Source organism: Anoplopoma fimbria, chromosome 5 (assembly GCF_027596085.1).
Source record: "Anoplopoma fimbria isolate UVic2021 breed Golden Eagle Sablefish chromosome 5, Afim_UVic_2022, whole genome shotgun sequence".
NCBI lineage: Eukaryota > Metazoa > Chordata > Actinopteri > Perciformes > Anoplopomatidae > Anoplopoma > Anoplopoma fimbria.
In genome coordinates this window covers 15,753,167-15,897,345 of record NC_072453.1, presented here as the reverse complement: position 1 = coordinate 15,897,345, position 144,179 = coordinate 15,753,167, and the positions used below count along the sequence as shown (strand labels likewise).

The 144,179-nt window shown below is 39.1% G+C and overlaps 7 protein-coding genes across 8 annotated transcripts in view; 3 read left to right on the top strand and 4 right to left on the bottom strand.

Annotated features, from left to right (window-relative positions):
- The window catches only part of smarcd2 (SWI/SNF related, matrix associated, actin dependent regulator of chromatin, subfamily d, member 2), a 9,454-nt gene extending 5,090 nt beyond the window's left edge, over positions 1 to 4,364 (top strand). The window contains exons 6-13 of the mRNA XM_054598561.1: positions 287 to 382; positions 856 to 957; positions 1,064 to 1,225; positions 1,630 to 1,727; positions 2,018 to 2,153; positions 2,237 to 2,359; positions 2,841 to 2,942; positions 3,065 to 4,364. Coding sequence (XP_054454536.1) covers positions 287 to 382; positions 856 to 957; positions 1,064 to 1,225; positions 1,630 to 1,727; positions 2,018 to 2,153; positions 2,237 to 2,359; positions 2,841 to 2,942; positions 3,065 to 3,118 — 873 coding nt within the window. The 3' untranslated portion in view covers positions 3,119 to 4,364. The remainder of the gene's footprint in view (positions 1 to 286; positions 383 to 855; positions 958 to 1,063; positions 1,226 to 1,629; positions 1,728 to 2,017; positions 2,154 to 2,236; positions 2,360 to 2,840; positions 2,943 to 3,064) is intronic.
- A 721-nt stretch (positions 4,365 to 5,085) lies between these two features.
- Positions 5,086 to 9,962, top strand: psmc5 (proteasome 26S subunit, ATPase 5). Its single transcript, XM_054598301.1, has 12 exons — positions 5,086 to 5,164; positions 6,433 to 6,504; positions 6,602 to 6,671; positions 6,797 to 6,894; positions 6,986 to 7,042; positions 7,325 to 7,555; positions 8,127 to 8,253; positions 8,346 to 8,536; positions 9,098 to 9,196; positions 9,278 to 9,388; positions 9,472 to 9,558; positions 9,798 to 9,962. The coding sequence occupies exons 1-12, from the start codon at positions 5,141 to 5,143 to the stop codon at positions 9,849 to 9,851; spliced, it is 1,221 nt and encodes a 406-aa protein (XP_054454276.1). The 5' UTR covers positions 5,086 to 5,140; the 3' UTR covers positions 9,852 to 9,962.
- Positions 9,963 to 10,036: 74 nt separating this feature from the next.
- On the bottom strand, positions 10,037 to 21,244 carry LOC129090915 (MAGUK p55 subfamily member 3-like). Its single transcript, XM_054598302.1, has 18 exons — positions 21,197 to 21,244; positions 19,587 to 19,705; positions 19,209 to 19,286; positions 18,968 to 19,048; positions 18,392 to 18,529; positions 17,614 to 17,695; positions 17,156 to 17,241; positions 16,966 to 17,040; positions 16,408 to 16,604; positions 16,205 to 16,269; positions 15,908 to 15,925; positions 15,569 to 15,610; positions 12,499 to 12,651; positions 12,333 to 12,413; positions 11,822 to 11,915; positions 11,618 to 11,726; positions 10,837 to 10,956; positions 10,037 to 10,631 (listed from the first exon to the last, which is right to left on the bottom strand). The coding sequence occupies exons 1-18, from the start codon at positions 21,231 to 21,233 to the stop codon at positions 10,452 to 10,454; spliced, it is 1,755 nt and encodes a 584-aa protein (XP_054454277.1). The 5' UTR covers positions 21,234 to 21,244; the 3' UTR covers positions 10,037 to 10,451.
- A 9,975-nt stretch (positions 21,245 to 31,219) lies between these two features.
- Positions 31,220 to 72,650, bottom strand: lrp2b (low density lipoprotein receptor-related protein 2b). The gene is given in 79 exon segments (XM_054599517.1): positions 31,220 to 31,342; positions 31,462 to 31,551; positions 31,954 to 32,093; positions 32,629 to 32,693; positions 32,884 to 33,037; positions 33,933 to 34,052; positions 34,547 to 34,729; positions 34,955 to 35,175; positions 35,515 to 35,643; positions 35,870 to 36,035; positions 36,146 to 36,289; positions 36,452 to 36,577; positions 36,868 to 36,999; positions 37,944 to 38,072; positions 39,243 to 39,365; positions 39,603 to 39,740; positions 40,098 to 40,214; positions 40,299 to 40,415; positions 40,609 to 40,728; positions 41,333 to 41,461; positions 42,482 to 42,727; positions 42,866 to 43,062; positions 43,705 to 43,882; positions 43,965 to 44,188; positions 44,304 to 44,474; positions 44,878 to 45,033; positions 45,159 to 45,675; positions 46,288 to 46,583; positions 46,693 to 46,894; positions 47,184 to 47,315; positions 47,805 to 47,924; positions 48,088 to 48,213; positions 48,593 to 48,835; positions 49,130 to 49,333; positions 49,597 to 49,886; positions 49,981 to 50,139; positions 50,255 to 50,420; positions 50,585 to 51,032; positions 51,622 to 52,094; positions 52,334 to 52,525; positions 52,626 to 52,862; positions 53,787 to 53,916; positions 53,959 to 54,031; positions 54,081 to 54,112; positions 54,152 to 54,329; positions 54,918 to 55,027; positions 55,383 to 55,526; positions 55,808 to 55,974; positions 56,101 to 56,229; positions 56,706 to 56,883; positions 57,361 to 57,589; positions 57,764 to 57,948; positions 58,117 to 58,325; positions 58,641 to 58,889; positions 59,246 to 59,623; positions 59,850 to 59,966; positions 60,154 to 60,276; positions 60,418 to 60,657; positions 60,760 to 61,038; positions 61,362 to 61,499; positions 62,050 to 62,180; positions 62,285 to 62,410; positions 63,527 to 63,719; positions 63,931 to 64,140; positions 64,481 to 64,621; positions 64,923 to 65,125; positions 65,263 to 65,469; positions 65,754 to 65,977; positions 66,232 to 66,401; positions 66,726 to 66,854; positions 67,348 to 67,464; positions 68,221 to 68,364; positions 68,704 to 68,820; positions 69,252 to 69,368; positions 70,142 to 70,252; positions 70,469 to 70,585; positions 71,180 to 71,302; positions 71,563 to 71,673; positions 72,584 to 72,650. Coding segments are annotated over 79 exon segments (13,689 nt in total).
- A 1,742-nt stretch (positions 72,651 to 74,392) lies between these two features.
- Positions 74,393 to 79,665, bottom strand: muc13b (mucin 13b, cell surface associated). Its single transcript, XM_054599516.1, has 11 exons — positions 79,661 to 79,665; positions 79,452 to 79,540; positions 78,842 to 78,951; positions 78,385 to 78,449; positions 78,093 to 78,262; positions 77,215 to 77,343; positions 77,071 to 77,116; positions 76,833 to 76,870; positions 76,169 to 76,256; positions 75,624 to 75,900; positions 74,393 to 75,427 (listed from the first exon to the last, which is right to left on the bottom strand). The coding sequence occupies exons 1-11, from the start codon at positions 79,663 to 79,665 to the stop codon at positions 75,209 to 75,211; spliced, it is 1,236 nt and encodes a 411-aa protein (XP_054455491.1). The 3' UTR covers positions 74,393 to 75,208.
- A 10,665-nt stretch (positions 79,666 to 90,330) lies between these two features.
- On the bottom strand, positions 90,331 to 99,226 carry znf281b (zinc finger protein 281b). 2 transcript variants are annotated; one of them, XM_054599349.1, is made up of 7 exons: positions 99,067 to 99,226; positions 96,192 to 96,731; positions 95,936 to 96,049; positions 95,604 to 95,727; positions 94,539 to 94,622; positions 94,311 to 94,429; positions 90,331 to 93,919 (listed from the first exon to the last, which is right to left on the bottom strand). In XM_054599349.1, the coding sequence occupies exons 2-7, from the start codon at positions 96,657 to 96,659 to the stop codon at positions 92,309 to 92,311; spliced, it is 2,520 nt and encodes an 839-aa protein (XP_054455324.1). In that variant the 5' UTR covers positions 96,660 to 96,731; positions 99,067 to 99,226; the 3' UTR covers positions 90,331 to 92,308. The 2 variants fall into 2 exon arrangements, with proteins under 2 accessions (XP_054455324.1, XP_054455323.1); XM_054599348.1 differs by having other exon boundaries at positions 94,539 to 94,632; positions 95,605 to 95,727.
- Positions 99,227 to 104,260: 5,034 nt separating this feature from the next.
- On the top strand, positions 104,261 to 115,220 carry LOC129091210 (G protein-activated inward rectifier potassium channel 1-like). Its single transcript, XM_054598737.1, has 3 exons — positions 104,261 to 104,929; positions 113,966 to 114,182; positions 114,541 to 115,220. Exons 1-3 carry the CDS (start codon positions 104,261 to 104,263, stop codon positions 115,218 to 115,220), a joined length of 1,566 nt encoding a protein of 521 aa, XP_054454712.1.
- Positions 115,221 to 144,179: the final 28,959 nt, after the last annotated feature.

Below are 144,179 nucleotides of genomic sequence, written 5' to 3'. Positions count from 1 at the left end.
CTGGCTCATTTGGTTTAGGATTGCGTAGGAGTTTTGCATGCAGTTACAGAAAAAGAAAAGAGATGTGACGGATGGAATGAAAGGGGTCATGTTGTGCAAGCAGACTTTAACAGGGCTTTGGAGAAGGCGGGGGTGGCGCACCAGCTTTTTCTAGTTGTCTACAGTTTTCTGCTTCACCACCCGCAATGTGGTCAGAGCCAAACAATGTGCCTGAACTGACTGACACTGCACAATAAGAAGACAAAGAAAGATAACAAGCTCTTTCTTTTGCACTTTTTGTTCCTAGCCTGGCAAGCAGAAGAGGAAGTTCTCATCTTTCTTCAAAAGCCTGGTGATTGAGCTTGATAAGGAGCTCTATGGACCTGACAACCACTTAGTAGAGGTATGACATCATTTTAAAGGCATGTGATGCATCCACCCCAGGACATCTTAGGCACACGGACACCAAAATGTTCCGAGACTGCAATGATCAAAAAGGGGGGGTTCAGCTGGAATCATTAAAACTTTTGGAGTCAATCCTTTCTTCTTTTAAGACTTCTTGAATCTTGAAGATATATCCCAACATGTTATATAAATAAATAAGATCAGAATCGTAATCAGTTTGATCTTTCACATGTTTTATTGACATAAAAAACATGTTATGGCACGAACAGCAGTGGAGCAAGTTGTGAAAGTATCTAAGATAATAGATACCCAGCGATTGCACAATATAATAATACTGGCACCGTGCTACTATCGTATCATAGCCTTTGCATGTATGGGTCCCACTTTTTGTATTTATTTCAGCTTAGATTTTGTTTAAACTCTCATTGGATTTAATAAAAAATAATCTGATCTTTTGACTTTATCTTTCAGTGGCACAGAATGCCCACTACTCAGGAGACAGACGGTTTCCAAGTCAAAAGGCCCGGCGACGTGAACGTTAAATGCACCCTCCTGCTCATGCTCGACCACCAGGTGCATTTGCTCGGTTACCTTCTCGCTTATAGTCCTATGCCTTGACGGGATGACTTACGTACCTTTTTTAACCACCCCTTTCTTTGCTCCGTGGCCTTTTTTTCAGCCCCCTCAGTACAAACTGGACCCACGGCTGGCTCGTCTGCTGGGTGTGCACACACAGACGAGAGCCAGCATCATGCAAGCCCTTTGGCTCTACATCAAGAACAACAAGCTGCAGGACTGTCATGAGAAGGAGTACATCAACTGCAACCGCTATTTCAGACAGGTAATGGAGTGGCTTTAAGGCTACACAGGGCAGCAAGACGCCAGCTCACCACTTAGGCATTTATCAGTGACAATAGCTTTAAAAATCATTTGTTGATGTATTATATCAAATGTGCAGAGCCTCGTTAATGTTGAGGTTTTTTTTTAACCCTTCAAACTAATTATTCATACACCTAATAATTTGTACCATTTGTAGGATTTGTACCATGATTTAACTGTTAATTGTTCATTTCAAGAATAGATGTATTCATACAATCACCTAAATGGTTGTATAGGACTTAAAATGTTCAGCATGTATTCTATTGTATTTTTATGTTTTGATGCTTGTGGAGGGACTCAATTAAAAAAACCAAACTTTACCTTCATCATGTCAAAATTGCTCAGTTTTAAACCATATCTGTTCAGATCTTCGGCTGTCCTCGCATGAGGTTCTCTGAGATTCCCATGAAGCTGGCCGGCCTGCTGCAGCACCCTGACCCCATCATTATCAATCACATGATTAGGTAGGGGAATGTGGATCATTATCCCCCTTTCTGTGTTTGTGCACGTGTTATGCGTTGACATGCCAGTATCGTCAGGATCTCGTTTTTTTTCTAGGTTTTTCTTCAAAAGACTTTAGTTTTTACTTATAAGCTCTAATTTTCAACTTAATGCATTTATATGAACTATTGTTCTTTTTTTTTTTTAGCTTCATAATTTGGACCATCAATACTGATTCCTGGTCTGCTCTTTTTTTGCATCAACAGTATTCTTGACTTGAATTCGTTTTTTCTGTCCATGCGTCTCTGAGCAGTGTGGACCCCACAGATCAGAAGAAGACAGCGTGCTATGACATCGATGTGGAGGTGGATGACCCGCTGAAGGGCCAAATGAACAGCTTCCTGTCCTCTACAACCAACCAACAGGAAATTGCTGCGCTGGAGATGAAGGTAAGGCAAATAGGAAAACATGTGTTTCTATTTTGTTTGTCTTTAAATGATATTAATTATTGCACTGGTTGTGTTCGTTGTAGATTCACGAGACAATTGAGTACATCAACCAGCTGAAGACCGAGAGAGACTTCATGCTGAGCTTCAGCAATAAACCACAGGACTTCATCCAGGACTGGCTCAAGTCTCAGTGCAGAGATCTGAAGGTAAACATTTGCTCCCATCGCTCATGTACTGCACGTTTTTCTCCCCAGGAGTCTCTACCAGATGTCTGACACTATACTGTTTCTTTTACACAAAGTACTGCATAATGTTTTCAAGTCTACTAACAACATCTTTAGTTTCTTGAGTTTTTTAAGAAATACTTTTCAAAGTAGCAAGGTTGACTGTAGATATCTTGTTTTATTCTCCACTTCTTTAAGCTTATATTACTTTTTTATCATCCGTATCAGTGGTTTGCTTTAACACATTTGAAGAGTTTTATTCAAAATGCAGGGGACAAAACAGGCCTGGCATAGATTTCACAATGTTTAATAAAAACATGCTCTAAGAAATCCCATGTTTCCCTGCACCTATGACACACTTGTGATGAAACGAACTTAATGAATAAACATTAACACAGAGCTTCAATTTGTGAATGTTTGTGTTCAATGACAAATCTTTTTTTTTTTTTTTTTTTTTCGTCAGTTGATGACAGATGTGACAGGAAACCCAGAGGAGGAGAGGAAAACTGAGTTCTACCAGGCTCCCTGGGTACCAGAGGCAGTGGGGAGATACGTTTACTCCAGAGTAAGAAATAACCCAGCCTAATGCACTGCTTGATGATGTACATGTTAGATAGATGTTTTATTGAAAGGTGTAGATTGTTATTAGTTTTGATATGCACTAACACTATCCCTTTTCTGTTTTAGTTGCAGCAGAGAAGACAAGAGCTGGAGCAGGTTTTGGGTATCCGACTCACCTAAAGACATATTCCACTGCCAGCTTAAGTTGATTCATCAAATGTTAATGTCTACTCAATCAATATCGAAATGTGATGGGAAAGAAATGAGCTAATGTTGCAGCTTAAATGTTCATAAAGCCATCCTCACTGACATGGTATGATAGACTAGCGTTTAAGTGAAATACATACAAGATAATAGGTCTAATATCAACAAAGTATACAGGACCAAAATGATTAACATGTACTTAATAATGTTTGCCTTGCATTGTCTGTCACTTTTAGCCTGTTCAAATAGTCTTTGCTCTGTTTTGTAATATGTTTTGTTAATGGTACAATATGCTTAAATAGTTTTAAGTATCGGTGCTGTTTAGGTGGTTTTCACCATCACATTGTGTGCTATTTTGAAAAGGGTGTCTGTTTACCTTCACATTTAAAAGCCATAACCTTTAAAAAAGGAGCAATTGCAAAATATATCCGTGCTGAGAACATTGTACACCAGAAAAATATATATTTTAATTTCAAAAATGTATGTAGAAAAAAAAAAGAATATATATACATACTATATATAAAGTATAAATATATACTTTAAAAAACAAAAAATAGGAATTCTTAAGATGTCTCATAGCTGATAGGAATTGATAAGAAGCTTTTTATGCCAACAATAATTTTAGGTGCTGTTTTTTTTATCATGGTGGTTATATCATTTGAAATGAAACATTTCTTGATTGAGCCATTTATTTGAGTCTGCTCTGTCCAGCTGGAATTCAGCAGTCCTTTTTTGTACTTCTTGGATGTTTACATGCTGGTATGTTTGTTATTGGGGTTGGTACAGTTATTGTTATAATGGCGGGAATATGAACTGTGGGCTTTTCGGATTAAAGGGTTATTCCTGGAAGATCAATACCTCCCAAGAAGATTAACTGATATTAACAAAATAGGAATGCAGTTGTAGTGTGTCAATTTAACAATGCACCACATTGTTGTGTACAGTTTATGGTGTCATGGGTTAACTTTTCTTTGAAATGCTATTTTGTTATGATTTTGTATCAGAGGGTTTCCTAATTGTCTTTAAACATTCCCTGTTAAGAGGTATCACAGTGCCAAAATTTGTTTTGTGAAGAAGGCACTTAGAATTTGAGAAATGTTGTATACAAATATTTTTTTGTACAGCCTTTGTAAAAATGTTTGCATGTTGTGTATCAATCAAAGGCCACTTAACTTTCATACATTTTTTTTTGTATTTTTTACAATAAATATACTTGCAAATGTTTGTTATTTCATTGAATAAAACACATTACAAGGTTGCCAATGGTATTATTAATTAAAATATTGGTGTTGACCTATAACCATATCCTTCTACTGTGCAACTTCAACTGTGTGTAAAGGCTGGGCCATGGGTGTGCATGTTAGGGCAAGTCTAAGAGCTCAGGTTCCTCTGAGAGCAGCAGTTTCATGTTTTCATATTTTCAGGTAGGGCTCACCTTACCTGTTTTTAACTGCCTAGACAGGTATACAACTTCACCGCCTTCAAGCCTTTCTTATTATTATATTCCTTTATTGATCCCCATGGGGGAAATTCAAGTGTTGCAGCAGCTCAACTACACAGACACAGACAATAAATACACATACTATACAACTACACAGACACAGACAATAAATACACATACTATACAACTACACAGACAATAAATACACATACTATACAACTACACAGACAATAAATACACATACTATACAACTACACAGACAATAAATACACATACTATACAACAAAATAAAGATAGAACAGGAATAAAAATGTACAGTTTGTAAGGTGAAACATTGTAATAAGCAAAGATGTGACCAAAGGTTGCAAGAGTAAATTAAGCTTTTTGAAAATGTTATAAGGTCATGAAAACAACAACTTGAAAAAACAACTTGAAAAATAATGTGTACTTCTCTTAAAAGACCTGTAGGTGGCGATGTGCGCATAAAAAAAACAACCACCGAAGAAGAAGTCTTCCGGAAATACGTGTCTCCTCAGCCGGATGTAGAAAAATCCAAGATGGAGGTGGACGGAGCTGATCATGTAGGTGTATTTTTTCTGTCGTTTTGTTGAGTTTTATTGTTAATATATTCTCAAAGAGACGTCACTATTGTGTTATGAGTCTAATTACGATCTTAAACTGTTTAATAATAGTAGGAATGACCGCGTGACGCCGCTGTACATTATGAAAAGTGACTTAATTCATTCTAAAAAATGTGTTAGAAGTCTGTCGCTTTGCTGTCTCATTGTAGCTAACCTAGCTAGCACATGCTAACTGTCAATGGAGCTAGCTGCTAGCTTGAGCTCTCAGCATCTGTGTTCTTTATAATTCAGTTTAGAGTATAAATAGTGTTTATATACAGTTTTTGAATAATTAACGTTATTAGTTTTGGAAACATCAAGCTAGCTAGCCTGTTTCACGCCTTGTTGCTGCGGGTTAGCAGGCTAGCTAGTTAGCACTACTGTGAGCTAGCATGAAGCTAGTCAGCAGGTTTAAACTACTGAGGTGATTATGGAGGGTTATATTAACATTTACTTTTAGCCCATTTGACTCTTGTGTTGTTCAATTGAGCGTTAACTGGTTCCTCTAGTAGCTCAACACGTTAGTTTTTCTTTTTTACATCTACAGACATTTACATTACATTATATTTATTATTATATTATATTATATTATATTAGTTATTTAGCAGATGCTTTTATTCAAAGTGTCTTACAATAAGTGTATTCAACATAGGTATTCAAGAGAACTACTAGTCACCAGAAGTCATAAGTGCATCTCCTTTCTTAAACAAGCATCTTAAAAGCATAAACCAGAGCAAAAAAGTACTACAAAACAATAAGTGCAACAGACTAATACGAAAACTAATAAGTGCAACAAAAATGAAATACAATAAGTGCAACAAACTAATATGAAATACAATAAGTGCAACAAACTAATACGAATACAATAAGTGCAACAAACTAATACGAATACAATAAGTGCAACAAACTAATACGAATACAATAAGTGCAACAAACTAATACGAATACAATAAGTGCAACAAACTAAATACAATAAGTGCAACAAACTAATGCAATAAGTGCAACAAACTAATACGAGTACAATAAGTGCTATGAGGAAGGCTCAGGGTAGTACTTCTTGAAGAGGTGAGTTTTCAGCCTGCGCCGAAAGATGGGCAGCGACTCTGCTGTCCTGACGTCAGTGGGGAGTTCATTCCACCACTGAGGGGCCAGGACAGAAAAAAGCTGTGACAGACAAAACAATTCACTTAAAACAAGTTAAATAAAGTTTGATTTGTTTTCATTGACAGATGGAGATGGGGGAGAGTAAAGGTGGCTCGGGTCTCAGGCAGTACTACTTGTCTAAGATAGAAGAGTTACAGGTAAGAAATGTATCTGCAAACTTTCAGTCGTTAATGTTACTGTATTACACAATTTCTGCTTGTTTTTCAACCCTGACCCAATGTTTTTTTTCAACAGTTGACAGTTAATGACAAGAGCCAGAATCTCAGACGTCTGCAGGCGCAGAGAAATGAGCTCAATGCCAAAGGTACACTGTTTGTCATCCCTCCAACGTCCCTATTTTCCGAAATTTTATTTCATTTTGTAACTTAAAACTTTACATAATTTTTACCTATGAGTGAAAATATTGAAGTTATACTTTTTATCTCTCAGTGCGTCTCCTTCGGGAGGAGCTGCAGTTACTTCAAGAGCAGGGGTCCTATGTAGGGGAAGTGGTTAGGGTCATGGACAAAAAGAAAGTGCTGGTTAAGGTATGCTGTGTACTTGTAATATAGTGTACCACACTAAATGTTGAGTACTAGCTGGCAGTTTAAATTAACATGTCACCGTATCATTTTTCAGGTGCATCCAGAAGGAAAATTTGTCGTGGATGTGGACAAGAACATTGACATCAATGATGTTAGTATTGTAGTTGTTGTTAACCTAATTATGGTTGATATTTGGAGTCCTTGAATAGTTTCCCCACTGTTATCTTAACAATAACAAAAGAGAAAAGTTGCAAAACACATTATGCCTTTCATTTGTAACCACCAGGGCACAAGACTGAAAAGAAAATCAAGCATGCCATATTTGCCACCCTTTACATTCAGTCATTGATGATAAGAGGATTTCATGTCAGGGATCATTAAGCTAGAAGTATCCTTTCCTATTATCTCATCCCTTTTGTTATTTCTGCATCAGGTGACTCCCAATTGCCGTGTAGCTTTGCGTAACGATAGCTACACCCTTCACAAGATCCTGCCCAACAAAGTGGACCCTCTGGTATCCCTTATGATGGTGGAGAAAGTGCCAGACTCCACCTATGAAATGATTGGTGGCCTGGATAAGCAGATCAAGGAGATCAAAGAAGTGATTGAGCTGCCTGTCAAGCACCCAGAGCTGTTTGAGGCTTTAGGCATTGCACAGCCTAAGGTGAGTGATTGATGAGAGAGCTGATGGTACACAAGTGCTATACAGTTGTTTAGTTTTGTTGCACTGCTTCCTAAAGGGGACATTCCTCTTTTAGTTTCTCTGTTGTAAGAACGTACGAAAAAGAGCGCATCAGATAGGGAGACGTTAGAGCAAGGCCAATATGGTGATGTCACTCGAACACAAACCATGACCTTTCAGATAAGCAAGGCTCCACAACCACACTGTATATTGTTGCTTTGCATTAAATAGTCTGTATTAAATAGTGGTCTTTTGAATACAAAAACTGGAAAAATGCGCATCACAATTTCCCAGAGCCTGATGTGATATTTTTCAGATGTTGTTTTTTTAGTTTACAATGATATAAAAGAGGAGAAATGCAAAGAGATTTGGAAAAACTGCAACCAAAAAAGTTTTGTCATTGTTACTTAGTGACTGGAACTATTAATATATCATTAAATAGTTGCAGACTTATTTTCTGACATTCAAGTAATTGTTTCAACTCTGGTTGTGTTGTATTCATTTGTCAGTGTGCAGTTGGTTCTGATCTCTGTCTGGCTTTGATTGTGTGCAGGGCGTTCTGCTGTACGGTCCCCCAGGTACAGGGAAGACCCTGCTGGCCAGAGCTGTGGCCCACCACACCGACTGTACCTTCATCAGGGTGTCCGGCTCTGAGCTGGTCCAGAAGTTCATTGGAGAGGGTGAGACTCTTTCTCTTGTTAATACGTTTATCAAATGATTTTCCATTCATGGTTCATTTTATAACCTTGGTTCCTCCCTGTCTTTTCGGCAGGCGCCCGTATGGTGCGTGAGCTGTTCGTCATGGCCAGAGAGCATGCTCCTTCCATCATCTTCATGGATGAGATCGACTCCATCGGGTCGTCTCGTCTGGAGGGCGGCTCAGGCGGTGACAGTGAGGTTCAGAGGACAATGCTGGAGCTGCTCAATCAGCTGGATGGTTTCGAGGCCACCAAGAACATCAAGGTAGCACACAAACCTTTCATTATAGCTTCGTTATAAATGTGGTTTTATATCGTGCATAGGGCAGCCCCTCCCTCAGTTACAGTATATTTCAGTGGTAGCACTTTTTCTCAAACCCCCCGCAATCTAGTTCTCAGTGATAACACTTAAACATTTTAAAGTGTTTATCTACAGTTTTCAATATAAATTAAATTAAAATATAACTTATCCCATGAAGACACTTTTAATCAGTTCATGTTCATATACCAGCATCCAGTTATAGACATTTCACAAATGAGTTGACAAATATGTAAATGTAAATTAACCTAAAAATACCTTATCTTTAAAACTTCATAATAATAATTATTAATTGATAATTTGTGGATATTAGTTTTTTTTATAGGAACAGCTCGTTAAGGAATACTGATTTTGTTTTTTCATAAACTCTGTATATACAGGACCAAAAGATGTAATCCCATAATGGATGGGCCAAGTCTTTGACATGACAAAGAAATAAAATAAATGAATATGCATCAATTTGTTTTGTTTTTATTTTGCCTTAAATTCAAACTCTCTCTCTCTCAGGTTATTATGGCCACCAACCGTATTGACATCTTGGACTCGGCTCTGCTCAGGCCAGGCAGGATCGACAGGAAGATTGAGTTCCCTCCTCCAAATGAAGAGGTAATCACTGGCACAGCATATACACAAACTCATACATGCTGTGGGCGGTTTTGTTTACTTATCCTACTTCTGCACAATTAGGCCCGTCTGGACATCTTGAAGATCCATTCCAGGAAAATGAACCTGACACGTGGCATTAATCTGAGGAAGATTGCAGAGCTGATGCCTGGAGCCTCTGGTGCTGAGGTTAAGGTGAGAACTGGCCCACTAAATGGTAGCAGTTGGGTGTAAAATGACAGCCTTTTGTTTAATTTTCTTCTTTGTGTATTTTTTAGGGTGTTTGCACAGAGGCAGGGATGTACGCTCTGAGAGAAAGGAGAGTTCATGTCACCCAGGAGGACTTTGAGATGGCTGTGGCAAAGGTTTGTGTAACATTCTCTTGTTCAGTGTATCTTAGCTCACAAATCCTATTTTTCAAGGCCCCTTTCACACCACTGGCCTCGTCTCAAAATATTTAAACATGGAGCATTCCTTCCCTGTCTTGAGTAGAATGAAGCTTATCCCTCACCTCTTATTTTGAATGTCAAATTTAATGTGCATACTTGTATGTTGTTTCTACCCGTACCTGCCTATTAATACTGTTCCATGTTCTCTTCACCAGGTGATGCAGAAAGACAGTGAGAAGAACATGTCGATCAAGAAGCTGTGGAAGTAAAAGGCCTTGTGTAGTCTTGGGCACAATGCGAACACATGTATATTTTCTTTCTTTTGTTTATGGTTTGGTTTATTATTGTCATTCTAGAGTAAATGGTTTCCCCAAATACAGGATGGTGCATGGGTTTTATTTCACAGGGATTCATTATCTCCAAATAGCAGTGCCATGAGATAGATTCAACACATTTGTCTTTTTTAATACAGACTTTTGTCAAAGCCAAGTTAGGAAACAGTAACACAAGTACAGTCTCTGTGAGGAGATGGTCTGCATTTTTACTATTCCATTGTACAATAACCCTTTGTAAATTCTTGACATGGCACTTCACATTATAGCTGCTTTTACATAGTTGACCATACTGAGTGCAGATATTTGACTGTGGCTTACATGCCTATCAGAGCTGTTATAGTGACAAATCCAACACAGAAAGGCTTGCTTGATGTTCAGATCGATGACATTTTAGCGACAGACTTTACTCAGCCAACTGTCACAAACCTGAATGTGTGGAACGCTAAGTATGGCAGTAAACACTAGATGACTCCAACACTCGGTTTAATCTGTCCTCCACACGCTGAGGGTCCACGGATCCAACAGTTAAGAAGTCTAGCTCCTCACCCAGGACACGGGCACCCACTGACGCTCCATCTGCACCCTCTCCAGTACCACCTGGAGCTCAGCCAAGGCACTGACTGGCTCCTCCTTCACCAAGACGTAGTCCGCCCAAGAGCCGTAGCACTTGTCGATCCTCTCAGCTGACTGTTTGATATCCTGCAGGTCATCCTCCTAGTCATCACAGGGAAGGAGAACACGTGTACACATTTTAGTTTTGAGTAATTAACAGACGTTAAAATGACATTCATGCAAAGACGTGGTAAGTGTGTTCATCCCCGTCAGGAGGTAAACGGGAAAGGCTGCATTGGGACTTTTATGATTAGTTGGTCCCATTTGTCAAGTATTCAAGATTAAAGCCGTGTTTAACGTGACTCACCGTGACACCTGAGCTGAGCGAGGAAGAGGAGCCAAGCAGTTTCCTTTGACCGTCACAGATGCGAGGCCTTACAAAGATCACGTACGGTTTGAACTCGGCAGTACGTAGAGTCCTCAGTGCCTGAATGTGGGGGTATAAAACAAAGCATAGTACTTCTCAAAAGACAATGACAACACTATGCAGATGTTTAATGTTATGTCTTCCGTTTGCACTGTAAATATGAAGTCCTATTCAAAGGAAGCACGCCAGCATTTAATGTAGAACTAAGCTAACGCCTGAAATGCCTTATAAAAGCATACTCTTAAAAAACCAAACAAAAAAACCACTGAATTAGGTCATTGCATAATCATTAAATTACACTCAATATAACAGAAGTGGGGAGGACTAATCAGTGGAAATAAAAAATGTATTGCTTGAGTCTGAAAGCCCCCCTCAGTTCCCTGTGAATTCAATGTTCTGTATGCTGTTCCAATCCGGACATGGTCGTTCTTCAAGTTCGAAATAACTAATTTAACTTTCTGATTAGGGATTCTAAAACTTGGAATATACTGTCTTCTATTCTGCATGAACGCTCAAGGGATTTAATTGGAGTCATGTGGCGATAAAATGAGTTACAAATGTGTTATAATATAGTGTAGGGGCCACACTTTTAAGTCCTCGTCATCTGACTGTCTGCACAGGTCTTTGCATATGTATTATTGTGTTAAAAGTACAGGTACTTGCCAGGTGATGCAATTTTAATTTGAAATGACAGAACTTGCAGGTCTGCTTAGATACTAACCTCTGGCTGCACATCCACAAGACAGACCTTGTTTTGATCCAAAACCCTGTGAATGGAATCCAAACTGGTGCCGTACAGATTATCTTTATACTCCCCATACTCAATAAACCTGCAGAAATACAAGACCACCAGGGATGAATTGCATAAAGCATTTGTTGCAATCAATTAGTTTAGAAGAATAAGTATACAGCGCCTGGTACTCACTTGCCACTCTGTACGTCGGCATCGAAAGCTGCTTTGGTGATGAAGTGGTACTCCACTCCTTCTCTCTCATTACACTTCCTGACTCGAGTAGTGTCTTCATGTTCATGTTTAAACACAGCCAGCAGAGAGACGGGGTGTAAATAAAAGATAATATCTGAACCTTTGTATGTTTTGGGGATAGACACTTTATAATAAGGATACTAAACACACGCTAAAGTAAGGAATAAGTCATGATGCCGTCATACCGGTGCACCAATGTCTTACCAGCCAAGTGCGTTGCCACATTAATGTGTTTGTAATAGTGATTAACACAATATCCAAATGCCTCTCGCACTGTAGCTGATTTATTAAGTCTATTAAAATCCTAGATTACAGCTACTGACTGAAAAAAAACTGCTTTTTAAGCACAGACCAAGGGAAATAAAATGCTTTCCTATCACAAATGCAAACTTCATGTGAGTGAAAAGTAAAAGAAAAAGAAGGAAATATTTAAAAAGGCAAAAAGACTTACGAGGCACAGCCAAACCATAACGTCGAGGATTTTCAGCAATCACCTTCTGTTTGAGCTCAGTGATCCGAGCTCCGAGGGAACCTGAGATCCATCATAACAGAATAAATAGCTGAATAGATAGTAAGACAATATAATCGCGTGTTTTTCCACATGTGGCAGAACTTACCTAACAGTACTATAAGGCGAGGCCTTTCACCAGGACGGGGCAGATATTGTGTTACTTCTTCATAAATCAGGAACTCTGTGTGATTGGCCTCTGGAGTTTCTCCTTGTGAATTGTGCCGATCTTTCCTGAGGCGGAAACTTCTGCGCAGGCCAACTGTGGTCAAAGAAATGAAATTACAAATGTAGAATGGCCAGCGATCCATATACTAAAATCCTTTCAAAGTGTATTGCCAATCACACTCTGTGGTTTCTTAAACTAGTCATTTAAAGTTTCTCAACGTCAAAATTTAAAACTGAAAATGCCATCAATTTCAAAATCAGTATTTCTCACTCTGATTCAAATTCTAATCCTGTGCCATAAATCACACAACACAGACACCATGAGAAATCAGTAAGAGTACCTGAGTAAAAATCCCATGAGAGAGCATGGCCGCAGAAGGCAGGGGCTGCTTTACTCTTGGGAGAAACTACAGCTCATATTAGACCATTTATTCAACCAGCTTAAATCTCACCAACAAAATAGAAGCTTAGAAGCCATGCATGCTGCGTCTACCTCGTCACCAAACAAAAACAGAACACCTTTAGCATGGAGTGTGAGGAGAGGCCATTTGTGAAGCCCAGTGAGATAAACAAGCTGCCATGAGGTGCAACAAAGGCACTGTGAAGCTCTGTGGCTGAAGCGTACTGCACAAAAAGCCTGCAGGAGGAAGAAGTCCACACATAAAGTGCTGAGCTTCTCAATGGAAAGCAAGGACTAGAAGATACAAACACACTCCCACCTATCAATCCCGACATGTTGAGGAATACAGAAAAAACAGTTACTGTGAAAGCACAAGTCGAACTGTTTTTTAACTCTACAGTTTTCACATAATTGTTCATCAATATTCTATTTTTTCGAGATAATGTACTATGACTTTTGTATTAATTTGTATAAAAAGACTTGATCTTGACTTTTTTCATCAAACAATATGAAACTATGATTCTTTTTTACTTATTTCCATGTACTATACTATGACTCTTTTTTTTACTTATTTCAATGATAAAATGCTACACTATGACTTTTGTTCATGACCTATTAGGACATACTGTACTATAACTTTTTCCAACGTGCTATACTATGAATTTTGAACTCATTCTATACTATGATTTTTCAACATACTACACTATTTACACTAAGTTTTTGGAGAATACTATACTACTTTTTTACTTATTTCAATGTACGATATTATGACTTTTTTACGACTTTTTTCGACATGCTATACTATGACTATTATTTAAAAAGAATTTGCCCTACTATATTATATCATTTTTAGGACTTTTTTCAACAAACTATAAGATACTTTTTGGACATACTATAGTATGACTCTTTAAGGACTTTTTTAGACATGCTTTACTATGACTTTTTTTTTACAGCATACCATGACATTTTTAGGACTTTTTTCAACGTACTATACTATGACTTATTTATCAGTTTTAACGACATACAATACTTTGACTTTTTACCCATACTATACCTTTACTTTTTTCTGACTTTATATACTATACCTCTGACGTTTTTCGCCATACTATTGTATGACATTTTTCACACTTTTTTTTTACATACTTACTATGACTTTTTTTTTACATACCATACTATGACATTTAAATGACTGTCGTCGACATACTATACAGTGACTTTATTTTGACATACTTTACTATGAATTTGTTACATTTTTTTGCATGCTATTTTATGACTTTTTTTCAACAAACTATACTATGACTTATTCAGCACGTTTTACAACATATACTATGACTTTTTCCACATGCAACATTATAACTTTTTCATGTCTTTTCCAACATGCTGTACTATGATTTTTTTATTACTTTTTCGACATACTATACTATGACTGATTTAACAAACTTTAGGATTACTTTTTTTGATATACTATACTGTGTCTATTTTATGATTTTTTAAACCATACCATACTATGAATTTTTTCTGCGTTCTATACAATTACTTTTTTCTACATTTTATTTTGTAACTTGTTTCGACATTGTGATGTCAACAAGGGACAATGTGTTAACTTTCATCGGTTTCATGCACTTAGTTTAGGTTTCTTTTTCACATTTAAACACTTTAAAATACACACATACAAACTTATTTATCATTGGACACATCGAATTTGGGTTCATATAATAAACAGTTTTATTAGCAATTTGTGCAATTTTATTTTTTGGGATGCACACCTTTAGTTTCTTTGTCAATTTTCTTTGTCAATTTTGCTATATTCGTTTTATTAACTGATGTTATTTAATATCCATGCAGTTAATTTGTTATGATTCATGTTACCAGTTCCTGGGGGTTGCTGTTAGGAGTTCATATTGTTTTTTATTACTTTATTCTCACTTTTTTTGACATACTATACAAATACTTTTTTTGCCAAAATAGACTGACTTTTTTATACATATAAAAATACAATGACTTTTTGGACATACTATACTATGACATTTTGATGACTTTTTCAACATTATCATGACTTTACTATTACATTTTTTCGACATACTATACTATGACTTTTTTTTTTTTTTTTTTTTACATACTATACTATGACTTTTTTCATGACTTTTTTCAAAATACTATACCGTGACTTTTTCATATTTTTTTTACGACAGACAGTACTATGACTTTTTTTCACATTATATACTATGATCTTTTTCGACATACTATGGCTTTTCTTTTTCCTTTTTCAACATGCTATACTATGACTTTTTCATGACTCTTTCCACATGCATTATATTTTTATCATCTTCTGCCCATTTCAATACTTAGCTCACAATTAACATGGGTGTTGCTGAAATTACATTCTGTTGTCACTATTAGCTACAGTTTTTAGTGGACAACACTGCAGTTTAATGTGGAAGTGAGATGGAAAAGATATACAGTATACATTTATCTGTACACTTGCGGGCTCCCTGAATCATCAAAACTTTGAGAACTCCTGTTCTAAAGAGAGGGATGGATTTGCAGACAGATTGAGCACAAATGTGATGTTGCAGTAATTAATATAAACTCATTGATCGTGACTCCTCACCTGTGTCCTTTCCATTTAGAGTGCCCTCACTGTCACAGTCTTCTGCAGGGTGGCATGCAGGAACAGAAGACAGGGTAAGAGGGAGGAGAGGTTGATGTTGAAGGTACTTTAATGTCAGAACACAGCAGGTGTAAGTGCAGTAACTACATGAATTAAAGCGACTGTAAAGGTGAAAAAGGGTTAACTTGTGGAGGGAAAAGTGCAGCATAATTTGTTTTTTCCCCCCTAGTATAAAAGGTGGGGTTCAGATAGAATTTCATTTACAAATTCAGACCATAATAACATGTAGTCAATGTAGGGATTGGCGTTTTTTTCTAACATGAAGGTTTGTCCACTTACCTCTCTCAGCACGATCATCTGAGGTTAGCGATGCAAGGAATAACACAAAGCATCACTTTTCAGAGACAGCATATTACAACTGCTGTGATAATAACACAGCTCTGATCCTAGTATACACTGTATTAATAAAAGTACTTTTTCTTTGTCTCGCAAATGTCATATCTAAACAGTATCTGCACATAGAAATCCTTCACCCACTTGATTAGATTTGACCTGCAATACAAGCTGTGTCTGTAGATCTAAGCTTCTTGTACATTTATATTTACACTGAACTTTAAAAAAAAAAAAATGGCTTACACGTAGGAGCTTTGGAGGACAAAGGAGCAGGGAAAGAACCCATTTTCATCCTGTACCGCAGACGCCTGGGAAGAAAAAAATTAAAACGATAGGAGGAAAGATTTTCTTTTAATATGAAAAAAAGCAAACCTTTTTTTTTTACAAATCCAATATACAGTGGCCCTTAACAGTATTTATTTGACAGCAGAGTTGATGCTCACTACCTCTCCTGGAACTGTGTAGAGGGGATGAGGGCAGCACGCAGGTTACAGTCACCAATCCTCTTGGCCTGCCACCAGGTTGCGTCCTCCTGGCTAACAACCTGAAGTATGTCCCCCCTCTTAAAAGGAAGTCCCGCCTCTTGGCACGGCGTAGCCTTGTCCTCATAGGGCGTGTAGTCGAACAAAGCCCGAAGGTAGACCTTTTAGGAGCAGGAATATTTTATTAGATTTATTATATTATTATTTTTTGGTGAGAGACATGAGAAGATCAATATCACTATAATATCTGTTAAATATAAAGCTAGTGCCAGTAGTGTTAGTTTAGCTTAGCACAAAGATTGAAAACAGGGAAAAAAGCCTAGCTCATCAGGGGTCTTAGTTTTTTTGTTTGATTATGCTAATGTGACGATAAAATAACTTGACGGCGTCTACCTGTCTAGTTTTCATTTGGAAAATTATTAAAAACATCAAGCATCAATTAAATACAAATTTTTTACCACATTTTGGTGAAGAAGCAAATGGTTGTTGAGTCTTTCTAAAACAAACTGGTTATATATTTACCCGGCTTTCCTTCAGTTTGTCTTCTTCCACCACAGCTGGAATGATTTTCAGTGTGATGGAGCCTTGTGACTGTGACTGATCAAACACATCAGAGCAGCATCATCATGTATCCACAGTAATAGTCAGTGAATAATCATACAGTATGTGAACAAGTATGAAGGGATATGAATAAAAGCTTTTTATCCTTTACCAGAATCTGACTAATTTCATCTGGCCTTTTGTGGCTTATCAGGTTTCCATTGACCTCTCGAAGCTCATCCCCTACATGAACCAGGCCTGGAAACACAAAGTCTACTGAAAACAAGCTTACAAGAAAAACACAGAATGTGTAGTTTTTTTTACACTCTGATATGAACAAGAAACAAACAATTTTTCATTGCCATAAGGTTGAAAACATCTCCATGGCAACAGCCACAAGCAACCCTTGTTTGTAATCTCAAAATATGCAATCTTGTGGCACTAATCTCAAGGATTTGATCTCTGTCGACAGTTCATTGGGTTACACAACATAATCTCACTTCTCTGTCAGCGCATCAGTCGAGATAAGGAACCCTTGTTGGATAGGGGGTTTTGTTTGTTCAGAGAAAGTAAAAAATACAACTGACATTTGCATTGTGATGCATGTTGTGCGAACACCGTTTGTCTCACCACTGCGGTCAGCTGCCCCCCCCCTCATGATTCTGGCCACGATTACAGCCCCTGTCATCTCGTCTCTCCGGATGGTCGCTCCCTGATGGGAAACACACAATGAATCTGATTTCCAGCACAAATGTATCTCATCTGTAGTTCACTGAGGCTGATACAACCGTCTGTTAGACAGGTAACAGATACTCTTCATTTGCAGGTTGCTGGCTTTGCTGGAAAGATCAATAACCTGTTATAGTAAATGCCAAACCTATTTGAGACTAGAGATTTTTGATATCATCCAAGATCACCTCCCTACTTGTGCTTTAGCTCTGCTGGCTGCACTGGAAAAAGATGGTTCCTGTTGCATTGTGCTATTGATATGCTAGTGATCATGTGGTATCATTTCTTAACATACAGTACAACCCATTTATTTTCTATTCCTTAGAGTTTTCTTACACTGAGTTATAGCGCCATCAGTTTTCAGGTAAGTGTACTCCGAGTAGTTCATTTAAAGTTCAGTGTAATAGTACAACATTTTGATTAGATGATCGTTACTACCTTCATGTCAGTACGCTATTATAAAGCTACAGACAGGATATGGTAAACTTAGCACAAAAACTATAGAGGAGAAAACAGCTTGATGGATTTATTTTACAGCATCACACATACTCCAAAGCCTCAAAGCTGCTCCATTAAAATTAAGTTTTTAAAGCCCAACTTGATGGCGCAAGAATAACAGCTGTTGAGGGAAGGAAGAGCTCTTATTTTGACATGTCCTCAGGTGTGAGGCGGCTCTCACCAGGGGCTCTTTGTTCTTCACCAGGCGTACGATCTTGACTGACTCTTCCTCCAGGTCGTCATCCAGATCCTCCGGCAATGGCGGCAGCACCGGGTCAAAGTTCTTTTGGGCAACTGTGTCGTGGGCTGACAGCACCGCCTTTACAAAACGATACACATTCACAAAAGGCATACAAATGCACAGATGGATTTTAGGGCCTGAATGACAATATAAAGAAAGCAAGAGTCAGACAGGAAATGAACTAAGAAAAAGGAGGATAAACATCTACTTCACTAGCTTCTTTTGCAAATGTGCATTCCTTTTCCACAACCGTAATTTCTTCCCACTCTCCAGAAAGCCAATAAATTAAACATTATCCCTTGATAAAAGTAATTAGGCTTTCTTGTCTGTGTCTAGGGGTACAGAAAGCTCCGACGCTGGTGTTATGTCACAAATGATAAACGTAGAGGAAAATCAGAGCAGCTCAGGGTGAAGCACAGGAAAACAGTAGACAGTTCAGAGAAACACTGTCGGGCATTTATTAGTTAGTGTAAGTGTGAGGAAAGACACAAAACTTGTGCATGTGTGAGTGTGTACCTTGAGGTGGGGAGTGCTCAGAAGGAGAAGCAGTTCTCTCTCATCGTCCTCCAGCGGCCCGTTCTGAAGCTCTTCTGCCAGCTGACGATTTGAATCAGAAAATCACTGCTCGAAATAATAAAATCTACTCATGAATTATATTTATTTTACAATTACAATAAATGTTTAATTATAAGTTGTATTTGATTACAATATTCAGGTTCAGTTTGGTTTAGAAACATTGAGGAAATATTGCACCTACATCCTCTGCCAAACAGGTGGCGCTGTGTAGAACTGGAGTCGGGCTGTGCTTCTCATATTGCTTCAGTTTGTCATGAATCTGGGATGTGCAACACACGAATATACATACAGATATGCACAAACACACATAAAGAGTGACCTTTTAACACGACATTTGGAGGACAGTTTTCAAGAATCAGCTGATTTAAAGGAAAACAAAAATCTGAAATTTCTACCATTGTATATCTAGAGTAACATAAGTATTAGTAAGTTTCCATTTCCTTCAGAATTGTTTTTAACGTAATGAGATATCCCTAAGTCAAACATGGTTTGAACGCCACAGTCTGGCCGGAAATCAAAATATCAAGAGGTGACTTCTAATGAGAAATATCTGCTGTACCTTCATGAGGTAACCAAGGCTTTTCTCACTGAAGACATCTTTGAGGAAGACCAGGTCCTCTTTATGGTTGGCACCAGGATGGAGCTGAGAGGTGAGCAGGGCCAGGGTCTCATGCAACCCTACCAATCACAGCAAACAGGAGTTATGTTTTAATTAGGGATGCAGTTATACTGATACAATAACTGGATAGGGTATCAGTAACAATGGGGCCAATCAATTCAATCATTTATACTATATACATTATAGACCATACATTTTTTTAACAAGTTGCTAGTGCATGATTGAGTCAAAATTAAAAAAACAATTCAATACACTTATATCTTTGTTCCTTTTTATTAAGTTAGGAAAGCAATGTTTCAGTCAAGCCGTCCTTAGACATAAAAGAATGATCCCTGTTACTTCCACACGGCATACAGCTTATCAATAACACACTGGTATAAACCAAAAACACAGGTACAGGTATTGATATCAGGACTGAAAAAGTTGGATCGGTGCATAGTATTAATCACCTATTTTTCTGTCCTAAACAATATAAAAAAAGTGTTAATACCGACAATAGAAGCTTTTCTATCATTAGAAATGCATTATCATTACAGAAATAACATAAAAGCATTATGTCATACAATTTGATTTCCAATCAATTTGAACATGCATTCTCTCAAGATTGTAATGACACTAAATAATTTAATGTCAGCTTACAGTTTTGGTAGCTCCAAATGAGACTGGTGTCCCGAGCTCCATTGTGAAGTCTGAGATGATATCTTTTGCCATGAACATATGTGATAACCTCACAGAAAGGTTCTTTAAGCTTCTTGTTTCTAGCTTGTAATATATTTTCCAATAAAGGCATTCTTAAAATATTCTCCCAAAATATTCTCCCACCTGCAGTGGCCACCACGCGACCACTGCAGGTGCAGCCTGTTGAGCTCTCATTATGTTACGAGGTGGAGCTCTCAGGGTGCTTTCAAGTCAGCAGGGTGGGAACATTTGGATTAGACGGTAGATTCAATTTATTGCATTGTTAATTTATGCAGCAATCAACCTCAGTGTTCTTAAGTGTTCTTCTAGTTCAAGGATACTCAACTTGTTTTGCCCGGGGGCCACTTTTACATAATGACAGGACGACAGAGGCCAGTTAAAAAACACATAACATTCAGGTCTATGGTAAGGGGGTATATTTGCATTATGTATTTATATTTTCTATTGCCAACATTACATTTTTACATAGCTAACAGCCATATTATCCATTACAAAAAATAGGTCATACGCAAATGTTAGTTGCCAGATCTGGCGAGGGTGTGTTGCTGACACAAAGAAGGGTCTCAAACAAAGTACATTTTTCCCAGATTTGTATATTTGAAAAAATGCCATTTTAGTGTCAAATAAACTGAAGTTAGGTGGCTTGTGAAAAATGGGTCCAACATTTACATTTTAGTGATTATGGAGCAAAAGAATCGGTCATAACCTGTGCTATCGTTCACTTCTCCCATTAGAGTTCATGGACTCAGGACCTACCTCTAGTCTCCCAAAGGGGGCGGGGACCCGGCACCCTATCACAACCCCCCAACTACATTTATACACACATGGTATCAGAGAGAATGAACAAGTACCTGTGCTTGCAGACACAATGGGCATGGCTTCAATCATTCAGAGAGGCAGGAGGGTGAAGAGAGGGGGAGAACAGGAAGGGAGACAACACGAAGTTGGTGAACTCGATCCACTGGCTCCTTCTGTTCCTTGAGTAAGGCCAAGGCGGAAAAAAATCACAGAAAACTAGAAACGGGAAAAAAACAAACACAATGTGACACTTAGATCTGCAATTTTTTAAAAGGAGATTCAATTTAACATTTCTCAGAATTTAGTGTTTTCCCCAAAATTGTGATTTTATTCTGAGAACTCATTTTTTTGTTTCACAAATAATTTTAAGCTACATAGGCTTGAAAAAAAAAACAGGAGTTTAGTTCTTAAAGACACAAAGAAGATAATTTCCATGCTCTGTGTGTGATAGTTGCAATAAAAAATAAAGGGTTGGATTATAAAAGCAAAAATATGACCTCTCGTGATGCTAATGGAGAGCACAGTGAGGCTATACAAATACGTTTCAGTACCTTGGAGCTCACTGAATAAAGAGTCTATATTTCTCATTTAAAATAAATTCTGAATGTAATGACATTGACAAAAGGAAACCAGCCAGCCACGCTTCGATAGTGATGAATCCACCCATTACTGTGCCAAAATTTCAATATAATTAATACCTGCTTTCATTACTGAGCATTCATTTAATTTCAGACCGTGTGATTGTCAAACTAGAAGAAAGTGAGGTCAGATTACACTGAACACTTTTGTCCAATAGGATGCTTCACTGTGTTTGTCACCATGGCAACCATACAGTGCCGATGACTAACTTTACATTTCAATCGTCTCACAGATTAGATTAATTAAATGGGGTTGTCACATTATTCACTTCACTAGTTTGGTACTGTGAAGCCTGTAGATTCAATCTGGCAACAATATAAGATTTACATTTACATTATATATTGTTTACCGGGCAGGGTTCCCTCACCTTCTTAAACGTCATATTCAAGGACTTTTGAAGGACTTTCTAGGCCCAATTCCCTCAAATTCAGGGACCCAACAAGGCACAGTTTGAAATATGGATCGTGATTGATTATTGTAACAACACTGAGAGTTTCCATAACGATATCTAATAGGCTTTACAGAAACTCACAGACAGCAATCAAAAAGAGAGAGAAGCTTGGATATGTAAACAGCAGTGCTATCTCTAACGCAGCACAGCAAAACATTATTTTGTGTACATTGAGCGAGAGATTTCTATTCTATTCTTGACAAAATATATAAAATCAAGCACTTGATGATTCGATGATTAAATGAGTCACGTCTATTCACATCTGTTATAAGTCTACTTTCAAAGCCTTAATTTGTTTCCCTCAAATTCACAACCTCTCAGGGTTTTCAATGAGCCCCTTTTTTTTCATTAGGATCAGACAAATAATCAATTGGCAGAAAACATGGCAACAATTTTATTAATAATTAGTTTCAGTTAAGACAGGATTAAACTATTTATATCACTGGAGGGAAACGTAGGTCACTGTAACCAAATGTATTTGCAAAAACCAAGAGTGCAATTACAGTTTATCTATATAATAGATATATTTAAATAAAATCATGAACACTTTTTAGCATCACTTTACTTTAAAGCATCATTAAAGAAGAAATACTTATTCAAATGTACCAATACCAGCCAACTTTTAAAAAAGGTAAACATTAAATTTTTGCACCGTAAAGTGTATGTTTTCCACCTACAGTGGAAATAGTGATCTGCAAAGAACTAACTGAAAGCAAAAGTCTGTGTGTTTCACTCTGGAAGCCACATTTCCTTTAAGACTGAAATTACAAAACAATCCTGCAGCATTTTCTGGCTCATTGTTAATACATCAACAAACAGGCCCCTGACGTCCACAAACAAAAGCCAGACGCAGATCAGCATGTTGGCAATGTCGTATGCTGTCAAGCTCTCATCAAATATATTTACCCTTTAAGACCGATAAATGAATCAGTCATGTGAATTTTCGGTGTTGACACTGAGAGTTTGTCTTTACAACACAGGTCTTGTTTTTCTGTCACCTCCTGTCAAATATTCTGAAAATCTCGTCAAAACAGTGATTTACAATTTACAAAAAATTAATCATTTGTCATGTTCTGTCACATTTTCCCTTGGTTGGCTTGTTAAAACAACAAGAAAGAAAAACAGCTGCAAGGGACATTTGTGGTTTGGAAAAAGCACAATTGAAGTGGCAGGTTGGCATTGTGCCAAAGTGGCAATTAGAAACAAACAGCGACAGCACAAACAGACCTTCGTTAAACTACTGACAAGTGTTCATAAAGCCAATTTCGGATTAATGTTTAAAACACAATGCATTCAATTGTGCATTAGACGGATGAGTGGTGATGAAAAAAAACAAGCTTTTGAAGCTGCTCTGAAATGAGCTATTACACGTTATAATTGACTGTTGCTGTAGTCCATCAACAGCATGTGCTTACTGATGGCATCATTACAAACAAGTCAGATATGTATTACCTTTCAAACAACTTACCATGAATCATCTATTTGCATCACTTCAATACCAGATCAATACCACTGTGTCAAATATAAATCGAGTGCCATCCTAGCATATATACTGGAAATAAGGGGAAATGGCTGGCTCTGTCCAAAAGTAACAAAATCCACCTACCAGCACCTCTAAAGCTCAGCATAACACATTACATCTCAATCATTTATTCTACACCAATGCAAAAAACAAAAACACTTGTGGTTCTGTAGTTGGCTAGAAAATGTGTGGTCTCCCAGAAGTCATTGGTCAAAAAATTGTCCGTAAACATAATTTTTACTTTTCTGGTTTGTACAGATTAAGGCTACAGCACAGTCATGAGAGTGGTATAAATCTCATCCGTCAGCAAGAAAAGCAAAACGGTGTTTGAACTATTCCTTTAATGTACTGTAATTTAGTTTCCATTTACTGAACAACAGACTGGCATCACCAGTGTCTTGTAATTACATGTTGTCCATGCAGGATCACTGCCAGAGCATGACATGACCCCCGACCTCTCCCTATCAGCGAGCCTCAAGCAGGCATCAATAATAGTGTCCCGAGATTGATTTAGCCTAATGCTGCACCACCATCGGCATGTCTGTCCCTTCATTCACTCATTCTGCATTGACAAAGCAGCACTTTAAAAAAATCCATCCTGCACATTATCAGGATAGCAATGCTGACATTCTGATAGGCCTGCACAGCGTCAAAGAACTAAATATAGGTTGACAACTAAGGAATAACCAGTCTCAGAGATTGCAGCCACTAGATAAATAAAGTTAATTACATAAATCTAATGAAAAACACATAAACCAACAATTTAGAGGGACAAAAAAGTAGGCAATGGGAGCTGGCGAGACATGTCAACGGAAAGCTAGCTTGTGAGATAGATAAAGCTAAAACTACATTACTATTATTTTGGATTCTCTTTTACAGCTGTAAAAAAATATCCATTTTGATGAGCAAACACTTTGGTAATTGAGTTAGTTATTCAACATAATTAAATGATTTAGTTGTTTAGTTCAGTCATGATGAACAATAACTATAGCTAATGCTACCTAGCTTAGTAGAGTAGCAGTAACTGCCATCTAACATGGTCCTGAAATGTATGCAATTTACTAAAGTTAAGCACATTTTTCTCACATATTTAAGCATTCAATTATTAAATCGTTATATTGACATAACTATAATGACTTCAATATAAATATTAAAAGTCCAGAAAGACAAACTCCTAGCAAAACAGATATACATTTAATTTCTTCCCCCTTTTTCTCAACATCACTACATCTGTATTAACTGCTTGTAGAAGACGTTTTTTTTTATTTCCAAATTCTGAGTCAGTTATCATTTCCTTGTCTTACTATGTTGACTTTGTATTTGCGACTTGGTTCCAACAACACAGCTGAAGGTGCTCTGCTTTCATTCAGCCCTCCTCCCTTCACACTTGACCCACGGCCCTAACCTTCTTTCACTCCGTCTCTTCCTCCCTCAATCCGACTCTCTCTAATTACAAGAGGCTGAGAAGAGCTTAAGGCCGACATCTTTCTGTCGCCCCCCCCCCCCCATCTCTCTCTCTCTCTCACTCACTCACTCACACACTGAGTCTATCGTATACATACTTACCAGGTTACCACTGGCCATATGGTGGTATTAGCCAGCCTCCTTGATTTAAGATGGCAGTGCTCGCGGCTGTGTGCAGCATTGAGGATTTCAATGAATACAATGAAGCAGATTAGAAAGGACTAAGATTAGAAGAGAAACTGAAGAGCAGAAAGGATGTTGCAGAGGCTAAACTGAAAAGCATTCAGCATTCATCTTTTTCTAATATGAATCCATAAGAAATGAATGATGTACATTTGTAGTTATAGCAAGAAGAACTATACAGCAAATGAAACAATTATTAAAAAAACTGAATATTGTTGTGATTGACAGAAAATGTATCTACGCCACTTTTTATAAGGGATTCCTCGTTTTAGGTAATTTATTGAATTAAAGCGGCATGTCAACATGTTGGTTTCTGCTTTTTCAGTGTGATTTGCAGCTTTTCTTTATTTCATAACATTAAAAACTGAACCCCAATGGAGTTTTTAGCCATCTAGCAGCAGTTCAGATACACATGTTCCCCCTCAGGATAAATCATATTATTTTGGTGACCCCCTGACTCTTTGTCTTTCCTCAAGTCATTGGTTTATGACCATTACCATCAGCCATACCTTGTATGTTTTGTTAGCATGCTAACACTAAGTTAATTGTCAATGTTAATTGTCTATTACATTGGTTATTAAAAAAAAAGAATCATGTTGCATTATTTCCTTACTGTGATGCTCAATTTTGTTGTCTACAGTTATAGACAAGGAAATAAAATACTGAGAAGAATCTCCTAAGAGCTGTCACTTTTGTCCTTGCTGTAAGACATTGCTGTCGTCTTGACTTTAACTCACAATATGAGCAGGAATACAATATTAATTAATCCAGAAATAATTTATCCATTATTGTTGACTCTAATGTCCAAGTTTTTTTTAAATCTCGGGAGCATAGTTGACGCTGAGTTGACAAGGGAGACTTCAACAAGCATGGTGTCTGCTTATATTCGAATGAAAACTATTTAATATTAAACTTAAAATTGTCTTAGGTTATCTTGTTACTGCGCCTACTAAAGGCTCACTAGCATTGTGATATAGTAGAGCTGTCAGCTGAGTGTTCCTTATTGTTTTGTAATATAATTTCATGTTTCTACTTATGGATTTCCCCTGGCTGCTAGTCCTCACATCACTGCGCTTCTTCATGACAAATTTCATCCTATTTTGCACTGACAGTACGATCCTCCCTGATGGTCCCTTTGATGCTTTGACTGCTTGTCTGAGTTTCCCAGCAGTTAGCTTTGTCCCTGGTGTCTCTTTATCTCTGCCTCGTTGTCATTTATCTTCACAAAACTTTTATTAAACTGACACTGTGTTCGGAGAGCTTAACCTTATGTTACTGTGCTCTCTACTCACACACACAACACACACAAAACCAAGCAAGCATGCACGCCACCTGTCTGCCAGATTCATTTGCTGTTGGACGGGTCGAGAGGGAGACAGAGAGGGGCGAGGTCATCAACACACTGCTGATGCCATCTGCCCAACGCTCTGTGTGTGTGTGTAGTCCATCCACTACCTACAATGCCACCCACATGGCCGATCTGACATATCTGGATATGACAGATTTTAATTCCAATTTACGTTTGGTAAAAAAAGTCGCTTGCTGTAAATTTAGCTAGGATATTAAGATAATCTACAGCAGCTCCACCCAAAAAATATAGTGCGTTCCTCATTTAAAAAAAATATTATACTTTCTATTCTCTTTTACGCGGCAAAACAAAAGTAGCCTATTATAAATCTATGAAATGTCATAATATATGTTCCAGAGCCCAAGTTGTCATCTGCAAATAACTAGAAGTCCAAAGTTCAAATTTATTAAGTTTAAAATGAAATGTAACAATGAAAAGCAGGAAATCCACTCATTTGAGAAGCTTAAATCTTTGGCAATGTTTCACTGTTTTTGCTTGAAAAAAATATATAAAATAAAAAAGGCTGGGAGAAATAACAAAAATAGTAGCTTTTTTTCAGCTCACTGTTTCGGCTTAATCATAAAGTCGGTCAACAGCTGAAATAGTGTGTAGGATATAAAATGGAGAGGAGAGATTTAGTTTATATTTTAATTTTGCTAGCATAAAAATGCTTGAAATTAAATATATAGAGTGCAGAGGAGGTCAGCAGCCAGACGGCTTATAGAGGCTTATAAGAAGAACATCACTTCAGTACACCTTCAGCTCCCCCACTCTGAAACTCAGCTGGATAAAGAATCACTTCTAGAGATTGAATTTGGCTCCCTGTCTAAGGAACGGAAACCCGACTATTCTGTGTCTCATTTCAGGATTTCAACAGCCAAATGGGTTTTTAGGGACGGATGAGGCAACGGTTGACAGAGTGCCAATCTGTCTGGTGGCGAGCCAAACTTTAGAGGCTTTTTGACTGATGGCTGGTGTTAAACTCCCACTGAGCTTGTAATGATGTGTGTAAATGTGCGGAAAAACAGAGTGTAACAGGGGCCTGCAAACAAAGAACTCTTCTGAATCAATCTGATATATTTGCATTGAAAAACACCACATTTTTACCTCAAAGATGGCAAAATAATCATAAAAGGAAGATACGTTTCTAGACTTCCTCTGAACCCCTGAATGGTGCACATTTTTCCTTGAGTCTTTGTTTACAAAAACCCTGACCCTTCTTTGAATCTCTATGGCTCTCCTGCTCACCAAAGAAGCCAGAAAACATGCAATCTGTCCTGCCCTGCAGCAAACACTGACCACGTTATAAGTCAACAGACTCATTTCCCATTTAAATTCATCAGCAGGAGAATGTTTGATTTAATTAGCTTACAATCTATGAAGGTGCATGACCACATGGATTAGTATTTGCACTGCTCACAACAGCTTAATCTGATTTTTGGAGTTTGATTAATCACAGGTGATGCACACCCCTTATTAACATGCAGCACAGGCAGGCATCCACGTTTTTCACTCAGACATGTGTTTGGAAATTTAATTTATTGAAAGCCTGGAAGAAAAAAAACAAAAAAAACAGAATGCTGTTATGTATTTCTTAATCTACATTTCTGCAAACTAAGACAACCTGACAGTTTCCCAGAAGCTATTCATTTCTCTTTGTCAGACACATAAATGAACAGTGATACAGAGCTGTACAGAGTTCAGCATCCTTACCTTGTTGCCTCCGTTTTATTTCTCTGTGTATTTCTCGCCTCCAGCTGACTGGTTGTATTTCTCTGCTCCATCAGTCTTTTGCTCAATGAGCCACCCCTTCCCCCTCACTCTCTGTCTGTGCTGCCTTCAAGTGCTACTCGTAATCTCCAATGGTGCCTTTTGTGGCTGGATGAAAAGAATGAGGAAGGGAAAATGAGAATTAGGAGAAAGAAATTTACACACCACTGAAGTACAATATCAAGTAAGGCATGTTCTGAATTTTTACATAATCTTGTGGCCCTGTCCTGAGGTTGTGTGTCAAAATCTATTCTGTTGTTAGTTGACACTATTATTTTAGTTATACTTTGTTCAATTGGAGGATAGTCCAAACAAAAAGTGTTGATGATGGATGAGAAAATGGGCCCATCAGCAAAATATTTGTCCGGTGACCCCCAGTGATCCAGCCATGGCATCTGATCCTTGTTGACTGTTCGTTTGGAGTGGTTTAAAGTTGTGTAGTTCATTATTTTGCTAACTGAGAACTGAATAGAGAGTGGAAATAGGGATGTAAAATATACCATATCCAACACAAAATGCAAACACATATGAAAGCATTGGAAATGACAAATGAACTCACAATTTAGTTCTTATGAAATGCCAGAATCTTGACTTATTATGTCATAATATCACTTAGCATATCATCATTTAAAATGATTTGACTTATGAGTATTTTAAATATGCTGCTATAATTTTTCAACTGATTTTCGTTTTCCTGGCAGAAAGGGGCATACATGCAAACTATAACCTGATGTAAAACCAATCACCCTTTCACTCTTTTGGGCTGTTGACGTGGCTTTACATGTACACATATACACGTATTTGAGACATATGATTAAGAAAATGTTCTTTCTTGCTTTTATTACATATAGTGTAATGAAAATAAAACTCTATTTGCCCTAATTGTTGTATTTTCGACAATACACATAACCATACTTTACTGAAAAATGAAAAACTTCCTGACCATTCAGGAATCATGTTAATCTCATTGTTGGTTCATTCATGAGTGTCTGAACCCTTTCTGACAGCTCATGAAGGCAGCACAGTGTGCACACATGCTGCAAGCTGCTTGCCTCTTTGGTCCGCCCCTCTCAAACCCATCTATTGCTGTTCATCCCCTCCCTCCATGTTTGGCTCAGTGAGCGGTACAGTACATGTTTTGGCTGAGGGTCAGAGACTCCTTGTGAGGGACCTGCAGCATGAAACATGGACTATGAATAATCATGGACCACAACATAGAAACACACCGGTCTATATTCCTCACTATTGTGTTTGCACTTTTCTTCAGTACCTCTGATTCTTTTTTCCCCTTGTCTCTTTTGTCCCTTTGCTCATCTGGTTGGCCCAGTGGTTGCAAATTCAAAGAGAGAGACCTTGATGTGTTCAGACATTTGTGACAGTCAGAGAGGAGCAGAGTCACTGTTGCTGCCCTGTGATCCCGGTCTCAAATTGTGTCTCTCTGTGTTATTAAATGGATGATGAGAAAGCATTTCATCTTGGCTCAGTGGGTCAGATAGCTGGGGATCAGAGTCCTATCTGTGACGAGCGAGTGGATACCATCAGCCTGGTCGTAATGACAGATACTCCTGTGATATGTTCGCGCAAAGAAAAGTGCAAGAAAGGGAGAGAGAGGAATAATATCTAAGCTCCTTAGTAATATCTAAGGGGCTTAAAAAACAACACAGAGATATAAAGTGATGATAATAGCAGTTTTAATATTCAATTTCCTCGAAATCAAAGTGTAAATAAAGATATAAAACAAATTAATCATAAACAGTAATTTACAAGTTTCTATTCACTTCATTCACCTATTGAATGAGTCTTATATTAGTTGCATTATAGTAGCATGTATATCCACCCAAATGTATATTCACACAAAATATATATATTTCTTTCTTTTACACACTGTCTTGGTTGATTTCTACTTGTTCTGGTTGTGGTTATTTCAGCAAAGCTTCATCCTCCAATGAATGAGGTGTCAGCTCTGAAACATGGACCAGTCTAATCTCTGGATTTAGAGGTCACATCAAATGTCAGAATCTGGTGGGTGCTCCTGTTGGAAGATCACAATTACTAAGAATGCCAGCAATGAGATATTGTGTTTCCATTTCATGTCATAAACATACATGTCAAATACAATATTTAAACATAAAACTAAATCATCTTGTTTGTTCAACAATTATGTGAATAGGCAGGTTCAGTCTCAGACTCAATAAAATCAATCAGGACAATGCAAGCTGTGATTTGCCTTTAAGACTAACACTACAAAGTCGTCAAATTAAAGTAAAAATATATAACATGTCAAGATATCATGGCCATAAAGTACAAAACTTTAACAGCTCTACATGTAAAAAAAAAATGTACACAGTCCTATTAAATCCAGAGCAATGGATAATGTTTTGAGACAGATGCTGCCCATTTTTCCCCCTGAAACATTCAATCTGTGCTTATTGTCATTCTGAACTCACCAAGTATGTGGGGTTTTTGAAAGTCTCAAAACTGTTGTCCTGAATGGGTTCAAACTGCTGGAAAAAAGAGAAATGAAATGCTTCAATGACTAAGGATATATACAAGCACACATGTTCACAAATGTACATACAAACATTTTAACTGCCTTCGAATATTCACTTGACAATATCCATTTAGATATTATATATCAGACATTAAGCTGCTCATATTAAAACATTCAAATCATGTAATTATTTTTTTGTTTTTAGATATTAAGCAGTAAAGATTGTGTCATGCGTCACCATGTCTTCCTGTGTGCTTGAAGCTGCTTGTTGTGTAGAAGGGACGTCAACTTCCTCTATGTCCAAGCCGTATACTGGGTTATCAAAAGGCTCCTAAAATGGCCACAAGGTGGACAAAATTAAAAATAGACACACACAAATTAAAACTCTTAGGGGTTCAGTCAGTAAGAACTGAAGACCTGACATCTACTCTTGATGAATGTGAAACTGACCTTGTCGACAGTGGCGGGTTCGTCAGCACTTCTTGTGGGCTGGTCTGCAACTTTAACTTCTTCCACGTACAAAGGATTATTTATGTTCTCCTGATCAAGAAAACCCAGGGTCACAAGACCAGCAAATCAAAATATAGCAAAATCTAAAACTTTGTATTTAACACTATTAGGTGATGTGCTGCATTGGAGCACAATGTCATGTTTTTGCATAATGTTTTTAAATTACAAAACAGGAATTATAAGTACCCAACTTCATTCTGGGGAGTGATGAAACAAAATAAAAACAGCAGATACAAGAATTCCACCAAGTTTACATCAAGATAATTTGGACATTGCAGCATTGGAAAAATGTTCTTGATAATATTGCCCTTTGGCCTATAATATAATTGTTGCCATGTAGCGTTTCATATGTATATGCAGCCACCAAGCAAGACGTGGTATGAGCAGAATGCTTTTAACTCTACAGGCGAGCAGTGCTTTTTATTTATGGACCTTGTCTGATGTATCAGGAGTGGACGGGGCTGCCACCATCCTCGTGGCAGCAGGTTGTTCACCAACTTCATACGCTGGGTTCTCAAAACTCTTTCCGTCTGTTTCCTCCATGGACACAGACATACAGGGGACCTGACATCAGACGACAAGAATACAGAACAAGTTGAATACTATAATAGCTCTTTGTTTATCCGATTGGCAGCCAGTAGCCATGTTTCCATTTAATTGTCAAACTAATTTTAAGCAATCTGTTTGAAATGTCACAAACCACAGTGAATATTTAACGCAATACTTCAAAATGCTCACGAAAACATGGCTAGAGTCATGTTTGATATGAAACATTGGCTTCTGACATGAATACGGATGCCCCCCTAAACCTGGGTCTTAATTGGAACCAGTTCTATATCATTAAGAGAGATTTCTGGCTGTGATGGACGCTCCCAATCACAAACCAACGCCTCCTCCTTTTACCCACATTAGCAGTAAAAGAGAGGATGAATAATATGTTTTAGCAATACAAAAGAACCAATAAGCGTATCAATAAAGAACCAGACTAATAAGGAGTATTAACAATAGTAGTAGTTTCGATAAAATACTAATGATATCCAGTCCTTGTCATAAATGGCTGTTTTGCTTTGCTACTTACCGCTTCAAAATTCAGCCTTGTTTCATTCTCCTCTGTTGTTGTTGCATTTGGAGACGAACTATTTGTAAAAAATTAACAAATAATAATAATTCAGCTGTAACATGATGCTGTACATAGCACACTAACATACCCTCACAGTAAAATAGAAACCCTATTAAGTGAGTCTAATACTCTAGACTTCCATTTCTAGCTTGCATTAAAGTGAAACACTCTCATTTCGTTTAATTCTAGTCTTTTTTGTAGTAGAAAAAAATATTGCAGATATCAATCTGACAGAATCTCACCTGAAACTTGGGAGGTTGGGCATGGATGGCATACTGGGCATACTGGGCAAGTTGCTCCGTACTCTCTCCAGCAGGTTGGACTTCTTCCTGGCAGCGTAGACCAGAGCAACCAGCAGAGCCACAATCACTAGTGTCACCCCGATCGCTATTCCAACTGAGATGAAAGGACGGAGGAGAGGGCAAAAGGCAGCTTATTAATAATGAAATCAAGTTTAAAGTTTAAATGTTGCAATGTTATGATGGTATAAAATCAAATATACTTGAGGATGCGACCACGTCGTATATGTTATTCTGGCAGTACTCTCCAGTCCAGTCTGGAGGACATCTGTGAAACAATATACACACATTAGAGTTGTATCATTTTAGCAGTACTTGTTGACTTAGTAATTAAGCTGTTTGTGCATCAATATTTATTAGTTTGTTTTATTTTGATTATCGTGTGTATGACTGTATTTATTTCGATTTATGGTTTTAAAAACTAAAACATTTCTTACATGCAAAGAGCCTGATTGTCATCAAAGTAGCAGGTGCCTCCATTTTGACACTGACATGGTGGGGGCATGGTGGGCGGTGGATCAAACCCTGAAACAATTTATAGGAACAACAATCAATAACATTGAAAGGAAACTCTCTGCCCCATGGCAACAGAAATGATATCCTTGGGACACCAATAGGTATGTAACTGAGGATCATGTATACTACAGATTCATGACTTTATAAAAGTTCACCTTTGTCCTGTAATTAAAAGACTACCAACACCCTCCCTGCAAAGAGAAAGTAACATCCTCCCTCTCAAGCCAAACATACTGCTACTACTCCTACTTTCCTTTGTTGACTCTCTTGAATTTCTTCCCTCATTGGTTTTACTGACTTCTATAGTGTTAACTGAATTTACTGATGTGCTGCAGGTTAAGATCATGCAAAGAGAAAGGAGTAAATTATGTAATTTGTATTAATATTGCTGTGATTTGAGATTAACTGCAACTTCAATACATGATGCCCAATGTCTTGATGTCACATGCTGAGGAAAATACATGTTTTTTTCTCACCAGCATCACATTCAGTGTTGCTGCCTGGGATGAAGCTGGTGCCCTGGGGGCAGGCGCAGGTGTAGCCTTCCGGCCGGAGCAAACACAGGTGGCTGCAAGTGCCCTTACATGGATTCTTCACTGCGGAGACATTGATTATTTCATTTCAATAAGTGAAAGTGTATGAAACACATTTTTTAAAATGGTTATCCAAAAAAACTAGAGATGAGTTTTTTGGTTTGAGTATCTTTTCTGCAAATAGGACTTTGCCATCTCCTTTTTTTTTTTATAGATGTGGCCATTACTGTGCTGACTTTTTCATGTCATCATTCTCAGTTAATTCAGTTCGTAAAATGTTTCTTTCTTGCAGATTATTGCTGATAAAAAGTGCAATACTTTCTACTGTACTGTATGAAAATGGAATACTAAAGTCATAAATCAGTCAACAATAAATTACCAATAAATAAAACAATAATCTCTACGTAAAAAATATTCCACAAAAAACAGAATGCAAACATGATCCTTTTAGGGTGATATATACTATTAATAAAAAACACATGTACTCTAGACTTTATGTTTAATGCAGTACTGTATGTGTTGCTGTGTTTGAATATGTGAGGAAGTGTGCAGCTTACCAGCTATGGAGTTGTATCTCTGCTGCTGGTACACAGAGACCTGGGTCAGCCACGGTCCGGCCGTCAACAGCTTGGTCTTGCCTCCGCGGCCAAACTTGTCCTGCCGGAACACCTCGCCTTCATCCTGAGTACTCCAATAAACGTGGTCCTCGAACACACTTACACTGAAGGGGTTTCTCCCATCTAGGCAAGTTGCAATGAAATGTGAACAATTTAACAGGGCACAAATGATGAAGATGGATAATAAATGTATGGAATATGGATGTATGATGAGGGTTCTTGAGGATTACTAGGATTTCTTTAAACTCATATCACATATGTACAGATAAAATATGTACCTAATAATTTAGTCCCACATTTCATATCTCCTCTCAGGCTTATTTGATGTGTGTCCTTCCTAATCTTCACCTATGTAGATGACAGTTTTACGGCCATCTCCTGAAGGCAGAACAGACTCTATGCGGCTCTCCTTGGAGTCAGACCAGTAGATTCTGTCCTCGTTGGTAAAGTCGATTGACAGACCAGTGGGCCAACCCAGGCCATCGGCCACCAGGACTTTCCTCTCTTGACCGTCCATCCAAGAACTCTCGATCTTTGCTGCGTCACCACGGTCTGCCCAGTACAACACCCTGTAGAAACGACAGATTAGTTCTGGGCTCTGAGATCCGTTGGGTTAATGTGCCTTTCTTATAGGTTTTTCATCACAATGTGAATTTCCATAAGAGGTGAAAAATAAAAAACTCTCTGCCATTTTTTAGTTCATAAACTTTCCACAAATTTTTCAAGGGAAAGAAATGTTCTACTCGCAATTAGCTTCCACCAAATTAAACCAGGTGCAAAATGTATGAATTTGGCAACATAAAGTGACACAAAACTACATTTACTGTCTGATAATGACTAAACATATTCCTTGATTTACTGCAATCTGTATATAGTTCCTTAAGGTGTGGTAGCCCTGTCTGTGTTACCCCAGACGTGGGTTGACGGCCACGGCAGACGGGTGGCCTAGCTCAGTCTTGACTAGTTGTTTCCTGTAGCGTCCGTCCAACATGGCCACCTCTAACCTCTTTAATCTGGAGTCTGCCCAGTAAAGGTTCCTACGGGCAAAAGAATTACAAAACTAATCCCAAAATATGTTCTGTCACATCCAAAACTTTCAATCAATAAGTTATATATTTCTTTCTGAAAATAAAGAGTCTTTATCAATCAGTGCTTTACTTCAAGGAAAACACTTTTATTGATAAAGGCTCTTCATTCAAAAATTGAGTATCAAGTGATAAACTAATCATCAAGTTCAAGGCATTAGACTAAGTTCAGACGCACCTGCCGACCCAGTCCACAGCGATGCCGTCTGGTCTTGTGATGTATTTGATGCCGAGGTCAACAGCAGAAGCGATGTTGTTACTGCCATCATCCACCGAAGGTATGTATGCTCTCTTAATGGCACCTGCTACAGAGTCTTTACCGGCCACAGTGAAATACACCATACCTGATAAACACAAGGACATCACCAAATATGTTCATCACATTTAAGATGTGTTTTTAATGTATTTTGTGTCCATTCGTGTAGTATCTAGTATTAATCCGTGTGAGACCTACTGAATCCAGTGTTGTTGTGGTCCCAGTCATAGTCCAGAGCCATAATGTGCTCCTCTTCTTGTAGGAAGTCATGGTAGGTCTCCGTCTGCAAGTTGAACCTCCGGATTCGAATGTTCTCTGGTAGAAGCATCAAGGGAGGCCCTCCTGAGGGAGACAGCAACATTTACATTTAAAATATCTATTCAAAAGAGGGAGCAGATAGAACTAATTTGTGATTTACGACACTTAATTATACCTCAGTGAAGTCGTAAACCAAATGATGTTGCTTGAATTCAAACCTAAGCTCATGAAAAAGTGTGTTCTCACCCTCGGCCTCGCACATGTTGCCGTCGCCCACTTCCCGGTAGCCGTGGTCACACTGACAGTAGTAGCTGCCTTTTGTGTTTCTACAAATCTGAGGACAGATGCCGTACTCCTCACACTCATTGATGTCTGTGAAAGGAAGAAGAGGTTGTGAGAAAGAGTTCAGGTTTTCTACAGTTGCACCCGTCAGATCTTTAACTGGAATGATGATACTTTATTAATTATATTTTTTGTGTGTTTTTAGTAGAATTTAAAAAATGTGCTCATATAAAGAATACTATCAAGGGCCCACAAAGAGTGTGTGTGTGTGTGTGTGTGTGTGTGTGTGTGTGTGTGTGTGTGTGTGTGTGTGTGTGTGTGTGTGTGTGTGTGTGTGTGTGTGTGTGTGTGTGTGTGTGTGTGTGTGTGTGTTTGTGTACCCAGGCAGTTGTAGGTGTTTTCTGGGTCCACTCTGTAGCCGGGCTTGCAGGAGCAGATGAAGCCGGTGCCATTCAGGTTGGTGCACTTGTGCTGGCACAGCAACTCCTCACAGTTACGATCATGGCCAAAATCTGGAGCCAGACGACACAGAGCACATTTAGGACAAATGTAATGAATTATCTAAGAGCTGCTTATTTTTTTATGGAATGCAACCATACATTGGCAGAATAATTCAACAATTAACTATAATCCCAGTCACAATGATTCCCTGCATCTTTATGACCAAACCTTCATGTATCCATAAATAAATCAGCCAACAGAATATTTCTGTCCACCTGTGGTGTTATGGCCACAGACTGAGTCATTATTGGAGTTTGGCCTTAACTGGGATATTCTGTTCAGAATTTATGTTAAAAAGAAGCTATAGCTACCAGGTTAGGGAAAAGATTATAAAATTCATAATTATCCATCATCGTTATGGGGTTTTCTCGTAATCACAACATTTTTTACCTCATAATTACAAGATTTCTTCTCATAGTTATGAGACGTTAAGTGATAATCGGGTCGTGCACCGCCCTGGAGAAGCAGAAAATGAATTGATGGATGGATGCATAAGTCAAAATTAAACAATATGGAAGTTATAGCTATAATAATGGAGTAAAAGTGAGTAAACACCTCCATTTTCTTTTTAATTAAAGAATGCAATGTGCTTTAGTACACGACCCCATGTTCACATTATCAGAATTATGCATCATATCTGTCATAATTCTAAAATATTTTTCTTGTTGTTATACAATCCTTTTTTGTTTTTGGTGAATGGAATGCACTGCTGTCGTCTTGACGTTTGATCTGCTATTATCTGTGCTCAACACGTAGCTATGATCACGTTTTTCAATACTGAACCAAAACATCTTAAATCTCTGCTTAAAAATTCTGAAGATGCAGTTGTCTGTAACTATGAACACTCAGAGAATCACTGTAAGGTCGAACTAAATAGCAACATTTTATAACTGAATTTAGACTGACAGTAAAATAGGACATCTCCTGTAAGTGAGTGTTTTGTGGTGATACTCACTGCAGCCTAACTCATCAGTGAGGTCCCCGCAGTTGTCATTGTGGTCACATACGTATTGCAGGGCCACACAGTGTCCGTTGGTGCATTTAAACTCTTCCAGTGTGCAGGGCGGCAGAGTGGGCTCGCGGCCTGAGAGGGACACAGTTAGAATGAGTCATCAACATAAGTACGCTGTCCAGTCTAACATTGAATATAGAGCTTTTTCTACAGTGTTGTGCTTCTATTCCCAACTGGATATACATACTACTCAGAAAAACCCCGAGCATGCACATAAACAGGCACCCTCCAACACAAGCATGAACTCATACTCAAATGTAGACATGTAGCAGACATGGTAACATAATATACTACATCACTTATCCAATTCAGGGATCATCCACAGCTTCCCCGTTTGTATTTACCATCTCCTCCCCTACAACAAATGGCATTAGATGAGCTAGCCGATGTCCACCTTCTCTCTAAACCATTCTATTTAATCTCCTCTCAAAATAATTTGCTTTGATTGATTTTTAATCTGATTGTGTAACAATACCATAAAATAGACTATTTCCTTATCACTTGTATGTTTCAGGCGTTGTGTGCTGTGCAGACTCACTGATGTCATTTTGGGATTTCCCATTTCAGTGGCCTTAGAAAGGAAAGTACAGGAGGCATTAGGGATGTTCCGACTAATCCTTGGGGATCCCAGAAACTGATTAGTGGTGCATTTGCTGAACCTGAATTTATCACTAATCTGGTTATAGCTGTGTTTAAAGAAGAAAAATGCACAACATTTTTTAATATAAAGGAACAACTGTATTGAATTGTACACAAAGCCTACGTTATTGTGCACACACACAATAGCTATATTTACTTCTGCGTGTGTGCGTATTGCAGCTCTGCTGGTTTCTGTATATTAACATCTTTATGCCTCGCTAAAACTTCTCTTATTTGTGTTTTTACCTAATTTTAACTATTTTTACCAATGTCTTTTTCCTTCTTCTTTTTTTTTTTACTATTTTCTGATAATGTCATAGCAACAATCTGATGTCTATTTAGATTGTTATTCAGCTCTTGCCTGTAAATCAAAGTTACAGTACATGTTTAATTTTCCTTGGGTTAAATTGTATTATCTTTCAAGTTTGCTTCTATGTCTCAGTATCTGCATATTTGTCCGCTGCACTAGTTTATTGAGAGCTAATTAGTCACAATTATCATCCTCAACAGCGGCTGTAACTTTGAAAGCCTCAGTTGATACACTCTTGGCCCCTTTGCTTTGAAACAGTGGTTCAAAATGCGGCGCATGTGTGTAAGTCATACAGAGTTCTTCCTTTTCGTCACTGCCGTCTCCACAGTCGTCCTTCTGGTTGCACAGCAGGCCGGAGTAGATACAGTAGCCGTTTGAACAGCGGAACCTGGACGGCATCTCACAGGTGACATTCACTGGTCAAACACACACAAATCTCAGTTCAGACAACCCATTGTGAGGATATATTATTAAAAACACACCGCTACTTTGAAACATGTTAGCTTTTCAAGTTTTGAACTGTCTTCTCTCTACATCTTTGTTGACTTAATAATGAGGTAGAATTAACTGGGAAGACAGTTGCAGAGCTCCAGATTCAGACCAGATACTTTGCACAGGACTTTGTCAGATACAATACACAAAATATTTCTTACAGCATAAACTGATCTGTTCGTCAGAGCGGTCCCCACAGTCATCAACTCCGTCACACACCCAGCCCTGGCTCACACACAGATGGTTCGCACACTGGAACTGGTATAGAGGGCACCAACGGCCTCCTGGGTAACGAGTAGCTGTTGGGTTATGAAAAAATAGTTAATCAATGAAGTCCATTGTTGGTATGTTTGGATGTGAAAACAAGGGCAATGGTAGTTGTGTGAAACTGCAGTTTCACAATGTTGTTCACTGTCAGCTTCACATTTAAATAACTGTTTGGAACTGTTGCTGTGCTTCTAGTGTGCCTATTTTAACTGCTCGTTCTGGTTGTCCTACTCTAACACATTTTAGACACTTACATACTTTTTAACACTTTACACTTGAGTGATTGAAGAATAAAGATGTACAGAAAACTCTTAACACACACTCACAAACATGCTAAAATGCTGTAGGTGCCAGGTACTTAGCCATTAGTTTTCATATTGTATACTTACGACAGCTGGTCTCATCCGACAGGTCCAGACAATCAGGCCGGCCATCACACTGCAGAGCAGCAGGGATGCAGTGACCCGAGTCACACTGGAAAGAACCAGGACGACACGTCTGCAACTCTGGAAGAGAGCCAGGTGGTAACAAGTGTTGTTTATGATGGAGAATATTTCAAGGAAATTAGTTGGTGTGCACTGCCTGCTCACCACAGTCCCGCTCATCCGAGTTATCCCCGCAGTCATTGTCATGGTCACACACCCAGTTTCCAGGGATGCACTGTGCGCTGTCACATCGAAACTCACTTTCAGAGCAAGGCCTTGGCTCTATCGACCACAATCACCATGAGAAAGAGACACACATATCTTTAGTATGAACTCAGAATAAGGTCTAACTGGTCATGCGTACACTACACAGGCTCGAAATATATAAAAAAAGCAAAAAAACACAATGAACACAATACTCTTGCTGGTTTGTGATGGATTGAGCTGTAAAAAAAATATGGAGTATGACACTCACGGCAATTTCTTTCATCTGAGCTGTCACCACAGTCGTCGGTTCCATCACACTGCCAGCGGATGGGGACACAGAGGTGGTTGTCACATCGGAAATCGCCCAGAGGATCACAGGTCACCTCCTCTGTTGGAGGACAAAGTCAGGAATGGACAGATAAATAGATGATTCAAAATAAGGTCAATCATTAAAAAAATGACCCCATGTTCAAAACCCCATATATGCTCATACAACAAATAAATAAATACAACTTGCTGAGCATTGTGCAAAGTGGCATGTTTAGAATCTACATCACCTACAGTTTATGCTTGTCTCCATCATACTCATATTTCCTTTTAAACTAGATTTGGCGTGGGTCACTATTAGATATTGACAGAATGTTTTCTTGCATATTCAAAAATAATACAACAATAATACTGTGGTAATGGTATGTAACTGTGGAAAGGTCATATTTTTTTTTACAATTTTCTGTTTCCAAAAGTACAGTTTAGAGAAAATATTACATCTCTGTTTATCCTGAAGAATCTAAAAAAAAAGACAAAGTAATACACAGTATTTATTTCTAAAGTAAATTTTCCTCATCTAGTGCAGTCATTGCTACAACCCTGCCTTAACATAACATAACATAACATAAAACAGCATAGCATGACGTAGTATAGCATGACGTAGTATAGCATGACGTAGTACAGCATGACGTAGCATTGATCATCTGCTGACACAAAGTACTGACCGCAGCCCTGCTCGTCACTGTCGTCGATGCAGTCATTGGTGCCGTCACAGCGGGCCCACTGAGGAATGCAGCGGTAATTTGTCTTGCAGGAGAACTCAGTGTCCTCATCACACTTGTAGTCTGGACCCACTGGACAGAAAAAGCAAGGGAGATACGAGACATGGCAGAGAAGTGAGAATGGTGAGAATGGTGAGTGAGAGACAGCGAGACGCAGAAAATGAAAAACAAAATGAAGACAAGAAATGAGACGAAGCTAAACGTTGAGTTTGGACGATTAGAGGTGAAACATCAATAGTTTGTTCCTCTTAAATTTTGAAGAACAATACATCATTAATTCTCTTGAGACATTGATGAGTCTAGATTGATTATATACAAAACTGAAAAACATAAATCTACAGTATGCTTAAATTAACTGTCAGCTCTGTTTTGCTACAGTGCACTGCTGTCCTCAAGTACAAAAGTATAAGGAACATCAGAAGAGTCACAGGTTTAAGGTCACTTATCCTCTTAAAATTCATCTCTGTTAATCAACATAACAAATTTAGAAGTTTTTTCAATGGAAAAAAATCAGCATAGGGCTTCAATATAAGTTTTGTTGTAAAACCCCTCTATTATGGGGTTACATTTCTAAACTGTGATCTGGAAAATGGCCAACGCAATCTATAGTTTTCAAATACTTTGGTAGAACAGGAAGGAGCACCATTTCTTCCTTTTGAAAATTTGCAACCTATAACAGAACACGTCTCTGCCAACATTATGAAAATAACTCGCAAAATAGAGATACGTAGCTACACCTGGCGTCTATGCCAGCTATACCCCTTTTTTAAAACACACACACAAGTTGACGGGATTGGTTTCTTTCATATGGGATGTATGAAACCCTGGCTGTCTGACTGTTTTTCAGACTGTAATAAGAACTCTGCAGTTCCAAGGCAGACATGACTAGAAAAAAAAAATAAAAAATATGGACATGTTTACAAGGTTAAAAACTTGGTTTTCATTGGAAAGAGTCTTTAATTTCTGCCACAGCCACTGATCAAGACATTGTACCTTTCTTAGCAATGTGATTAGATCTTCGGTTAAGGTAGTCTATTGTATCATTTTATTATTTGATTCACTAAAATTGCCATTTCATAATATACCACTTACTGCAGGTTTCATACGGCTCATCAGATCCATCCCCACAGTCGTCCTGGACGTCACACACGTAGCTCGACGGCAGACAGCGTCCGTTATCACACTGGAACTGTCCCGGTTGGCACGTTCTCTGGGAACAAGTCTCTGCTTCCTCGTCGCTGCCATCAGAACAGTCATTCACTCCGTCGCAGTGCCAGGACACTGGGATGCACTTCTTGTTTTTACACTGGAACTGGTTTTCTTGGCATCGGTGGTCACCTAAGGGGAGAGACTGGAGCTTGACTCGTGTTTGAAAATATGAGGTCTTAAGTGTGAGGGCTTCTCAAGAGATAAAGGCCTGGCCGAGGCCTCTTCTACCCTGTTGCACTAAATTCCAGTAAATGTTAATTTTCATACTGCAGAGAGCTGCATCCTCATCTGAACTGTCAGGGCAGTCTGAGTGGCCGTCACAGATGAAACCAGGGTAGGTACAGTTGCCATCTTGACACTGGAACTGGCCAATGGGGCAATAACGGGGCGAGCAGGTCTGAGGTTCATCTGAGCCATCACCGCAATCTGACTGTCCATCACACTTCCACCATATAGGAACACACCTATGGACAAGTTAGGGCACAAACAGTTTATAGAAAATAAATGTAAAATTTTATTCTGCAAGATATTTTTCATAATCTGCCCTCTAGTTCGACCTTTCAGTTTTCTAGTTCCTGAGCTCTTATTTTTTAATATAACTTAGTAACAGTCATTGACTGCCTGTCTCCTTCTTCGTTGGACTGTGTAAACACCAGGGAAATTTAAGAATAAATCCAGGACTTTGTCGTTCTATCCCTGACGGACTATGACGACTTTGCTTATAAAGATCTGAAGTATTGTGTTGATTGCCATTTATTTTAATAAATAATCAAAATAAAATGATACATATAACTTATTGCAGTGAAAGTTTTTTTCCAATATTGTTCAGTCTTAATCTGTATAGCCTGCTTTTAAAATATTGGACATTTTATAACAGTATTGATTTTATATTTATAAATTAATTCATGCATGCATTATTTTTTAATAAAACGTTATTTTATGGACAATTCCCCAATATATAAAGCTCTGGAAATAATCCCATTCAATTTAATCATTTTTCAGAGACTTGGATAAAGTTTACTATGAAAGAACAGTGAGACTGGCAAGATGAATGGAGTTGTGAGGACTGTGAAATGGGAACACATGTGATTTTATATCTAACTGACTTCTCATTGTCCCCACAGCGGAACTGGGTGCTGGAGCAGTCGGCGACACACTGGATCTTGAAGCCCACAGACAGGCCGATGAAGTGATCTGGGCATTGGCAGGTAGCTTGTTGCCCACCAGGGGCAATCAAACACAAGTGACTACAGGTCAGATGATGGGAGGAGCAGGGGTTTTCACCTGGGGAAAAAAATGACATATTGGTAAATTCTGAGCTGTAGTCAATTGATTAATCAAGCTACTACATTTCAAATGTACTTACTGCGAGGCTGCCTGTAGGGGTGGTATACGCGCACGTCATATGGCCGATGGGTGTTGTTGCCCATGATTGTGCGCTGTTCGCCAGTGTACTTGTGAGCCTTCTCTACTGAGTGTGTGTTCCAGTCCGTCCAGTAAACCCAGTCCTCGAACAGGGAAACAGCAAAGACATGGGGAAGTGTACCAGCAATGGCCCGGTGTCGGTTCTGGCCGTTCATGTCTGCAAAGCTGAAGGTTGATACAGTGGAGGGTTAATAGCCGTTAAACCTTTATGCAGGAAAACCTGTTGAAGCATACTTGACGGTAACTCAAATTGGACTCATGTCTGGATATCTGAACTCACTCGAGAAAGTTGAGGTGGGAATCAGCAAAGAAGATCTTGTTGGTGGTGTAGTCTATGGTCAGAGCACTGGGCCACTCCAGCTTGGTTGTGATAATGGCACTGACATTGCTTCCGTCCATGCCAACTCGACCGATATATGCTGTGTCAGCCCAGTCAGTCCAGTAAAGCCATCTGGGAAAAAGAAGAGGAAAGACAAAAGGATTAGAATGTAAATTGGAGTTGATATTTTTGCATTTTGAAAATCTAGCAAACAGCTACAGAAGTAATAACTGATATTATATATTTCTGGAAGCATTTTATTATCTTTCTTTTCCCATATTCCACAATATTACAAAGTGTATGTCATGTAAATACCTAATATTTTGTAATTCCATTTGAGCCACAATAAACCCTGACAGGAAAACTGTTTTTGCAATACTAATCATCAACAGTAAACATCTGGTTTTGGTGTTAGCCACAGATGAAGTGCTTTGTGTGTGTGTGTGTGTGTGTGTGTGTGTGTGTGTGTGTGTGTGTGTGTGTGTGTGTGTGTGTGTGTGTGTGTGTGTGTGTGTGTGTGTGTGTGTGTCAGTACCCGTATTTAGGGTTAACCGCCACAGCACGAGGCCGGCTGATAAGATACGTGATGTTTCCATCAGTGAATTCTTCTGACAGCAGTCTCTTCTGGTAGCGTCCATCCAGCTCCATCACATGAATTGAACCGTGATAACTGTCCACCCAGTACAACTTCCTGCGGCAGACACAAAAGTTTTCACTGAAACACCTGCAGCCGTGTTTTGGTCAGCCAGACTATTGGATAATCAATATTTTATGAAAAAACAGCTTTAATAATGAAGTTCCTCTCGCTTCACACACCTGCCCACCCAGTCCAGTGCCAGGCCTTCAGCTCCTAATATATTGTCATCCGCCAGCGTCTCCCTATCACTCCCGTCAAAACGCATGCGCTCCATCTTTCCTGCCCCTGCATCCAGCCAATAAAGCCTCTTCTCATAGTCGTCAAAATCTAACGCCACCACATTGGACAGCCCCTGAAGGACTAAACTCAGATGTGACCCGTCAGTGGTCAAATTGCGGATGTAGTAGCGATTACTGTACAAAAGGTACGGGGCAATGCCACTGTTCTGACGACAGGTTCGTCCATCCGGTTCACGAATATACCCAGGGGCACATTTGCAGTGGTACGAGCCAACAGTGTTCTCGCAGATCTGGCTGCAGACTGCGGGTGTGCTGGAACACTCGTCTAGGTCCTCACAGGCTTTGCCATCCGGCATGAGTCGGTAGCCAGGGTGGCATGAACAGTAGTAACCAGTGAGGGTGTCGGTGCAGAGCTGGGCACACTTGTGGACTGATGGGTTGCGGCACTCATTGACTCCTAAACAGAACAAGACGGTGAAGTGGAGAAAAGACAGGAAAACAAAGGGATACAGACAAATTACTTTAGATCTCAATGTGAATTTAAATGAGTGAAATAGATTAGGTTGAAACGATATAAATCTTGAAACAATTAGTCAATGAACTGATTCACAGAATTGTATTATAAAAAAATGTGGAAATGTCTCTATCGTTTTAAGTTATTCATCAAACAATAATGCTAAATATTTGCTAGTTTATTGCTCTTCTCTTTTTTTTGTCAAAGTATATATTCAGTGTATTAACACTGAATATATTTGGATTTTGGACTCTTGTTCAACATAACCAAACATTTAAAGATGTTTGACATCACAATGTATACAATTTTAGCAAATACATTTATTTATTAACAATCAATAATTTAGAAAATCATAAAAAACTAATGATGGTTCACAAAATGTACCCAACTGGAAATAAATGTAAGGATAGCGAATAACCTTGGGGAGAAACCTTATTGTTTTTCAGCACTGTGATGGCTAGGTCGTGTGAGGGACATGCTGTTTCTTATCTACTGTAGACTCACATCAATTCACATCAATATTGTAACATAATGTCATATTTCTGAATCTCTCACCACAGGCTTTTTCGTCGCTGTTGTCCTGGCAGTCCTTTTGTCCGTTGCACACCTTATTGATGTCGATACACTCGCCTGACTTGCACATGTACTGCTGAGGAGCACAGGTGGGATGGGGCGTGACGCACAAGCTGTCTGCTTCATCTGAGCCATCCATACAGTCGCTCTGCCCGTCGCAGGTGAAGGAGACGGAGATGCAGGCTCCGTTACTGCAGGTGAACTGGTGGCTGCTGCATGTGTCATAGGTGCAGCCCAACTCATCACTGCCGTCCCCGCAGTCATTCACACGGTCACAGCTGGAGAGGAGGACAAATTATTTAGACTCTATTAAGTAACTAGAGGATTAGTTTCTGGACTGGCAAACCAATGTCTACTTTTGTTCACTCACACACTCTTCCTACTTACTGGAAAGGAAGGAGGATGCAAAGGCTGTTGGAACAGGCAAACTCGTTCATATGGCAGGTGCGGTTGGGGCAGTTCTGGAGCTCATCAGCCGCATTGGCGCAGTCTTTCTCTCCGTCACACACAAAGCTTAACGGAACACAGCGCGGGTAACTGGGAAACCAGCTTGGACAGGTGAACTGGTTGGAACTGCAGTTCCGTTGGCCTGAAGGAGACGGAGAGAATATGAGTAGAGTCGACTAGCGATAGATGAACTATATGGTACCATCAACAGGTGCAAAATTACACATTTAGCTGTCAAGATTTTAAGAGCTCACATGATAAAAGTGTACAAAGAGGCAAAATTCAAATGAGACATGGGATGAAGCTGAGAAAGAAGAAATTACCTCAAATATAGTTTATGTTTCTATCCTCTCACACATAACATACAATAAATAGATTACCAGTGTTAATGTCACACAGTGAAACAAATACATGTCTAAATGCTGTCTCACCACACTGTAGTTCAGGAGCCTCGTCACTGTTGTCCGAGCAGTCATTGTTACCGTCACAGACTAGTGACTGGGGGATGCAGTTTCCGTTTGTACAAGTGAACTGGCTGGGACTGCATGTTTTGATTTGATCCTCTGCACAGGAACAAAGAAACAGAATAGTTTTTACAGACGACTCAGGAGATCTACTCTTATCACGGACCACTAATCAGCAACAAAAAGCTGAACATTTTGATTTTTGATTAGCAGATTGTAATCACTGATTTACTGTAAAGATAACAGGTCATTGATAACCATCATTTGGAAAAATACAACATCTGTTCTGACAAGCTGACTGCTGGATTTAAAGTAAAATTCACAACTAAATAAAAAAACAACTGTATTTTAGTAGCATAGCTTATACCTAAGCTTAGCTTTGATTTACAGGCATACATATTAAAAACACAAATTGTGAGTTACTGTATATAAAGAGGTGTCATCCAGATGCAATGGCTTGACTCATTAAACCAACTTAAAATCATATTAGAAACACAAAAGGAATGGCATGTAGCTACAAAGGCAAAAGTCTGATTGACATTGACGAATATAACAATAGTGAATCGAATGTTAACAGGGAGAACTCACTACAGGAAAGAGGTTCATCTGTCCCATCAATGCAGTCTTGGATGAGGTCACACACCCAGCCGTTGGGGATACACTTCCCTTCATCGCAACGGAACTGATCCGGAGAACATGTACGACCCGCTGTAACACAGTAACACACAGTCTTCCATATATCCAGTCCTACTTAAGCTACTCGGCAAGTAAAACATAAACTCTGTAAGCGATACACTTCTTCCCAGCATGTCTGTCATTCTTACGTTCTCTCACATTCCACAGCTGGACAAATGCTGAGTGTTCAACTTACCGCAGAAGAGAGGATTCTCATCGCTGTTGTCTCCACAGTTGTTATAGCCATCACACAGGTTTTCAGGGTAGATGCAGATGTTGTTGCGGTCACACTTCACCTGGCCTGCAGGACACACCCTGTCAGCTGGAGAGGGGAGAGGAGTGCAAAGATCAAAACTTCAACCATAGCATCAAAAACATAGGACACATTTTATATATTGAGCAGCAAAGAATTACACCTGGAAGGTGGAGATTCCAACTGTAATTAGTTTTACTAGCTCTCTACTCAGCATGAGTAGTATTGGTGGTAAAGAAAAATGTGGTCTGGGCATCTCAAAAGGTGTTTTTGCTCCCTTTTTGCTTTTGTACTACTAGTTAGGAACTTCAACCAGTAGGAAAAAGCACTTGTGATGTTCGAAGGACAATTTTCCGTCTTGTTGTTCCAACAGGTGTATTTCATTTTCCACCATAATTATTCCATCAATTCATAAATCAATCCCTTGATTAATCGTATAAACACTCACGGCAGTTGATTTCGTCAGAGGTGGCGTTGTCTCGGCAGTCGTTGCGGCCGTCGCAGACAAAAGCTGCACTGATGCAGCGTCCGTTGGAGCAGGTGAACTCAGTAGCAGGGTTACATGTGGGGAAGGGGCAGCCCTGCTCGTCACTGTTGTCTCCACAGTCGTCTGTGTAGTCACAAGTGTACCTGAATATCACGCAGCGCCCATTGTCACAGGTAAAATCCATGGCAGAGCAGGTGTGGAAGGCTGAGAAGGAATAACAACAGTGATGTGATATTTCTGTCTTAGGTTTCTGGTTATTCTCTTTTTTTAAGAGCAAGTTATGGCTGCAACCCAAAGTTTAACAGACATAATCATTTTACCAATCTAAAAAAACTGTCAAAGCTGATAACAAAATGCGTGTTCCTTTTGTAGCACATTTGATACTACTACTAATAGGGGATTAAATTGCCAAAAATCATCAGTTTCTATATACATTATCTGCAAACAATCTGCTTGCTAACTTGGTTTGCTTCTATCAAATTAAACCCCATCTCTCACCACACACTCTTTCCAGCTCATCCGAGTTATCCTGGCAGTCGTTGTAGCCGTCACACTTCCAGTGCGCTGAGATGCAGTTACCATTGAGACAGGTGAACTGCTCTGGCTGACAGCGTTTCCCTGTGTCTTTAATACAGTCTTTGCCATTGTTGGCCAGGTACCAATTCCCCTGATGAGGACACTGGCACTCTGGGCCCAATGGACCTGCAGGAGAGATTATGGGAGGAGAGGCAATTAAAAAATTGAGAGTGAGAGCAAGAGCACTCACTTGAAATACAAAACACTTACCTGTATTATCCTTGTCAAAAGTTTGAGTGAAATGCATAACATAAATCTTGAACAGCACAATTTTCGATTTTTTGAGGAAAGATCACCTGTATAATCACTGTCGGTTGATGTGTCACTCTAATGGCGTATTAGAGGGGATCAGTGCCTTGCATAATAGCACCCAAAGGTAGTATTCTTACCGGAAACACAGACATTACTGCAGCCTCCGTTGAACTGCTGACAGGAGCTGGAGCAGCTCTCCTGCTTAGATGCGGCATAAACGTGGATGCCGTTTGGTTGGTACTGCAGGTCCTGGGCCAGCACTGAGAAACCAGAGCCATCGTCCTTCCCAGCCCTAAAGACAGCTCTCTCAGTCCAGTCAGTCCAGAAGATGTCCTGTTGGAAGACAGTCATGGCGTACGGGTACTGGACCCCCTGCAAGATCACTTGTCGGTTGGCACCAGTTAGAGTTGCCCTCTCAATCCTATCTCTGCGGGAAGCAGCAGGGGAGAAGAGGAGTTATCCAAAAATGTGAGCAATATGGGGTCTGCTGAAACACAGTATATATCAAAAACTGGACGTACAATGAGGAATCAGCCCAGTAAAGCATCCTTTCCACATAATCCAGAGACAGGCCATTGGGCATTGTCAGGCTGCTGTTGATTATTGAGACCCGGAAGTTTCCACCTAGTGTGGCCCTCTCAATCTTAGCTGGAGAGCCCCAGTCAGTCCAGTAAAGGTAACTGGGAAGAGAGAACAGAGTGAGAAGGGAGGAGAGGAGCTCCATAGTGAGTACAGAAATCATCTATGTCCAATCTGTAGACAACGTTTAGTGAAATAATGGGCTGTTGCTTTTACCCATAGCAGGGGTCAACAATGATGCCTCTGGGACGATTTGCATGGGCGACGATTGAGCGGTTCATCCCATCCACCCCCATGGACTGGACATTGCGGCTATAGTAGTCGGTAAAGTAGAGACGCTTGTTGACCCAATCATACGCCAATCCCTCTGGGTCATCTAAATCTGAACAGTGTGACAAAGACAAGAGGGTGTTGAATTAACATTGACTAAAACAATGACAACATTAAAAAATAAATTAGAAAATGAAACAGGGTAAGAGAAGAGAGTGAAAAATAAAGATGGATTCCCAACAAAGGGATCATAGCAACAATGAATGCTTAACTCACTTGTAGCTATGAAGACAGGAGGGTTAGTGATGGAGGTAGTGGTGACGTAGCCAATTCTGCTCCGACCAATTCCCATATACTGTGTGAAGAAAATTCGCTTCTCCTTGAAGTCATAATCCAAAGCCATCAAGTTGTAGCCCAAGTTTACCACTGGATAGGGAGTGCTGTGATCCAAAGGATCTAACCTCAGGCTATTCAGCGTGTAATATGAGGTGAAAATTAAAAACTCCTCTTGTCCGTAACCACATGTTACTCCGTTATTAAGGAGTGACCCATGTGCACAACCACATTTGGGTTTCTCCTGGCGTGGCATGGCAAAGCAGAGCTGCTGGCAACGTCCGTTATCTTCTTGACATGGGTTAAAGCCCACCTGGTTGGCAGATGTAGGCTGAACATGAGCGTCAAAGATAGTGACATCCATCAGCCCCTCAAGATTGTCTCGAATTACCTGGTACCATTGGGGAAAAAAAGTTTTGGTAGTTAGTGGCATAGGCATAGCACATTTACAGCGGGGTAACATCTTCCATCATTACGGTTGTTGTTGAATAATTCCTCATTCAGCTTGACCTACCGTATTCTTACATTTAATTTTTAATCAATGAAAGTTATTTTTTTCATAACAAATATTACTTTCACAATTCAAATATAATATTTAGAATATTTGTTGAAAGCCCTACCATGGACTGTAGAAAATGACAGCATATGCTTGAATCCATTAATTGAGAAAATAACCAGATTTTTTATCAGATTTAGTAATACTAAAAATAAGCATTAGTTGCAGCCCTTGTGTTGTAAATCTATGACAAATCTATGACAAACTTGTTTGCGACTAACTAAATAATGTTTACACGCATGCAGTTCTAACAGCAGGATATTTGGTACATACATTAAATGGAGTCCTTGTAATAGTTTAAACCACATATGTGTTTCCCTAACAAAGTGTGTAAATAAAACAAAGTGTTTAGTTTCTTCATTGTTAAACCACACAACAGCATCATCATGAAAGCTGTATTAAATCAAGCAGATTTAACTCTCACCTCTGGTTGGTCAGTATTGGCTGGGTCCTTACTGGCCTGAAAGAGCTTCCCAAGCTTTTTATCCACCCACAGCATGTAGTTTCCGAATATAGCCATCCCTGTTGGCGATGGATACCGGCTCCCATACCGGATAATCTGCCTCTGTGTGCCATCTGTAGCCATTCGGGAGATCATATCAAGAACATCATCTGTCCAGTAGAGGAAATCATTGGTGTAATCAATGGTAAGGCCACGAGGGGACGCTAGGCTTTCTGATGCCAACACAGTGCGGTTGGTGCCATCCAGCAGGGCCCGCTCAATTTTGGGTGTTTGGCCACCATCAGTCCAGAAAAGGTAGCGAAGCTTGGGGCTGACAGCCAGGTCACGGGGCTGGTCCTGGGAGGACTTGAGGAGAATCATTCGGTAGGTGGTGTTGATTGCAAGCACCTCCACAAAGGTCTCGCTCTCAAAGGCATTGGTGAAGTATAAGTTACCTAAGAAAGTAAATGGACAGACAAGGATAAGATAACCGCAAGCAGAGAGACTCAAAACTGGAGTGTTTGACACAGTAACATAATGTTATATTGTGCAGGCGTTAATACACATTAGTGACATATTATGTATACATTTTTTTATGCAGGTTCTAGTTAATATCTTTGCCCCTTGAGCCTGTAAATCTGCCTGTATTTGTAATGATAATGGATGAATACGAGAAGGTTGAATGGATTCATACCCGCAACCCAGTCTACAGCAAGGCCCTGGATGCCTCCTCTTCCAATACCCGAGTTGATGACAGTGCTGTAACGCCCCCCATCTGTTTTGGCCCTGAAGATTCCCTTGTATGAGGTGTAGGTGCTGTTGTCAGTCCAGTATACAAAGCCAGATTCAATATGGAGGTCCAGCTTGCTCTTAATGGAGTAGGAAGCTGCAAAAGATTAAAATGCTACATGTATCAACTGATAATTTAGTATTGATAGCCAACAATTTACAACACCATAATAGAGAACAACATTAAGCCAACATACTTCCACCGACAGGCACCATAGCCTCAGAGTGGTCAGAGCTGTTTATGTGGAAGCCACGGATGTACTTGGTAGTGGAGACAATTGCGAAAGATTCATACTGTTCACATCTGGAGCCATCTTGAGACGGGTTAAAGCCTGTGGTGCAGGCACAGGTTTTTTGATTGCCTGGTTTTGGTAGACATAGGTGGGGACAGCCCCCGTTGTTGGAGCTGCAGGCGTTGGTGATCCCTGCTGAGTCTGAGGTGGAAGAGAGAAAGATATTGGTAAAAGGGAGCATTGATGAGTCCTATGAGCCCATAGTACTGTAATGCTATTGACATTTAAATAAACATGTGAAGAAGGCAAGGAGGCCACAGTGTTTATCCTTGTGTGTAAAAAGTTTGACAGGTTTGAGCAATTTAAATGGTATATAAGAGAATTTTTTATTTTGATCAAAACAGAGCAAGATTGGATTGAGGGAGAGCAAGATGCAACAAAGACCCTGCTAAATTTAGTTGGGGCCTTAATCCCCATCATGGGCCGTCCCTTCTGAATAAAGTGAAAAATAGATCCATGTATAATTTTTAAGAGTTGTAACTGTGTTTTGGTAAAGCTATATTAAAGAAAGTGTTGTATTATTATCATTGTAATGATTATCATTATTATCATCATCATCATCAATTTCTATTATCTATCTAGCATCTGCATGTATGAAAATATATGTTGCACTTTGAATATTTAGAAAAACATGTCTGACTTGTAAATATGCACTATTGTGCACAGTTGCAATTAAAAGACCATTCAAAAAGATACCAATTCCTCTAGTTATCACTCCCTATCCAACTTGTTATTCCTTATTATTGATAAAAAATACACACATATGGGGATGTGAAAGAGAGAAAACAATCTTCTTTCACTCCTAAAAGAATTGTATATACCTCTTATTGTATACTTATTTTGAAAAAAAGAACTATGATGACTGCAATGGTTAAAAGTCTTATCAACATAAAAGTTACATTCAAAAGATAAAACACAGAAGATGCCGTCCTTGAGGAGGACACAAATACTCACTATCTCAGTGGAAGAAAAAATCTGTTGCATAATACAACAGTCCAGAAAACACCAAAAAAGCTCAAGGACAGACATCTCTGGATTAAAGTAAAAACAAACAAGTGCACATACTGTCTCTGGCGTGCACTTTGAGGGCGCGGAGGCCAGACATGCCGCTCCTCATCACCAGCATATTAGCACCGTTGTCCTTGTCGACCCTCTCAATGACCTCGTAGTCAAGGTCGGTGTAGTAGAGGTGGCTCTGGTAGACCGTCAGCCCCCATGGATGGGACAGGCCGCTCACCACCGTCACCCGGGTAACTCCGTCCATGGTGCCACACTCAATCTGGGCAAATAATTAATTCAAATAGAAATAGCTAGTGAACTCAGTTGAGGATAATTTATTCCCTTCAGGATATCGGCAACGCAGCTCACACTGAAATGTAAACTAATTTTTGCTCTTAAGTCTATATGTTGAGCATGCATAGTGTACATACCACCCCTGAGTCCGCCACACCCCAGTACAGTTTCATGGTAGCGATGTCAGCGGCGATGAATCCTATGTTTGCCAGGTTGCCTGTATAGAGGTTTGTGAGGTTTCCTCCGTCCATGCTAGCACTGCCAACCTTTGGAGGAACTCCATTGTCTGACCCCTTGTCTGTCCAAAACAATTTACTGTGAAGAGAATATGTGAATGTGAGAAACAACTAAAGAGTCAAAAAATAGTCAGTCATCATGCCATCGTATTAAAGTTTTTTGTTTTTTTAGCTATGTGTAAAATTCATTCACAATATACATAAAGTGATTATCTTTCATACTGTACAAACATTTTGAGATGCAGCCACAAATGTCTGATTGTGTTACCTATTACTGTTAATGGTTTTGAATGAGTTGTTTATATGACAAGGAACATGACTGAGATGGAGATGCTGTTGCTGGACAAATAAATCCTCTTTATTTCCAATTAAGTGATGGTCTTTCAAACAATTAGACCACTTTGTCCTTGTCAGCCTGCTATTGTCAGCTCAATTAATGCTGTAAAATTAATCAGGTCCTGGTCTATTGTCTTTTCAGTGCCAGTAAGAACAGATGTACAAATGAATAAGTATTGTTCCCGCCTTTAGAAACACAGTAATTTAAATATGTTGTGCCATTTTACCCACAGAAACTGACAATTGATGATTTGTTCTTTCTATTGTTTTCACGATGTCACTGAATTAAAGTGATTGAGCAAATGCTTCATAGATTAGAATGAGGTTTTACCCCCGAGCTGGATCCAGGGCTATTCCAAAGGGCTCTCCTGTTCCCTCCGGTTTACCAGTGGAGGTGATGAGGGTCTTCCTATAGTGCTGGTCTCCATCCACACGGATAACCTTGGTGAAGGGTAACCATTTTGTTTATTTACTTGTACAATTACTTTTCAAAAACTGAAATTAAGTGGAACACAAATTAAATAGGACCAAGAAGAACATCTGTAATGAATGTTATTGAGATTGAATGTGCTATAAGAAACAGGGAGGATTTTTTGTTTTTTAAATAGTTCAATAACACAACACTACATTAATCCTCTTTATAATTCCAATGTTGTCTACCATTTACATGTGATCTATTAATGTTGTCTATCTTCTTCATCTGAGGCTAGTTTTGGCAATGTTAGGCTCCATTTCCCATTATATTGTCAGTCATCAAAAATCAACACACACATTTTTTGTCTCAAAAAGTGCTTACCTCTATGGCTTTAACAGTAGGATTGGTGTAATACATTATTCGGCTTAACCAATCAAAAGCCAAACCAGACGGCGAGCCAATGAAAGCAGCTGGAGCAAACTCAGACCTGTTGGTGCCGCTGGTTTTCACTTGCCATATAGAGCCCTGACAAAAACAGAGACCATGCATCACAACAAGCCTTTTAGAAACTGTAGATACTCAACTTATGTGTTAAAAATAACAGTTGAAAACAACAATCAATATCAACACCATAAACTTCCGATAAATTTCCTTTAGATTGTGGAAATAATCAAACCATGCAAGGTATTCAAAACCTTCTCTTCTACAGGGATACTATTCAAGTACAACATGGGATACAATTTACACATTAAATACATTATATATCATAAAACATTTATACAAGGTTCAAGTCAACCTCCACTCACAGTGCTCTGCACCCAATAGATCAACTGCTCCTGGTCATCAAAGTCGATGTCCTGCCCCTGGCTGATGCCTGACACAGGGGTCATTGCATTGTTGGAAGGGTCAGCGGGGTCCAGAGGAATGCCAAAAATCACAGAATCTCTCACAACCATCAAGAAGGGAGTCTCATCTAGAATAAAATAGAATAATACACGTGACGGGAGGAACACAGATTTCAACATGGTTCAATTTTCTTTTTTAAAACACGGATGCAGACAGCACAGTAAAAAATAAAAGCGACTGTAAAAACACCTACCTTTGACACATGTGCGTTTGTCATCATTAAGCTTCCAGCCAGACTGACAGTGGCAGGTGTAGTACCTGGGTCTCAGGCCTGCCAGCAGGCACAGCTGAGTGCACAGGTGTTCTCTGCATGGGTTGATGGCTAAAAACAAAACCAATGTCACCTTCAGCCAGACTTAAATTCACATTTGACATACTTTTTCAACATACTATCTAAATTGTCATAGTAAAATTATAATTTGCTGCATGGAGGAGTGGTGGAGTTTTTAGATGCACTACTCTGCTAATAGTTCATTTTTCTGGCTTTTTTGTTTTGGATTTTCTGTTGATTACGTTTTATTTTAGTTTTTTAGTCATTTTAGTACCAGCGTTGTTTCTTTACAGCTAAGGCTGCAACTTCTGTTTATTCTGTCTGTGCACTTGCATTCCTTAAAAACATTCAAATGTGATTAGCATAACTTTAGGAGCTTGCTTCCAAAAATTATACAGTTTGCTGCGAACAATTCTAGAGAGCTCAATCTATACTCACTGATTACAAATTAGACAAGCTTTTAACATCCTACGCTGCATCATTTCAGTACACTTTAGAATCAGATTTTCAGTTAAACTGGAGGTTACCCATGGGCTGTTTGATGGGATGGTCCATAACGATGCCCATGGGCTGATAGACATTGTTCATCAAAGTGGTGATATTGCCCCCATGGAACTTGTTGGTCCTCATCACTTTGCTGGTGTAGCGCTCCGACCAGTAGATGTTGTCCTCAAAGATGGTCATTCCGTGTGGGTGCTGGAGAACCTGGTGTGAGGTGCACAGAGATTTAGTTTGTTATTTATTCATTTATTAAGGAATCCCTATCTTACCACGAGTCCCTGCTAAAAGATATTTTCTCCCTGATTTGTAAATGCTCCGGATACCATCTTACTTACAACCTTCAGTCAGTTTGTCTATGTCAGTGAGAAATATATTAGTGTGACATAACCAATCTTATTAAAGAAAGAAAATAATTGTCAGTTCTTAGTCTGTTACAAATTACATATAGTCCAAAACAGTAATAATAATAATCTCTGACATGAAAACTATTTCCGACAAAAGGTACATTTATTTTATTAAACAAAAACAAGCAAAAGACAGATGTTGACTTGATTTTGATTAATTGTTTTGAATTTAAGATTTAAACATCTTTTGCTGTCGTCTTTTCTGGTTTGATCAATGATTTGGTAACATGAGCGATAAAAAACAATTCTGAAAAAAACTGAATCAAACTAAACCTACCATATCACTTGCCATGACCTGATGGCGGTTATTGCCATCATAGTCACAGTAGTCAATATATTTGAGGTAGGCATCAGCAAAATAGACCCTGCGGGTGGTGTAGTCCAGGGCCAGACCGTTTGGCCAGTAGAGCTTAGTGCTGACAATGACTTGTCTCCTGGCTCCATCCATGTCTGCCCGCTCGATCCTAGGGTTCTGACCCCAGTCTGACCAGAACATCAGGTTGGTGCTGGGAGGAATGACAGTGTGATAAGTATATGTGATATGTCTTGTGATTTGCCGTTTAGGGGCACAAAGGTGAAGTATGAAGCTAAACCTTAAAATCCAAAAGACAGCGATGTAATATCAAATTAAAAACCATCTAAATGCTTATATCAGTTTCTTCCAAAGAGTCTCTACTTACTAGTTACGGGGGTCTAAAACTAGTCCGCGGGGGCTGGTGACATTCTTGGTGAGGAGGACTTTCCGAAAGCGACCGTCCAGAGTGGAGACCTCAATGTTTTCCATGACAGAGTCGGTCCAATAAAGGTTCCGACCCACCCAGTCCACCGCTATACTCTCTGGTACCATCAGACCAGTGGTGAACACCTAGAACAATGACACATTGCACTGAGAAAATTGGCCAGTTCGATGTAGTTATGTATGTCTTTGTGTTGCTGCGCAGCAGCTATGTTTGAACTCTAATATTCCGAGAAACTTTGGTACCAGTGGTTGAAATCTCTTGCCTTAGCGCATCTGTTCAATAATATGTCTTACTTCCCGTCTGTCGGTGCCGTTCTGGTAGGCACTCCATATCTTTTTCTGCGAGGCATCAGCCCAGTAGATTCTGGAAGTTACGCGATCAAAGTCCACTGTCACAATGCCAGAACCGCTGATCACTGGTCGCATCTGGGGGGGTTTCATGTTGATCACGTTGGCGATTATCTGGCTTCGCTTGGTAACCAGAAGTACAGCTGCTCGTGGGTCTATGAGCAGAAAAAAATATCTTGTTTCCTACCAGCATCTCATCTAAGGTGCATCTTCATGTATACGGTTCCATGCTCCTCATAGAGAAGAATCAATGAATAGTATTCTGCTTTGTTTGGATGGATGCAATAACATTGTAAGTTGCTTTAATTTCAACTAAATGCTGCCTTCAGTTTTTTTTCTTCATTCAAGTACTTTGACTTCATTTGTTTTGTAGCACTGAGCATTTAACAGACAGATATGTATATATTACCATAAACCCAACCCCAACAACATATAGATTTAAATTTTGTAATGTAACGTTTGTTGCTTACCTGCAGCTTTGCAGGTGCGTCCATCAGGCTCTAGGAGGTAACCATCTGAGCAGTAGCACCGGAACGTTCCTCTCTCGTTGTAGCACTGCTGGCTGCAGAAACCTGGGATCAGACACTCATCGATGTCCTCACAGGTCTTGGAGTCGTTAAGGAGCTGAAATCCTGGTGGACAGGTGCACTCAGCCCCAAATGGTCCTTGGACACAGCCGTTGCTACAGCCACCATTGTTCAGTGCACAGTCGTCTTGGTCTTCATGAAATGACATGCCAGTGAGTTAGTATTGTGTATTTATCAGGCATCATTCTGTATTTGTTGTTGCTGACTTTTGTTTTGATATCTGTTATTTCGATGGTTTTTCTTTATGTTCTTTCATTAAATTCTGTTGCATTTGTGCAAATATCCTACAGTCCTCTACTTTTAGACAGTGGTCTAAGATTATTTGATACGGTCTTGTATTACTTTTTGATTGTTCAAATCACTCTTGATTATTCACATCACTCTTACATGCTATACAACAGCACTAATCAGTTAATTCTGTTTTTGAAGGAATACTCTTTGCAGAGGCTTAATTATGGTATATAATGCATTATATTTTCAAAACTCACTGCAGATAGGTGACTCATCTGCTCCATTGGGGCAGTCCCTCTGGCCATTGCAAACCTTGTCAAGGTCAATGCACAGCTGGTCAGTGGGGCACAGCCACTGTCCGGAGGGACAACTAAATGGAGGGGTGGGGCAGTTCTGTTCATCACTCATGTCCCGGCAGTCGTTGTTGCCGTCACACAACCAGCCGGTCGGGATGCACATCTGGTTGGTACACTGGAAATAGCCGGCTCTGCAGGTGACAGGCGGGCAGGAGTTGTGTTCATCTGATCCATCCTCACAGTCTGGATGGCCGTCACACTCCCACTCATCGGGTATGCAGAAACCGTCTGCCTGGCACTGGAACTCGTTATTGTGGCAGAGGCCAGGACCACGAGTGGCTGGAGGAGCAACAAATATATAAATAAACTTTTAAAATAAAACGTATTTCTCTGAGAAATAACAGTTACTCACCAACAGAAAACTTACAGTGGTGTAATGTTAACTATTAATTTCCTACCTGAATGAATAATATCGACAATAAAGCTGAAATAATTTAAAGTGGTGCAATTGGTCATAATTAAAATCACTACTCAACAATATATTTAGTCAGGGTTGCTAGCTTACGACAGTCTCTTTCATCAGAATGGTCCCTGCAGTCAAACACTCCATCACACCGATAATACGAACTGACACACTGGTCCCCACTGGCACAGGCAAACTCATAGGAGGTACAGGCAAACTCTTTAGGTGGAACGGAGAAATGAAGAGGTAAAAGATAATTAAACTGAAATATCAAAACATACAAAAAACTTGTATTACAAACACAAAAAATGAATCTTTGTGGATCATTGAGTTGTTCTATCTTATGTAACTAATTCACATTAATAAAACAGTACAGAAGAAATATTGAAGTATTAGTGATTCCTACCGCAGTTGTTCTCATCAGAGCCATCCAGACAGTCCTGGTCTCCGTCACACACGTATGAGTTGTGGATGCAGCGGTGGTCAGGACACAGGAAGTAGGCAGGAGGGCAAGTCGTGATGGTGGAATCTGTCAAGAACAGATACAGCTCATTTATCTGAATTTTGTCACATTACATTGACAAGATATTTGTTTGCACAACTCTGAACTAAAATCACTTTATAAGTCACAAAAGTGATTTATAAATATGGACAGTCCCCACACACTTACTGCAGTTGTGTTCATCGGAGCCATCGCCACAGTCGTTGTCACCGTCACACACCCATATTTTAGAGATACACCTATTGTTATCACAGGTAAAGTAGCTGGAGGCACAGGTGGTAGGGAGACGAGTGGGACAGTTCAATTCATCAGAACCGTCGCCGCAGTCGTCCATGCCATCACAGCGCCAACTGGACATGATGCAGCGCTTGTTGTTGCAAGTGAACGCTCGTGGAGAGCAGGTCGCTCCTGGTGAATACATGAGGCAGGCAGATAGATTAATAAAAAGGGTTTGCTCAATCACTTCCTTCCACTGCTCTTCAAACACACATTTTGATATCATACATTTACCTGTATCGGTGCAGTTGGCCTCATCAGTCTTATCTATGCAATCAGCAATTCCATCACAACGGTAAGAGTTGGGTCGACAGCGTCCTTCATCACATTCAAAAGAGAAGTCGCCACAGTTGTTGTCAGGTGGGGGAACAGAATCGTCCTTGATACAGTCCCTCTGATTGGCCTGAAGTTTCATGCCGTACGGACATCCACACACTCGACTAGAGGAGGGAGTCGGGAAACAGAAGTGGCTGCAGCGCCCGTTGGCTACCATATTGCAGCGGCTGGTGAACACTGTCAGAAGGATGATGAAGAAGCAGTCAGCGTGTTTTTATGGATCCTCATATCAGGCTGACAAACAAACAACTGATGCCCTGGCTATGCAGTCGTTGGTTATTCTGCTTTGAAAATGTGTTATTGATATCATTCTCTTCTTTTCTAGCTCCATTTTTTCAATGCTCTTCTTGCCTACTGGCAGTCAACTCCTTCTTGGTCCTGTTTATATGCATAGTTAACCAAACTGTCAGAATTTGGCCTTTACTTACTACTATGCACCAGCTACTGTAGGACTGGAGTCTTATACTATCTGCAGACTCCAATGCTGTGTGTGAACTTACTGCTTTGGAGGTCAGCTGTGTAGGCCTTGACGTTCAAGATGCCGGTGATTCCTTGTCTGATCATAATGTTACCTCCTCCATCCCTCTTCCTCATCTCGAATACTGCTCTGGTCCTTGTATCAGACACATACAGGTAGTCTACAAAAAATGATGGTTTAGCATTTTAACAAAGATTAGCAAAAGTTCCAAAAACAAATCCACATTCAAAAAATATTAGGGATGTACTTAATGGCATTTATATTCAAAGCTTCTATTGAGGTTTTGAATGAAACTTTGAACTCGAACACAATTTGAACAAAGGGACAACAGCAACAAGTATGTTTTTTTTAAGAAGACTATTTACGTTAGATATATTTCCAAAATTCCTGACATGTTTTTATCTATTTATTTTAATCAATTTTGACTTTTGGTCTTTACAACGCTCTGAAGTTATTGGCAATGTTTGAACTTCAGCTGGTAACAATACTGTGCAGCAACACTGGAATCTAATTCCACAAAAAGGAATATACTATTCACTTAACGCTATGTTCACTTCACATGTCTCTCCTTTGCCCCCCCTCCCTGGGTTTAAATCTGTCAAAGCTTAAGATAAACCTGAATAATATCATGTACAATTGGAATGATAATGTGCATGTATAATATAGGTTTACTAGAATAAGTGTGAGTAATGAGAGAACAAGAGACTCACCTGAATAAATTGTTAGAGAGTAGGGTTGAGTGATCTGGCCAATATTGGTAAACGTCTGTCTGTCTTGTCCATAGATGCTAATGTGACCAATCTGGTCCAATTGGGAATCCACCCAATACAGCCTGTCCATCCTGTTGAAGACCAATCACAAGGAAACAACTAGTGAATATAAACATACGTCTTTAATTCCTTGAAAGCCTGAGAATTGTTCTTTTTAGATCATCAGTGTGCTTACACAAAGTCAACAGAAAGTCCATTAGGCCATCCCAGTGTTGTGTTGACCAGAGGAACAGCATTGCTGCCATCAGTGAAGCCTCTCATTATGACCGCTGGACGGTACCAGTCAGACCAAAACAAGAATCTGTGAATCAACGTTTATTTAGAAACACAAGAGGACAGATCTGTGTGTCAATCAAAAATACAATATAATGAAATCAGTTACCTTTGATGTCATTTAATGTATTATAACTGAACCGTGAAGCCCGAAGATTTTTTTCTGTATTCTCTTTCTGTAGTAAGTACAAGCAATCTAAATGACTTAATTACTGAACTAGAGTAATCCAGTAGATAACAATAAAGAAACATCATTTTTCAAACTGATTTGAGCTGTAGCTCCACTAATAGGAAGATCATCAGTTCGATGTCCTGCTCCTCCAGTCCACATGACAAAGACTTTGCCATCGGTGTGTGTGTGTGTGTGTGTGTGTGTGTGTGTGTGTGTGTGTGTGTGTGTGTGTGTGTGTGTGTGTGTGTGTGTGTGTGTTTGAGTAAATGTCTTGATTAAATCCTGATGAGGTGGCACCTTATATGGCAGCCTCTGATATCAGTGTATGAATGTGTGTGTGAATGGTTTAGTGTTGACATGCAAGTCCATACACCATCAAAAAAGTCAATCAATTAAAATACTGCATAGGCAAGCTATTAATGAATGGCAAAAAAATTAAGCTTAGTTTCGCTTTTGAATGCTAAAAATAAGTAATAAGACAAAATATTTTGCCAGCCAAATTAAACATCTTGCAGGATATTCAACCTTTGTTTCTTTATAATGCATGTTATACATGGCTTCTTTCTTTACAGGGTTTGTACGAAGGCATATAAGTAGTCCATGAATGTGAGATATGACTAGTGGTGTAACGGACCATTGTCGATCTGACCGTAATCTACGGATCTATAGTCTATGGGCATATCTATGGGTTACACTCGTTGTCTTTTTGATTCTTCACAGTACATTTAGTTTTTACGCCCTCTGATATTTTGTCTTATAATGCAGTGCACAACGTGTAGAGTATAAATAAACATTTCTGTTCATGATCAAAGCCAAAGTTCAGACTGTGATATTCAAGTGCAAAGGTTGTAAAAACAGTGAATGATGTTATGTGTATTGTGTTAATTCCCTTGCTGTCCCTGCAGCCTATAATGTCCTCAGAGCAAACCAGTCTCACTCCAGTACTAAGACCTTATACTTCAGAGCACTCACCCAGCACTGGGATGCACCGCAATTCCTTTTGGGTTCCTTAATCCCGTCACAATGTCTCGCCTGGACTTGTCTGCGACTCTGAAGGCCACCACCATCTTGTAGGTGTTTGTGGTCCAAAACAAGACTTTGGAGGTCCAGTCGTAAGCCATGGCGTCAATCGTTCCCACTCTGTAGCCTGTCAAAATCTGTTGGACTGAGAATGCATTTACAAGAAATCAATACAGTGATTTGTGACACACAGGATTTAAAATAGAGCCTTGAAAGACAAGATGTAATACTATGATTATTATTATTATTATTATTAATTTTGTACAACAGAAACACTATTTATTTTACCTGTGATCCCAATAAGAGCCTTGAGACTTGTAACGGTTCCTTTTAGAATAAATATAATAAAAACTCACCAGTGCCATTGAGGTTCGACTTATAGACGAGGCCTCTGGACCTGTCGTTGTAGAAAAGGGCTTCCTCATTGCCGTCAAACTCCACAGCAGAGCCTGAAAAAGACGTGCCGAGCCCGGAGAGGGGCAGGGTGATGTCCTCCTGGAGGGATAAATTCAGTGGGATTCCCCGCACCCCAAGAGTGGTGGCCAACAACAAGTAGTCCTTCACCTCTGTTCGAAGAGAGTGAAGTGGCAGTGATTACAAATCTACTGTCAAAACAATTTGTATATTGTTAATGTTAGCTGTCAGTAGTGTATGCACATTATGGCTTAAATTTGATCCAAACTACAAGTAATTTAAAAAAAAGTCTATAAATATTTATATATATAAAGAAATCATTTTGGTAATCATCTTGTACGGATAAGTTCCTTTGTAGGTCAACTTGATTAGCAAACCTCTTGATGAATCAAATCATTTGAATTTTAAAATATTTGAACAATACTATAACTTTCATTGCTAGTTTCATGATCTTGCAGCAGAACATTTTGCCCTAAGTCAAGGGAAACTCACTAAAGCAAGTCCGACGGTCAGGGTGCAGGTCGTAACCATGGCGACACTTGCAGCGGAAGCCCAGACCGTCATTGTCGGAGCGGTGACTCAAGACACAAATCTGCTGACAACCACCATTGTGTCTGCCGCAAGGGTTCATCACTGAAAGACATAAGACATGTGCTTATTTTATGACAGAACTGCTGCCTTTAATATTGGTGCATAAGCATAACGAATTATATTTGTTATGTATACGAAGGGATTAGAGCGGGTGGCACTTTCTGGCCACTATTTTTAAAAATAATTATTTACATAGCAATGACAGGAAAACTACATAGAAAACGCAAACAAAAGATAAGAAGGAATTCGATCATAACTCTTTGCTAGTAGCAGAAACACTGGAACATCTCTGACCACTGAACTCTAATCTAACTTGTTACAGGTTGGAAGTGCAACTCCTTACCAACAGGTTGCAGGGCAGAATGTGAGACTACAACATGGCCTGGTCGCTTTGTGGTACGATAGAGGAGGGCTGGATTGCTGCCGTTGAACCGGTTGGCTCTCACAACACCCATCTTGGTCCAGTCAGTGAAGAATACATGGTTTTCAAACACAGCAATACCAAAAGGATATGGAGCCTGGGTTCCACCATTAAGGACTATTTTCCTGGGAAACAAAAACACCTCAGAATGGCCATCAAGAACAGCAACACGTGAATGCGTCATTGTTGCCCTTTCTAGCTTGAAGTTATTCTCCAAGTAGGAAGACATCTTTTATGACCACATTTTCAGAGCAACATTTACCTGTCCAAACCACTGTAGGTGACAGTCTCCACCGTGTCAAAGTGGCTGTCGGACCAGTAAACCCTCTGGGTGACAATATCAAGGGTAATTCCTGTTGGAGAGCCGAGTCTGATCTTCACCAGCTCTATGCGATTACTGCCATCCATGAAGGCACGTTCGAGCTTCATCTGCTCATCAGCAATCCCCATGTCTGTGAAGAACATGTAGCTGCAAGCAAACAAAACATAAACAAGACTCAAAGAGATGCTATATAAGCTAGCAGACATAAAAAACTATTGTTATAATAGAATAGTAGAGTTCTTTAACAGGAGTAAACACATCATCTTTGGCAATTGAGTTTGGACTTGTATACAACACATTGGATCATCTAAGTTTTATTTAAAAAGAAAAGAAAATTCCAATGCTGACACTTTTTACATACTTTGTTACAGAGCATTAAATTATGAAAATCAGATGTTATTGACATCAGCATTTAAAGCATTTAAACCCACCCCACAGTAGGGTCCAGGACGAGGCCATGGGGAGTTTGTAGGTTTTCAGCCACCAGCGTGACCCGATTCTCTCCATCAAAGTCGCACATGTCGATTCGCTCCATCATGGCCTCTAAGACATAGAGTTTGAAGTTGATCCAGTCAACAGCGAGGTTCTGGACACTCTGGACTGCAGCAGTCAGAACCTCCTTAATATTACCCCCATTGTAGTTGGCAGAGTACACCTGGCAAAAGAATGAAAGGGTTTATGACGAGTGGTTTTTTTAACTAAACTACTGTCTCAGTGCCCTTGAAAACAACATATAAGATGCTCTAACACAGCTCCACAGTGTCCAACAGATTTGTTTGCTGCTGAACTGTAGTGGTACAGTTCCAATACACAAGTAGCTGGTGTTATGCAATCATAAAGAAGAAGCAACAAAAACTGTGAGGGGAAAGATTACCGTATTCACAAAAGGTCACAATGATCCTGACTGACCTTTTTGGTATATGTATCACTCCAGAAGACGGTGTCACTGTGCCAGTGATATGACACCCCTACAGCATATCCTTTGCCCTGCGATGGTACCAGAGTTCTGACAAAGCGTCCATGTATATCAGCCATCATCACATCACCCCCGTTGGTGAAAATGAGCTGTGGCATTCCAGCTGGAAAACACAAAAAAACACTACAGCAGTGAAATTATTTCAAAAAAAGCTATGGTCATCTTAGATATTTGATAAAATTATGCAAAAAAAAAATACATACTTTAGAAAACCAAGTCTACGTAAAGGAAACTATAACTTTTATAAGATATAATGTTGAGATAGAAATTATGTAAATAAATATTGGCTCTTATCTTTATTGCAACACACCAGAGATTGCATTGTCTTTTTAACTATTTCATATTGATCTTTAAAACAAACCCACAAATGATGTAGCAGCAGGTACATAACATATAAAGCTACTGTGTGATGTGTGACTCCCTGTACCTGACACATTGGCTTTGCAGACATGACCCTGCTCCAAGAAGTATCCATCAGCACAGCTACAGTGGTGTGTCCCAGGACGATCTTCACACAGCTGGTCACAAATCCCCCAGATTTGACAGTCATTATAGTCTTGGGAATAAGAAAAACATCCATTTTTATGTTATAGGCATTAGAGTAAGGATCTGTACCAATAATTTGCAACCAGAGTACAATGGAATTAAGCGAGTAATTTTAACTCTTCAAAGCTGACGAACGTTAAAACGTTAAAAGGTAAGACGAAAAGACTGAAACAATTTGAGCAATAGCTCTGTTCTCCCTTCATCAAAACAAGCTGAAATGTAGCACTAAAGCTCTGGGATACTGGGTAAGCTAAAATAAAACATTTAAAAAAATACAGAATATGGTTATCTAAGGTACCATGGAAGTAACCTGCAGTTCCTGCAACAATGTTTGGAAAGCTCTGAAATGAACCACTCCAGATCCAACTCCATCAATCATTTCATTCTTATTAAGTATTGTTTTGTTGAATAGTATCGCTTTCTCCCCTTTGCTTAAATACAGGACACATTTAAAGAATATATATTCTGTTTCCACAAAAACAAATATGACAAATGACACTCACCTACACAGGAACGACTGTCATTGGCTACAGTGAAACCATCGGGGCAGTAGCAAGCACCTCCTTCAGGAGACGGGTGGCAGAGGAACTCGCAACTCAAGGCAGAGCATTGGTCTAGGCCTATGAATGAAAATCATATAAAATCAACATCGTGATCGCATCTAGGATGCAATGCAAGTTTTTATTTGGGATTATCATCTACACAGCTTTGTGTGCCCGAACATCCTTATCAGTGTTGTGACCAGCTTTATAGCTATCATCAACTGAGTCTGGATTAGTGTGCGCCCTAAGAAAATTACCTGATAAAAGTTAATCTAAAACCAGGTGTGTGTGAAGGCAGTTATAAGGAAGGCATAAGTATCACATAGCAGTCCCAACAGCTTCCTCCAGGAAACATTTATGAGTACAATATACTTTAATGTCTAAAACCCTTGCACCTAAATTTATAGCCCTATTAAAGTGCTGTATATGTTGGATTATCTACATGTGACCAGATGTCTTTCTCCTTTAGAAAACAGTAACTCAGTGTTTATTTTCTGATCAAACTATCTTCCCCGTAGATTAGTAGACCTATAATTATAAAGCAAGGAATCTCTGTCTGCCTGTCAGTCTATCTTTCGTTGTGTCCTTCACATATCTCAAGAAATCCGAATGATTTCTCACTTGAAAGATGTACTGCTGGGGACCCCATGGAGCAATCTGTTGAATGCTAGATATACTAACGTTACACCCAAACTCTCTTTGTGGGGCGGCACGCCACAAACCAAACTGCAATAGTCAGGACAAATTTAAAAAGGTTTTTTTCTGTGGTTTAGTTTGACTTACATGTGTAGATTTCTCAAACCCATGTGAAACATTAACATCCGTGTGACTTACTGCAGGTTTGCTGTGCTGTGGAGTTGGTCTCATCTGTTCCTCCAGGACAGTCAGGTTTTTCGTCACACACTTTGCCCACTGGTATACATACTGTCGAGCCTGGGCATCCCCACTCACCAGGGTAGCAGTCTCGAGAGTTACTATCTAAAAACCACAAAAACACATGATTATAATATGATCTAGAAATATTACCACATGCTATTCTTGAAGTTATGCAAAAAGCATGTTTCTATTTTGATAGGTCAGAAGTTGAACTTATCTTGACTAGTCTTACAATTTAAAAAAAAATGTTTTTCTGCTCGAATGTTTTTCAAAATAATTTATTACATTACTTTAAGCATTTATTTGTCACTTGTTTCACCTAGTGATTTTAATATTTCTGAATGAAACTTCTCAGCTATACCAACACGACTCACTCTTGTGCCATGTTCTATAACAACTCTTTATGTTCATACTGAATTTCCAGTTAGTCCATTTTCTTACCACATCCTCTCTCGTCACTGTAGTCCCCGCAGTCATTGAACTGGTCACACACCCAGCGCTGAGGAATACAACGGCCACTGGAACATGTGAACTCACTGCCACTACAGCTCTGGTATGCTTAAAAATAAATAGATAGGACTCAGATTTGATCAGATTTTCTACCAAATTTTACATTTAAAAACTCACACTTTTTACAAAATATTTTTTTATGAGTGGGATTTAATATTTGTGAATATTATTATATAACTCTGGGGCATGACAATCAAATGGCCATGAAAAAAATCACACCTCTTAACCATAAATATATTAATGGATAAGCCTTGTTTGCTGCGCAAAAGTTGCAGTTGCAAAATTTCCAGCAGTAGAAAAGTATAAAGTTATTTTTGAATTGTTGCCTAAGAAAAACACTGAATTTGATTTAGTGAGATTGCAGTTCTACCCTTTATGTTTAAGACAAAAAGGTTAATCATTTCAGGGGAAAACACAATGAGCTCTGTTCTCTTGAAATGAGACACATCTGTTAAAATGTTAAGCCACTTCATCCTTACCACAGCCTTCCTCATCACTGTTGTCCCCACAGTCATTCCAGTGGTCACACACAAAGGAATGTGGGATACAGTAGCCATTTGTACACTGATACTGGTGGATGGGACAGTGCTGTGTCGCTGAAAATAAAAACACAGTACGAATTTAGAAGTGGTCAAAATGTTTGTGAACAACCGAACAACCTTTTCAATGCTAGTTTGCTGGCTGACCAAACGTTCAAATTAACGTTACTGCCAGGTTACGCTAGCTACTGTCAAAAGACAGCTTTAGTTTGTAAAAATGAAGCAAACAAAACAATTAAGATTACTTGACAACACTTAGGGCTACATTAAGTATAATCCCATATTCTTGCACCATTATTATATCCAGCTGGAATTCAAAATATTCACTCTGCTGCTCAATATTGAAGATTTTCTTACCCTTCCTTTAGTTGCAATTTAGCAAACTAACTTTACAAAACAAATATGGCGGCCGGAAGTGACATTCCCCCTCCAACATTGTAACAAATATTCAAACAGACTGATGAAAGAAAAATGTGAATTGCGATAGAAAATGTCATGGAAAATAATGAATGCAATATACATAATAATGAATCTTTATTATTATGTGTGAGCTAGATTAGAACAACTTAAGTCCTATATGGTCCATGTGGCTGTTTCATTTGCTGGCAGGATTTTTCATCCCAGTAAAACCATTACCTTACATCATCACAGCTCTATTCTTACCAATTCATGGCACAGAAATCCTTTTTTAAACTATATTTTAACATGATGTTTGTCTACTTTTTCCCCCAGTATTACAGAAGAGAACACATATAGGCTACTCTTAATTAGCTACAAAACCATCACTGCTATTTAAACAATGTGGCTCACTGTAGGTCTCATCTACTCACTGCAGTTGAATTCATCAGAGCCATCTCGGCAGTCCTGCAGTCCGTTGCAGTGTTGAGAGTGGTTGTAACAGGCCCCATTGGCACACGTCTTCTCAGTGCAATGTGGATAGTCTGCAAAAGAAAGTGTGTTCTATTTATTAAAAAGAACGATAAATGTCCTGCCCAATAATGCAAATGAAAACATCCATATCAAAACCACTTATTAAAGATAATAAGCATATATAAATAAAAAGGGTAAAGGAATTATCCGACATACATCGTGTTGTGAATTTTTGACTGACATCAAAGTACAGAGCCTTAGTTTCACTGTAGATGTAAAAGTCTTACTGCAGTTGTTCTCATCAGAGTTGTCCACACAGTCCTTAACATGGTCACATCTGTATTTGCCAGGGACACACTGGCCCTCCTGACAGGTGAACTGGTCCGAGCTGCAGGTCCGTCCACCTGATCCAAGAGCACGCGGTTGAGTTTTGTTTAAAAGGCATAAAAGAGAATATAGACTCGCAATTTGGAATGCAGATTATAAAATGCAAGGGCAGTTTGTTATGATGAGTCAAATTAGTTTTTCTAGAATACTTTTTTCACTCTAACATTAAGAGCAATGAACAAAAAATAATGGAACAAAGAAATCGCAATATAACCGTGCCCTACATTAATCGGTTTAATACCAAACCACTAAAAGGAAATATCACATGAAGTTTTGACATTGTTTTCCTATTAAAAGTATGGTTTTGTTCACATTAGATAAATAAAGTTTATTCACAAGCCTTACATGTTTAATTTAGATTCCATACATTTTTTTTTTCTTTTATAATTTCTATAATTTTGACTCCTATTAAAAATGTTCACATTTTATAGTGAGTTAATGTGGCCATCTAGTGGTTTTTCTCTTCATTGCTGCGCAAGAATGCAGCTTTTTGTCTTTTGTAATGTTACTTAAGCTGTTTCCATTCTCTACTTTAAGCAAATTTTCATGACTTATAAGTTTTGTCAGTGTCTCATTGTTAACAACATCTAATAAACAACCCCTTTACATACCACAGGTTCTTTTTTCATCTGAACCATCGATGCAGTCTTCCTCTCCATCACAGACAAATCCCAAAGAGATGCATTCACCACTAGTCACACACTTAAATTCCTGCGAGGTGCATGATGGAGGTGCTGCAACAAAGAACAAAACAATTGAAGTGTTATCACATAAATAATAGTGCTGTGTTGAGGCATGGCTTTCTGCTTCTGTACAACTCTTCTCTTTGTTGCCTTTTTACCTGGCAAATTGTATTTACCCGGTTAACAGATAATCACACAGTCATTCATATATGTCTGTGTAGTGAATTTATCAAATCAATAGAAACACTGGGTTTAGGGAACGGTTTTGTTTGGTGCTATCTGTGTTTCCAGGGATTTGGTGTTATACTCACGACAGCTCAGCTCATCTGAGTCATCTGTGCAGTCTTTAGTCCCATCACATCTCCAATCTATGTCGATGCATTGTCCACTAGTACACTGAAACTCGCCACTGCCACAACTTCCTGCACACACACACACACACACACACACACACACACACACACACACACACACACACACACACACACACACACACACACACACACACACACACACACACACACACACACAAATTATGGATTTAAAACTGTCATCGTTCATCATTAACCATTAACACATATAATATTTTAAGATACAATGTCAAATGTCCATGTTGCTTGGTGAAAAAGTGTTTTTACTGTTTCCTGACAAATGAGTTACCATGTTTATGACAGCTGTAGACACACTCTGTGCAAAATTTGAACCTTCAAACATGTGATTCGGCCATTAAAGTATGGTTAATTCTTTACCATGAGTGAACAGTACGTTCCTCTGACCTTGAAGTAAAAATTCAATGATTTTAAATAAATCATTGAAGTCTGAAACAGCAGAGAGATTCATCAGACTTTTCAGTATTTTATAAAATGTAATTTTGAATTAAGCACAATTCAAAATTGGTATTTGAAATTGTAAATGTATAACTACAGAAAACCTTGCAAAAGCAATAATATTTTTTTTACATACTTCAAAGCTAAAACAGCATATTATTTTCACAACATTTATATTCGTTTGATCAATTGTTTAAGTTTTTATAATTCAAAATAGCTAATAGTATCATGATTTATTCATGTAATCATTTATTGGGATGTCAACCTATTCAAGTTTCATATAAGCACAAATCTCTGAGCATTTTTGTGCAAATAAAAAATGATCCTAATTATGAAATATTAAACCCCTTAAAACTCAATATTTTGGTGAGAATAACACTCTGATGATGCAAAAATACAACACAACTGACCATTGCCAAGCATTTGTATTCTTCTCTCATTACTTGGCTTTCACATATTTGTGACTAGAAAACATATTGCTGTAAAATCAAGAGTATACACTTACCTTGAGCAAGTTGAATTCCTTGGGATAGCAGTAGAAGAGACAGAAGATGAAGACCTTTAAGGCCCATAATTTAACTTTGGTGTTAGTTTGACAAAGTGTGTACACTCATGCTAAATCTTAGTCTGTTAATGAGCCTGGGGAAGATACAGCCTTTGGGATGGAGATGTATAACCCTGGGCCACCAGCAGACAAATACTATGACATGGAGTAATACAGCTTTTTATGGCTGGCTCCTTTACATAAACTTCATCTAAGATTAACTTTTACCTGTTGGTATGTTGTCTACATCAGCAAGAAAACGTAACTACTTATTTTTGTGTAACACCACAGCAGGAAGTTAACACTGTCTGTGGCTGAAACCAGTGTTAATACACACTATATAGTTCTTGAGAACAATGATAATGAGTGCCTTCACCAGCATTTCATCAGTTCTTTATATCCTATAAAGGGCCGTTAGGGACAAAGTTTAAATGTGAATGTATTAAAGTTGAAAGCGTAGTGTACAAACAAGTTAATATATTGTAGTATATAGAGACAAAAGTGGTACGATGGGCATATGTGACACCTGTTTAAAGAATTAAACCAAATACAAAATGAATCATTCTAATGATAGAACATTTAAGGTAAGGGGTTGTTGTACAATAGCAGTGCTTCATTAATGAGTTGTAGTAACTACTTTTTTTTTTTATATAAATGGGACATAGAAACCTTTTTTTGTGCGACCACATGTTGTATCTTTCTAATTACTTCGTTTATTTTATGCACATGCATATATTCATGGTCCATATGAGATCCACCCTGTTTAAATCAATGCCACAGTATTGAGACATTTGTCAGAGCTACATTTATCAAACAAACTGAATGTTAGCAGCCTCTACTGGCTTCTTTATTGCATTTTACGATGTGTGACTTTGTCACGAGCTACAGTTAAAGATTAAAAACATTTGGACCGTCTGCTCTGGCAAGGGGTATATCAGCAATTCAACAAATCAGATGTTAACTTCCTAGAACACACATTCAGTGTAGTTCCCAGCCAATGAGGTTAAAATCAGTTGTTTCTTCTGACTGTTTATCTGTTTTTGCATGTTACTGAGAAATAATTTGTTACAATGCTTTTAAAACTGATACTCTTGATATGTTTTTAACTCAAGTGCCCTGATAACTGCAGATTAGGCTTGTTCTTGAGATAACTGTAACCCACTACATTTTACACACCAAAATAGTTTACTTAAATAGTAGACTTTGTGGACTATTCCGTGATTTAGAAAAACACACAATTTGGTCAAACAATATATATTTGGACTATCTTAAAGGGACACTCTAAATGTCTATTTCTTTAAAACATTTTCCCTTCTTTTGGACCATACGTCATTAAAAGTTAACCTGCAGATAAACAGTTTGGTCAATCTTAGGCACCTAAAGCCTTTGGAAACACAGACCATAATGCACCACACTGTGTGACGATCACTCGAACAATTACTTTTGTTGGTTAAACTCTGGCGCCTTCCAGTGGCAATATTAAAAGACAGCACTGCACACTTCAATCACTTCTACACTGATGATATAGACCAGGAGTTCTAAACCTTTTCAAATATAAGGCCCATTTTTTATTGTTAAGAAAATTCCAAGAATCGTTAAAAATAACTGGAAAAAAAGAATATCACAAAAAAGGAGAGAAAAATTTAAGTAGCGGTAAGGATAAAAAATATATATTATCAATATAATTTTATCATCTGTGGCCCACAAGATGGCGATCTGAGACCCACCCAAAAGGAAAAGAACATTTTAGACAGAATCAAAAATCAAAAGAAGTGGAAAGCCCTTTATTTTAAAATAGGTTTTAATGTACCAGTTAATACACGTTTTATTTTGAAAATCATATAGATATGTGTGACAAGGACAAACTAATACAATAGGTGGTATATATAACTATATATAACTATTACTATCTTACTTTTTTCCTCTTGAATACCAGTTTGGTATCATTTGGACATGAAAGTGGTTAAAATAAACAAAATATACTTTCAGTTGTACAAAATAGAACATCAAACAATTTTAATATAAACATTTTACATAAATTATACTAAAATACATAGAGGGATCTAACACAACCTTATTTGAAGGAATAACTAATCATAATCTGTTAAAAGAAAACTGAGTGCATCATAAACATAACACATGTTACATACAAAATGATTACCTGTAAATTCATAGAAAAGCAAGACATATTCTGGGCAAGAATGATATCAAACAACTCATCATTTCTGGGTTTCAATGCCATTTAACAATTAGACATTCTTAAGAGCATAATATTTAAATTGATCAATAATGAAAATATTTAATAGAAACCTTTGAACAAAGCTACATTGTATCTCATATCCTTAACTATAACAAAGGACAGGGATTATTTATAATTAGTAGAATAGAGTTCTCACTACAGCACATTTATTCAGCCATTGCACAAAACGATTTTGCTTCCGTTTATACATCTTGGACCATTGTAATGTATTAATGGTATTCAGTTATCTGAGCAAAAAAGATGAAAAATAAGAATTCTGAGGTGTCTCCACCAAAACTTTTGATCTGGGCAAATGTCACTGTAGGATAAACCTTTGTGCTTTCTCATTAATTGAACTGTCTTCCATTGTCCTGCGTGTAGTATGGGTTGCTGTGGCCTTGGCTCTGAGAATACGGGTTGATCTGAGGTTGATTGTTGGCATAGAGGTTGTTCTTGGGGCGAACCTGGGCATAGAGGCTGTTCTGGGGTTGAGCCTGGGCATAGAGGCTGTTCTGGGGTTGAGCCTGGGCATACTGGTTCATGTCATCATGGTTGTCGTAGAAACGCTAATGAATAGAGAGGTTCTTCATCAGAAAATTGCAACACCAAGCATGCATATCCCTAATTTTTCTCTTCTCCTACCCTGCTCATTATTTTAATTTATTTTCTGCTCAGCATTCTACTTTCTGTTCCATGAATTAAAACCGTTTTAGAAACTTGAGTTTTTAATCTCAAGAGTTGCTTCTCTTTGTACATACTCACCGAGTTCCTCCCCACAGGGACCAGGTTTTGTCGGCTGTTACTCGGAGTCATCTCCAGGTTGGTTCTGCTGTCCCAGCTGTTTGTGGTTGTGGCCCTTGGGATCCTAGGCACCCCAGCATTGGCATAGGCTGACAGCCCGTTGGCTGGCACATTAAACGAGGGAGCCTGGCTTTTAGCAAAGCTGCTGTTAACCAATGGTTGCTTGACAGGAGGGTGGCTGACGTAAGGCTTCCCCATGTCAGCATTTTTGTCCTTCTTGGAGCTCTTCTTTGAGGATCTAACACAACAGTACACATTACTCGCTACTGTTTCTGTATCTGCATTTCTACATTATAGTCTTTTTTATGACATTATTTGCAAAATGTGTGTGTGTATCTTAAAAAAAAAAGTAAGGTTTGAAACACCAGGCAACCTTGTTACAGTAAGAAAAAAGGTTCATAATTAATCTGATGAGTTACATAAAAGTTAATGTGAAGCGTGAGAAACATGACAAAGAAATGGCAGAGGCAATAATGAATGGGTGAGTGAACAGATGAGAAACTCACTTGCATGCCACTATAGGCAGAAGAATGAGTGTGATGAGCAGCAGTCCCCCAAGCACGGAGCCAACGATGACCAACCACAGCTTCCATGCTAACAAAACCCAAGGACAAGGACATCAATAACAAGGCTACGCTATTAACATCTGTCCTTTCAAACAAAATTCATAAAGTGTTTCACAATAAAGGCCAATCATCAAAGTCTGTTTACACTTTTCATGTGAAAATTACAAAGCCTTTTGTTGCTCCAGAGGGAGCGGTGTGATATCTAATAAATTGCCTCAAGGGAATTAAATTTCAGCATTTCATAATATCACAGAAGGCTTGCGCACAAATTCTTGCCTTCTGTTGGCAAGGTAATCATGTTACAGCAAAAACAATTTCCATAAAGAAAAAAATATTTGCAAAAACCACTGGACATGTTTCCCCACTACATACAGCATTGGCATCTGCCAGGAGCTCCATATGACCATGATTTAAGGAAGGAATGTTACTGTATTGGGGGAGATTTGGATTAGTTGATTGGTTATGTTACCTTCCATCCCTCATAAAGTAGCAAATCGAATCTGTTTAATGTGAATGGTCAACAACTTTGTATCCCTTTTATCAAATAATGATTTTTCTTTGTTTTTGCCTTTACTTTAAAAACCCCTTCAAACTGTATACTCACATTCCTTGCAGTTTAAACCGGAATAACCAAAGGGACAGCTGAAAGACAGGAAGAATGATTCATTTTATGATCTCATTGATAACCAGGCTCTCTATAGATACAGGTCATATTTACAGGGCCTCTCATCTTTTCCCTCCTTGCTATAAAATGCATGAAGTGTGTCAAACACAATTAGACCGATAATTAGATAGACACACATTTTTATATTTTAAGAACACGATTTGACATTTAAACTTACTCGGAACATTTTCCGGAGTCATCAGCTTGTTGACCGCTAGGACACGCTGGTAGAAAAGGTTGAGATAAATTGCTCTTTAGATAAAGTAAGGTTATTATAACACACACACTCTTTATCTCTTTCGCAATAACAAAACGCCCTTACCAATGCACATTCTGCTACTGAAATTCGTCTTAACGTAACCCTCTAGACAGGTACATTCAAAAGATCCATCTTCCGAATGGCATTTTGTAGACTCCTGATCACAGGGCTCCTTCTTACACAGGTCTGTATCTTTAGATTAAGGGGGGGGGGAAAGAGGACAGAGTCAGTACTCCTAACTCAAATAAGTACAGAGGTACAAAATAAAAAATAACCACATGATTTGAACTGATATGAATGTTAAGTATGCTGATAGCAGTTGAGAGATGGCATTATCAGTTATACAATATTGGCTGAATGATACTGAATGTACACTGCACAAAGATCACTTTATGTACAATGATAGAGGGCCTTGGAATACAGGGCTTTGCATTTCAAAATGCATAACTAACGTTTTAGAAGTATGGCCTTTGGTCATCTTAACCAAAAGACTGCAATATGTTAAATAATGATAGGCCACAAAGTCTGCTGTTAAAAATACCTATTTGATCAAAGCAACAAAACCTGTTGAAGGAAATTCAAATACACTCCACAACAACTAAACTAAACTAATGACAGATAATTTAATAATGATTATTTATAAAATGTATTGTGCTGGATGGTTGAAAATGATCCAAAGTGTGACCAAGCATGCTATTGGATTCCTTTTGAGTCGCTTGAAAGAACATTGTACAGTAAATGTCCATTATGAATCCACAGCATTAAAGCTTAAAAAATATTATATTTGACAGAATAATCAATGAATTCAATTCAGACAGTGCTGCAGATATAGTATACAGCATTTTGAACACAACACAAGCCTTGTTTGAGTATTATCTACATACAATTCATCCTTCAAATAAGATAAAGAACTGATGCATATACTTTATAGACAAACTTACCAACAAAAGTTGCACCTGCCAGGAGACAGCCATCAGTACATGTGGTGGCTTCTTTCACCATCTGTGTAAGTTGATCTGTTTTGATATCAGTATTTGGACTGAAGATCATCTCTACAATTGCACTGACCCCCTTCTTTGGTGTAGCCCAAACTTTACCGTCTTTAGAGGACCTATATAGACAAAACATCCCACTTAATCATGATAATATTCTGCATTAATTAAGTGCAATATGCTGTAAGTGTGCTGTAGGTTCTAGATTGACAGACAGATGTTAAAAAACATTGTGACTTACAGCTCACTAAGTTCCAGCACTGTAGAGTTATAGTAACCATCAGTTCCTTTGAAAACAGCATCCAACTGTGTTTTAGGGGAAAGAAACACAATTTTGTTTATGACATCATCTGATTGTGAATGCACAGCACCTTAAAATCAATTTCACTCCTGCATTTGATGGATATTGTGTATTGTGTAAATTAAATATGTGCAGATATCCTGCAGGGATGGGTCTTCATTACTGCCCGCCCCCCTATTTTTGTCCTTTTGCATAGTCGTCGTTGTTACACTGTTTTTGTCCTTTTAAAGCGCTTTATACAAATAAAATGTATTATTATTAAATATATTTATCACTTCTGGTAAAGAAGATCTGGAATATAAAAAAACATATAAGCAATGGGTGTGCATTACCTGAAAAAAACTTTATTTAAAAATAAATAAAAGCCACATAAAAAGAGGGGAGAACTTATGCTTACCTCATCAGAAATGACCCCCGAAAACTCTAGAAACTCTTTTGATGTCTTATCAGTCATTTTTTGAGTGTATTCTGAGCCAGGCAGGTTTAGTTTTCCAGGGAAAACTTTGGCTTAAAAAAGAAAATATCATCTTAGGGAAGTTTTACATACACTTTTCATTTAAAATAATATCTTAACAATTTGGAAGATTCCCTTTCTTCTGATAAATAGAGAGGAAAAACCCACTCTCATATCTGTCCAATAAATAAAGGCTACACTTAGACTTAAGACAGCTAGTATGACATCCTCTCTGCTTGCCTGGCAACTGCAAAGTAATGACGGGACTTTAAGATGAAACTGTTCCTGTCCAAGATATTGTCCCAACTGTTTTTAATGTTTTTTTTCGGATTGATTAGAGAAACTGTAACGCATTCATGAAGAGGCACTGGTAGATACACTTCAATGAATCTGAGCTAATTACAAATGATCGACTACAGTAACACTACACCTGTGTAACAAGGTGTTTCTAAATCCCACAGATACATACAGGCCTACACTTTGGTATGATAATTACTTAAATCACTTTCCCATGGAGTAACAATCTCATTGTGGTACGCAAACGAATACTCACCACTCTCACATCTTTGGCTGATATAATTATAGTTATCACCAGCCAAACACGAGCAAAAAAAGTTGTTTCCGTTACGAGGCTCACAGATGCTCCCATCTTTGCATGGGACGCCATCACAAGGCCCTTTAAAGTCAAAAGAAGGAAAAAAACAACATGCACACAACGATATAAGCGGTTACAGAATTGTGTGAGTATCTAAAAACAATGACATCATGGATACAGAGGAAATATCAGTTTTAACAGATGGAATTTGTGGTTGTAGGAACTGGGGTTGTTGTTGTAGGTGCTCCAGTTGCAGCAGTCACACCTGGTGTTGGAGGTGCTCCAGTTGCAGCAGTCCCACCTGGTGTTGGACCTGCAGTGTTGGAGGTGCTCCAGTTGCAGCAGTCCCACCTGGTGTTGGAGGTGCTCCAGTTGCAGCAGTCCCACCTGGTGTTGGAGGTGCTCCAGTTGCAGCAGTCACACCTGGTGTTGGAGGTGCTCCAGTTGCAGCAGTCACACCTGGTGTTGGAGGTGCTCCAGTTGCAGCAGTCACACCTGGTGTTGGAGGTGCTCCAGTTGCAGCAGTCACACCTGGTGTTGGAGGTGCTCCAGTTGCAGCAGTCACACCTGGTGTTGGAGGTGCTCCAGTTGCAGCAGTCCCACCTGGTGTTGGAGGTGCTCCAGTTGCAGCAGTCACACCTGGTGTTGGAGGTGCTCCAGTTGCAGCAGTCCCACCTGGTGTTGGAGGTGCTCCAGTTGCAGCAGTCACACCTGGTGTTGGAGGTGCTCCAGTTGCAGCTCCAGTTGCAGCAGTCGCACCTGGTGTTGGAGGTGCTCCAGTTGCAGCAGTCACACCTGGTGTTGGAGGTGCTCCAGTTGCAGCAGTCACAGCTCGTTCTATTTCAGTTTCAGCTGCTGTCGGACTACCTGTTGTGGTTAAAGCGTTACAAATCTAGCAGTTAGTAAATGATAACCTGCTGATTGCCAAAATGTTCACTACAGCTAACTTTGAAATGACAAACAAATTAGACGACAAAGACAATCAATACTACCAAAACAATCTATTGAACAGATTTCCCCATTTATGAGATCACATGAGTTACGGGACGAAAAAATGAAGGATTTATGAGTAGGGAGAGAGAGAGAGTGACTATCGATTTCACCCTGCTTGATAATAAAGTTGTATGCTTATCTCCATCAAATTATAAGCAACAGCTAAAGCCAGCCACCATATCGTCATGAAATGATATGCCGAGATAGAAACATACACATCTTTACGTTACAGCAGCATGAATTATGGGTCTACACAGTGCCTGAAATGGGCTGAGTACCAGCAAGTACCCTTACTTTTTATTGCCTACTGCCACCTGCTGTTGACCAAATCTTTTTTCCTAGGATGTCAAAGTTATGATCCACCCTACTCTGACTGGCTTATACCTGTTGTCTTTGTTGGTTGTGTTGGTTGGGTTCAGGCATGAGGACTGGTTACAGTTAAGGAAAGAATATCAGGGGGTACATCCCAAGTCTCTTAAATTGCCTCCTCGATTCCCTCACTTGCGTCCTTTCCTTGCGTCTTAGTCCCGCCCACCAGGGATGCATGGAGAGATGCAAGGAAACCAGGCGAGGAGAGAGGAAACGAGGAAATGTGTTTTAAGAGACATGAGACATCCTTTCCTCTTTAGCGTCACATGAAGCGACGTCTGTTTCTGATGCTGGCGGCCAGCGACTGACAGTCGCCTTTAACAGCTGGAGAGACTTTTGATTTTATGTCTGCACACATTATCACTGTACTAATATTAATAAGCGCAGGACCGATTTGTACCGGCGAAATGCGTTTGTCTTATTTATTAACTATTAACGTCTGTATGTTTTGAAATTGGGATTGTGATGTCATTATTAAATAATCCAGAATATGATTATGTTTTCTCCTAAACACTTGAATTAATTGATTAGGCTCAATGTTTATGGGTAAATTGGAATTACATAACTCATCCAACCTGACACTCAGGAATTATCAGCCTCACATGAATGAATGGAAATGAAGATAAATTATGTAAAAAGTGTTTCTACTGACAGACAGACAGATTCTCCAACTCTTTAACTCTCTCTCTCTCTCTCTCTGTATATATATTTTTTACTGTGGATCTCTACTGTTCTTACTGTTCTTACTGTTTTTACTGTTTTTATTGCTCATTTGCTTATTTATAATACTTATTTTGATCTTGTGTTTTTTATTTTATTTTTACTTACTATGTCTCTTGTTTTGCACTATCCTCTTTGCTGCTGTAATCCTGTAAATTTCCCCGCTGCGGGACTAATAAAGGATTATCTTATTTTATTTTACACTAATACACTGTGCAACACAATAGTTATAATAGTCTCTGTCTGTATATATAATATTTTAGTTACTGTGGATTCTTTACTGTTTTTTACTGCTTTTTTGTATTGCTCATTTGCTTATTTATAATACTTATTTTTGATATTGTTTTATTCTTACTATGTCTCTTGTTTTGCACTATCCTCTATGCTGCTGTAATCCTGTAAATTTCCCCGCTGCAGGACTAATAAAGGATTATCTTATCTTATCTTATCTTATCCTTCCTCGCTCCTCGCTCCTCACTTCCGGTTCAAGCGAGGATCGAGGAGCGAGGAAACGACAAATAAAAATATTGCAACCTAGTGAAATCTAGGTCCACCAAACAACTGTGCATCCGCGTCTCTGTATCCGCGTCTCTGAAGCTAAATGATGAGAAAACAGCCCTCAATGCCTTTTTTATTTTTAGCCATTGTCAATTTAAATCTGTTGAACTGGCACCTTTTTTGGTCCAGTTCAGGCACTTGGTTTACAGGCATTGCTTTTCCTTTACCTGGAGTTTAAAATGACTAATCATAGCAAAGAGAATTGCAGCTTAAAGTTCCAGCTGTTCACTATTTGAAAGGCCAAGCATTGTGGTTTCATTGTTATTAAAGTTAATATAATTGGATCATTAGGTTAGTGGCTTCAATAGTTACTGGTGTTAACAGTCCAATGTTGCATACATTGACGCTGAGTCAGTGAGTAAGTGATTATTATTATTATTATTTACATTGTGTTATAAACAGGGATTCAGAAGCAATTCAGGTTCTCAGATACAAAAGTGTCAGTTCAATGACACATTTAGAAACATTTTATTAGTGTGAGCTAACTCCAAATAACAACCAAACTAAAAGTGAATGATTTCTGAGCAGTTTGTCACATTTATATTGAGGAAGTAAGGAAATGTCTTATTGAAAACATATCAAACAACGACATGAATTGAAATGCAATACATAATGTTCCTTTTTATGTATGCCAATTTCATATAGACCAAAGCATAATAAGGTCTTTCACACTAATTAGGTCCATTCATATGAGTCCAAAAAAATAAAAATTACTGTTCCCGTTTTGGCATCATAATACTCATTAAGGTTTCAAACATATAAAGCATTAACCAGACTGGAGGGTGTAAGGGGAACAAAGAGACTTCCTTATTGAAAAAGACTCCTAAAGGATGGTAAGGTAACAACAGGGTCATAAGGTAAAGTCAGATTGTTTGTATCAACGCAATAGTTAAATATTAACAGTTGATTGTGTGAGCAAAGAACCAATCCTGAGGGAGGTAAAAACAATAAATGGTTGTTTGGCCAAGGTTGAAGCAATTATGGAAATGAGCCTTCATTTTAACTATTGATGTCTGACTAACTGGATGTCTAGATTTTAAATTTGAAACAGAACTGAGATAAAAGACATAAATTATGAAAACAACAGGCTGTTGAGAGAACGGGTACACTGATATAAGGAACAATGTTCAGCCCTCAGTCATCACTCATCATCCCTTTCCATTTTTCACTACCAAGGCTATAACTGGATTTAGATTTAATAAACCATACAATACGACAAATCTTTTTTTATTTCCACTACTATTTAATAAATGAATTTTCAAACAGATGCTGTGGGATGAAAATATCTCTGCTTTGGGTAGCAACTTATTCAAACCCCCAAAAAATGGGCTAAAAGACAGACATATTTCCCTCATTTGTGAAATGAACCTGATATTCCCCTATTCCACGTATCAGAGACTTCCGACTGACAACGTTTTTATTTATTTATGTTTAGGATTTAGAGTAAATATAAAAAAATCTGGCCACTTACCAAGATAGGCCACAACTAGCCAAAGGACAAAGAGCTGTTTAAATTCTCGAGCCATCGGAAAATATCTTGCTGACAAAACTTCCCCACAAGCAAGAAACCAAGACAGGGCTATGAGTCTACGACGCTTTAGGGCTCAGGTGTGCTCAACTGGCAGTTTTAATCATTAGCCACTCCTCCAAGGGCGGCACTGTGTGCTAAAGTACATGTCCTGCCCCGAAAAGAAGACTCTGAGGTCCTGCTTTCAAACAAGCCATTTATCTGTTCATAAAACTTCCATGACATAGATCTGTTTCTGTTTGTTTGTCTCTGTTTATGTCCAGAAATTGAGTCAGATATAGGAGCTATATAAAGAAGGGGCTATCACGAACACAACCTGCTGACGATTGTCATTGAGAGAAAATCTAAATAAGCGTTAGTCATGATGTTTGTTTGACAAATCATCTTTGGGAAGTGTAGCATTAAAGTACCTCAGAAACCACTTACTGAATTATCAGGAACCATCCTGAAAAATACACTAAAGAAAATGCTAAAATAACATCCTCATTGCTTTCGTAAAAAAACAGTTTGGGAACATTTTGGATCATTGAAAATGTAATTTTAGTTAAAGCTAGGTTTGGCAATTCTTCAAAGATTATTATTCTGCCAGTGCAATCATTGCGAATCACAGTCATAATGATCATTTTAGGGGAGTGGCTTAGGAGCGAGGCCTGAAGAGTAAGTGTTGCGACTTTCTCGCTAGATTAAGCGACTTTTGGAGCTAGTGCTGCTATCATTGGCCAACACTATGAAAACAATGTTTTCCATATGTAGTGCCACAAGAGATATTTAAATCAATAATGCTTAATAGTGCTTAAATGTAAATGATATGAAAAATAAACTAAAGCAGATGTCTTTCCTCCAACATAACCAACACTCAAAGCTTCCCATTAGGTGCAAACAGATTATTAGACACAGTACATATCTATAGTTTTTCTTGAATTGCATTTTTGCTCAAAAGCGTTTAAATACCGACAATGGCTGCTTTGCAATTCTACACCTGAGATGGACACACATCAGTTCTTTTTTCACAACAGGTCACGTATTTCACAAATGATCTGGCACTAGAAAGGTTTTTAATTGATGCTGTTTAGAGCTCTCGCTTATTCTAGGTTTCATTAATCATATTTTTGACACAATATTTCATAGACATGTATTGAACCTGTTCACATTCCTCCCACCTTGTTAACAAATTGTCACATGAACATGTTTGCTCTCAGTGTTATAACCACAAACTTCTCTCTAAGTGGTTTATTTCTGTTTCCTTACTCTTTACTCTGAGCAGCACACTGTTGTGGAGTGGTTCATGAAAGCACAGTCGGTCTAAAACCACAGTTGAGGAGAAATGCAAAAAGTAAACTTGACTTCTGCCAGTAAGAAGTCAATGATGAGAATAAATAAATAGGTAACTCGTCTTCTGCATGTGCAATGTGCCTGGATCAACCTATACAAAGAGCAAATGTCAACTCAAGTCAAGCTGACGGACTTAGAATTATCACCAGTTTTAATCAAAAATAACGTATTCCGATGTAACCCCCTACATTTTCATTAGTAACTGTTATTTATGAAATATTTTTCTCAGTAACTGTAACTGATGACAACAACATTTATTTTGTAATTCAATTTTGCAGTGTCTGAAATGTAATAATTACTGCCCATCACTGCGTACATGTTTCCTGTCTGAACTTATCTCCAGAGCTGAGAACATGTTAAATATTTGGAGAAAAAGAGCCAAAAACTAAAATACTACTTCACTGTAATTTCAACGCATGTTTACTTGCTTAAATACGAAGACAATTGTCAGCTTCTTTCTGGAGCAGATGGTACTTTTTGTAAATCTTGGCCTCTGACTTCATATGTTATTTTTAGAGGGCTAAATGAATGGGAGGGACAAAGATTACCTTCCTCGTCATTTTATGAATTTATGACAGAAAATGATTCAACCCACTTAGAGCTGTCTTATCGGAAACTAGGTGGCCAATAAAACTGGGTGGAATGAAGGAAAATGTGACCTTTGATACAGAGACGTCATATGATGTGCGACATTAAGATCTTGTTAAACTGTTTAACAGCTAAAAAATAGGGTTGACAAGACATCAAGTTGATAGTTGGAACATTTGGGAAACCAAGATGTGTTTTACAACTTCACCTTAAGATTGCAAGTCTGAAGTAATGTTTTAAAATGATTTTTTTTAAAGTTTAATGAGAACTGAGCTATCATTCCATCACCACCAGTAAAATGATATTATCTCCAAGTTGACTTTTGATCCCAAGAGCATATCTGAATTAACACAGGTTGCGCCACTTCAGCGTCATCAGGTTACGTGATAATGTCTCAGCATAAAGATAAAAACAGGTATGTTTTAAATAAAGGGGGAATAGTTCACGCACTGGTTTCCATGGGTGCTGAACCAAAACAACTAATGGGTTTATAGATAAACAAAAAAAAAAAATGTGGGGCTTCCACATGAATGTAAAATAATACTACTAATCATTTTAGAATTCTTTTGAAAAATGTCTGGATTGGAACCTCCTCTCACTCTTTGCTTAGTTAAACAACAGTTAAATCCGTAGAAATAGGTCTAAAGTTTTCAATTACAATTAACTGAGAAACACACAATACTTTTTTTTATCTGTATGTCAAACTATTGAATAACATATGTATATAAAATAAAGATATATTGTTTAAATATATAAATACATTATTTAAATCCTTAAAGCCTTTATGGAATATAAGATTCTGTCATTTAAAATGATATGCATTACTCTTCACCCAACAATTATCACATTTTCCTCACAACCTTTTATTAATTGTCAATTTATCCAGAAGTGATTTTTTTTATTGTGTAACTGGGGTTCAGCTTATTATCACATCTTTTTAAAGAGTTTGTTTCAGAGCAGATTCATGCTTTATTCCTGGATATTAAGGCATCTACGGCTACATTTTTTGTCACTGGCAGGTTTTATGAATATGTTGTCGTGAGTCAACAAAGGTGCAATTATGGCCTCTGTGTCCTCTTGCTAACTGTAAGTCCAAAGTCACTTACAGTTATGGCTGTCCTTAACCCCACCCAGCCTGCTGTTCCTGGCAATGACGGTTGTGATTAGTATTTGAACATGATGTTCATGAGGGGGAGGGAGAGAGACTCATACCAGCTTAGCAGAAAGTGGCAGTGCCAGTCTTTCACCAGAAGACCCTTTACTTTAAGCTCAGGGCTTCTTCAATAAAAGACTACACAAAGTAACTAAGGCAAAATGATGAACAACATTAAGTGCAAAGGTTGTTCTCACCTTAGTACTCAGATCTAGCGCAGATGTAAAAGCAGTAATACTCTGGTTGGGAAGTAAAAGTCATATATTCAAATTTCATACTGAAGTCAACGTACAAAAGTATTTGTACCAAAGGTCTAAATACTTGCTTTGCAAATTTGGCCCATTTCAGACTAAAGTATATTATATTATTACATTATAATTATTGATGCATTAATATTAAATCCCTTTAATGTGTGTGTGTGTGTGTGTGTGTGTGTGTTTATATATTACAGTGTGATATTACACATACATCATTTTTTTGTTTTTTTAATATTTTCTATTATTCATCATAACATGCAAAGTCATTTAAGTTATCAAATAATTGTAATGGGGTAAAAAGAATAATATTGAAATGTAGCGGAGTAGAAATATAAAGCGGCAGAACATTTCTTTACACTTTACTTACATACATAAATATGTTTTATGTTTACGTGTAAACACATACGTATTTTGTTGTTGATTGACTGAGATTGAATCCTCATGAATCATTGAAGCGATTACAAGAGCCATTGACACCAAGAAAGGCTGCCAGCGAGGTCGGCCTATAATTTAGTGCTTTGGAACCAACAATATCACCAGGCAAGAATGTCAATGTTGGGTAATTCTTCAAAAGCCCAGATTACGTTGAATTACGATGTTTTTACTTTCATTGTCAAAGTTTTTCAAAGTCTCAGTTTCTGCACATGACATATTATATTTGCACATGACAACTAGTGTGTTGTTTAGATAAGGGCAAGATCGGGGAAACTATAACACTTGGGATTGTTTCTACCTTGTCTGGAAAATAATGATTGTCTGAGCACTAGATCCCCTTCTAATCTACAGTCATTACGTTAAGAGAGAGCAAAGCTCGCTACTTCTAATTTGAGGCTTCTTAAAACATGTCAAACAGTGCAAAGGCTTGAAGCTGCTGATGGTTTCCTTACAGAAGACAAAGAGTTGATGGCCATAAGATGACTCTACTTTATATCTGGAGACCCTAAGTGTTGGAAAACAGCTCCATCCTCTGGCTGCAGGGGATCGCATTGAAAACCTTTTATCCCCCGCAAGGATCACATGACATACTGTGAACTGGATTCACTCACAGTAGGAGCGAGATGCGTTCATAAGAATACAAGTGAGTGTTACCTGGTGGCTGTAGAAACCGAAGCTTCAACTGCATAAAGAGAGTATTAAAACCCCTCATTTATGTTGCAAGATAAAAAGTAAGAAGTAAATTGCAAAAGAAAGTCTTTAAAAGTGTTCTCACAGTTGATATCTAATTGTCAATGTATAAACAACTACATTTAATCAAGTTCTGCGGCCTACTTACCTACAATGTTGGTGTAGTTGTTATTAACTTGAGACTCCAGTTTATGCTACTTCTACTACCACTACATGGAGGGAGATTTAGTTTTACCCTAGGCGGTATAGGTATATGCTAAGGGCATCACAAATATTTACAAATACAATTTTAATACTATTATTATTAATACTATTACCCCAAATAGCCATAAAGCTATATGGAGAATAACCTGGAACATCATTTTGATAATTACACATTTGTTAGTGTGCTGCATTACTGTTGTCAGTTATAAGCATGTAACCAAAAGTGAAAAAAGCAGTAAAAGTGCAAAATAATATACAGAATACACAGTAATATGTAGAATAAATAAAATGAAGAATAAACAGTACGGGGTAGCTATGAATACGCTATGATATATGCAGTATGAACAGTATTAACAGTACGAGCAGTGTGGGAGGAATACGCCATACTGAATGTATTCAAAATATGACACAGATAAGTACAAAGTTTCCTCACTACCTGCACTGTTACTTTAAGTATAATTAGCTGTTCATACTTTACACACAATGCATTTTTATTTAAGTAAAGTTTTGGGTGTAGAACGTTTATCTTTAAGTGAGTTTTTAAATTGTGGTAATTCTTCTCTTACTAGATCAGTATTACACAAACACACCTGTGGGTTTTGTAAAGGTGATGATGGGAACGAGTTACGTACGACTACGGCAACACTCACTGCATCACAGACTTCTGCCAGTCGATCTAAACGGAAGCCTTAATGCTCCGGAGCCATACTGGCAGGTTTGGTTACACTTCCATAGATGAGATTATCAACGTTCTCTCTGGAAACAGGAGAAGACACACAAGACCGCTTTGTTTGAACACATCAACTGAAAACACAAAACCTCATCTGCTGCTCAGGACCAGGACGGAATTGCCTCAAATGTTTTTTGTCATTTAAAGACTTCAGTAAATTATAAATCGAGCCTGAAAGAGCAGTAGCGCCAGAGAAAGGACGCATGAAAGTAATGAAACTGAGAAATGTGTGTTTCAATCCGTTGTGTACCAACACACAGAGATTACCAGATTACCTCGTAGACTGGCGTCTTGTCTTGATGGCACATTTTATTATGCAACATTCAAAAAATCAATACGTTAGAGAGATTCATTTTCACGATTGTAATGTACAGCGTGTTTTTAAATACATTTTTGTGATATGTATTTATTGCTTTACTTTATCAATTTAACATTTTCCTTTTTGGTTTGTTTTGTAATTCCTTATTCTCTTCTCATTCTAATCTATTTATAGACTGCTTTCTGTTTTATATGATGCCATCTTTACCAGGACAATCAAGCTCATATTTTTTCTTTTAAGTTATTATTTTTTTTAATTTCAGTTTCAGCTACTGATACTAATATATTCACAATTTTTCCATCAGTTTTTTTTTTTTCTACATTTCCAGCTGCATCTTGGGTGGTTTCTTGAGGAAACAGCGCTGTTGAGAAAAAAAAACCACAGTGTAGTTTTTTGTAACAAAAAGTTTTTATTGGCTTCTCTAATCCGTTCATCTCAATAACAGGTACAGCCTGGGAAATCATATCACAAGGGGTCTAGAACAAATAAGACAAAGGGATGGGGAGGCCTCTGCTACAAAATTTGGTATTGAGGTGACAGTCAGAAAAAAGCCATACAAAAATGTCTTTATCATGCATACTGGAGGAAAAACTCAAAGAAAACTTGAGAACACACATTTTTAGTGTTTTTGTACATTTTTGTAAACAATATCCTTCTACAGATCATATCAAAACACATTATGGCAAGTAACAAAAATAAGGGATATAACATGAGAAAAATGAATGTTCTATGAGGCATCTAGAATGCAACACTGCTTGGCGTGGATGTTTTAACAGAAAGAAAAAAAAAAAAATACATTTGCATTTTGACGAGTCATTTGCTCTATAATTGTAAACAGGCAGTGTTAAATGATTATACAATATGTCGAACCTATACTACAAATATTTCCACTACATACATGAAACTCGTGTCCCTGCTTTATTACGCTTTAGTGATATGAGGTATATTTAGGTCAATCTTATTGTCTTTTTTTTTTTTCTCCATCTCTCACCCACTTTTTCTCTCCTTTAAAAGCATAGTGTGTGTTTGGGGTGAGGTGGCTGGTCAGTCAGTCTTTGTTCCCTGTGATCTGAGCAGCTTCAAAGTCTCTTGGCTGTGGAGCTCACAGAAGTAGGAGAAGGGGGGGGGGGGGGGGGGTGTTCGGCTCACAGGAAATCAACTAAATTAAATATCAACCCTGGCTGCCGGGATAGAATGGCTTTAGCCACGGAAGACAAAGAAGGCCATTGTTTAATCTTGTGAGTGCAGGGCTGCATTTTGGGGGAGAGGGGAGGGTAGAACTTTACTTTTCTGTTTCTTAACTGTATTATTGAAGCAGTTTCTTGCAATTACTACAACAGTGAGGTTAAAGAAAATGATAAAAAAAGTCGATCGGAGAGGGTATAGGGGGTGCAGGTCCGGTGATTACTTGCCAAAAATATCTGCTACCGAGTTCTGTTGTGGCTAGTGGAGAATAAATAAAAAGGGTTTGGGTGTGCATCCAACATACCCACGGGTTCAAAGATACGAGGGTTCCAGCATGTCAGCCCGTCTCTCAAAACACTTAAATACAAAGAGGTACTCTCAAAATGTTGTATAACAAAATTATGGCAAATCATCTTTTTACAAAATCACCCGACAAACCGTAAGAAAAACAACCCCCCCCCCCCTCTTCTGCCCTTGAGAAAAAGCAACAAAATACATTGAGATGCCCATGGTCATGCCTAGTCAACCCCTATCAAACCCCATTAAACAATCCAGCCCCCCCACCCACAATCCCTCCCTCCCAACCCCAGTTCACAGTTTTCTCCTCTTAAAATAATAATAAGCATTAGCATAATAATCACGTATCACAAATGCAAATTGAATGAGTTGTTGTTGCTTCCAATGACGATTTGTTTTGTTTTTTTAAAAGTGCTTGTTTGATTCCATTGACACAAATAGGAACGGGAAGGAGTGGAGTAGAAAAGTGGAGAAAAGAAAGAAAAGAAAAAAAATCACACAACAGCATGACTTAAATATCAGTGATGGATGTTCAGCCGCAACAGCAGCGGGTTGAATATTGTGTAAGCTGTGTCGTTTCTACTGGCCACTTACGGGAGGAGTGCATGGTTAGACGGGCTTCATCAACCGCCGCTTAATGCAGACGGGACAGTCTGTTATGCTCCAACATCCTCTTCACTTCAGAGCATGCTGTGTGCTGAACTCCACTTCCATCTACACTACCATGTGTACATGTGGCTCTCAGAGGAAATGTGGATGTCTTCACATTGACACAACAGTACCATAATCTCAACAAAGCTACACGCAGCAGAAACCAAACATGATATCACGTATTGTAAATTTGTTGTTCTGACGAGTTTTGAAAAACAAAAAACAAACACAAAAACAAAAATCAAAGCTTTGTAGTCTCAAAGTACACCTGTAAAAACTGTGCTAATTGCATCTCATAATACAAAGTCTTATTACACAATTTTTTGCCTATTTTTCCTGAGTTAATGTTTCTTGTAACAGACAATATATACTTTTTTGCAATTTGAATTCTGGGCCTTTCCCTGCCACAAATGTTATTATTGAAATTATCAACATTATTCATTATTACCTTACAATGGTTTGATGATTGATAAAACACAAGGGTTCAGAAAAAAAAAATCCCAAAAAATAAAAAAATCAAGCAAGTTCATAGCTACCCTCTAAATGTTTTAAATTACATTTAAATCTACGGTACGTTCATATCAAAATCACTACTCTTAAACAAAAATTAGGCGACTAAATACATAATAAAAATGAGAATATTTAAAAAAATTGCATTTGAGGCCATGAAAGACCCTCCCTGGTCATTTTGTATTAACATTTAATGGCAGTGTTTAAAAAACAAACTTTGCTACAAGAACAAAATTAGGATGGGACTGTGTGGACAGTAACAGAACAGCCCCGACTGGATTCACCTCGTTTGACCCTTATCTGAAACTTTGGCTTGTCTGGGTTTTTGATCCTGTACTCACTGGCTCACTCACGTCAGCTAACAAACTGGTATACCCTGAGAATTCTGACACCGGAGTCCGTATTCGGTGGTCGACCTCTGCCCCAGGATCACTGCCATAGCTCAGAGGGGTCACCCGCCCAGACTTGAACTGGGAGCCAAAGGCCTGGGCGAAGTTCTCTATCTGGTATGTGGTTTCTTTAGGGGGGTTCAGTGGGGACAGGTCTGGGTAACTGGAACCGTTGGTTGGTGCAGCACTTCCTCCAGCCTTGGGCTGCTGCCCCTTGGAGCCCTCTGTCGAGGCAGTCAAGTCCTGGGGAGGTAGGTTGAAGGTGCCGGGGGAGTGCTGCTTCTCCAACTGCTCCGTCAGCTCCTGAGATGGAGTCAGCTGCTGGTGGCTAGTGGGTTCCAAGCTGAGGTGGTAGCCCGCCTGGGAGGGGGAGCTGACGAGCATGCCATAGTGGGACTTGGAGGAGGATGAGGAGGAGTTTGATGAAGGGGCGGCGATGGGCAGCGGGGAGGAGACTGAAGGTGGGTAGCCGCAATCCAGTGGGGAAGTGTTGTACACGTGTTTGTCTGAGAACAGGGGCCCCGTGGGACTGGAGCTGCTGGACATGAGTGGGAAAGGCCCTGTTGGGCCAAGGAGGGGGAAGGGCCCACTATGGCTGGTGCGCTCCAGGGCCTGCAGGAGGAACTTTGAGTACTCACTCATCACAGCGGTCTTGTCACCACCGTTGGGCGAGTCATCCTCCAGCTCAGGGGTAACAGGGGCTGCCGGCTGGAGGTCTACGTGATGTGGGTGGTCCGACAGGTCGAAAGTCACGTCATGGTGGTGTGTCCCCTCTGGCTTATGGCTATAATGCTCTAGCAGGCTTTGCAGTACCTCATCTGGAATGCCCGACTTGTCGTGCTTGAGATCCAAAGGCGAGGAGTCCAGCATGGCCAGCGTGGGCTCCGGCCCCAGGGAGCCCTGGATGACACCGCTGCCCTGGGATGCCATGTGCAGTGATCCGGCTCCATAGTCATTGTTAACTGCATGGAGGTAGCGCCGCTTTTTCACAAACTGCATTGCATCATCGTAGTTGCTGCTGGTGGTAGGACCCTGCTTGTTGCCCCCGCCTCCCTGGAGTAGACCCATGTTATCAAGGCCAGAAACCTCCACGTGATCCATGGAGCCAGGCTTCTGGCACAGCCGTTTTTGTTCATCAGCACTGTCTTCCATAGAGAGCAGGCCCTTGTCCATGGCCTTTCGGCCAGCTTTTTTAAAAACCAACTTAGGAGTACGTCCCTGCATGGTGGGGCCGGAGCCTGAGGGGTGCTCCATGCTGAAGTCCTGCAGGCCCATCCCCCCAGAGGACGAAGCTGCTGATGCTGAGGCATTCTTCTTCCTCTTGCGCTCACCGCCCTCACCGTTTTTGGACTTGGCCCTCTTGCGTCCGGTGGTGGTAGAGTTTCCCTGAGTTAGTGAATAGCTGCCCTGGCCTAGCTCGGCTTCGCTGAGCTCCAGCATGCTCGGGTCCAGGCCCTTCTTTATGGCTTCTCCACAAGTCCGTTTGTGCTTCAGTAACCGGTCTGTTCTTGAGAAAAACTAAAAGTGGACAGAGGGAAAACAGACGAGGAAAGGGGAGAAATATAGGCTTAGTTTTCACTAAGTGGACATAAGCAGTTCTAAAATCCACTTTATATCTATCTGTATTTATTATCTTAATAACAGAAAATATTTTTCAGAGGTACCATTCTGACACAACTAATCACATTCAGACAGGGATTTTATAAATGGACTAGGTGTGGGAAGTACAGAAAGACAACATTTTGAATTTCCCACATGCTGATGATGATAATGCATGTTACTCATACACATTATTCAATAAAGGATCATTTAAAAGTTATCAAAAGTATATGCAAAGCCAACTAGCAAAACTCATTAAATAAACAAAAAGGTGCTAAACTTCTGAGCAAAGAGATTACATATAACCTACTTGTTGGCAGGTATCGCAGCGATATGGCTTCTCGCCACTGTGCGTCCTTTTGTGTCGCTCCATATGGTACTTCTGGATAAAGCGCATGTTACACTGGTCACAGCTAAAAGGCTTCTCCCCTGCAAAGGACAGATGAGGCCTTGTGTCAGAGCAGCAGTTTATATAAACTGATACTAGTGACAAGTGAAGGCATTCATTCCAAAACACTTCCAAGGGCAGTAAACTCACCACTGTGGATCTTCTCGTGCCGCTGGAGCAGATACTTCTGGATGAAGCTCATGTTACACTGACTGCATCGGAAAGGCCTCTCACCTGTGCGATCAAGAGTACAACAATCCGCTCACCACATTAATTAACTCCCAGCCTGCCACATAACTGTGTTTGCCGTATGGTCGCCATGACACATGAACCTGTGGCATTTTTGTCAAACACCTGGTGCATGAATACACATCAAAATAAGATGTTTGAGACTGACATGTTAATCAGTCCAACACTAAAAATGAGTAAACATATATGTTGTGTATTTACAACTGCACAGGACTCCTTTACATCTTAAAAAAAAAAAAAAAAAAAAAAAAGGCCAGATTAAGCTGCACTTAAAGAAATAATGACAAAACAAGGGAAAAGGTTTAAAATAAACTGAGGTTGTAAAACGGGTTGAGTTTTCCTTTAAATCATTCATGAGTTCAAGTTCAAAGAGCCAAGTGAAGAATTCCCAGCAAAGAGCATGACTAAGACACCCAGAAACACATGAGTAATCATTGAGTCATCGCTGGCGTTAGCGATTGTCTGGTTTCAAGAAAGGCCCCCAGGGACTCATGGTGAAGGGGAAATTAGTAATAGTGGAAGGTAGTGAAGAGTGTAATTTAATGTTTGAATCTTCAGAAAGTGACATCTTCATTAATGGTAAATTGTGTATTTTTGTACAACCTTTGTATCATAGCATTATGCCAGATTCCATGCTTCACACAAGATTCATTTTCTTATAATATACATCTTCAGCTACATTACATAAACTTCTCTTGTGTTCCAAGGTAACAGAACACATACACTGCCTTCTGTAGCTGTATCTGTACTGCTCTGCTCTTGACCTACGATATCCTGTGTGCATTTTACATCACTTTTATCAGCCTAAGAGATACAATCAGCAACATCAGCAATGGTGCATTTGGTGAGAGGAGCAGTGGACGTAGCTGGTTAAAACCTATTCTAACTTAGAAACTTTACATTTATTCATTCTAGGAAAATACTAAAGATAAAGTAAAGGACTGACAAGCAGCGAAAGTCTCTCACCTGTGTGTATGAGCACATGTCTGCGCAAGTGGTAGGAGCTGCGGAAGGCAGCATTACAGTGCTCACAGATATGTGGTTTTGAGTTTGGGGAAAGGCATGCTCCATCTGCATCCAGCATCATGGCCTACAAGGAGAAAACCATTAGCACCAGTGGTGCAAGAGTACAAGTAAGATACCGTTGACCTTTACACATCATGTTGGCGCAAATGTGTAGAACTCAAACTAATTTAAAATCCAAAAGCATTCTTTTCATGTGAAGGTAACTTTCAGCCCAAAAAACCAAACATATTTGGTGCAGTGAAGTAAATTAGAAAAACAGATATGTGATTAACCTTTGTGGCATCGTTGCGTTTCCTTCGTGCTTTGCCTCCCTGCCCATCCCCGTTGTTCCTCCGCCCTCTTCTCCCTGAGGACTCTTTTGGCTCTTTATTCGGTCTTCCAGGCATCTAAGGACAAACAACAAAGTTAGTTCTATAAATGACAAAATAATTATAAAAGAGAAAAAACAAGTATCTACATATAAAAGTTAAACTAAATATTAACAATATGTCACTTGCAACAATATTTAGAACCACAATGCCTTCTCACCGGTTCTCCAAGGGAACGGACGTTGCTGAGGCTGAGGTCATGCAGGAGCATGTTCTGGTGATTTTGGTGGTGGTGGTGGTGGTGGTGGTTGCCGTAAGACATGTCCGGCATGTCAGTAACACTCTTCCCCGCGCCCCCTCCAGCACAGTTCCCCCCTACTCCTCCACCCCCACCATAGAGCGGCATACGGTAATCCAGCTCACTTAGCCGCTCCTGCTTAATGCCCATACTGTGGAGGAAGCCCCCTGTATTCACAGCAGTGTCGCCGTGGTGTTCTGGTGGCGAGTCACGTTCTTTCTTCAGGATCATCTCCTGAGGAAGCTCGCCCATAACGGACTGGGAGGTCAGCCGTGTGAAGCTGGTGACAGGCGGCAGGTGGCTGAACATAAGCATACCTGGTGCAAAATTGGGATCCATGCCACCGTTGCGCAAAAACTCATTGCCTAATTTGTCTTGGATAATACTCATGGTGGTGGTTTTGCTTTGTGCAGGGAAGAAGGAGGGCTTTAAATCTAAAGAAGAATGCAGGAGAAGAATATCCTGAAAGAGAGGGCAGATAGAAAATAAAGAGTTATGTTAAGTATTGATGATTTCAGACATGAATAAGTATACCATCCAAAGTAATTGTCACATTTTGTTGAACGCTTGTATTATATCACCTGATCTCTTATAAGTTTTGCCAGTGAAGTAAATTTAGTCACTGCTACATTGCTTTCACAGTGTGTACTGTGTGCATGACAGTGTTCTCTGTCGCCCATTAATTACTTAATTGGATTTATTAGGCTTACATAACGGATGCACTGCTTTCAGTTAATGGAAACTTCAATGAATACTTAAAAAAAATATATATATATTGTGACGAGAGACCTTAGAATTAAAATAAACACATTGCTTTGAGCAACTTTCTGAAATACAGCAGAGCTGTTGATACATATAGGCCTACAGTTAATACTATATGCAGACGTTTTCACCAGAACTGTAAAAGAAGAGATAATACAGAACCACTCAATATATTGTACACATTTACACAATTTGTGGAGACTTCATTTCTTTCTCAGTCTGAGCAACAGACTTTTGGCACAGCTTACTTAACATGCCTAAAATGAAATGCTATTACAAACAGAATGTCATTAATACTCAAGCCCAAAATAAAAATAAAAATAGGTCAACCATCATGAAAGAACCCAGCATTGTCATTAACATATTAAATATTATTTTATATTTACAAATAAATGCCTCTGAAATAACATTAAAATGATATTCCACGCCGTATTGTTCTGCAAGAGGCATTTAGCACTGCATGTGTTTTGGACTTTAGCCAAGTTTAAACAATCTGTGCAGTAGCTTTGATAGCTTTTAGAAAAGACATCCACATTGTTTTCTTACTTTGATGCATGCTGGACCACACTGCTGGCCATCTTTAGCTCATAAGATATTTAGGTCAAACACAGCTGAGACATTTCAGTCAAATTTGGGAGGACTTAAGTGTTTACGTGCACTGAAACTAGCACGTTAGACTGGAGTGAAAATGCATTGTTTAAGTCTCCATTTGGAGAATCACACACACCTTTTGTGATGCATAATAGTTAGCATAGCAGGCTAGCTGGTTAGCCACAATAGGGGGACACAACCAACGCACCTTTCATGTGCTCAGTCAAAACAAAAGCCCAGATCACACATTTAAATGAAGTCACACGAGTTATGTGGTCACATGTAGACAATAAATGTTACATTATGATCAGTTATGACCCCCAAATGCAACGTGACTTTTAGCTGGTTATTGCTATAAAGCTAGCTTAAAGCAGAGCTGATTAATGTATTCACACTGAGACCAGACAGCATGCATCTATATATATATATATATATATATATATATATATATATATATATATATATATATATATAGAGCAAGTTATCTTCAGGGTCAGATCATCTTTTTATTGTTAGCTTTAGCTGTAATCACATTGTTATATATCTATATCTATATATATATATAGATATATATATAGATATATATCTATATATAGATAGATATATAACAATGCATAAAGGGGAATTAAACAGCATGTTATCTTCAGGGTCAGATCATCTTTTTATTGTTAGCTTTAGCTGTAATCACAGCCACACAAAGCTTCACCATTCAATGCATCTGGCAAGAAAAAAGCTTCTGTAACTGCAGCACATGTGAGCCTTAACATGCAGAGACATAATCTAAGTCAGACTGCCTTTTGTTTACAACAAATCGAGCCGCCACGAGCTAGCTAGTTAGCCTGCTAGCTAGCTAGCTAGCTGCAAATGCTTGTTTTATCACCAAAATGATTCAGTATGTGGAGCCCTCAGTGGAGCACAAGTATTCTTTTTTAAGACATAATTGATACACTTATGTGCACAATAATAAATAAATAAACATCAGAGTAAGTCAGCAGATGTTTCATAGTTTTAAGAAGACTTCAGTGTGTTGATACAATAAAAAAAACACACTGCAATGCTGTGAATATCCTTTCACATTGTTGGTGCTGCAATGTGTTTCACTTGCTAGCTGCTAGCTGCTAGCTGCTAGCTGCTAGCTGCTAGCTGCTAGCTGCTAGCTGCTAGCTGCTAGCTGCTGCTAGCTGCTAGCTGCTAGCTGCTAGCTGCTAGCTGCTAGCTGCTAGCTGCTAGCTGCTAGCTGCTAGCTGCTAGCTGCTAGCTGCTAGCTGCTAGCTGCTAGCTGCTAGCTGCTAGCTGCTAGCTGCTAGCTGCTAGCTGCTAGCTGCTAGCTGCTGGGAAAACCCGCATTAGGAACAATGATGCTGGGTCTCAGTGCGCCTCCTCGTTTGCGCCAAACCGAGACAAAAGCCGAATAAAAGTCCGTTTCGTTTCCCTCCTCACTCACCTACACATGACCGCAGTTGATTTGTTTTTTAAACGAGACTATATTCTCTCCGTAGTCGCAGCTTTTTTGTGGGTTTTATTGCCAAAACATTGTTCTCCGGCGGCCGCTGCTTTCGTCCATCTTGTCCTGCCGCGGGGGATTGTGGGTAGAGCGGACGGGTCGTCAGAGGAGACAAACGAAAGGCGGTTTCAGGGTTTGAGCCTGGACGCGTTTACTACAACAACAATATAAATAAGAGAGGCATGGCGTCGTGCAGCTCTTTGTCTTTGCATGTAATTCAAAATGCATAAACATTTAACCTGCAAAAAGCATCTAAAAGTCCCTGCTCCCTTTATCCCTTTATGCTATTTAAGATAAGATAAGATAATCCTTTATTATTTGCAGGCTTACAGCAGCAGAGAGTAAAGTGCACACAAGAGACATAGGAAAGAAAGACATAAAAAAAAAAAAGCAATAAAAACAGTAGAAAAACAACAATAACTGAAATATAATATTTACAGACTATTTTAACTATTATTGCACAATGTTCTTTGTTTATAAGTAGGCTTTTGTCAAAACTCTTCACTTTCCATCTGCTGATACAGATTCACAATCTGATACCAATGCTCTCACTTATTAATCTAAAAGTCCCTGCTCCCTTTATCCCTTTATGCTATTTAAGATAAGATAAGATAATCCTTTATTAGCAGCATAGAGTAAAGTGCACACAAGAGACATAGTAAAGAAAGGCAAGATAAAAAATGAAAAATAAAAAAACACAAGTATTATAAATAAGCAATAAAAACAACAATAACTGAAATATAATATTTACAGACAGAAAAAACTATTTTAACTATTATTGCACAGTGTAATGTATTGCACAGGTATTTCTAATGTTCTTTGTTTATAAGTAGGCTTTTGTCAAAACTCTTCACTTTCCATCTGCTGATACAGATTCACAATCTGATACCAATTTTTATTTTATTTATTTATTTATTTATTTTTGATTGTTTTGTTATTTCTGGTTTTTATACATTGTGATAGGTGTTATGGTGTGTTAGAATAGGATTTGGGTTTTCTGTTTATGGAGTGTGTGATTGGACCCTTTTGTTTTATGAACCTGATCGGGATGCTGATGAATAAAATAAAATACAATGCCATAAATCTTATCTTTGTTTAACATTTTTAAGACTGTATCATAAAGGGATTGAGTACATTTTGTAGATAATTTAGTCTGTTTTTTGTACGTATGACTTTATGATATGCTATTTCTGATGTTCTTTGTTTATAAGTAGGCTTTTGTCAAAACTCTTCACTTTCCATCTGCTGATACAGATTCACAATCTGATACCAATGCTCTCACTTATTAATCTAAAAGTCCCTGCTCCCTTTATCATTTTATAATATAGATTTCAAGTTGTTGTAAACCCAAGTATTAGGCCTATATCATTCCCAGTGTTGCACTGTAGTGATAATTGTTAGGTTTATGTAAGCATAATGTCCATTAGAGCCATACTAGATACTTGGAAATATGAGTTTTGTTACTTGGAGTGTTTTTATTTATTTAGCTATTTTTGTGTCGTTTATTTATTTTTGATTGTTTTGTTATTTCTGGTTTTTATACATTGTGATAGGTGTTATGGTGTGTTAGAATAGGATTTGGGTTTTCTGTTTATGGAGTGTGTGATTGGACCCTTCTGTTTTATGAACCTAATCGGGATGCTGATGAATAAAATAAAATACAATGCCATAAATCTTATCTTTGTTTAACATTTTTAAGACTGTATCATAAAGGGATTGAGTACATTTTGTAGATAATTTAGTCTGTTTTTTGTACGTATGACTTTATGATATGCTATTTCTAATGTTCTTTGTTTATAAGTAGGCTTTTGTCAAAACTCTTCACTTTCCATCTGCTGATACAGATTCACAATCTGATACCAATGCTCTCACTTATTAAGATGATTTTGATTAGCTCAGGTAACATGAAGTCAGTGATTTTGGAGGGGAGGGCCAAAATCACAATAAACAAAAACAAAATTTGAGATAGTGGCCTGCTATGACTGAATGGTAGGGGAAACACCAAATTGCATAATGACATCAATGAAGGAACTGTAATGTGCATTGGTCACATTTGGCAGCTTCCTTATTAACAAAAGTCAGTATCAGTGCCAAAACCAATGCGGTATATCCGACTGGTGCATCCCGACACAGAAATACAGCGTTGGAATACAGACAACCTCCCTAGAGCCCCAGACCGCCCACACAGCTTCACCGGGAATTGATTTTAGGTCATTTGATTTATTACATATTTCGTCAGGGAATTTGCTCCAATATAGTAAAAATCCATTAAAGTAAGTCCTGCATTAAGATGCTGTGCCCCTACATTGTAGAATATCCCTGTGTCAACATTTCATATCAAGATGTTTATATTGTTTTCACACTCTGCATATTTATAAAAAAAACTGGTGATGGTGAAAGCCCAATTTTCCCCCTTACTGTTCTATTCCTCAGAATGAATAGAAACTGTTCGGTTGGTGGGTGATGGATTCACTATGATGAGAGTGTCTTTACTTTTAAGTGTTGAGGCACAACATTTGTGGCTTGATAGAACTGTTTATTTCGATTGCTTACATAACAACTCTTGAGAGCTTTCCTTTTCCCACTGATGCATTTTCATTTAAAATTGTAATATCAGAAAGTATAAGCAAAATAAGGACACTGTTGTGAGAGCATAAACAGTCTAAAAGCAAAACATCTCATCTATGATCACTAACTGAACAAAAACATGTGGTTTTCATCATCAACTTGTAATTAGCAGGTATCAGATTAATGCCTTACAGTTATGAGTTCATGGCAGGTGCTTCAGAGGAGCTGAATGCGGAAAAAATCAAATAATAAAACAACAGGAGAATGTGACTGCTGCAGATTAGATTGAGTTGACTCATCAGATCACTCCCCTGTTTGTTGCAGATACAAGTATACAGACCTGTCATGCTTGGTGAGTCATAGCATATTTCTATTATAAAATGAAAAAAAAAACACTTCTATCTGATTAAATTTTACCATGATGGTAAAAAAATAGGGGATAGCTGTGTAGCCATTGTTCCTGTTTTATTCCCACATCCCATGTCTTCTGTTCATACAAAAATCATCGTTATCATTATGTCTAAATCCCAAAACTTCAGCCAGTAAAAGTGCTTTCCAATTTTGTTTTTATTGACATTTATTTTGTTTACACTCCTTATACTGAACATGTAATTTCCTGCTGGCCTGGATTGTCTCCCGCTTTCTGTTCTTCCTATCAGCCTTATTTTCTTTTATTTACAGTTAATTAAAACAGCACAGAACACGGGATGTTGTAGGAGAGTGAGATGATAAATTGACAATGATGAAACAATTCAAGAGGAAATCACAATGTTGCCAAATTGTCCATGCATTAAAACTCAATATTCCTCTTGGGACTAGTGCCATTTCCTGCTTTCACAGAGGTACGATACGATCTTAATATTGACAAAAAAACAACACAGAGCAAATAATGTCGATTGCATCATTGGCCTCATTACAAAAGGAACAGCAATGATTCCTAATGCAAAATATGTAAGTATCTTTGAAAACAAATAATAAGATAAGATAAAATAAGATAATCCTTTATTAGTCCCGCAGCGGGGAAATGTGCAGGCTTACAGCAGCATAGAGTAAAGTGCACACAAGAGACATAGTAAAGAAAGACAGATAAAAATAAAAAATAAAAATAAAAAATAAAATAAAAACAAGTATTATAAATAAGCAATAAAAACAGTAGAAAAACACAATAACTGAAATATAATATTTACAGACAGAAAAAACTATTTTAACTATTATTGCACAGTGTTTTTATTGTCATGTGTCATGTGGTCTGCTGGGAGCAGAGCTGGTTGTGCAGCCTGACAGCAGCAGGAAGGAAGGACCTGCGGTACCTCTCCTTCACACACCGGGGGTGAAGCAGCCGGTGGCTGAAGGAGCTGCACAGAGCTGCCAGGGTGTCCTGCATGGGGTGGGAGGTGTTGTTCATCAGGGATGACAGCTTGGCCATCACCCTCCTGTCTCCCACCACCTCCACCGTATCCAGTGGACACCCCAGCACACTGCTGGCCTTCCTGACAAGCTTGTTCAGTCTCTTCTTGTCGGCTGCTGAGATGCTGCTGCTCCAGCAGACCACTGCATAAAAAATGGCATCATATTCATTTGATAATATTCCAATAGGGACTTGGTGTGATACAATTTATTGGCTATTCCATTTCCTGGACCACAATATACCAATAAACATGTAGTGTTATGGAGAATTGTTTTTCATAGTGACTTGATATTGAGTATTCAGTGTATAACGTGGTTTATATCTAGTTATCTCCTCAGGTTGGCTTCCCCTGCAGTAACACTGGGGGGAACCAAACAGCTGCAAATCATCACAAGTGCTTGGAGACACGAATTGTACAGTATTGTGTTTTCCTCATGATTGAGATAATTAGAAAACATGAAACAAATTAAAAAGTCAAACGAAACAATAAACGAAAGACTAAAAGGATGCCCAAGGTTTATTTTTCGGCTACATTGTCTACTCGCTCTGATCATTGTACCTAATTGGGTACAGGCCAAAAGAAAACACAAAAGAACCGTCTCCCTGTCTGTACCCTCACACCAGCCCCCACCCACCGTCACAGAGGGATTAGCCACCCCTTTGCTGCAATTCGTCCACAGTCTTCAATTTGAAGTCACTCCTACAAAGCAGAAGTGCGCACTGGAGCCTGCTGTCCACATCTATTGAAGCAGCACCTGGATCTGCCAAGGACATCTCCTTTCAATCGAGCTGTTTGAATGCAGCTTTTGTTTTAAATGTAATGTTGAAGGTGTTTTATTTTCTCCCCCCTCCCTCCACCCCTCCACCCTTTCCAAGGATGAGACCTGAACAAAAAGTTGGCACTTGCAGCAGAAAGCAGAACCTTTGCGTAAAGGAGGGAGTCTGAACCATGCATTGCGCAGACTCTCTGATTCATTTACAGTAGAAAAGAAAAAAAAAAAAAACCTCACAGGATGCCAGTGGGGCTCTGAATGTTACTGCATGCTTTAAAAAAAAAAAAAAAAAAAAAAAAATGTTGATGGAGGGGTGGGCAGAGGGTACCAGAGAGCCCTGACTCTCCCCAAGTATTGATTCCCTGTCACAAAGGTGAATGACACCATGTCAGCCTTGCGGAGGAAATTCGGCGAGGACTACCAGGTGGTGAACACCGACCATGGCATGACTTTTTCTGCACAGGTGAAGAAAAAAAGGCAAAGATTTGTGGAGAAGAACGGCCGCTGCAATGTCCAGCACGGTAACCTTGGAGGAGAGACCAGCAGGTACATCTCCGACCTCTTCACCACCCTGGTGGACCTCAAGTGGCGCTGGAACCTTCTCATCTTCATCCTCACATACACGGTTGCTTGGCTGGTCATGGCTTCAATGTGGTGGGTGATCGCCTTCATCAGAGGAGACCTGAGCCACGGTGGACACGACGACTCCTACACCCCGTGCGTCGCCAATGTGTACAACTTTCCATCTGCGTTCCTGTTCTTCATCGAGACAGAGGCCACCATCGGGTATGGGTACCGGTACATCACCGAGAAGTGCCCGGAGGGGATCATCCTCTTCCTCTTCCAGTCGCTGCTGGGCTCCATCGTGGACGCGTTTCTCATCGGATGCATGTTCATTAAGATGTCTCAGCCAAAGAAGCGAGCAGAGACGCTGATGTTCAGCCAGGACGCGGTCGTTTCGCAGAGGGATGGGAGGTTGTGCCTCATGTTCCGAGTGGGGAACCTGCGCAACAGCCACATGGTGTCCGCGCAGATCAGGTGCAAACTCATCAAGGTGAGTTACATTTACGCACGATGGATGGATGGATGGATGGGTGCAAGGTGTCCAGAGTCCAGAGTGGAGACGCACTTTGACTAATTGACAAGTCACTTCATTTGCTTTTAAATTGCCCATTGTGTTTTAGGAGTGCTCTTCAAGTTTGTTCATTCATCTCCAGAATTGATTGCATTCCCTGAGGGTCTCTGTGGTTTCTTCACATGAGGCTCCAACATAAGATGAAGGTTTTTTTTTTATGAGTTTCATTACATTTACATTACAGTCATTTAGCAGACGCTTTTATCCAAAGCGACTTACAGTCAGTAGTATATTACATATCATTCACCCATTCACACACTGATGACAGGCTACCATGCAAGGTGCCACCATCAGACTCTAACTAACATTCATCATCCAGTCCACACCGATGGCAAGCCTTCAGGAGCAACTTGGGGTTAAGTGTCTTGCCCAAGGACACATCGACTGCCAAAGCCGGGTATCGAACCACCGACCCTCTGATTGGAGAACTACCTTGCTCTCCACTACGCCACAGCCGCCCCCTTTTACATCTGCCCCCTGCAGCAACTGCTCCACTACCTGGATTTGTCCAGAACACAGTGTTGTGGTTCTGCTGTTCTGCTGTGCCCAGATAAGATGAATGGGCCCCTATAGGGAACAGTATGTGGGCAACTGAGCTTATTGACTGAAAGATCAATTGTAAGTTGTAAAGACTTCTTTCTTTTGGTCAGTCTTGCCTAAATACATTATGCCACCAATCTGAAGCACTGAGCTCAGGCAGTGATCTACGTCTGTACAAAATGTCTGTTGGTTTCAGAGCTGAAGGAATCCTCAGGATGAGAGGAGCTGTGGCAGGTGCTTCTATGATAAGAATCACACCCGGTTGTTGTTTTTTTCCACCAAATGTGTTTTCTGAAGTCTCAACAACATTTTTTGTTCTCTGAAGAACTCATGGCCAAAAGCTAGAAAGCTTTTTTTTTTTTTTTCCACGTCTAAAATTCTTTTTCATCTCATATAATTAAATCCAAAGCTGATTTTATTTTGACAGTTGTTTTTTTTTTGAATGTGCCAGCCACACATTTGTGTCCCAGAGTAGCAGAAATGTCTTATTCATGGAATCTACTTTTCTCCAGTCCAAACATTTCGTGCATATCTTAAGGACAGCGGTGCTTTGCTGTGACAGGGAGCGTTAGTGGTGCTTTTGCTGTCTCTGCGGAGTAGGGAGATGATCTCAAGTGACAGTTTACTTTCTGAACCGGGGGGGAATCACCAGAAAGCTTCCAGTAATGTGGTTTTACTTAATGCTTTGTCTTGTTCTCAGATTTCATCCAGGCATATGACATCATTTAAAATGCGTTCTGTTCAGTCATTTCTCACCCGATTAAAGTAAAAGTATCCATTAGAGAAATAAAAGTCACTTACTTTAACACATTAATAGCCACGACTTAATGACTTATAATCGCTCATGTTACAGCTTTTAGAAAATTAGTGTGATTTCATTCCATTATCATTTACTCTTTAATTAAAAGCCTAGAAAGGCCAAGAAAATATGATGTGTTAACTGCAATTAATCAACACAGCGTCGTAGAGGCACAAATGCTTTATCATCAACTTTTCTCCCTCTACAGAGGCCAATAGTTACATAGAGATAGATTAATATTCTGTAATAGTCGTCTGTGATGCTTTCAGCCGGTGATTTAAAACGGAATGAAAGCAGTAGCATATTCACCCATGGGGCATGCTGTAATGTTTGACCTTGGTCAAAATTGTCTGTGTGCCAATATTACAGATATCGCCTTTAGATCACCTCTTTTTAGCACATGGAGCCATTACAGATTTGTTATTAAAGAAGAATTGTTGGGATGGTTTCGATTATGGTCTTTATCTGAAGAGGAAAAGGGGATTCACAGCATGAAAAGCTGAACAAGCTGCTGCAGCACTGTAGCAGAGTAGATACATTACTAGTACGTTGACTACACTGCACCTCACTTAATCTTGCCTTTACCTCCAAGGTCTTTTTTTAAAGAGGTAAATCAACCTGCCTGAGAATAATACAATTACTGTAAAGGGGAACATTTGTCACTAGAAGTGTTCCCACCTTTCTGTTTTTCTTTTATTTATTTTTTAGTTCAACAAGGCTTGGCTCTCTTTCAAGTCATGGATTTCTGCCAGTAAGTGATGATCTTTCATTAAATCACCCTTAAGCAGTTATTTGTGTGTTGGTTGAAGGTCAGACATCCAAGACTTTGCTAATTATCTGCTAAAAAGCATCACCCTCATGTGCCATCAATCCTGCCCCGAGAACAACCAGTAAACAGTCAGATTGTGCTTTCTAAGCTCACTTTTTTTCACAGTGCAGTTTCATATGTTTCATTGAAAGAGGGACAATATTCTAAATATATGCTACTATATTTAAAGATCAAACTATTTCCTATTTCTTTGGATTCTAGAGTAAAGGTGTTGTTTAGAAGGCTACAGTGTGCAGGATACCTTGCTGCTGTATAGATGCTGTATTCTAATGTGCCTTTTTATTATTATTATATTCCTTTATTGATCCCCATGGGGGAAATTCAAGTGTTGCAGCAGCTCAACTACACAGAAACAGATAATAAATACACATATTATACAATAAAATAAAAATAAAATAAAGAATAAAATAAAAAATAAGAATCCAAATAAAAAATGTAAGTATATGTTAAAAGTCACAGTGATGTTTTAGAGCTCATAAAGATACAGCGTTTTGGTGTCAGACCTCAGTGGTCTATTGTAGACTAAATTGACTATACATTACCCCAAAGTACTATAAAGCGTAGCTGGAGCTTGTGTCCAGGTAATGCACAGCTCAAGGTCACTGTCGGATGGGTTGCTGACTGGAGAAATGAGACATGCTGCAGTAAATCCTAATGATGGAGCTGTGTAAACGCACTCTGACATGGCAACTGCAATCTATTTTCAGGGATAGACATGGGTTGTAAATTCTTATGGGACCTGGATACCTGGATAAAGTTGGTCACATGCTTGATCAGCACTCTCTCTTTATTTTTTTATATTTAATTATTATTATTATTATTCATTCAATGCATCTTGCAAAAATGAACCTTGGGAGTTGTAGTCAAATTCGACCAAATGTTTCTACCTTTTTATGAACATGGGCTTAAACCGACTTTTTAAAGCAGATATTTTCCAGCACAGTTAACCTTTTGTAAGGTTGTCCATGGGAAAAATGAAAAGGACTTTCCTCACACTCACACTCTATAAAATGTACAAGTGAATGGGAATTTTTGGTTCTTTACAGTCAGAGTTAATGATCACATACACCTTTCAATAACATTTTTTTGTTATTGAAACCTACTAGGAAATATTTTGTTTAAAAAAAATTATTAATACAATTATTCACAAAATTTGAAAAAAGATGTACCCATACTAAAAAGAACAGGAAAGACCTGGCCTTTTCATTAGATGCTATTTGTATTGAGTCACTGAGTTGGTGGAGCCTACACTTCAATGTGCAAATTGCATACCATTACATTACATTACATTACAGTCATTTAGCAGACGCTTTTATCCAAAGCGACTTACAGTCAGTAGTATATTACATATCATTCACCCATTCACACACTGATGACAGGCTACCATGCAAGGTGCCACCATCAGACTCTAACTAACATTCATGCAACATCCAGTCCACACCGATGGCAAGCCTTCAGGAGCAACTTGGGGTTAAATTACCAAATTTAATTATCAGCGGAAACATTATTCCCTGAAAGGACAGTACATTTCTGTACATCCATAATGCATATCAGCTTAACAAGATAACTGTCCTTGAATTTTTGAATTAATAATACTGCAGCTTTCATGAATAAATCAAGTAGTGGTGCACTGACCCCTGCTACACTGGCAGAATATGATTGTGATATAAAGGAACGTGTTTGCTTGTGGTTTGCCACCAGTGCATGGATGAAAAAATACTTGTTCTAATCGAAAAATAAAAAATGCTAAAACAAAAAAGAATAAAGGCAGAGCGGGAGAGGGACAGATGGCTGGGGCTCGTCAATGTCAACAGATGCTCATCTCAGTAGTTTGATCCACAGCAGGAGATATGTGATAAGGGCTAGTTGTAGCGGATCGACAGCCATGGATGCAGGCGTTAAGCTAGACAGGCAGGCTGACATGTGAGCATGACTCGCCACATCTGCCACTGTCCAAGTCGGGAGGACAGGCAGTAAAAGTGAGACGAGTGGCTTTAATGGTGCTGTCGAGAGATCGGGAATTGCAGCTCAGATGTGACGTCTGCGTGAGCGTTATGTTTGAAGTCCAGCTCAAAGGTTTCAGCTGGACACACATTGGCATGTGCATACACAGCTGCATTAAGGACACACAAGGACCAATGTGGGCACACAGACAACTCTATCTAACTCTCGACATCACTGTTCGTGTGTTTATTTGCATTGCTCTTACACACACACACACACACACACACACACACACACACACACACGCTGTCACCGAGGAGGAAGTGAGTCACCAGGGAGAGGGCCTGCTTTCACTCAACCTGAATCTCAGGTGGCTTGGTAAATTAAGCACTCCCTCTATATCAGGACCTCTTCCAAAGGCCATTCATTTCCCCCTCGTGGCACTGACTGTTTAGCGGCAGTAAGAGCACACACCAAGCTTTCACCTTGTTAAAACCATTCAGTGTCAAGCAGGTTTCTCCTTCCTTGGCAGAGCTATAATTTTGTTGCAATGGATCCCTGAACGGTATTTGAAAAATAGCAGCTTCACTGTCATGACTAGAATTGGCTTAAAAATGACCTCCCAGGAAATTGGTTTCCAATCTCATTAACTTGCGTTAGCATTGCTGACAAATGGGACACCAGCCGGCAGTATCTCAATGACAATTCACAGTTTATTAATGATTGGGTTAAATAAATAAATTAATATATAATCACAACAGGCTTTTAAAAAATGGTTTCATGTTCCTCCCACTTATAGGAGACGGAGGAAGCTTTTACTAAAAGCGGTGATCAACGGCAATATGGAAAAATCAACTGCAAAAATATTACACTTGTATTTAAATTTCATGTTTCCCTGTCTAAGAGATGCTGCAGGGGAGTGGGCCAGGAAGCTGGTTAATTAACTTCACACAAAGTTAAATTATATGATAATATCAAAGGGAAATCCTACTTCCTAAAGGAACATCGATTTGCAAATCTATTCATAATACAGATATTGCATTTAATACGAAAGAATTAACAAAAGTCTGCTGAAAAAATACAGATTTAAATGCGCAATTAAATGTTAAAAATGTCATTATTGTGCTCTTTTGTGAAACAGTCAAGTCTTTTTGTTTTGCAAAAAAATGTTGTATCCATGTGGCTCCAGTGGTCTTCTGACCCGGAGGATGACTGGTGTGCAGTCTACGAGGCCACATGGCCACTCAGGACAGTTAGGGTGTGGATGTATTCGTTGCAGGTGTTACCATGATGTGAATGTATCTGAAGCTGTGATAAGAGTCCCATGAAATAGCCTTGAGATGGTAGTTTTCCTCTGTGATTAGACATAGTTCCACACGAAATAGGATCTTGGGATTGGAGTTGAAGTGAAGAGTGAGTTCATTTAAGAGCACAAAAAAGCCTCCAAACTAGAAAGTGATTGTAGTTGTTCGGGATTTGCTTCCATCATCCAAATAAGTAGGGGAGGGAAGAAGAGGGTCATGTTTGTGTCTGGAGCCTGGGGCGACATCGGGATGCTGCTGCAAAATGTTGGTCACTAAATGCACACCTCTGACCTTCTGCTTCAGTGCTAGTTGGCCTGACCTGCATGTTTTGTAAAATGTGAAGCGTCAGCGGAATTTCCCCCAAAATCTATAATGACATTTTACCGGATGGAGTATTTATTTGCCTCTGAGACTCTGGGTAAGTCAACAAAAAAGTCTTGCAGAGCAGGGCTTGGATTCTGAAGTAAAACTACAAGGAAATGCATATTTTGACATATTTTTGGCATGATGAATGACAGAACAATACACTAAAAAGTGTTCTTAAGACCTTGATGTTCTTCTCAATGCACTTACTGATAGACTTGCTGGGTAAAGGTGATAATAAGGGTGTAAAAAAATAAAAAATGGTCTCCAACATCTCTAATCAGACAACACTAGCATTAGTAACAGTTTGAGACACTAATCTTTTCTCATTGCCAGTACATTAGAGCACTTTAAACCCCTCTCTGGCAGTCTAGCCTCTAAGTGAAGTGTCATTGGATTATAGAGAAGACACTAGTGCAGGCTCTTGGGAAACTTAACTCAATCAAATGAAGTACTCTTTTAGCTGTTAAATTAAAACATGGAATTAGGGAGAAGTCTTGAACTTCTCAATGAGCTTATAAAACCTCTTTTCCTGTCATTTGCAAGCCTCTTACTGCAGTTGATACTTAAAGGGGTTTGTTTCACCCAGATGGGCCAAAAATCAAAAACTATCAACACAAGTTTAAAAAAAAATGCAGATTTATAACCTAAACTAAGTTATATTGTCTGTTGGCTGAATTCAAATAGTTCTCCTGCTGCCTCTTGATAACTTGTATGCAGAGTAGCCTCCCTGGCCCATTGAGTGAAGAGCCACTCGGTCCACAGATGGCAAACAAACTGTCAATTTGTATTCACAGTGATGTTGAGGAAAGAAGGGTGTGACATTTCACGGGACGACGTCTGTGCCCACAGATCCCTGGCTTGGTGAGGGAAAGTGTCCCCCATCATGCTGTATCAGTGACGGGTGCACCCCTGAATATGCAGAGGGGGAGCCTATGTCGCATGTCTACTGAGGTTAAATGAAAATGAAATTCCAACATTCAGAGAGGCAGATGTTTTTCAAAACAGGGCAATGTTGTATGGACGCCTGCGGAAATAATATGAAAATGTAGAGAAGAAAAGTTGTAAAAAGCCAGAACACCGGCCCGTCTTTGCTCCTGTCACATTGTTCTCTTTATGGCCTTGATTTTTCACTGCAATATAAGTCCTGCACCTCTATGGAAAAAGCACAACCATGACTAGAGGTTTATAGGATCTGGTTCCTTCAAACGGTTCATGTGGGGCGAGATTTTAAAAGAGACATGTCGAATAAACTGTTGTTGATGAAATATACATTTTCAAGCTTAGTTTTGGTTGCTTTTTCTGATGTAAGCGTTTGTCACACATGTTGTGTTAAAGGACCGTCGGAAAGATGAAAATCTCATGATATTGACATTTTTTTAACAGCTTCTGGCTATGATAATCAGTATAGTTTTGGCGATTGTTTAAAGAAAACATGCTTTTCCATCCCGCCAGCGGGTTTTGCGGTTCAGAGAGTTAAAGTCCAGGTAAAGTCAAATCTGAGATCGGTCTCTAAACACGTTATTCATTTTAAAAAATAGTTTCTGAACGCATGTTAAAGGATTGTGAACTATATAGAACGGAATTGTGGAGTTTTGATTCTCTTCATCATTTTTGTGTTTTGGGCGGGCCTGGAATTATGGCTCGATGATGCACTGGAGACATAGCATAACCCCCCTCCTAACACTATCAACTCCAGAGCACGATATGGGTGCTTCTGCTGCTCAATCGCAAGTTACATCCCTTACTTACCACAGCCTAAAGTTTGCTAGCTAGCAGGAGTGTACTGGCCATCTGACATACGGTGCATCGCCACATCGGTGGACCATCCCAAAATCCATAAAGTTTTTACTGGCTGTCCAGCCCTGTCTGTCTCCTTACCTGCCCTGTCTGTGTGCTGCCATTCGGAGTGTGCATGAGAGTGTGCTGCATGCGTTTTACATTTAAACTTGTGCTTACATCATGGGCTACTCCATCGTTACTGTTTCAGCTGTTAAACAGTGAATAAATAGTTTTTAGTGTCACAACCTCCGTGAAATGACTAATCTCACAATCAGATTTTCATCGATTCGGTCCGATAACGTGGGAAAGTCGACAGGAGCAGCACGATTTAATTATTTTATCCACATAGCATAGGGCTAAACATCTCAAAGCTGAGATGAAACCAAGGAAACATGGATGGAACAGAAGGGGATTATGAATCCAGGCCATTAAAAGGGCAGATTGTGTCCCGGTGGCACCAAAGGGAGCGAGAGTCTGTGCAGCGCCCAAGTTGTGTCTGGTATGTTTCTGTTTGCTAACATTAGCTAGCTAAGTAATTAGTTAGTTGTTGTTAGTGTCCTGGGAGTTATTCTAAGAAATGTTAGCTAAACTAAATAATAACGGTCTGGTTGAGTAAGTTGCATCCTAACTGTAACTGTCAGTAATCACGCTCCTAAGGCACCAGTAGAGAAACCACAGTGGCACTCCATTGGCGACTGAGAGACAAATGGAAAATTGGGCGTGGTTTCAATCGCCAAACATTTCAGAATAAGAATACTTCCTATTTTTTCACAATTTTGAAACCTGGGTGGTTAATAACACATTTTTCTGTGGTGTGACAAACTCAGAACACATATTTACTTTTGCTTTACCCAGACTTTAATCTATCAAATTTATAACCTAATCTTGGCATTTGTAACAGTGAAAAGTGTGAAAGACAAAGTGTGAATGTCAACGCAGGGGTTTTGCTTTCGTTAGTTTGACATTTTGAATTGCGTCAGATGAAAAGATCAAAACTATGGCCTTTTATTTAACAAGCAGATATGAGAGTTAATTCAAGAAAAAAAAAGATCAAGTCACTGAGAATTCAAGAGGAAAAATGAAAACTTACCAAAAATAAAAACTAATTATATTTACTAGACCACAAGACTAAGGATACTTTAAACCATATACATTTAGAGAAATATTTATTTATTTATTATTTCGGTGCTATGAATTCATTGGTAATTCAATTAAATTCAGTAGTTGTTAAATTTCAGAATTAGGTATTTAGTTGCTAAAAAGATTCTTATTGTTTGTGTTTTTTGGTTCCATAGCCCTGTGCTCTGACTCCGTTGTGAAGGAGAATGATCCTGAATTATCCTCGTCAATAAAAATGTAAATGTTATATATGTCCTGATCATTTGTGTTTCCAGTCTCGGCAGACCCCAGAGGGCGAGTTCCTGCCCCTGGACCAGTGTGAGCTGGACGTGGGTTTTGGGACGGGGGCGGACCAGCTCTTCTTGGTGTCGCCTCTAACCATCTGCCACGAGATCAACACCAAGAGCCCGTTCTTTGATCTGTCGCAGCGCTCACTAATGAACGAGCAGTTTGAAATTGTTGTCATTCTAGAGGGCATCGTGGAAACCACTGGTGAGAGCAGATTATTCATTTTTTTATATTTCTTTTCCTAATGACTTTGAATAAACTTCCCTTTCCCAAGTCATTTATTCCATCATCACTTAGCCTGTGGCATAGAGCATTTCTCAGTAATATATAATAAAATATTTAATTTCATGGTCTTTAATTATTCAATAGCACAAGTTCTTCTCTGTCATTTTTCTTTTTTTCATATCGCTTTCTCTCTGTTCCTGGCTGTCTGCCCATTTTCATTTTATAGCCCACTTTCTACAATTTTTTTCAGAATGTTATCGTTTTCTCCTTCATGTTTTTTTATTGGCTGTTTTTTAAAAATATTTCTCAACACATTTATATCTTCTCTACATCGTAGGTATGACCTGCCAGGCGAGGACATCTTACACTGAAGATGAAGTTTTGTGGGGCCATCGTTTTCTCCCCGTCATGTCACTGGAGGAGGGCTTCTTCAGAGTCGACTACTCCCAGTTCCACAACACCTTTGAGGTCAATACACCTCCCCAAAGCGTCAAAGAGCAGGAGGAGAAGTCCTCGTTGAAGTCGCCCAACTCTCTCCCTGTCGCAGCCACACCCTCCTCCCCTCAGTTGGGTAACGGTGGCCGCGGAGGCCGCAGGGAAAGACTGCTGTCAGCTGACTATGCAGACTACGTAGAGGAACAAGCCTCAAGGTTGCCCAGCAAACTCCAGCGCATGAGCTCCACCAAGGAGGAGATTATCTGGAGGGGGTTGAAGACAGGGCAAGCCTTGCCTGGAGGGAAGGCCTCCAGCACAGGAGACCTCCCGCTTAGTATTCAGAGGCTGAGGTCAAGCTCCATCCCAGTTGTGAGGCAAGGGCAGCTGGATGAGAAGGTCCAGCTTCTGTCCTTGGATGGAGATGGCGTGGAGGATGAGCTGGGGAGGATGAGCTGGGGAAACACAGCAGCCATTAGCTCCATTGCTGCTTCGACCCCAACCCCAGTTCAGATCCCATTGATGGGGAGTCGGCCAGAGGACAACCTGCCCGCCAAACTGCGCAGAATGAATGCTGACCGTTGACTTCTGCAGACTACCTTTAAGACTTTTGAAAATTGAATCAGGCTTTATGGGCATTGCATACAAATGAAGACTACTGTGATATAATGTTTATTTTTTTCTGCAGATTTTGGCCAGTATTTTACATTTACTTACAGGTTCTCTTCTAAGGACAACGCCGATAAGCCATCCATCCGCTCATACTGTGAGTCATTTTTGATAGATCACCATCTGTGCCCCCCACGGACTTCTCACACTTCCGCCCTTGTGCTTGTTTCTTTCACCTCTGTTCATAGAGGTTCATCAAATACTTTATTATCTCAAACAACTCCAAAGCACCAAAGTGACAGTCATAAATAAGACTGACCTGAATTGACCATTTGCTGAACCCCTTGTCCCATCATAGCTTAGCAACTGTAAGGCCTGGCAGATCTGTCAAGCGTAGGATTTCTCCACATGCCACAAGCAGTGCATTTGGGTCTTTATTAACACTCTTTACTAATACTAAAGACCCACAATGCAATGCAAAGCTTGCCCTCAATCATTTTCTATGGGACATGAGCTAATTTATCACAACGTGTTGTTGTGGGCTTCCTGGCGATGCAGGGACTTACCAGTGATGCAACAAAAGGGAGGGGTTGAAAGATAAACTTTTTCAACTTCATGTGAATTGTGGCAAAATTTGCTTTGTTCTCTCAGTGGATCTTCTAGGTTGGAGGGATACCTCTGTGTTTAAACAGGCTCAATAGTGGTGTTTTCTTTTAACCTTTCCAAAACCAAAATAACAATAGCAAAAGTGTGAGGAATGGATGAAACGGTGCGTTCCTATGCTCTAAAGTAAGCTGCTAAATTAGTCTGGCTATCAAGCTCACTATCTACAGTACTATCATCATTACCTCCAAGGCCAAGGAGCATTATAACAACTGACTGCCTAGAGTAGTTTGTGGGGTTCAGGCCATATAAAAAAAAGTACCCCTAACAACCAGCACATCCACAGTATAGTATTTCCACAACATGTGGAATATGATTATGGATGCTACCAGAGTGAAGGCTAACGTTAGCAGCTATGTCTTGCTCAATTGGTGAGGATGCTGACTTTGTACGCAGACTTATTAGCTTTAGCTTAGTGTTTTAGCACAACATCATATATGTAGCCATCAAGTGTATATTTACGACCCCTCTTACATCATTTTAAAAAGAGTTTAAAGGCCAACTCGTGGAGCCAACGTGAAGCTAACTTAATTTGCTAGCTAAGGAACAAGCTGGCAAAATATATGGTTGCTGATTAGAAAATCAGAAACTTTCTTTGTTTAACTTTGTTTAGCTATCATTGTAAACTGCTTATGTGCCGTGCGAGAATGGAAGCTTGACATGGCGTCGGTAACTAAGGCAGACTGGGCTTAGCTAACGGTCAATCAACCTGAAATGGGTAAAAAAAACAAAAAAACATTCTTTATCTATCAATTGTACTGAATATATTTATTTATTTGAATGTTCATTTGATTTGTATGTTTACTACTGTACAATTTTAACTATTTTTACCTCTGGGTGCAGTGTTTGCATTGGCCCATATTATGCATGGGTGACTAAATGTAATCACAGATCAATTTTGGACTCTTTCATAGAGAACTGATTTATTAAAATGTAAAAAAAAATTTGGGGAATGCAGGGTTGACATCAGGGGACACATGTAATATTGCTAATATAAAGTCAAGATAAAACTTCATACTGCTGATTAATAAATTATTGTGTTGTGAGAACATATTCTTTTCCCATACAGAAAGGCTCATCTTTTCTGTGCTACTGATTTCAGCATTTCAACACCCGAGGGTATTTCAGCCTGCAAAATGCACCAGCAGCTTGTGTGTCACCTGCTGCGATGGTTAAACCAACATTCATCAATTATTAAAGCCTTAATTGTGATTGAGAGTTGTTCTTATTTTGAAGCACATTTCAGGAGGGCAAGAGTTCAGAAAGGAAACTCAAGACAAAATCCTCTGGGTGTATTCAAACCGTGGCTGGTGAGTTAATGCACTTTGCTCCTTCCTCTGCTCACTTGAAATCAAAGCGCTAAGCCTTTCTTTGACTGCAGCTTCAGTTAATCATTTTAGTGTTCCTGTTGCTGACAGTAGACATGCTGTTCACCAGCCTGTTCAGTGGCACTGGTTTGGGGTCAGTGGTTAAGTTTGTCTTGATTATGGCTATTGAGATAAAAGTGCTCCAGAAGAGGGTGATTTTCCAGACATCACATCAGAAGATAGGCAGAGCTAATTAGTCAAGCGGCAAAGAATAGCGTTAAACTGATTTTTTTTTGTAATTATGTAACTCGTTGACAGTGCAAAATGACCTCTGTCAAGCTTAAGATACAATTACTCAGATAAATGATGGGGGAAAGAATAAATAACAGACCATTCTTCACACAGACATAATACTGTAAAATGATGGATTTAACTGTTAATGAAATCTGTTTAGCTCATTCCTCATTAAATTGTGTTTGGGAAATGGGTTAGTCTAATTTTCACGTCAGTTATACTTCCTTAGTGGAATGAAGGTCATTACATGTGTAGAGAAGAATAAACATGAACGTTTGTGAGTCTGGACTATTTTCACATTTCAATCAGGCCATGATATATTTTATGAAATGGGTGGGATCCAACCAACCAACGAGTCCTTAACAATAGCTAAAAGGTAAATATTTACATTTTTAGAGTTAAACGCAGAGTGTCGTTATGTATTAGACCTTGAAGCACCACAATCAAGTTGTATATATATGTATCGACCGTTTAGGGACCTTTTAATTGTAAAAATGCTGCAATATTCATCTTTCTGAAGATTCATTCTGCGGAATCGTTTATCTGGTTACAGATAAATTAATTAATAAAATAATTGCTTCTTCGGCTCTGGTGCTGCTGTCTTTCTCTGTCTGTAGTCTCACTCAAAGTCCTCGCCACAACACTATCTGATTAATTAACCAATCAAGGTGAGGTGGATTCTGAGCGTCAAACCCTTAATTTGCCTGCATTCTGGTGAATTTGTATGCACCAATTTATGGTGGTCTTTATTTGTGCAAAGGAAAACCCAAAGTTCAGGTGCCAGGTTACAATTGTGCTTCTAGAGTTTCTCATTTAATGTTATCTCTGCTCAATCAACACACATGTTGTCGTGATTTGCTCTTCCATCCTCTTTTGTTTGGGGAAGCAACCTCTTTAAATGAGCATGTGGCACCTGTTCACCGTAACTGTACATTAATTAATGTATTAACCACTGGACTTATCACCTATAAATCACTGACATCATTTGTACAGGCTGTTTGGCACTTATCTAAAGCAACTGGGCAAAATGTTTCCATAACATACTGTGAAAAATCACATAGGAAGGAACAAGTTCACTAACTAATATACGCTGCCGGGCGTATTATGATACATTAATCTCTGTATTACGCGTTACACATTAGGCTACTAATACACAAGCACAAACACACACATGCAAACACTTAAACCTTTTAGAAGGTCTACCATTCAACCAGGGAAAAATCGTTGAGTGCAAATAATTAATAATAAAGGAAGTTTGTAGTATTTAAGGGGATCTGGTAGAAATGTAATATATTATTAATAAGTAGGTTTTCTTCAGTTTATGATCACCTGAAATAAGAGTTACGTTTCCTTAGAATATGCTGTTTATATCTACATACTGGCACGGGTCCTTTTCACAGAGCATATATCTAGAGCTTGATGTTTACATTTTATAGACTCACTGGAGGCCCAAATGAAGTCATTGAAACTTGTAAAGTACAACAAGCAGCTGTATCCCATACAAATCACCTGAGTGTATTATCAGAGCAGTACCTAATGAAGTCCATCAGATAAGATAAGATAAGATAAGATAAGATAAGATAAGATAAGATAAGATAAGATAATCCTTTATTAGTCCCGCAGCGGGGAAATTTGCATACAGCATACAGCATGCATCAAACGTGATTGGAATAGTGTGAATTTTTCTACCCTTTTTAACACACTTATTCACATATTTTAACAGTCCAAAACCATTAATTATCACTGTGATCTCTGTTTACAACTCCAGTTAGGCTCCTTCCAGTTTACATGAGTTTGAGTCATTGTCAGGTTTAGTCCAAAGGTGCATTTGTATGCCACCATAGATGCAGACGTGGGTGCACAGCGTGACCCTGTGGGCTCTGTATGTCTGCATGTTTATCTGTGGGAGCACAGTGATCAGATCACACATCCACAATGACCAGATGCTCATCCATAGTCAATGAGCACAGAAACCGTCGCTTCTCTCAAGCCCGGCGCCATTAGCCTCGTGAGCCGGGTCGATCATGTGAATTGAGAGCTCTGTTTGTATTTTGACCTCTTGACAGGGATACAGTCATTTAGAGATACCAGAAGCTATGAATAAACAACAGATGATATCCCAATGGTCATGAGAGAACCTACCATATTTTTAAAGTTTCCTTTTTGATCGCTATGAGAGTTCAAAGCCGGCATTATTTACATGCGGTATCAGCTGTTTTGTGCCCACGGGCTCGCTCTGGGCAGCCTAGGTAAATAGTGCTCAGCCCTCCCAATTGCTTTTCTGTCTTTGCTTTCTCCGTGAGTCACCATACATCAATTCAAGTGCTTTTTATTTCTATGATGTCCTTTCAGACTGAGAGGTGTAAAAATGAGTTGTGGCCATTTTAGATCCATTTTCTGAATAAAAAAAAAGGCTGGTTGTTTCTCTGTGAGAAGGATTGAGTAATTTCAGTGGCAGTTTTACTTTTTTATATTACCAATAGCAAAGCAAGTTTATTTATATAGCGCCTTATCATACACAGTGACAGAGGTCATTCAGAGTGCTTAAGACGCAAAAAAATAAGAAATATAGAAGTATAAGATAAGATAAATGAAAGTACAGACAAGATTTAAGAAAGCAAAGAAAAGTTCAAACCAAGTTAATGAAGTAAATTAAAAAATACCATGAAAACAGAATAATAAAAAAAGAGAGAAAAGTCTTTAGCTGGATCACATGACTACAGGTAACGGGAAAGAGGTCAATCATACTTCAGAAGCAAGAGACAATTATCACCTGACTCAGCAATTCCCCACTACGAAGCACAGTATGTTTATTGTTTTGATTTTCGGGGACAGTGACTTTATGTTTCTTTCACAGGGTTGTTTCTGGACACCGCTTGCAGCTGTATTAAGTGATAAATCTTATAAAAACCCACCGTACACGACCTGCACAGCACCAAACAGCACTCAGCGACTAGCCAGTGACCATAGTGGAGATTTTTGCAGCTAAAGAGCAAGATATTTTTCCCAGTTGGAGGAGACCGAAAACAGAACTAAAAGGAGAGTGAATATCGGTCTGAGATTCAGCAGGTCGCCAGAAATGTGCTTCCAACTGAATGCTAATGTTGCTCTGTATCTGCTAACAGGTCCGCCACAACATCTTTATAAGGTTAATGCAGGTTTGAATATTTATGATTAAATAAGCAACAATCAAAGTTGAACTTGTTTTATTTGTTAAGAGTTAAGCACTTAAAACTTAAATCATATATGGGCTGTCAAACAGAAATGAATAATTTATGTATTTATATTGTTCTTCTTATTCTTATTTTGGACTGCTGACTAATTGATGAAATATTATGTAGAACATTGATATTTGAACTAATTATTGTACATTTATTGTGGACCGTAGAAACTGTGCAATGGATCAGTGGTCTTAAAAGATACTGTGTGCTTTTTTCACAATAATCTAACCAGCAGGGGAGGGTGTTGTATCCTCTTTTTAAAGCAGGTCATGCTTCCCGGGAAGACCCTGATTGAAATCTGCTCAGACAGAGAGCTCAACATGTGCCTGCCTTATTACGAGCCCTGTCACTCCATTACAGAGTGACAGAATCTTATTACATGCCCCCCTCCTTGTCATCCTAATTGGGTTTTCCCACCAAGACTTTTTCAAACCTTCTGAATTACAATCCTACCACTGTGAATACAAAATCACTCAGCACACATTAGCAGATATGCACCTCAGGAGCGGCGCCTGCTGCTTTAAGTCTCTTCACGGGGCTTTTTCTTTTCTTTCTTAAAGAATCCTTTCTTTGGTGATTTTAGTAGAGAGTTAGTGAAGCAGACAGAAATCATTTACGGTCCGTCTGAATCAAACTGCTACACGACTGAAAATGTATGAACGTGTTCATCTCTCTTGTGAAAATGCCTGCTTGTCTAATAAATATTTGATTGATCCTTTAATAAGTGAAAAGCAGTGCTTGGGGAAGGAATTTCTGTAATGTGTGACTTGATCTGTCTAGCGCTAGATAAAAAAAAAATGATCTGAATATTTTAGATTAAGTGCATTGCCTGAGAGAGATTGGTGGTGCAACGAATAATGAATGAGAGATCATTTTTTATTGGTTTTTTTCTGTTACAAACTTAACTTACTTCTGTCTCATATGTCTCGTATGTGCAAAGTTGTATACTTGTGTTCATCATACCTTCATACCAAATTGCACTATTTCCTGTCACTCTCCCACACACCAGCTCTGCTTCAAGTCCCCCGTTCAGGTGAGACCTTTGGTGAGTGACAAAGCCTACATTTTCCTGTCTTTGATAAATAAAATGCAGCTCTGGCACTCGACAACCTCTGTTAACTAAAACTAAAACCTTTGATCTCCTAAAAGGCCTTTCGTTGCTCACACAGTTCGCAGACTTCCTCATATTAATTCACCTTCCCTCTCTGGATTACCTAAGTAACACATTCAGTAAATACTATGTGGGATAATTTAGTAATCTTCAAAGAGAGGCTCCAGAATGAAAACTTGTTCAGAGCCCAGAACATTTACATATTTTCAGAAAATTTACATATTTTCAGAAAATTTACATATTTTCTGGGACATGAAGATGTCTCAGCTCCTCTTCTTGATCTCAATCATTCTCACAACTTTTTAAATAGGATGTTTTTTGTCTGTGACACATGAGATGTCAGCTAGTGATTGTTTTAATTAGAACACTAAAAGTGCAATAAACGAAGCGATTATAAGACATGCACACAGATATCTGCAAATGAGAAGCATTCAAATCCTGGTAATACTACAATAACTACACTGCTGGTTGTTTTTTTAAACTTCTGACTCCCTCAGATTTATCAAGCCACAGCAATGATGGTAAATTAAATTGGCTTTAGTATTCTCTACTGAATACTAGCTTTGTTCAGGGGTATCCTATCAAATGAAATTGCCTCCAACACAAATAAATCCGATTAGCTGAGCACACAGACTTATTCAGCGCAGTGCTGTGGCAGCTGATTGAGAGGTGGATGTTTCATGCGCACTAAATTTGATAACTTATTCAAATTTGTATTATACCCAGATGCAAGGAAGCAATTCCCAGAAGAGCTGATATGAGATGGTGGCTGCTATAGTGATAGTGACTGTTCAAAGTGAGGAGGCTGCAACTGACTGCTTCTTCAATAAGTGAAAAGTAACAACTAACATGAATGTTTTGACCTCTGTTCAGTTCAAAGGCAGGAAGACATTTTATTCAAAATTCAGCAAAAATGTGAAATTATAAAGGTCAGTGGTCATCTCAAATGATTTTAAACTGGGCGTTATTTAAAGTCCCATTGAAATGGAATATTATGGCATAATATGACTGGGACGTGATCTAAAAGGGTTAAAAATATTTTTTTTATTTCATCATTATTTCAAGTTTAAGCTTATTATCTTAACTATTTAACTATTTATCTACTACTATTTATTTTTTACCCATTTTTTCATTTGTTTATCCATTAATTTTAGCACTTCATCCTACTATTACAACCTTTTATCTATTACTTTTAGATAACCATTTCAATAGTTTATATTTTTAGCTTTTTATTTCAACCATTCTTCATTTACTGTTTCAACCATTTATGCATGACCTTAAAACGTTTCTGCTCGTTACCACCTATTTTTCACATAATCTTATGGTAAATGCAACATGTTCCAGGTGTCATTGTTGACTCAATATTTGGATTTATTTCTCAATCAAATCGTAAATTTTATTTCAACAAATTAGTCGGTCTACTCTTTCTTACCATGTACCCCTCTGGCAAAACGATAGAATTATTTTTACCCTGTGGTACAAGTAGCCCTGTTTGAGAATCACTGATACAGGTTGTAGATCATATCTGTTGGCACATGAAATGATAGAAAAAACAACCAACAAAGTAGCATTCAGGTCAAAAAGTTTCCCTGATGATTTTTGGACACAATACTTGTCATGAATACAAGTGTTTCACTGCCAAACTGGAAACTCTGAACAGATTTGCCATCAGTGCAGCATAATAATGACCAATAAAATGCTGTCTTGCACATTTGCCAGTTTCAAGAAAAAAACAGCAGCTGAGCAAACACGCTCTCCAATCTGGCAAACACGCAAATGTTGAGTGGACATGTCCCAGACTGGTCTTTCAGGGAAATGATGCAGCGCTAGCCAACACATAAATTGTGCAGAAGCTGCATCTGTGTCCTTAACCTTCTTTCTTCGTTAATCCCTGCATGGGTTGGGGTCAAATTGGTGAGGCAGGAAAGTGAGTCATTTGTGCCATGGGTACTGACCTTTCCGTCCTAGTCTTACTTGACAAGGCAAATTATTCGCTTATCAGGGTAATGGCTGCTTGAACAGCAGTGACACTGTGAAGCTGGCCGGTTTAATTTGTTTGGCCAGCGGCTTGGTGAGCGGGTAAGCTATGAAGGTATTGGACATCAGGCAGGTGTGAAAAGGGAACTTTAAGCTTGACATGCAGTTGCTCCTTTGTACTACAATAAAAGTACATTAGAGAATATCTAAACGTGTGTGTGTGTACACTCCTTTTGAGCCTTAAGCTAATGTCTCTCAGCAATGGAAGTGACTTCTCTATTTCATTACACTGGCTCCAGTATCCTAATCAATTGGGAGTAGCTCCAATCAATTAGCTCTGCATTATTTACCCAGCAAGTCCCTAAGGGATTCAGTCAGACAACAGCAATCACTGTATCTTTCGTCCACTTCCTGGCGCTCTGGCAGGAAAACGAATTGCTAATACTATGACATGATTCCCGCTCGGTGCATGCAATTTATTATTTGTCAATCACTCTGCCCGGTTATAGGAGTTTCATCCTGAAAATGGAATAAATGCCTTCTTTTCATTTGAGAATAAGCTTAAATAAATCCCCCCAAAATTCTCGTCAACACAGGACATTGCTTTTTAAAAGTGACTTTTATCCTCAGGGCACACTTTGAAAAAAGACTGTTTTGGCTCTTTTTGAGTTTAAAATTAATTAGATTTTATTGTTAGTAGACTCTTTGCTTCGTGTTTTTCACATATTCCTGCTGCACACTCGCACTAACCATCTGTGACTTCGCTGCCAGCTGCGGGGAGGGGGAACAAGCTAAAGCAACTAATGCAGTGACAAGACTTGTTCTCAAGGGAATACCATTAGTCCCCAGTTGGTGAGAGAGACGGCCATCTGTGATTCGAAAGCAAATCTTGATGTGTCCTGTCCTGTGGCGTTGAGCAACATTTGTGACAAAATTACTTGTGATGACAAAATCCAGCATTATTTGACTTTTAACTGATTATTCTGATCACATTTGATTCTTATGAAAACCAAAGCAGAGCAGAGTGACCTCTTGAAAGTGACCTTTTAATGGACGACACTAATGGAGTTCTTAGGTACATATATATAAGCTCATGAATTCCAAAGCCCCACAGCAAATAACAACCATAAAACGTATAACATGGGTGGGGCAGCTACAACGTGTGCCTTTCTGTTCACCCCATAAATGCTGCTGAGGTCTATTATTGCAGGGGACTTAATAAAACTTAAAAGAGCATTAAAATACGTCCTCAGGGAGCTTCTGTGACCTTTTGTGACCTTTTGTTACAATGTCTAATATCTGGTGGCAGTAAAGTGGGTCGAGTGATCCGCTCACACCAGGATTTTATGAAACTCTTTTCCAATCCTGAGTCTTGTGTCAATGTTTCTTCAGCACAGTACGTCATGGTAATTATCAGCAGAAGAGGAGAGTGGCTTAACGTTAAATGCCCTTGAGAAAAAAAATGCTGCATGCACCGTATGCTCATGAGAGTTTAGAACAAGACAATATGTCAGCTGAGGTGTTGTTAGAGTAAAAAATATGTTTTTCATGCTAAATACTTTTCCAGAGAGTATGTATTTGCCATCTGGCTCTATTGAACTGTAGGGTAATTGTTCCAAAAGAAGCAGGTTTGTACAATAGGGATGAGGAAAAAAAGGTTTGCAAGACTTGAATTGTTTAACCACGGCCTCCAGCATATGTGCAAGGTACAGCTTATAAATCCCATTGCAATTCTGTCAATCAAATCACGTGTCTTTCACAACCACTTCCATCATATTGGAGGCGTTAAAGTAAACCTGCGTTTAATGTTGTGCTGCTTGTTTAAATGTTTTTTTTACTAAAGAATACTGCCCTGATTTTCGTTGGAGTGAAACTCCACTTTCTAGTCATACATTTGTGTATATTCCATAGATGGCTGCTAACGGGCTAGAATGAGCTTTTACAGATTTGCAGATGCTCTCAGCTCATAGATTTGCACTTTTACAGCCAAGTGTGAGAGCATATATGCATGTTATGCAAATATGCATCTCTGGTTATTCAAATGAACATATTTACAGATGTAAACAGCAGAAATTTAAAAAAATGCATCGTTATCTTAAATATTCTAATAACTCACTACCAACTTTATTACATTCAGTTATTTCTTGGGAATTAAGCATGTTTCCTTTATTGGATGGATTTACCCTTTAACAGACTCTGATCTAGTTTTGGGGCGGAGATGTTGTACCTCTCTCTCTCTCATTGGTATTCACAATGAGTCTCTTGTCCTGAAATGCACTTGATAAGTCTTGCCACGCTCTAATTTACCACAGAGGGGAAACAGGCGGATAAAATTGCTCCTCAGAATATGATTCCCATGACAAATCAATATTCCACTAAAGTAACTTCTTTGATTTTTTTCTTCTTCCAAGGGTGACCTTTTGAACTACTGTAAATATTAAGCTGTGATTTTAAAACCTATTTGGTAAAAACTGTCGCACAGCTATAAGAGGAGAGATGGTTCAGCCTGACAAGCAACTAAGAGGCCCTTTTAACAAGAGCCATCTTGACATGTCATTGCAGGTTTAACACAGGTGTAATCAATGACATTCATTATGGCCCTGTTCCATTTAGTTTGGCCGGGGCCATGGTATTGTTCATGATTGTAATGTCCCTGAAAACAGATTTCCCAATCATGGCTTGGCAGCCATAATGTGGCCCGGCAGGCCAGTCAAGCTTTGGGTTTGATGTGAAGTAGAGATGTGCGACCATTTGAAGAGTTTGGAGGGTAGTGTCATTTATTTAGCCCTTCCGAAAACCCAAAACACAAGTGTAAGGATTGACATGTGCTCTGATGTTACCTGCAATTGTGAGCATACCTTGCTAATTATCATACTATTTATAGTAGCAGAACCCAGCTTCACTTGCTACTGCTAGCTCTGTCCTGATCATTATTTGATTTGTGGACGTTTAAAGCCAAACTCCCGCCAAACTTGTCACAAACTAGTATCTAAGTGAGGAACCAAACACGGTTATGTTGGAACAAGTTAAAAGTATGATCTTACATTTATTTTTTCTGATAATATTTTTAAATATAAGGACGAATTAGCTATACATTGCAATTTATGAACATACGTTTCTACTTTCATGTCTTCAACATGGATCATCAACTGGTAGTTGAAAACAAATAGTTTTTAGGACATGTGGTATTAATAATGTAGTAATAAGGCAGCCATATTTAAGGCCCCCCCCATCATTTCAAAATGAGTCAGGGAAAATTAAAAAGTTAGCCGGGGACTGTGTTTTAAAGCAACCTCATGAATCTAACGTTAGCTTGATAAGCTAGCTGGCTACATGAAGGAGAATCTGCCATTGCCAGTTGTCATTTCAGGTGGCAAATTCGTCAGTTTCCTACTTTTGCCAGGCTCCATAAAGTCAGAATTAAATGTTTCAAAGACGACTCCATATTTCAAGAGGTAAATCTGCATCTGGTATCTGTGTATACTGCATTTGTGCTGTGTGAGAATGGAAAGCTTGACAGGCACACTAACAACTGCTTAAAAAAAAAGAAAGTATAATGGACTCACTGCACTTATAATAATCCTTATTGCTTACTAATAATCCTTAGCAGGCTTATCCGTGATAGAGCTCAATACACAATTGTGTAAATACAAATGCAAAAAATAAGCCTGCAGCTTTTCTATACTGATAAGTAAATGTAAATGTTGTTTCACAGTGAGCTCAGTAAAGAGCTGTACAATGACAGCAGGTGGAACTTTGGACTGTGAATATAAAGTGGTAATTATCGGCCTCTGCTCTCAATTATCGGCCTCTGCTCTCACCTTATGTTTCAGGGCATCGTTCACAACTCAGAGAGGTAACTCCTCACGTCAACGGCTCCTTCAGAGCTCAGCAGAGAATTTGTAAAAATCTAAGACAGTCGTGAGCCGGGATGTTCGCTGACTGACTTCTTTCTGTGGTGTCAGTACTTGTGATTGTCAAGTGTGTCATCAACATTATGACAAGTACGTCAGATACAAGTCAGTGACTCTCTCTCTCTCTCACTCACACACACACACACACACACACACACACACACACACACACACACACACACACACACACACACACACACTAACACGTCTTGTCTTGGCTGACTCCAGAAAATCTGCGATTGCATTTCACTTTTTAGGATGAAACTCATTACAGTTGTTGACACTTTAACGCCCTTGATGACAGACATGTGACCGTCTGGTTCAGGTGTCAGAGTCATGACTACATGATTTTTAAGGTAACTGGTTGGCTAAAGGTGTAATCCTCCAAACAGAATCCATCATATATCCCTACAGTAACATGCTCCCCATTTTTTCAGGATCAGTGGTCACATAATCCCGAGCAAGGCTGCTCCAGAGAGCCTCAAGACCAATATAGAAAAATGGAAATAAGGCGAAATTGACACTTAAACCCTGCTCTGACAGCCGGGATATGTGTTTACATTGGAGTAAATGCGATTGGACAAACTATGGTGCCCTGCATCCTGACCAGCATGCTGTTGAAACAGTGTGTTGAGGCAGGTTACATTCATTTTCATTAACAGCAGACAAATTGTGTTTGGGCGGGACTTAATCAGATTGTGTGTTCTGTGGTGGTCTGTGGTTTCTTATGAAACCTTGTGCTCCATCAGTTGTGGGAATTTATAGATTTGATTACTTGATTGATTTGATTACTCACTGATTTAATCAACAGAGTAACCACAAAGAAACCAGCACTTGTTCAGCTAGTGGAGACTCTCTATTACTCGGGCGGCTAATAAATATAAATGTATAAAAGGTCTGTATTCGCACGATAAAGGACTCTACAATCTGCATAAACCTACACATTCACATAATTCACTCTTATATTTATGGCTGTTACCTTTTTATAATTTATATGGTTTCTTGAATGGACATTTTCAAGCCGTGAACATTAGTTTAATAATTGATTCAACTATGAATCAAATCATCAAATATATATATCAGAGGAACTTCAATAAAATGCTATGAGAATAAAGAAAACCAAGAACACTGAAAAGCAGCAGCAGTTTTATGAGCAGGATAATCGGAAAAAATTTCGGTCCTTTGGTGATAAACTAAAAACTCCAATCCTAATCATGAGTAACCATTGTTGATGTCCAGTTTATGTGTGTGTGTATTCCTTGTTTTATGTGAAGAGGGTGAGGGATTTTATTGGCCAGTGAGCATCCCATATGCAGCTTCCATCATTCATTTTATTCAATTCAAAGGACAGTAAAATATCATAGGCACAATCTGGATCATAATTCTATTTTTGGAAGCAATTTTGAGTTTATACTTAAGGTAGTAATATGCCTGTATTTGGCATCACAACAGCTTGGGCACATTGTGGTTTATGTAGGAAGACAGATAACAAAGTATGTTTATAACCTTTATTTAATCAGGTAGTCTTACTGAGGTTAAGATCTCTCTGAGAGAGAGAGACCTGAGTACTGCAGGGAGAACGCGTACAGAGTGAAGACACACAGTGCAGAAGAGTTCAGTCCCACTTCAACAGAAACACAAGTCACAAATATCTCTCCAAATCTTTCCATTTAAAGTATAGTTCTAAAACTCATTGTCACTCCCTAAGAAGTGGAAAGCTGTCCCTCTAAGTTTATTATTAGTATCAGTCAAAGAGCATTTTGCATGCAAAAATTGATGACTAAATGATAAACTTGTACATATCAAGCTAAACTAACTTAACTGAAAGCACCGCTGTGAGCTCAGCCATGATAATCAGCACATTACTTTAAAAGCTTTTTAAAAGACAGTGAAAGTGGTAACTCTGTTGCAAATAGGTGACTTGAGTTATTTACCTTATAACCAATGCTTGAGTCTCAATTAATCCTAATTTTGTACCGAACTGAACCAACAACAGACTTAACATACTTCTGAACTGAACACAGTCACTGACAGTGCTGAACATTACAGTGTAGTGCTATCGTGATGTACAAGAGTGTAATTTCCAATTTTTCAGTAAAAATGCACAACACAACAGTATTAATCAGGAAGTATCTGGCCACTTTCAGTTAAATCACATCTGAATTTAAGTAAATTAATAACACAACCAGTGAATTTAATTTAAATCGTCATTGTTATAGAAATCAAAAAGCTGTATTGATATTAATGCAGGAAAAAGCATTCATGTAGTGTCAGGATTTCTCAATGTGCATTGGAACGGTGATGCACCTGCTTTAAGAAAAATAAATCTAAATAACTCTGAATAATTAAAGGCTGGATTGATGTAACAACCAGCAAAGTGCTTCATAATTTCCCCCTTTACTTAGATAAAGTTCTCTCTTGAATACAAACTCTCTCTCGCCAACATGTTGTTATGACAGAATCATGTCAATAAGAACCGAGCCGACACAGTAACAACCCAGGAAAGATGAGAGTTTCACTACAGCTGCTGAATAAGAATGAAGAGGTCAGACTCTGAGGTCAGTCTGACACAACTTTTCACAATAAAGGAAATAAATTTCCCCCAAAACTCGAGCCAAACTGCTTCACACTGCCTCATTTAGGTACGTATCTTTAAAGTCAAACAGGGTCAAACACTTACACAAACGCCTTTTGTCATGTAGCCGCAACACTAAAGGCTTTTGTAAATCCTGGAGGGGGGGGATCAATCCTTTGCATTGAGTCTGGCTGTGCATAAGGAGCACTCACTTTTATGTTGGTGGGGGCTTCTTCTGTTTGTTTGTTTTTGTCTGTAAGTTATGCAGCATCACATATTTAGTTATATAAACTTTATTAACCTTCGTAATGTATTTTTTGTATTTCTATCATGTACAGACACTGACTCAGTCACCTCATCCGTATCTTCATTTTGTTTCCCCAGGTGTCCTTGCTGTCTCATTTCAGAAACAACCTTTTCCAACTCAAACCACAGTGTGCTCATCTTCCGAGGACATCTTCACAATATCGCCTGCAGCGAATTTGCGCCTCAGCTGACCTTCGGGTGATGCTTGCATAGCACATTTGTTATCATTTCAAGGTAAAAATCCCCTGGGTCAGCTAAACAATTGAAAGGTCATTATTCTTCCCTCAAGGCCTAATGGCAGTTGGTTGGGGATTTCTGTCCACTATTCATTTCCCGAGCCTTATTCCAAATTGCTGCAGCATGCTAATATCTTAATCGCTACACCGGTGGGTGCACTGACCTTGTGACATCCTTGAGAGGAGCTGCTTGCAAAGACAGGGCGACGACTGGGCGAGATAAGATTCAAAGAGGCTGAAGGAGAAAGAGAGGGAGCCATTTAAAAAGACTATATTACATTTCGAGGAGCCAGTGGCAGTTGAATTATATTAAAAAGTGATTTTTACAAGAGAATCAATTCATGCACCTGTTAACATACATCAGGGAGGCAAAATATGGCAATGGTTTAAAAAAAGACAATTCACTGCTACCTACGTGTGTCACAGGTAAACAAGGCTAAGCGTATAAAGCCATGCTATCAGCTACGTGAGGCTTTCAGAGCAGCAAATTTGAGCTAAATGCTAACGTCACCATGCTAATCAGCCCACAATGACAATGCTAACATGTTGGTGTTTAGCGGGTGTAATGATTACTATGTACACCATCTTGGTTTAGTGTGTTAGAATGCTAACATGTGCTAAAAGCACAAAACATATAGTTCACTTGAGACTGATGGGAATGTCATTATTAAAGGTATTGGACAAACGAAAACTTTGACCTGATGATGAGGCTATATGTCAGGGGTCACCAAAGTTATTACAATCCATCCTGACGGGGGCTTGCATGTCTGTATCAAAGGTAATCCCTCTGAGAGTTAATGTATTTCACTGAAAGCTACAAAAGTGAACTTTCTGTTGGCGCCTGAGGAAAAGTCAAAGAATCATCAGAGTTGGTTTGTTATATTGTCGAGGCACTATGAAGGTTTGTGCAGAATTTCATTGAGATCCATCCAAAAACTTCTGAGATTTTTCAGTGTGGAGGACGAACATTGCCACCACTAGACTCTAATCATCACTATACTGCTAAATATGGGGTAATTTCAGTTTTGTACTGGCTTTGATAACATCAAGATGTTAGACTAATCGACTGCCCTAATTGATTAGTTGAGTATTTAGTAGTAACCTACAGTGATTTACTGAAAGTCCTGAACCAAGGAACACTAAAGACATGACTGAGTCGATAAAAGAAGACAATAAAAGCAGAGTACATTTACGTGTAGCATGTGAATATATAAAACACACACTACTCAACGCGTAATGCACGTTGTAAACATTGCACAGAAAGGTTTCTCTGCTCTCCTCCCCACGATTTGAAATTGCTGAACTGGACTGCAGGACACAGAGATGAGACTGGAGATATGAAAAAAACAAATACCTGCGTACACTCTTGCACTTAGCACAAGAGATGTTATTTAAAAATGCATAAGCCATTAAAGTAAAACATGTTCTTTTGTACCTTCTTGCCTCGAGAATACAGAAATGTTTTGCTGCGAGGTTACAGCGGGCAGTGCTGCTCCGGCCCTGTAGGAGATAATATACGATTGCTCAAGCGAATCATCGGCTACAGCAGAATTTCAGCTGACACTGGTTTTGTCTCATTCTATCAGGAAAATCTATTTGTATGCTGACGGCTGGGTTTCTGTAAGGTGGTAAAGTGAAACAGGGCAGATATGTCACTGTAGTCAGGGCCAATGAGAGGGGACAACGCTGTATACATTCTAAAAAAAAGGACTTTACGGTGATGAAACACATCAATGCTGGGGATATTATTGACATTTCTTACCAAGTTAATAAAAATCTGCATTTCATGGTTGAAAATTTCCCACAGGGCGGGCAGGAGGGGAGTTGAATGGGTCCAACAACCAGCGATATTTCAGCAAGGAGACCGCTCGTTCCTCTTGTTAAACGAGAAGTCAATGTTGATTTATTTGTCATGTAACTTGCATAATGTAGTTCTTTTACTCCGAATTATCATCTTTTCCTGAACCTAAGTAGTTTTGTTGCCTAAACCTAACAGAGTAGGTTCCTGTGACTTTTATAAGATATCAGGAAAAATGATGTATGAGAATAAGTTGACATTACACTTGCTACAAAAAATGAGCAGAACAGTAGCGTATATCACTTTTCCAAGATACTGTCTGTGGCTGTCATATTTATAGACACTGCGCCGAGGTATTTGTCATACAGTAGTGGCCGTGGTTTAATCGCTGTGTCCCTTACTCCCTTTTTTTACGGTTTTCAAAATGATGCAGTGGGTGGACTTAGGCTCAGACCTGGGGCTGAAGTTTCACTTTGAGTATTTGAGGTTACATGTAGTTTCAAACCGCCACTTAGGAGGATGAGTTGAACTGGAAGATAGATCACTTTACTTCATATCTTCTTCAGGTGAAGGTGACAGGAGTATTACATAACAACCACTCTGTTTTGTTATGTCACCATCAGGCTGAAAGATGTTGAGTGGTGGAAACACATATTGAAGTGTAAGTTCAATCAGAGCACAAAAAAAACTAACTTTGCTTCTATCTTACCTCTTGTAGCTATGGGGATCATTCTGGTTTTATTGGTTCAGGTTTTGAGATATTTATCTCTTGAGATTTTCTGCATCCCCCCCAATACAATGGATTTTTATGAAAGTTTCACAGTTTTGAAAATGAAACTTTCTTCAACATCTTTTTTCCAGAAACAATGTACTTTGCATAATCCATAACACCCTGTCAACAGTTTTCAGAGGAACTGTGTGATAATTCCAGTGCAAGTCGCTCACAGTGAGTTGTGTGGATTATGCAGAGTAACTGGGACACTGTGATAAAGAAGACACAGCTCCGTTTATGAGGTGCCCCTGTGGAATAGCAGTGTAAGGCGTATACCATGTACCTGCAACATCCTTTTTGTTGTAGCATGTCATGTCTCCCTCTCTCATCTCACTCTCTCTCTCTAATATATAAAAAGTTTTGTCTCTACTTTCCTAAAACTATGAAGTATTACCCAGTAAGAACATGAAAAAAAACATATTGTAAATTTGTTACTTTAATCGCAGAGAATACCCGAGTTATTACGACTTAAATCTTCTCAGAATGTTACCCTCCTTACCTACGATGGCCCGAATACACCTTTGTAGTATACTGTACATTCAGAAAATAGGTATCTTAAATAAAGCAATCGGATCGGTTCATAGTCGTGATATATAACACACACATACCACTGCTATGACTTCTATTTTTATCACTCCCCGTCTCAGAAAAACAAATGTTTTGTCATGGATGCAAAGCGACAGGGTCATGGTGGGGGAGGGGCTTCTGCCAACACCGTACAGGTTTCAGGTAAGTTAAGTAAAGAAGCGGTTTGACAATGTTTCCCAGAATATGCAAGCAAGCAGGAACGCAGCAGAAATACCCTAACCACTGTCTCAGCAGCACCATGATTCAGAAACTGATCTGATTCAGGTAGCGATTTCAGGAGCCCTTTTTTTTATTATTAATTTAAATATTTCAATGAGAATGTGTCTATAACTTTCATATTGCCATACCTGATGACCTCCGCTTCAAGTCGGGCCAATCAATATATATGTATGTCATTTATTTTTCTAATTATTCTTTAAAAAGATAGGCTACATGATATGAAGCGTGACATATCTTTGGAGTGTTGTCGAATAGGAATGATCAAAGTAGACAGGAGACGATCACAGAGCCCATTTGAGCACAACACAACACAGTTTTAGTTTTAGTTTAGGATGTATCACTGTCAGCTGCAGATACAGCCAATAGCCTGAACGCTCACTCACCATTCACCATGCAGGCTTGAAGCAGTTCACTTGAATTCAGGAGCTCCATTAATTCAATAGTCAACTACAGGAGATGACCCCAAAATGTAAGGTTTCATGGGTATAAAGAGGTTTACTTATGTTGACATCCGACACCCTGCAGCTACTCATGCAACACAGATGGAAATGAAGTGCAAAGAGCTGTCTCAACTGATGCAAATATTCTGCCCTATTTGATATTAACCAGTATGAACACTAAGGTGGTAAATTATAAAGGAGTCAAGTTAAATGTCCTGAACTGAAGTGGAATAAGATTTGTTTTGACATTACCAGCTTCCAAAGACAGTTCACTACAGGGAAACTGTTTTTTACTATGAAGTATGAATATTTTAGACTTAAAAGACAGATTATGGGTATCACTTTTAAATTGTATGCTGTAGCTTTGCTCTGAGGTTTTCATGAAGAAATGACAGTTGGAGATTTGTCCCAGATCAATCCTTCAGTGGTTAATTAAACAAAGGAATAAGACGGATGATCTGAGGGCTTCGCAGTGCCACTCAAACAGCACAAACCTTAAGAAAACAAGATTGCATGCGTGTTTCTTACGTGCAGCCAAGCTAGACAAACAGCATTGACACGCGAATGTGCACTCATGCAAAACACATACATGCACACAAGCGTTCTTCCCAGGGGTTTAGCTCCTGTCGACCACTGTTCATTCATGCACAGTTTTCTCCGAGGCACAAGGCACATGCATAAACTTGAACGTCAAACACATACAGAGCACACTGATGAAGACCTGATCTCATGCTCTTCCTGTTCGCCCCGTGGTTATAGCAATGAATGAAACATGAACACTACGGTATCCCAGCACATCGTTTATTTCTCCGAGTGAAACAGTCCCAGTCCTTTGCCCTGTTCCTGCCCACACATGGATGCTGAAACATGCCGTCTCAATATGCATCTTATATTATTAACATCTTTTCATTCGCTGACCCACTAAAATGATGCATCAATTATTGAGATAGGCATTCAGAGAGCAAAACATTAGTTCAAGTCTAAAAACCTCTAAACAGCTTCTTCTGCCTTGAACCCTTTTTTGCAGTTCAACATGGCAACACACTGCACACGATTTCTACACGGCATAGAGTCCCTTGTCTGCCATTTCAAAACACTGCCATATAAAATCCCAAACCCATGGACCAATTGGCAAGTACATGTGCCAACTGGACAAACACCTAATTGACTGTTGATTCATCAAATCAGGATGTAAGCTTTATAAAAAGACCACAGATGAGTTCCTGTTTACAACAATAGAAGCCAAAATTTCAGAAAGAGGCCTGTTTTCAAAAACATATAATTGCAATTGAAAAATAACTAATGAAAAATAGCCTCCATTTTCGTCTCCAAAAATATTTTTTCTGTGTTTATGTATTTATTTCTATTTGGATTATTCTCTGTTCTGGTTTTCAGTGCAAAATGCAATCTTTGGAAATGCATTTATGTATTGACTTAACGAAGTGGAGAGAAATAGATACTACAACACACTCTTGTGTTCTGTGTTTGGTAAAGATATTCATGGACTTCATGTAAAAAATCAAACCCAGACTATATTATTAGAAAAAGGTAGAAATGTTAAAAGTGTTTTAGACTGAGCACAGCAGTGTGTTACTGGTTCAACGAGAATTAGACTGTATGAACCATGACGGTGCCATACGTCAACAGAATTGGGTTTTCATAAATTATTGTATAGTGTTTTATTTTGCTGCAGCTACTTGTGTGTTTGTGGTTGTGTGATTTGTGTGTATTGTCTTGACAAAATGAGTCCTGTAGTCAAAATGATGCCTTAGCAATTGTTGCTAACCTGATAGGTAAATGGACAAATGGAGGTGAAGAGGAAGGACTCAAGCTGACCTTCTCGTCTTCATTACTGAAGTTTGGATAAAGCAGAACTAAGAGGAGGGGGAAGAGAAGGGGACATGTGTCTGAATCTCGCTTTCATCTTCTTCACGTGGTACCCACTCATGCCTGTGTGCACACACATACGTGTTGTGCTTGTTAATAATGCAGCAGGTGCATACTGTTCACAGCAGGGGACTTGTTACATACTGTACATCAAAGTAAATATCAAACAGATAAACCCCCTTCACCCAGGTCAGGATTTTTGTACCCCATAACCCCAAAACTTAGCCTAACCTTAACATAAACCGTAATCCTAAACCCTATTCTTAACCCTTCAACAGCCTCTGAAAAAGTCCCAAAATGACCTTCACTCTCCTAAAATTTAAATTGGCCCCGGCAAAGATAGGAGTATAAAAGCACACACTGAAACACACATAGGTGTGAATACTCGTTGACCTGTCAGCCAGCTGTTCCTACATCTTTCCTTGTAAAGCCTGTCACAACTGATAGCATTAATCTTCACAGAGGATGTCTTGTTTCACACTTTTTTGATTTTAATTACAAAAATGAAAGGAAGGAAGGACAAATGTATCAGAGTTTACAGATACATTTTTTGAATATAATATACTTGCTTATTGGGGTGTAAGAAAATAGTTATTATTAAACACAACATCTTTTGTACTCCTTCCCAAAATGTTATTGTTTTTGGGCAGTGTCAAAACATCTCTCCACAGCCATGTTAACATGGGTCTGACATATTAGAATTTATTTTATTTAGCTTCATATATGTATATATATATGGGCCTTGCTCCATTATCTTTATTTTTAACATTGTAGTTTTATGCCTATATGAAAACATTTTTATAATTATATTTATAATTAATTAATTATATTTATAATTAATTATAATAATATTTTTGTAAAAGTTACTTTTATTATTTTAGAAGCCACTGACAAAAAAATTGTTTCGCCGATATGGGGCTTCCTATCCAAAAGCCCTTAACTGTGCAAAAACTGTGTTGTTTTGGAGGACAATGCTTTTCAGTTTCATTCAGTTTGAGGCACTTGAAGACATTGAGAAGTGTAATAGTCTGCTCTTTTTTTGACAATGAAAGCAAAGCAATGTCTTTTCAACGCTGTGCAAAGCTCAAGTCTGACCTGGTGTGGTGTTGAGTCCCAACAGCAATTAACAAGGCCTCTTATCCTAGTCAGTTACACTGAGTAGAGAGAGAGGGAGCTCATCTACGTGAAAATACAGTTTGAGCTGAAGCAAACATTACATTACAGTCATTTAGCAGACGCTTTTATCCAAAGCGACTTACAGTCAGTAGTATATTACATATCATTCACCCATTCACACACTGATGACAGGCTACCATGCAAGGTGCCACCATCAGACTCTAACTAACATTCATCATCCAGTCCACACCGATGGCAAGCCTTCGGGAGCAACTTGGGGTTAAGTGTCTTGCCCAAGGACACATCGACTGCCGAAGCCGGGTATCGAACCACCGATCCTCTGATTGGAGAACTACCTTGCTCTCCACTACACCACAGCCACACACACACACACACACACACACACACACACACACACACACACACACACACACACACACACACACACACACACACAGTGGAAAAGTACTGCGACTACATTAATAAATTGCCTAATTACATCCTCAAAGCAAGTGACAACATATGCAGGAGCTGGCACTGGAAACAGCAAAACACACAGGCAATAATATGGATTTCATATTATGGGATTACAATAGGCATGGGACTCACACACACACACACACACACACACACACACACACACACACACACACACACACACATGCACTTAGCTAATTTTCTCTTATCCCCCTACTCGTCGTGCAATTAGATAAGCGAGTGTTCGACAAGGTACTTGGCACCCACACGCTTCCATTTCAGTGCTGCTTTCATAACCGTAAAGCTCAACTCTACCGGCCCACTTTGACCAACTCTATCAAACGGAGCCCCTCATCCCTCTCCAACACAGGGAATCATGTCCCACCCGCCTACTCAAAACCAACTCTCATTTCCCCAGCTGTCACACAGTGTCTTAGCCTAATGGAAGCCAGCTCCCCCTCCACTCACTCACCTAAACCACATACTGTTATGGAGCTGCTAGAATTTGCTTTGAAAATCCAATCCTCAATCCTCTTTTTCTGTAATGGGTCTAAAAAAAAAAGAAATCAATATTAGAGAGTTTAGCTTTAAATTTGGCTGACTTTGATTAGATTCTCATTCCCAAAATGTCATCATTGAAAACATGTTCTTTAATAATGTTTTTGGAAAATGAAAGCCATTCATTTTGCTGAGCAGTCCAGGAGAAGAACAGACTAATCATTAAGTCATTGGATATGAGAGCCCGTCTCTCTAATGTCAATAGCTTTGTAGGGAAAACAAGAAATAGGCTGTGACTTCGGTACTGGTTCAAAATAACACCATTATTTAAACTATCTGCAGGAAAAACACATGAAAGACAACCATCTCCTGAACAATGGACCAAGTCTAAAAAAAAAAACTTTAAAAAAAACGTGTCTTATCTTAAAATGTCACTAATCACTGAAGAATGCATCTGGGACAAGTCCTGCATTCATTTTTCTACAGCAAAGGCCTTTCAGTCACAATGCGATGAAAGCACCGCTGCGCTCTGAAACATGTTATTTCCCGTGGCGTTCCGCACGCAGCGCCGGCGTTTTAGTTCCCAAAGTTCAATCCGGTAACGAGTGCACTTTGTGTCTGAGAGGGGCATAAAACATTTTAGTAATTCTGGGTGGTCACAAGTTTTATCTCTGCACACTGCCGCTTTTGCCAACTGAGTGCTCTCGCTTTGGACAAGTCAGCATAAACTGAAACCATATATAGTTTTGATTCCCTCGCAGCAAACCCTGCTAAAGGTGGAGGCACCGCACTGCGGGACACAGTGAAATGCTTTAAGTGTGCACCAGCTGCATATTTGTTCATTAAGTTCATCGTACTTGTGGTTTTGATCCTCGCAGGCGCCACTGACTGCGTGGAAGGGCACCTTGAGGGTCGATGGAGGGCCGCTGCCCTTCGAGAGGCTGACAGAGTAATTTGTCAAACTGGAAAGGCCATGAATTTACTGCACTCACTGTCTTATCCGCATGTTTAACCCCCTGCACTCCTAACACACACACACACACACACACACACACACACACACACACACACACACACACACACACACACACACACACACACACACACACACACACACACACACACACTCACCACCTGCCCCTGCAGTATACGCAAGGGGATCCGGATCTGATGGAATTAGAGTGAGATAGAGAGAGAGCGAGGTAGAGGGAGACAGGGAGAGAGTTTATTTCATTAGGGGGAGACAGGAAGAGGACTGAGTGACATCATTTCAATGTCGCCTCTCACCCCCCCCATATGTCAAGAGCTCCATCTGGTAGACACATGACACACACACACACACACACACACACATTCATGTCGACACACACACTGCCTTTCAGAATTTACACTGACACACAGACCAACACGTACACTGCATGCTCTCTCACTGAGTCAGTAGTTCAGACAAAAAAAACTCTCCTCCGTTTCACACATCCGAGCGATTAATCAGCTCCTTCATTGCCACCATATGGCTCAGACATTCTGCCCATGTTACTGTTCATGCAAAGGTCCGTCAAGCCTGGCGTGTCACACGTCGCCCACACACACACACGTCAGATACTGAACCACGTGAAGACACTGCCTGTGCGGATCAATTTAAAGGTCTAAACCAAGTTTTTTGGGGGGATATATCCCTTTCAATCGATTTCCTTTAAACACATTGAGCTGGCTTAATAAGTATTTCTGACATGACAGTACACACAAAGCTTATAAATAGACAGAGTGCACCGTGTCAAACTGTGAAAACCACTCGCACCTCAGGGGAAAACAATCATGGACACAATATGCAAGGCCTGAAACACTAACAAAATGCCTATAGCTAGCTAAAAACATCAGATTTCAGCCTGTTAAACTATTATTTTATCACCCTATGTGTACCAGGGGCGCAGTTGGTAACTACAACGTTGATGGGACAAGTTAGCAAGCTAATGTTAGCTATGTGTAAGCAAGCTACTGTTAGATATATTGGATGATTGATATCTACAAAATGTGATTGTTGAGAAATCAGAATAAATCATCCATGTGTCCCCACCCAGTATTTCTGCGTCTCCTTGAAAACTGCTCCATGTCAGTTAAGGGAATGAAAATGTCTGCAAATGTAGAACTAAATGTAGAACTAAATGTAGAACTAAATGCTAAATAACATTGGATAGGAGACTGATTAAACAAAGAATTAATTATGTATGAAATGTACCATTTTGAGCTCCTTAATATTCTGACAAATGCCAGCTGTGTGGAGCAGAGCAGTAATCTGTCACCTAAGCTCTAACAGGCTGTATCAGCCACCTGTAGGTCCATATGGAGATCTGTGATAGTGAAAGAGCAGAAACAATCATTAATCCGAGGAATACTGGCACTAAAAAGGACGACGTGACAGTGTTTTAGATTTAAATTGAGGATTCAAATCATTGTCCGTGAAATTTGCACTTGTTCGCATTTTCCGCATTAAAATGAAGGTTGTGGTCACTGAGGCTGTAATTAGACACAGCCTCGCTTTTCTGCTAAATGCTAATGCTAAGATGTCAACAATGACAATGCAAGCATTTTGAGGCTTAGAGGGTATAATATTAACCGTGTTCAGGATCTTAAATTAGTGTCTTGGCATCTAACAAAGTAGTTAACAGTTGAGGCTGATGAGAACATCATTAGTTTTAATTGACTAATTGCTAGCATGCCTAAAAACACAAGTTTCACAACCAGGGGACACATGCATGACTGCATGTCTCGCTCTTCTCTCTCTCAGTAAGCTGAAGAAATGGGCCGATGCTTTTAAAGTAGGGTGTGTTTCTTTAAATTTCCAACCATCGCCTCCCGGAGTCTGCTGAGCTACTGTAGTGTACCTGCAGAGTCAAAGAAGTGTAGAGCAAACGTGCATGCAGTTTTAAACAGTATATAGTATGTGTGTGAATGTGGGAGCCTTTCTCTATATAAGTGCAATAAATGTATGTTCTGTGTGTGTGTGTGTGTATGTGTGTGTGCGTATTGAGGGTGCAGTACGTGACCAGTCGTATCAATGTATGTGTGTGTTTGTGTGCATCTCAGCATGGAGAGGATAGAAGAAGCCTCAGCGGAGAACCACACAGGAGGTGAAGTGTTCAGTGAAGTGTGTTTTGTGTATTTCGTAGTGTGTGTGTTAGTGTGTGCGTGTTATGTGTTTTGTGGGAGGACTGAACCTCCCATGGCTGGATCAGTGGCTAACCACAGGGGATGAGGTGTCCATGAGAGCTGTCATCGAAATCCATCATAACCGCATTTCATGCATGAGCAGGTGACATTTTATGGATCGGCTCAGGTTACACAGATGGGAATTCTTAGTTAAAGATAGAGACACTGTTATTGTGTAAATGATAAAAATCTCCCTTTAAGGCGCATTTGATCTAATGTGGATTTCCTGGACAGACTGTGGGCATTTATCACACAAGAAACAGGACTACAACAAAGTGTAAATTTAAATAAGCATTAAAAAAAAACAGTGATCAGAAATGTCCCCCGTATGACAAGGCAAAGGGGAACGAGGGGCGCAGGCTGGTCCAATAGGAAGTGAGGGCAGCAATGGGGGAGGAGAGACATCCTCCTGGTCTCAGAGATGACCATAATTGTCGCCATGTTGGAACTGATGGTGCTGTGGGATGACCGTCTGGAGGAGGCCCACTTGAGGAAGAAGACAAAGTATGAAGAGCTGATCACTGATTACTGCCAGCAGGACATGAAGGCAAAGTGTACGCGAAACGAAATTGGCTGCAAAGGTTTTAGCATTACCTGTAATGTACTTTCAGAGTAATTTTAGGTCAGACAAACAGAAGGGCTAGTACTAATTTGTTGTTGAAGGTCTTGTTTGGCATTATGAATGGATGGCATGCACTTCTAAGCACTTCTGTAAAGCAACTGGAACATCTTAGTGAATGCGCCATTCAATATTTTGCAGAGCAAGGTTTTATAAAATAAAATTTACATTTCAGTTCAACAGTTTCAAGGTTCATCTCGAAAGGTGGACCTTTGCTAACTGTACACTATAATTTATCCAATGCTTATCACAAGGGCACTTTTGGATTCTGAGCAAAATTGCTAAAAAAGGGGAATAATTTTACTTCATCAATCTCTTAAAGAAATATCCTGGGGACATGGGGGGAAAAAGAGAGGATAGACTCGTACAGCAATGGTAGGTGAATGTGAGTTCAAATAAATGCGTGTTTATGTTCACATGCGAGTACTGGTGATGAATTACACAACTGTGGTTTACCACTTTACAGGACTGACAGCATATTTCAAGCCCTGCATCCCATCCATCAAAGTAACCCTAACTGAGCACAACAAACACACCGATATGGCTTCTTTACCGTGGATGAAAACGCTGCTGTGGCATTATAACATGACCTCGGGGTCATGCTGAGACGGATCGGGGGCGCACAGCAAATGCACCCAGCCAGCAGAAGCAGAAATCCTCGGGGAGTCTGTAAAACAGCAGGAAAATGTTTTTGCTCATAACCCCTTGTCAGTAGGGGTCAGGATACAAATAATTTTACAAACATGTCAAAGCACATAGGTGCTATTATGGGTAACACATGCTGGTGATTTTTCTTCCCGCCCTAATAAACTCTCTTTATAGCAAATGCTTATAATGGACTGCACTGAGGTGAGACGTAAAAAAACTGAAAAATTGCAGCTATAGCGAGCACCACAGAGAAAATTGCTGATGTTGCATCAGATTTAGTACATCACTCTGAAAAATAAAACAACAGAGGATCCCACCAAAACAAATCTCCCTGAACATTTGTAGATATTAAGGTGAAAGCGAATAATGAAAAATCTAAATCCTCTTCTGGTCATTTCACGGTCACATTTTCTACTTAGACCAACATATTGGGTTTACAAACAACATTAGCTCAGACATGAAAGGCAAGGCATCTTGCTGCTGACAGAAAATTACACTCCTGCAGAAAAAATTGAAGTTCAGTGGAGGCAATAAATAGACGGTTGGGGACTGAGAGGAAGAGATGGCTCTTTGATTTCATGAAATTAAACTTTGTGTTGTCTGTGGACGTGGAAACACTTAACTGTCTCTGCTCTCCAGACATGAGAAGATGAAGGGTTTCATTTTTACTTGTCTCTGTACATGTTAATGTCAGGGGAATCTGCTAAAGTGCGTATGTGCTGTTGGGTTGCACAGTGAACACAATATATGTTAAATATAAATCCTTTGTGACCTGTGTGTGTGTGTGTGTGTGTGTGTGTGTGTGTGTGCTGACACATGCTGCGGAATTGAGTCGGAGCTGCTTGAGTTCATTACTTCCTCAGGCCCCATCGAGGGTTAGCTAGTCAGTTTGCACAGAGGCTAGTGTTTCCATCAGTGCTTCTCACACTGACACACAACATTCACCACAATTACACAGTCACCCTTATTCCTAATAGCGCTGCTATGCTGTTTTTTTCCGGACTGCAAAAGAAGCCTGCAATAAAATTGTGACACTTTTCACATTTATAGCCTGTGACACTA

Excerpts from the sequence above, each read along its gene's own strand:
- LOC129091210 (XM_054598737.1), top strand. The coding sequence starts at position 104,261 with ATGTCAGCCTTGCGGAGGAAATTCGGCGAGGACTACCAGGTGGTGAAC. Across the intron at positions 104,930-113,965 it reads TCAGGTGCAAACTCATCAAG|TCTCGGCAGACCCCAGAGGG; the intron begins GTGAGTTACATT and ends TTGTGTTTCCAG. Across the intron at positions 114,183-114,540 it reads GGGCATCGTGGAAACCACTG|GTATGACCTGCCAGGCGAGG; the intron begins GTGAGAGCAGAT and ends TCTACATCGTAG.
- LOC129090915 (XM_054598302.1), bottom strand. The coding sequence starts at position 21,233 with ATGATTGAAGCCATGCCCATTGTGTCTGCAAGCACAG. Across the intron at positions 19,287-19,586 it reads GCCTTGGTTACCTCATGAAG|ATTCATGACAAACTGAAGCA; the intron begins GTACAGCAGATA and ends TGCACATCCCAG. Across the intron at positions 17,242-17,613 it reads GGGGGCAGCTGACCGCAGTG|GCCTGGTTCATGTAGGGGAT; the intron begins GTGAGACAAACG and ends TTGTGTTTCCAG.
- muc13b (XM_054599516.1), bottom strand. Across the intron at positions 78,952-79,451 it reads CAGCCAAAGATGTGAGAGTG|CCAAAGTTTTCCCTGGAAAA; the intron begins GTGAGTATTCGT and ends TTCTTTTTTAAG. Across the intron at positions 78,450-78,841 it reads CGGGGGTCATTTCTGATGAG|TTGGATGCTGTTTTCAAAGG; the intron begins GTAAGCATAAGT and ends CCTAAAACACAG.
- znf281b (XM_054599348.1), bottom strand. The coding sequence starts at position 96,659 with ATGAGTATTATCCAAGACAAATTAGGCAATGAGTTTTTGCGCAACGGT. Across the intron at positions 94,633-95,604 it reads GACATGTGCTCATACACACA|GATCGCACAGGTGAGAGGCC; the intron begins GGTGAGAGACTT and ends TGTTGTACTCTT. Across the intron at positions 94,430-94,538 it reads GCACGAGAAGATCCACAGTG|GGGAGAAGCCTTTTAGCTGT; the intron begins GTGAGTTTACTG and ends TGTCCTTTGCAG.
- psmc5 (XM_054598301.1), top strand. The coding sequence starts at position 5,141 with ATGGAGGTGGACGGAGCTGATCAT. Across the intron at positions 5,165-6,432 it reads AGGTGGACGGAGCTGATCAT|ATGGAGATGGGGGAGAGTAA; the intron begins GTAGGTGTATTT and ends TTTCATTGACAG. Across the intron at positions 6,672-6,796 it reads AAATGAGCTCAATGCCAAAG|TGCGTCTCCTTCGGGAGGAG; the intron begins GTACACTGTTTG and ends TTTATCTCTCAG.